This window comes from Lampetra planeri, chromosome 36 (assembly GCF_965212315.1).
Source record: "Lampetra planeri chromosome 36, kcLamPlan1.2.h2, whole genome shotgun sequence".
Classification (NCBI taxonomy): domain Eukaryota; kingdom Metazoa; phylum Chordata; class Hyperoartia; order Petromyzontiformes; family Petromyzontidae; genus Lampetra; species Lampetra planeri.
In genome coordinates this window covers 5,901,605-6,015,953 of record NC_136142.1, presented here as the reverse complement: position 1 = coordinate 6,015,953, position 114,349 = coordinate 5,901,605, and the positions used below count along the sequence as shown (strand labels likewise).

The 114,349-nt window shown below is 46.7% G+C and overlaps 4 protein-coding genes and 1 pseudogene across 6 annotated transcripts; 2 read left to right on the top strand and 3 right to left on the bottom strand.

Moving 5' to 3' along the window:
• Nucleotides 1-2,781: 2,781 nt before the first annotated feature.
• LOC144730733 (protein-S-isoprenylcysteine O-methyltransferase-like) lies at nt 2,782-8,637 on the top strand. Its single transcript, XM_078611451.1, has 5 exons — nt 2,782-3,204; nt 5,378-5,466; nt 7,039-7,208; nt 7,517-7,734; nt 8,039-8,637. Exons 1-5 carry the CDS (start codon nt 2,821-2,823, stop codon nt 8,219-8,221), a joined length of 1,044 nt encoding a protein of 347 aa, XP_078467577.1. The 5' UTR covers nt 2,782-2,820; the 3' UTR covers nt 8,222-8,637.
• Nucleotides 8,638-17,953: 9,316 nt separating this feature from the next.
• LOC144730635 (ribonuclease T2 pseudogene) lies at nt 17,954-19,338 on the top strand (annotated as a pseudogene).
• Nucleotides 19,339-25,557: 6,219 nt separating this feature from the next.
• LOC144730732 (NAD kinase-like) lies at nt 25,558-71,564 on the bottom strand. 2 transcript variants are annotated; one of them, XM_078611449.1, is made up of 12 exons: nt 71,478-71,564; nt 67,516-67,652; nt 58,421-58,504; nt 37,946-38,075; nt 34,845-34,953; nt 32,419-32,504; nt 31,471-31,573; nt 30,577-30,752; nt 29,399-29,498; nt 27,173-27,330; nt 26,355-26,437; nt 25,558-25,918 (listed from the first exon to the last, which is right to left on the bottom strand). In XM_078611449.1, the coding sequence occupies exons 2-12, from the start codon at nt 67,650-67,652 to the stop codon at nt 25,672-25,674; spliced, it is 1,413 nt and encodes a 470-aa protein (XP_078467575.1). In that variant the 5' UTR covers nt 71,478-71,564; the 3' UTR covers nt 25,558-25,671. The 2 variants fall into 2 exon arrangements, with proteins under 2 accessions (XP_078467575.1, XP_078467576.1); XM_078611450.1 differs by lacking the exons at nt 58,421-58,504; nt 67,516-67,652; nt 71,478-71,564 and adding an exon at nt 47,828-48,516.
• An 8,416-nt stretch (nt 71,565-79,980) lies between these two features.
• Nucleotides 79,981-85,193, bottom strand: MANBAL (mannosidase beta like). 2 transcript variants are annotated; one of them, XM_078611447.1, is made up of 3 exons: nt 85,032-85,193; nt 82,809-82,828; nt 79,981-82,722 (listed from the first exon to the last, which is right to left on the bottom strand). In XM_078611447.1, the coding sequence occupies exons 1-3, from the start codon at nt 85,144-85,146 to the stop codon at nt 82,429-82,431; spliced, it is 429 nt and encodes a 142-aa protein (XP_078467573.1). In that variant the 5' UTR covers nt 85,147-85,193; the 3' UTR covers nt 79,981-82,428. The 2 variants fall into 2 exon arrangements, with proteins under 2 accessions (XP_078467573.1, XP_078467572.1); XM_078611446.1 differs by having other exon boundaries at nt 79,981-82,828; nt 84,857-85,193.
• A 3,164-nt stretch (nt 85,194-88,357) lies between these two features.
• LOC144730729 (solute carrier organic anion transporter family member 1C1-like) lies at nt 88,358-111,896 on the bottom strand. The gene is made up of 16 exons (XM_078611444.1): nt 111,822-111,896; nt 110,745-110,886; nt 108,711-108,843; nt 105,541-105,662; nt 103,722-103,868; nt 102,594-102,680; nt 100,536-100,662; nt 99,735-99,802; nt 99,108-99,194; nt 97,993-98,157; nt 96,209-96,395; nt 95,615-95,792; nt 93,699-93,868; nt 92,750-92,814; nt 90,414-90,531; nt 88,358-89,458 (listed from the first exon to the last, which is right to left on the bottom strand). Exons 1-16 carry the CDS (start codon nt 111,894-111,896, stop codon nt 89,350-89,352), a joined length of 1,980 nt encoding a protein of 659 aa, XP_078467570.1. The 3' UTR covers nt 88,358-89,349.
• Between the last annotated feature and the right edge of the window lie 2,453 nt (nt 111,897-114,349).

Below are 114,349 nucleotides of genomic sequence, written 5' to 3'. Positions count from 1 at the left end.
GGGGAGGGTGTGGAGGGGCTGGGTGGGGAGGGAGGGGCTGGGTGGGGAGGGGCTGGGTGGGGCTGGGTGGGGAGGGGAGGGTGGGGAGGGGCTGGGTGGAGAGGGTGGGGCTGGGTGAGGAGGGGCTGGTCACCCCGTGGTGCCCTTATAAAACTCAACGTTTAACCTACTCACGCCGGCTTGTGCCCGCCCTCACAGTCGGGCATATTTGCGGAATACACCACGCCGCGGTTGACCCTGGCCATTGACCGAGCAACCCAACGTTCCCACCAGCTCCCTCCGCAGGAATGTGTTTCAATGTCGCCCTTTGTCGCGCTGTCGCTTTGCAATGCCGCGCATCACCCGCCAGGTGGCACCACCACACATCACGAGGGCCATTCACATGGCGGGAAACGATCACTCACTTAGTTTCAAAGTGGCCGCAGAGGCCCTTCCGCTGCCAAGGTCGTAGATATGTTCTATATTCATATTCTTAGGTTTTTTTCGGTAAAGTCACGTAGGTAAAAAATGTAAATTAATCACTTGATACAGCTATCGTGCTGTGACGGTTCCACCTGAAGACGGAAGCTTGTGTTGCCTCCGAAACGTCGTGATTTTTATTTTATTTTTATTTTACTTTTATTAATTTTAATTTACCTACGTGACTTTACCGAAAAAACATAAGAATATGAATCCTTGCAGTCACGAAAGCTTCAAATCTAGAAATATATTCTGGATTAGAAGTTTTCGTGACTGCAAGGATCCATACTCTTTGTTTTCTTTCGGTAAAGTCACGTAGGTGAAAAAAAAATTATTTGCCCCATGTGATTACATTTACTTTTATTTATTTATATTTTTACCTTTATTTTTTCACCTACGTGACTTCACCGTAAGAACCAAAGAGTAGGGTCGTAAACATAGCTTACCATCAATACCGTACTCCTACTGCACTTGGGGGAAGTGGGTTCTTCTCCCAGACACCGTGCAGCATTGCTGTTTGTGTGCACTTCATAAAGTTGCTCTGCCACCCGGATGTGCTCGTGTCAGTTAGGGTACAGTATAGTAATAGTAATAGGTTTTTATCCTTTCAGCTGGTACAAAAACTGATACCTTTATACAAGGGATCATGTTTGCAATAACCACAACACAAGCAGTCAAAATGCAAACAAAAAGAAACAACTTTGATGATGGTAATAATATGAACTGTCCTTGAAGTTGATTGGTCCACACCCGAGACAGCTTTTCTTAGAGCCTAGTCTCCATTGGTGTTGGACCAGATGACGCCAAAAGCGTGTAGTTAGGGTACACTTTTAAAATTATGCATTCGCCCACCCAGATGTTATTGCTGCATTGGGGCACAACTCTGTAAGGCTGCTCGCCTAGGTGGTGTTGCTGTATTAGGGTGCACTTTGCAAATAATCTCCACCACCAGCACAGTATTTTTATTACCCTATTGGGGTACACTATCTAAAGTTCCTCTCCCATCCGCACCACCCACACAGCCCACATTTACTCCGTCCCGTGGCTGACACTGTTGGGGTGGACTTTGTAAACTCTTACCTTTTTATAACGAAAGATAAGTATACATATATCTTTCTTGTTCAAATGAACATTGCGGCTGTGTGTGCTCATCTCGCGATTGCGGCTCTGAGCCAGTGACGGAAATTCCATATTCCTATGGCGGGGGAGTCTATCCACAGGGCAACCACAAATCGATACTCGTTTCAAGTTCAAGTTCATTTATTAGGTATAGCCATGTGAGCCATTCGGCTCTTGAATCGGGTGCAACCGCAACAAACAAAAACATGAACAAGAAAACATCTTAAAGTTAATATGTGACTAAGTGCAAACGAAAATCCAAGAAAATACAGCAAAATATTGCAGAAAAAAAACACTGTACACCAACGCTGTGTGCAAAAACCCCAGTGGGATGCAAGTCAAACAACAACAACAACCACAAGGCAACTTAGATTAACGCCATCAGTCTTACTCCGTACTACAACAAACACACATGGCCAAACCAAAAAACGTTTCGTTTAATTGACCCTCGAGGGATGATGGCCCAAATGAACCCCAAATCAGGATGTGAACTGCGATGCAGGCTAACTTCTGTGATTGGACCATCTCTAGCTCCACCCACCTACCTTGATGCACCTATCTTAGCAGCTTTTTCTCTCTCTCACCTGAAGACGATTGCTTGTGTTGCGATCGAAACATCGTGATATTTGTATTATTTTTCTATCTACGTGGCTTTACCGAAAGACCCATATAATATTTTAAAAAGTTTAGTTTTATGTGTATATAGTTTTGTAAGTGATTTGTTTACATTTCCTATACTTTGCACTCATTGTGCGTTTTCTTGTTGTAACGTTCTGACCGGCCTCTACTTGACATCTGTGAAAAAAGAGCTTTGCTATAACTGTAACCCCCTTTTCAATTGCTTACCTTATTACAGACCAATTCAAACCTTATTGGTCACCCCGTGCCATTATAAATCTTAACGTTCATCCGACAAAGTCCCATCACAAGGGAGAAACACAAATAGACAAAAACATGTTTTTGCCCGTATTGAAACGGCTGTACGCCGTGTGGACCTGAAAACTCAATTTCCCTGGACAAAAAATGCGGGGTAATCGACGCGTTTATGGATTTACGTCTCATCGGATGCTCCAATTACAAATAAATAATCCGATTATGAAACTTACCGCACTGGCAGCTGTATTTGGGGTACACTTTGCAATCCCGCTCTCCTCCAATCCACCCATCCACCCACCACCACCGAGATTTAGTTCCGGGTTTTGGGGTACACTCTGCAAAAACTCCGCCGCCACCAACCTCCACATGTCGCGTGGCGGCGCTGCTGCTGTTGCTGCTGTTGTTGTTTCGTGGCGCGTTTGTTGGCAGTCGCAACTTTCCCGTTGCAGAGCTCGCAAGCCGGAGGAGATAGCGAAGGGAGAAACTAAAAAAAAGCCCAGCGGAGGAATCGGCCCAGCCCAGCCCGGCCCAGCCCAACCCGGCCCAGCCAGCAGCAACGCCATGGCACCGGGTCGCGAGGGCCTCGTGAGCGCCAAATGTTTCGCGCTGGGCCTCTGCGTGGTGGCCCTTCCCCTGGCCTTCGACGCGGCCTGGTCGGGCCTCGGAGGCCGCGTCGCTTCGGTCGTCTACCTGGCGCTGGTGAACGCGGGGCTGCTGGTCACCTACCGCGGCCGACACGACCTCTACCAAGTGCGGAGACAGGCCCTGAGACTCCTTTCTTTCCTGGCGGAACCTGCGGCTAGCGAGCAGGGAAACACCGCCGCCGCTGCTGGTGGTGTTGGTGGTTGTGGTGGTGGTGGTTGTGGTGGTGGTGGTTGTGGTGGTGGTTGTTGTTGTGGTGGTGGTGGTTGTGGTGGTGGTTGTTGTGGTGGTGATTGTGGTGGTGGTGGTTGTGGTGGTGGTGGTTGTTGTGGTGGTGGTGGTTGTGGTGGTGGTGGCGGTGGTGGTTGTTGTGGTGGTTGTGGTGGTGGATGTGGTGGTGGTTGTGGTGGTGGTTGTGGTGGTGGCGGGGGGTGAAACTACTGCCCGTGGGCTGAACGCGGCACGGCTTATTCGTTTCGCTTCGGGCGTTCGGGGGGTCTCGCTTCGTAGCGGCAGCCGTCAAAGTCGATCTTTTAAATCCCCCCACTCATCGGGTGATATCCCGTCGGAGTTGGAGCTGGTGAACACTTGTAATGTTAACCTGCTAAGTTCTGTCGCTGTCAGGCAGTGCCTTCATTGACTGCGCGTGCCGATGTGTTGATGATGGGGAGCGGTGGTGGAGTGATTAGCGCGCCACGAACCCGGCGACCCGAGTTCGATTTGCCGCTCACGGCCAACATCGGTGACAATTATCTTGTACCGGTACATAGGCCTCCCTCTAGGTCCACTCAGCCTCAAATGGGCACGTGGTGCGGTGTGTAAAAACATCGCCACTGGGGAGACAAAGGCGGCCGGGTTTTGGCGCTGCCCCCCCCTTTCGTGCACAGTTCCGGCCTTCATAGGTGTCTCGCTAACAGCACTTGCCCCAACAGTCTGTCAAGGCTACCCGGGGGATCTTTGTCCTTGTGATGATGGCCCACCAGCCGGAAGGGTGTCATCATTTGCGAGTCTTAAGTTGACCCGGACTGACCCTCCCGGGATGGGCGTGAGGTCGTGGGGCGAGAAACGTGGCCACGTGGTTCGGGGGTTGGTGGGACAGGAGGACGGCCGCATAAGAGGCCCAGTTCGGGCTTGGGAAGAGGCTGTGCATTGAGATAATTTGGATGATACTGGTAGGAACCACCTGGTTCCACCAGCCCACAGGGGATTATTGTGTCCGTCCGTCATGCCTAAAAAAATGGGAGGCTGGGTGGGGAGGGGCTGGGTGGTGAGGGGCTGGGTAGGCGAGGGGCTGGGTAGGCGAGGGGCTGGGTGGGGAGGGGCTGGGTGGGAGGGGTGGGGCTGGGTGGAGAGGGGCTTGTCACCCCGTGGTGCCCTTATAAAACTCAACGTTTAACCTAATTACGCCGGCTTGTGCCCGCCCTCACAGTCGGCCATATTTGCGGAATACACCACGCCGCCGTTGACCCTGGCCATTGACCGAGCAACCCAACGTTCCTACCAGCTCCCTCCGCAGGAATGTGTTTTTGCCGCTGTAAATCTCCACGCGATGATAAGCCACTTTCTTGAGCTCTCGTTTGTGGCCAGGTCGCTTCTGAAAATTAAATATATTTCTATCTCATTGGGTCTTAGCTGGTAAAATATATATTTTTTATCACTCAGCCCACATCTCACTCTTTTTGCCTTTTGCTGAGGTTCTGACAAATAAGCTAATGCCTCGGTGGACTTTTATCTGGTAATATAAAATAATAGTATTTGTTTATTTTTAAGTGATTTGTTTACCTTTCTTGTACTTTGCACTACGATCGTGTTTTTGTATTGTTAATGCGTTCTTATCCGCCCCTATTGGACATCTATGATACATAGCTTTATAACTCATCGAATTCCTCCAGTATAAATAAATACTCTGATTCTGAAATAATTGTATCTTTGTACAGTATGTATGTTGAACTTCTTTCACACCCTAACGTAGCCAACCGTACCAATCGGAGGTGCGGGCCGATAAGTAGGCATGGCAGCATTGGGCGGGCGGTCACTGAAAGAGAGACAGGAGATGAGAGGGGTTGGCATAGACACACACACACACGGGACAAAGGGAAACAGGCACGGAAGAGATGCCCGCTTGGTGTTGAACGTGTGTGTGTGCTGTGTGTGTGTGTGTGCTGTGTGTGTGCTGTGTGTGTGTGTGTGTGCTGTGTGTGTGTGTGCTGTGTGTGTGTGCTGTGTGTGTGTGCTGTGTGTGTGTGCTGTGCTGTGTGTGTGTGCTGTGTGTGCCTCACAGGTGGCAGTCAGAGCATGTTTCCTGGGCTTCGCGTTTGGCTGCGGTCTGATTCTCAGTTTGAGCAACACATCTTGGAAGCATTTTGGCTGGTATTGACAACGCGTTGCCTGCAAAATAAAACACGGACATTTCACGTTCCTCTTCGACGCCAAAAGTCCCTCCCGATACGTTTCCATTCATTGGCTACCACAGCCTGATAAGCTCTCCCCCCCTCTCCACCTCCCTTCAACTTGCTTATAAGGGATTACATCTTGAATCATTGCTTCACTTGATGCAGCTAATTCGGCTGTGACGGTCCCACCTGATGACGGAGACTTGTGTTGCCTCCGAAACGTCGTGAATTTTATTTTGTTTTGTTTTATTTTACTTTCATTAATTTTAATGTTTTTACCTACGTGACTTTACCGAAAAAACCTGAGAATAAAAAAGTCCCATTATTGCGTGGGGGTCGGTCGCTCGGATTATCTCCCTCCGTGGAACCTCTTTTCTGCACCTCTTCTCAAATTCACATCCACTGTCCTCGTATCTCGTTCCACTGCACCCTCCCCCCATCCCACCCCTGGTCTCTCCTTACTCCTGCCCGGCACCAGAGAGGCTTCTCCATCGAGGCCCTTTTCATTTCATCTTGTTCTCAACACATGCAACACAACCATCTAAATCGAACAAATATAACAAATATTTACACTGCAACACATTTGTAAACAGATGCAATCAATGCTGCCCATTTAGTAAATGGCCCCTCACGTTATCTCTTGAGGGTGCCGGATGAGGCAGGCTTAATACAGTGAGACTTCGCTGATCCATGCTGATACAGAGGGGTTTATGGGCTAATCCCATTCATCATCAGCCATGGTCTCGCCACTGCTGGATGAAGGCCTCCCAAAAGCCGTCCCCATCTTTCACGGCCCTGCGAAGCAACAAATCTTTCCGGCGTCTGCACGCGGGCTCATTTCATTGCTCCATCTCTGCAGCGAACGCCATCTCTCTTGTGCGTTTCCTTTTTTGGCTGCCATTCGTTTTGGCCACCGTCCATCTTGTAACGTGTCTTGCTTATGCCCCCACGTACTCTACCTTTATGGATAGTCGGTGCGCGGTGTGTTTCTACTTTTTATATCCTTTATATTAAGTTCGCTTGCTTGCTTAGGACCGTGCAAATCTTTTGGTCGTTTTTTAACCCACTTCCCGTGATCCAATCGAGCTGACATTTTGCACACAGACTCGTTGTGCGTGACAATGCATTCCAAAAATTTACACTGTTTAGGGAAATGTTTTAAAATATTTAATTACCAATTGTTTAATGCTGCCACACAATCATCTGACCCATAGGTGGCAGCCATCTCAAGCCAGAGGACGAGAGGACTCTAGCCACCCCGATGCCACGCATATAAAGGATTTATAGTGAAAAACTTAGTTTTTACGGGTTAATTGTTTATACACTCGCTCATCCACGTTTGTTGTTAAGTGTAAACCCAGTGCGTCCCCAGTTGTGTGCAAGTAGGTATGCGTGTTCTGTTCCGTGTATAAGCAGGTATCAATCGATCAGTGTTTATTTTACGTGCCAATATCGCCCTCGATAAAGTAGACACCGGTGCACGTTACAGGTGTGTGTCGTGTTCCGGTCCATCGCCCCGTGCGCGCGACCCTGTATCCCGCGTGCCCAGGTACGTGTGTTCGCTGAGCTTCTTCCACTACTCGGAGTACCTGGTGACGGCGCTCATCAACCCGCGGAGCCTCAACCTCGACTCGTTCCTGCTCAACCATAGCCTGGAGTACAAGCTGGCCGCCGTCGCCTCTTGGGTGGAGTTCACCCTGGAGATGCTCCTTTTCCCCGGTGTGTGTCCACCTCGCGACCACCTCGCGACCACCACGCGACTACCACGCGACCACCACGCGACCACCACGCGACCACCACGCGACCACCACGCGACCACCACGCGACCACCACGCACCCAAGGGTGCCTACAGGAGGTCGTGGGTTCAATCCCGACCCTGATGCCTGCTATATATTGGGAGTTTGCGGTGTCAACATCTAGAAATTTTGCCTATAACGTTCTTCAGTAGCAAGTAATCAATTTCTCACGCAATTCTGGGTGTTCTGCGGCTGGCTGGCGGGTTTGCATTGGGGCCGGCGCTCGCCAGGCCTGAAAGACGTGCGGTGGCTGAGCGTGGCGGGGCTGGCCATGGTCGTGGGAGGCGAGGCGCTGCGCAAGGCCGCCATGCTGACGGCCGGATCCAACTTCAGCCACATCGTGCAGAGCGAGCGCTCCGAGAGCCACCAGCTGGTCACACGCGGCGTCTACGCCTTCTCGCGACACCCCTCCTACGTGGGCTGGTTCTACTGGAGCATCGGCACGCAGGTGCGTCCCGTCGGCGTGCTGGGGAAGAAGGGGTAGCGGGCAAGCATTTGGCACTCACCGCTACCTCTCCCCGGCGTATTTCTGAAGTGGCTCCCCAAACGCAGACGTCGTAAAAATCGCCTTGAAACAAGAGCGCGGTGCAACTCCTCGACAACACGTCGTAGAGGCACGCCCCTTGTTTGCTTTGGCGAATTTTCACGAGACGCTGCTGCTGCTGCTGCCGCCGCGCCACTACCACTGCGGCTGCTCCCGCTGCCGCCGCCGCTACTGCCACTGCCACTGCTCTCGCTCTGCCCCCCGTCAGATCATCCTGTGCAACCCGCTGTGCTTGGTCGGCTACACCGTCGCTTCGTGGCGGTTCTTCCGGGAGCGGATCGAGGACGAGGAGCTCACGCTGCTCAACTTCTTCGGGGAGCAGTACATGGACTACAAGACGAACGTGCCCACTCGGCTTCCGTTCATCGACGGCTTTCGAGTAGAACTCTAGCTCTCGTTTTTGTTTCCTCTCGCTCCCCCCCCCCCCCAACCTGTTGAATCGCACAATTTTGCTCCGGCCTTTTTCTGACCGTCCTCCTCTCCCTCCTCCTGCTCATCCTCGTCCTCCCACTTGCACAAAGGAACAAACGTGCGTCTGCGAAGCAGGAAATTGCGAGCAAAGGACAACCATCTAAGCGACCGACGAGTGGCAAAGGAAAAAAAGACAAAGACGGAATTAGCACGCGGCGTGCGAGCGCACATTTGAGGTTACGGTTTTAAAAAGAGGACTGGTGAAAATGGGCCTGTGGCGCTGGCTACGTGTGGTGGCTCGCAACAGGTATTCTTGGAGCTTGCTTTTATCGCTTCTAGGGTGTCCATAGTGTTTCATTATGTATTATTCCTCATCATCGTCGTCGTCTCTCCGTTCCCCCAACTCATTGGTGATGGTGGAGGCGAACACATTTCCGGCGTGATTCTCTCTAGATCCAGTATCGCTGCATACGTCCAATCTCGATTATTTTTCTTCTCGATTTGTTTTTACCCCTGCATCTGTCCACCCTTGATTTTTTACTGTCTTCACCTCCCCCACTCCTCCTTGTTCCAACCTTTGTGTCGCATCACCGAGTGATAGGGGACCCTGTCCGTGCTCGCCCGTGTAACGTCACCGGAGCCACTGTCTCCTCGCCTCGACTCTCGTCCGACGAGGTCATTTTTCACTCCACTGTTTTCTCACATCGCGAGTTTTCTCGGCCTCTCTCGTTAGACGGCTGCGAACGAGGTTGATTGTTTGGGGGTTATGCGAGAGATGCGTTTGGCAAAACAAAAACACCCAAATATCTTGAGCGATCTCTCAATGGCACTAAACAGAAGCGTTCAAAACAATCACAGCCGAGATGCTGAACACCTGGGATGCTCGCTCCAACACCGCGGCGGACACGCGGAGGTTCAGAGGGATGAGACTCGCACGGTAGACTCTTCACAAGACCAAGTGTGTGCGTCCGTTTATGGTTTCGTCACAACGAGCTCACACTGCTCTCGTATGTTTACAGTTTTGATTTAAAGCTTTCGTGACCGCAGGGATTGATATTCTTGGTTCTTTCGGTAAAGTCACGTAGAAGGGAAGTAATAAAATAATAAAAATATAAAACCAATTTTTTTTCTTCTTCTCTTCTACGTGACTTTACCGAAAGAACCAAGAATATGTTTACAGTTATATATTAGTCCACTGCTACAGTTCTTTGTTAGTCCACTGCTGGATAAAGTCGTCTGTACGCCGTGTCGGTCTTAGGGGATTGTTTCAGCGTATTTCACCACACTGGTCCCTGTGGTTTGGTGAAGTGAGAGTGTGACCCAGGACCGGTTGGTATATCACGCGCTGCTGGCGTTAGCCGTGGCCAGGAATGTGATGGACCGCAGTGGAGGGTCGGAATAGTATTCGATGACGATGTTACCCACAACGCCATGCCTTCACTTATCTAATTATGCTTTAATCATGGATGATACTTTTACAGACGCCATGTATAGCAACTGCTGTGTAACTTTACACTTACAACATCTGAAGTGCACAGGGCACTTTGTAACGAGTCATCGTTGAGTGCAGCCGCGCTTAAGCATTCTTCGCGAAGCGCAGCACAATAGGCGACGTATTTAGCCAGGCTCCTGAAGAAGCGCCCAGCGTGTGGAGCGAAACGTCGGACGTCGTGCCGAACAATTAGCACGGTTGGCTATGTACGGTGCGAAAGAAGTTCAACGTACATGCAGCAACACGTGGTACGACCCGAGAACGCATCGGAGAGCCGTACGGCAGCTAAACCAGAATCGGAACATTTATCCTGGAGAAATCCGATGAGTTATGAAGCTTTTTTTCACAGGATGTCCAAACCGCGAAAACCTTCCCAGCGGCTGACTTGACAATTTTGCATCGCCCAGAAATCTCTCTGCTACCGCTCTTGGTGAAGTTTAATGCGGAAGTTTTTGTTGTTGTTATTGCGCTGACGGCCCATTGCGGAGGGGGGAGCACTTGCCAATAGCATCCGGTACAGCAGGATTTGTTCAGCAAGCCCGACTCTGCTGATGAGCCAGAGAAGGACGAAACCGGTCCCAGAGTTTGCACGCGTGAACAAATTGTTGCTGCCGCTTGACTTGAGTCTGTAAATGTTTTAAATACAGAACAGGAAGTGATGTTTCATTTCGACGCAGCAGTCCTTGTTTTGGTGTAAGCGCCGCGCAATTGCTGCATCTGGGATCGGCTTCATAATTTAAAATTATTTTCTAATGCATCGTTTGACTGTTATATACAAATAATGGAGCAAAATGTGTCTCTTTAAAATCCATAAAGGTGTATATGTTATACGGGTTACTGAGCAACGGTGTTTTTCAACTTCAGTCTGCGTGTGCCCGCCCCTTCCCTGCCCACAATCCGCCTCTTTGTGATAAACAGTTTTTTGAATTCGTATGCAAATTAAGGCACTGCACGCACCTGATGATTAGAAATCGCGGGGGGGGGGAGCTGTCGCGTGGTGGTTCGTGAGAACTGGAGTTGAGAAGCACTGCTCTGGGAGTGTTTTATTGGCATCGCACTCGCCTGCGACCAAATCGTCAGAAATGTGCTCGTTCTCAGAAGCTAGCTGGGATTTTCGCCTGGTTAATGATGATAACAACAGTTTTGTCAACTTGGAATGCACCTCCGCACAGTAGTATTCGCTCTCGAAGTGCGCAAGGATGAATGACTTTCGAGGCGCACGAGGAATTCCAGATGAGCGGGGAAAAGTAGCCGGAACCGATCATGTGCTAATCCCCCCACCCGCCCTCTCTCCATGGTCTGCAGTCCTCTACATATGAAGGTGTTATCGGTCAAATTCACGAGTGTTTGTATGTGGGAGGAAACTGGAGCACTCGGAGTAAACCCCCACACATGCGAGGGGACAACACTCTATCCCCCACGCAGATGGAACAGGTGGAGCGCGCGTTTGCAAGCCAGAATACGAAACCACCTCGACGACCACGTTTCACAACTTTTGTGTGAGCCACCTACCCTCACCCCCGTCGTGCCGGATTACAGGCGTTTTAATCGAATTCTGTCGAGGGTCTTCACTCGAGGGGCTTGGCATAGCTTGCTGAAGGGTGAAAGGCTGGCAATTGGGGCGGGTGAGTCACGGGGACTTTGCCAACCCCCTGAGCTGCGTAGCGGGAGGGGGAAGAAGTTGGTGAAAGTTTTGAGCGTCGCTCGTTCGCATGACGTGGGTTTCTTCCGGCTTGTCCGATTTCCTTGCACGTGAAGTTTGTGGTTTTTTATCATTTCCCCGCACCGGTGACTGCACGACCACCGAAATAATTCACGGGTCTCGTCCACTTAACTAATCCGCCTAACGCAACGACCAAAAAATGCGCGCGGTTGGCTATGTACGGCGCGAAAGAAGTTTAACGCACATCATCATTCTACTCCCCCCCCCCCCTGGACAATGAGCTGCTGCTGCAGGTGATCGTTGGCCCCAGAAACACACCCCTCTCGTTTACGTAAATGAGAGAACGGCACACACGCGAGGGAAAATCGTAAACGAACAACGAAAACCGCTGAACAGTATTGAAATGTGTTGTTTACGCCGTCGTCATCACCGCCGCCCGAAGGTCGTGCATCATTTGCAACATCGACGGCCGCGCGATCTTTCGAGAGGCGCTCGTTCTCTATGCAACTCTTCCCTGGAGCAGAGACATCATCACGGCACGGCGCGGCATCAACGTCGGCGGGCCGGCCAAGGCCACTCGTCGAGAGAGGGGGGACAGCGGGTGGCTGCTCGGGCTAAAGGGAACTTTGCGGGTCTCGCCTCTGCGGCTGAGGTCACCAAAGCGGACACGGCGCTGCCTCCATCCTGTTAAACGTGGTGCAACGGGCGATTTCTGGAGCAGCGGCGTTTCCCCATTGTGACCCCCCTCCCCTCCCCGGCAGACCCGATTGTTGATTACCAAACGGTGGCAGATCGAAGAGGGCCATGTATCCACCACCACCTCCCCTTTGACACGCCGGTTGGCTACGTACGGTGCGAAATAAGTTCAAAGTGCGTACATCATACGTTCATGTGCTTTTTTGTTTACAAATGTTGGGCCCTGTTTCAAATAAAAACTTTGAATTGTGGGACTGCTTCCACCCCCCCCCCCGCCTTGGGAAGTTTCTCGGCCCACCTCTGCCACCAATCTTTCTGTGCAAATGAAGGCACAGCAGTCTTCACATCTGGTGGCTGGTAATTGTCGCCCATGGGGTGCAGTGGGGGAGGGTGGGTGTTAGGAGTGATCATTATATTACCAACACGTCGCCCAGAATTCACCAAAAATTAGTCAGATCTTGCAAGCTCAGCCGTGTCGAGCCTGGTGATTGCTTTGATGGGTGCTCACTACCAGGGCTTGCGAGGTGTGGCCAGGAGATGGCCGTGCTGAGTGTCTCCCCCCTCCTCCCGTGTCAATCCATGGTGGGTTTTCTCCGGGTTCTCCGGCTTGGTTGCACATGAAGCCGACGGCCCATTCATGGCGATGGTCAAACATTCCAATGTGATCATCGGTTAGAAGCTTTTCCTGGTGGAATGGGTGAAATTATTTAGACAGTAAGTGGCAATTTCGGCAGCCTACACACAAGTTAACCGTGGTGGCTGGAACGGTTCTGCATCGTTGGGGCTTAAAAGTCAGTAATTAGCTTTAAGCGTTCGGTTCGCTCGCACCGTTTGATGGCCGTGTGACCAAATGCAGCTCCCCTGTTGTCTGCTGAAAGCACAACGCCGGTGTGGTGTTCGCGTATTTTCAAATGGGAACTCAACTCGTCCCTGTTGGCCGAGGCGTCGATTGGAGTTGACAGCCTCAGCCTGATGACGAACAAGGGCGACGAGTATGATTCATTGGCATGATGGAAAGTGCCCAATCGGAACAAATGGAATATGGTTAAATTCATGTCACCGTAGCGAAAGAGCTGTACTTGTGAGCGATTTTAGACCTATTGATAGTAGCGTTAATAATGAAGCAGTGAATGTGATTTGGCCGTGATAAATAATGCCGGCTATTATTAACGCAAATGCATGATTTGCTGCCGAGCATTTGAAAGAGGCAGCCAAGCAGGGAAGCGCTTGTTCTCATGTTCAAATGACACGGGTGTAGTTGGTGAACTTGCCATGCAATGTCACCAAGTGCACCATTGTCCTGTTTCTCACTCAGCTGGCAGTCGCCCTCCAGCAACAACAACAACCTATTCTTAGGTTTTTTCGGTAAAGTCACGTAGGAAAAAAATTAAAATTAATAAAATAAAAATCACGACGTTTCGGAGGCAACACAAGCGTCCGTCTTCAGGTGGAACCGTCACAGCACGACTGTTGCATTAATTTTTTACCTACGTGACTTTACCGAAAAAACCTAAGAATATGAATCTTTACAGACACTAAAGCTTCAAATCTAGAAACAACAACCTAAACAAAACAGGAGGGCGGAGGAGCGACGATCGCAATGAGCAGAGCACCTCACAACAACGAGCAGCAGAGCACCGGGCGGCTAAAACACAACAAGTGGGCACAGTGGCTAACAGCAGCGGTGCGTCTGGCAGTCATCTCGGTAGTCAAATAGTACATGCCCCTCCCCCACTTCTCTCGCGTCCCCCTTCTTCCTCTTGATAATAGTTATATTGTTGATGATTAGTTATATTGTTGATTATTAGTTACCTTGTTGATGTTAGTTACCTTGTTGATGCTAGTTACCTTGTTGATGCGTGTCTCTCTCATCATCATCACGGTGGCTAGGAGATGTTAACTGCCTCGCCTGGTATACAGGAGGTCGTGGGTTCGATCCTGACCTTGACGCCTGCTGCTGTATATTTGGAGTTTGCGTGTCTCTCTCTCCCCCGTGGTCGCGTGGATTTTTCTCCGGGCCCTCCGGTTTTCCCCTCCACATTTAGAATCAACAACATCAGGCGTTGAGAGTGTTTGGCTGCTATACATTTCATCACGATAAGCCACTTCGTTGAGTTATCATGTGTGATAGCCAGGTCGCTTCTGGAAAAGAGCTATGTTGCTCAGTGGACCTTACCTGTTAAAATAAAAAAAGTATATATTTTTTAGGGCCCAATCTATCCCTATTCACTAAGTCCGGCCGTGCAGATCTCGGACTTTTGTTTGTGGAATTTCTGCCCCCCACTTCTGCGCCCGAGATGAGTTGAAAAAGAAAATCACAATAACAACAACAACAATTGATCATCGTTGAGGTGACCGGGTGTCTCAGGTTTCCCCGAGACATTCTGAGCCAGCACCGCTCAGATCCTTCGGCTGGATTCCGACCGTTGCCTGCTTAAATTTTGATTTAAAGCTTTTAGGACTGCAAGGATTCATATTCTTGGTTCTTTCGGTAAAGTCACGTAGAAGGGAAATAATCAAATAAAAAATATATAAAACAATACAATTTTTTTTATTGTTTTATAAACAAGTTTTTTATTGTTTTAGAAACAATAAACACTTTTTTTTTAATTGTTTTATATATTTTATATTTTATTATTTCCCTTCTACGTGACTTTTTCTTGTTTTATAAACAATTTTTTTTAATAAACAATAAACATTATATATATATTTATTTCCCTTCTACGTGACTTTACCGAAAGAACCAATAATACGTCGCCTTGCTGTTTTTTCGGGGCTTTCTCAAGCGTTGCAAGTTGATGGGTTCTCAACGCGGTCACCATTGACTTAACACAGAGACCCATGACACGTACACAGAAATAATTCGAAGACTCACATGGAGACTCGCAGACTCCAATGTATGCATGTACGTTTGAACTTCTTTCGCACCGTATAAAGCCAACCGTGCTAATCGAAGGTGCGGGGAAAAATGTATTCGCTGACATAAAGACTGAACCATGATTGATACCAGGTTCCCAAGCGCCAATAACCACACGCAAAAAAAAAACCGAATCGCAATTGAATTAGAATTGTATTAGAATTGCCGTGCATGGAGTTGACTATTGAAGTGCCTTCAGAGAAGAGGAGTTTTCCTAACAGCACAACGTTATACGTCTTATCTGTGGGTAGGTGCAGATGGGATGTTTTTGTCACTTCTTTCAGGGACACACACAATTTTGGAATCGCGCATAGCAGCAGCAGCAGCATCGCCACCCTGCTGAGAAAACCCGATAGAGAAACTTGAGACTCGGTGAGAATTTCCTGGGTGGACAATCATAGCAGCAGCAGCAGCATCGCCACCCTGCTGAGAAAACCTGATAGAGAAACTTGAGACTCGGTGAGAATTCCCTGGGTGGACAATCATAGCAGCAGCAGCAACAACAACAAATGCCCGTGTCATAACGCCGATCGATTCGGAGGCATGGATAATCGAGGTAGCTAGCGGCTTATAGGATGGTGGCGGACAAGAGGAAGTCGGAGATTGGCAGGAGGGAGCGCAATTATTTGAAATCGCGGTCAGCATGAGAAACCAAGCCCCTCGACACGGATGTGGAGGCATCGAAGATGGAAACTCGTGGGGAGCGATGGGCCGGGGGAATTGTTTTGTATTGAGGGGTGGGAGAGGTGGTGGGGGGAGGCGGAGAGTGGCTCATCGAAGGAGGAGGTGGCAGGCGGAGACGGTGACAGACGCTGGCTCGGGCTGATATAAAGAGGCACCACTCCCTGACAAACGCAGGGCTTTGTACGACTCCGATCACGGTGGGTGTCGGTGTGAATGTGAGTGCCCTGTAAACACCCCCTCCCCCCCGCGCTGTAATCAGTGCCGGATTAAATATGTATTTACTATATAACACGATTTTTGTTCCTGGGTAGTAAGTGTTATTTTCTAATTGCTTATAACTCAAAAGTATAGAACATGTCTATTTTTAAATCCTTTATATTAAGTTCACTTGCTTGCGCGCTTACGACCGTGCAAATCTTTCGGTCGTTTTTTAACCCACTTCCCGTGATCCAATCGAGCTGACATTTTGCACACAGACTTGTTGAGCGTGACAATTTATTTTCGTGAAAATGTTTTTCCTAAATTTTAGACTTTTTAGGAAAAAATAAATTATATTTAATTACCAATTGGTTAATGGTGGCAAGCAATCATCTGACCCATAGGTGGCAGCCATCTCAAGCCAGAGGACGAGAGGACTCTAGCCGCCACGCATATAAATGATTTATAGTGAAAAACTTTGTTTTTACGGGTTAATTTTTCCCGATAAACTTTGCTTTTGTGACCAGGACTTTACGGGAAGGAATGACACAAATTGCACACGTTTTCTCATTGAAAATAGGTACATTTCTAAATATCACTGTCCTGGTCACAAAAGCAAAGTTTGTGGGGAATAATAGACATTTTCTGTACTTTTGAGGCATAAGCAATTGGAAAATAACACTACCCAGGAACAATTTTTTTTTTACACTGAATTATCGTAGCAGCACAAGTAGCTGCATAAGTAGCTACGGGCCTCGCACTTTCAAGGGCCCCGCCGATAAATGCTTTCAAGCTATCAATTCCGTCTTAATTTGGGAGCTTTCGTGACTGCAGGAATTATTCTTTGGTTCTTTTCGGTTAAGTCACGTCTAAAAATAAAATAATAAATCAGAATCAATTCCGGTTCAGTGATTCTGCACTTGCTCTATTACTATAGTGCTATACCGTCTTCAAATTTTACGAACGACTGGGTGTTTAAGGTTAGCGATTTGTCGTATTCTCTGTCTGTATAGCAAATAAAAAAAATATTTATTATGCAAGTAAAAAAATTGTGTTTTAATATTTGTGTTTTTTTGGTAATTTAGGGCCCTTTTATAGCATATGCTACAGGCCCAGTTTTCTTTTCAATACACCGGTGTGCTGTACCAGTAACGAATTGGCATATTCTGTTTTCGTGACAAACCTTACTAATTGGCTGTGTCGGGTGGTGGCGGGTTTAACGACACATTTCTCTGACCACTCTGCTGCTTCGATACGAATTATGGGGCAATTGCTCGAGACGTCGCCTGCTACGTGCGTTTCCTCTTTAAGGGTCGTGTGCTGTGGACGAATGAGTTGGTTGGGGCTTTGTTATCCATGCTGGTGCATCAATGCCGACGCAGTGCGATATCTCACACACACACACGTGTACTCTGCTTCACTGTAAACATGTTAAGGCCCCTGTGAGTGACTCATCACAAGGTTGGCACTGAACAATACAGAAGCTGAGCCGTAGGTGAAATGCTGTTCGCAACCACAAATAATTCGAGAGTAATCATAATGAGTACATTTGGTATCCACGCGATTCCTAAAGCGCAAAGGCTGTCGCGAAAACCCCGGCATGTAAAAAATGCATTTTAAAACAATTCTAGCGCTAACGCTTGGTGGACAATGCGACGACGACTCTTCGAGTCGAGACGTAGAAGATTTGCCCCCCTGGTGTGGTCGATGAGGCCCCATTGAGGTGACTTCAGAAGTACTTCTGTGACATCATCTTCCACACTCGTTCTCGCAAGTAAAAAATGCCATTTTTTACTTTTCCAAGAAATCCTCGCCGAGTTTGTAAGATCTGCTTGGTTCTTTCGGTAAAGTCACGTAGAAGGGAAGTAATAAAATAATAAAAATAAAACATAATAAAATAATATAATATAATAATTTTATATAATATAATCGGAGTGGGGGTGGGGGGTGAAACCTAACATTGGGTTGCATCAAAGTCCCCACCGTGCACAATAACTCCCCAAACTTCTTTCGACGAATCGATTTCAAAATTCAATTTTGTTTTTCTTCCTACCCAGCCGATTTCACGCGCACCATGCCGGCTCACGTGCAGCTGCTGACCTTCCTGATCGTCGTCGCCGGGGTCACCGCCGGGGTCACCTCCCGCCACGAGAAGGAGGATAAGGAGCCGCGAGAAGGCTGGAGCCACCTCGTCCTCGCGCAGTCGTGGCCGCAGAGCGTCTGCAAGAAGCTGCAGTCGGAGCACCTCAAGTGCTACGTCCCCGACTCGGTGAAAAAAAGCTGGACGATCCATGGCCTCTGGACCTACCACAGGGAGAGCTGCAACGACCTGTGGCCGTTCCAAATCGCCAACATCCAGGACCTGGTGCCCTACATGAACGAGTATTGGCCCGCTCTGAAAGCGTCCAACTCCACATTCTTCTGGTCGCGTGAGTGGTCGCGCCACGGCACGTGCGCGGCTCAGCTGTCGGCGCTCGGCTCCCAGCACAAGTACTTCGCCAAAGCTATCGAGCTCTACCAGATGATCGACGTGGCCGGGGCGCTGGGCGACGCGGGCATCTACCCTTCGCACGGGAAGGGCTACAAGTTCAAGCACGTGCTCGCGGCCATCAGCGCCGCGTTCGGGGTCACGCCCAAGATCATGTGCCTCGACATGCCGCGCTTTCAGGACGCGCAGATGCTGTCGGAGATTCACGTGTGCTGGACGAAAGATTTTTTGCTGGTCGATTGCTCGAAGGTGCCCGATTTCAACGCCGCCGCCGACAAACGCGGCAACCCTCAGAGTGGCCCGGCCGGCGCTTTGCATTGCAACCCCACGAAGTGGCTGTTCTACCCGGACATCAGCATGCCAGCGGCGTGCTTGTGAGGGTCGCAGTCAAAACCACCGTGTCGCTGTGCGCTTGTCTCTTCCCTTTTCCGCGGCGCGCCGTTCGTGGCAATGCGTAAATGCATTGAATTGTTCGTGTCCAAAGTGTGTCCTTTTTTGAAGTAACAATTAATGAGCGCACACAACACTGAAGCGCCCAAAAGCGAAGAGCAACGGTGAAGGCATTGTGGGTCAGAGTTCTGGAGGGGTTCCAGATTATTTAATTAACCTGAAAAAATATATCTGAAAACTAGGCCGAGATACACGGAGCTTCGGACGATCGGTATCTAAGACACCGTTTCGGAATGATGGGCCCCGCTCTAAATGCTTTCAAGCTATAAATTCCGAACTTAATTTGGAGCTTTTGTGACTGCAGGAATTACTCTTTGGTTCTTTCGGTAAAGTCACGTATAAAGATAAAATAATAAATACAATACTAGCAATACTAGCATAGCTATCAATTCCGGTTCAGTGATTCTGCACTTGCTCTATTACTATAGTACTATACTGCCTTCAACTTTATGAACGACTGGGTATTTAAGGTTAGCAATTTGTCGTATTATCTGACTGTATAGCAAAATGAGAAAATACAATTACTTTACTATGCAAATAAAAAATTCACGTATTTTATTATTTGTGTTTTTTTTTTTATTTAGGGCCCCTTTATAACATTATGCTACAGGCCCCGCACTAGCTTAGTCCGGCACTGTCGTGAGTGAAAATGACCCCCTAACCCCCCCCCCCCCACGACGATCGCTTTCTCGCCGGGGTTGTACCATGTGCAGTTTTGTTCCCCTTGTTGAATAAATGCTTCAGGAGACGGTTATAAATAATCATTCTCACATGCAGTGTCTTGTGACTGAACCGCAGAAACGATACGTCCTTCAGATTTTCAAGGGGCATTTAATGCATCACGCCAATCTGATTTCATGGCACTCTAACAAGGAAAGGCTTTGTTTCACGACGTTTTCATATGTATTTATTTTAGTCTGTACGTCATGTATGTTGAACTTCTTTTGCGCCGTACGCAGCCAACCGCGCTAATCGGAGGTGTGGGGGATGGACAACAAACTAAACACAAAAAGCAGTTCTGAAGAAATTAGTTTTTAATAGCGATTAAGTAAAAGCGCATAGCTCCTTATCTCGGAAGGAAGAGCGTTCCAGACGGCCGCAGAAGCGCATCTGAAAGCGCGCGACGCGGTGACGCCCCGTCTTTGTCTGATGGCCAAGCCAAAAGTTGGATGGATGACGTGTCATCATCATCATCAGCGGCCACGACCAACCTACGACCCGGACGAAGGCCTCTCCCCAATCCGTCACCACCTCTTCCCAAGCCGTCACCACCTCTCCCCAAGCCGTCACCACCTCTCCCGGCGGTGCCCGCGACGGCACAATCCACCCAGCACGTCGCCCGCCCCTGGACGGACCGTCCGTGCCTTCTTCGCGGGACCGATCTCAAGTTCAAGTTCATTTATTAGGTATAGCCCTGTGAGCCATTCGGCTCTTGAATCTCACCGCTCCATCGCTGTGGCGGAAGCACCGCGTGCAAATCGTTGCCGTTACACCATCCCCGTGTCTCGACCTCCATTGCCCGTCGTCCCTTCCAGCTGTGACGTGCCCTGCCCGAACCCACACAACATACCCGAATGGTCTAACACGTGGTAGGCTTTCGCAACCAATATTAACCCATAAGAGGGTTTTTTTCGTGCTTAGATCGCGCAAATATAACTGCGTCGTTAAACCCGCCACCACCCAACACAACCAATTAGTAAGGGATTGGACACGTAAACAAAACGCCACATAGTTACTTCAGCCCACCGGTGTTGAAGAGTTAAATCCACGACTTTTACAATGTGAGTACGACGTTTCGCTGGTAATTACATCCAGAATCATCGGGTGATTTGCCAGAATATGAATGAAGAGTCTTCCCCACGCCAATTGAGTCATGGGGCTTGTTTGACCAAATGTCAACGACAGCGCATCCCGAGGTGGTCGTAGCAAGATTCCGACGGCGGTGGTGGTGGTTTGTGGAGCTGTCGAGTGACGCCGAGAATCGGACCGTGAAGCCAGCGATTAATGTTCTAGAAGGGAGCGTGGGACGTATTGTACCCATCAGGATTCTTCCACGTTGCTACCTCAAGATGTGTTTGCATTCAGATGCTCATGTAAGTGAAAACTGTAATTGTACATTTCTCAAATTGTCTGCTTCACAGGCAGCAGTAGCAGCCTATTATCGTCATCATCATCATCACCACCGATACTCTATTATACGAAAGAAATGAAAATTACTGCAACAAGCGAAATCAAAATTAACAAGGTAGAATGACACTTTATTTCTCGTCAAACATCAATATGAAAACGATCTCCGGGCGAATATGTACATCTCGGGAAGCCAGAAATTAAGTTTTTAATGGCAGTAGATTTTTGTTTAGCGATTTTGAATCGAAAACGGCATGCGGATCAAACAACAACGAAAAACAAAAGCTCACGAAACGAATTAATCCCTCGCATGATACTCGACTCGATGGGGAATAAAATGCAAGAGGGGGGGGGGGGGAGGAATATCTTCGCCCGCTAGTGAACGCACAAAACTTTAAACCAACCTCAATGACGGTGTTGTCAATGGATATCCCACTTCCACCCATACGTGTTTTCATTCCCCCAGGAACAAATATTTGGTTCGTATTTCTAGTCCATTGGGACACTTCTAGTTTCGATTCCGGGGGGTTGGGTTAGTTCAAACTACAATCATTGATTAGCAAAATATCGGGTGTACTATTCTAAAAGCAAACTGAGCAACTGGTTCACAAAATAGTTCAGAAGACCAATTTTTTTGTTAAATATTTAATTTGAAAGTGCATGGCTTTAGACTCGTATACAAAGATAGATTACTTTGTTTTTAAAAAACACATTTATAAATAATTGCATGGGGAAGAAATATACCCAAATATTGGTTGACACGAGAGGGAACAGATTTCTATTCTCCGACAGCGGAGTGTAGCAACTATGTGGAAACCTTCCGTGAGCCAATGAGGACGATTAAACTCCCCCACCCCCGCCGCAGGTTTTTCACGTTGTGTGTCGGCCAACGCAAGTTCAGGAGGGCATGGGTTCGAGCCCGACACCCGGACGCCTGCTGCTATATATTTGGGAGTTCGCATGCCTCTCTCGCTCTCTCTCTCCCCGTGGTTTGCGTGGATTTTTCTCCGGTCCGTCCGGTTTTTCCCTTCCACATTTCGAATCAACACGCGTTCAAGCGTATTTGGCTGCTATGCATTTACACGTGATAAGCCAACTTCATTTGTGATGGCCGGGTGTCTCCGCGTGAATTTCCACGTCCAGGCAGAGAAGGGGGGGGGGGGGACAAAGGAGTCCATGCGAAGCGCTCCAAAACGCCCACCCAGAAACCGCTCCGCAAACACCCACCACGCAGCGTGGCCGAACGCTGCGACTCCCAACTATCGTACTCGTGACGTAATCGATTAATCCATGTATTATTGCTTTGATTAATCGATTAATCATACCGTTAACAAAAAAACAGCATACAGAGTCGCATATCATTTGCGTACATTAACAATCAACACGCTGGGCATGCACTGTGGGAAGAGAGTGCTGCGTTTTTCGAGGCGCCACTCGGCGGCGTTTGCAATTTCGAAACGGCTGCCGAGTAATTGATTACAAAAAAAATCATCAATAGTTTACTCCTCTCCCCTTGCTTTCCCTAACCGTCAGTTACAGCACTACCTCATCGAGCCTCGCTCTCCCTAACCCCTTGTGTAAGGTGACTGAGTAGGGTGACAGCCACATATTTGTCGGGCAGAGAATTGCACAAAATGTCGAGGGCGATTGAAAGGCATGGAACGATGCAGCCGTTCACCGATTAAAATCGAATTCCATGCGCGAGTCGAACAAACAGCGCCCACGTGATAATCGATTATTTAAGACTGACAAATAATATGCAAATTTATAAGCTTCATATTACATTTAACATAACGTGGCGAATACGATTATACAGGCAGAAAAAAATAAAAACGATTAAAAAAATTGAGACCCAAAAAAAAAAGGATTCTTGAATTGAATCATAACTTCAAACTGTGACAATTCATCGAATTGTGGGAAGTGGGGGGGGGGTTAGGCTATTCCTTCCGGAATAACTTGTTGTCTAAAAAAACACATTTCCCTTCACCCAAAAGAAATCTCGTAAATATATTTTTAGGTGACGGGTAAACGAGGTTTGGTCCCATGCCCGAGGGAGAATGGGGGAGAGTGGAGAGAACCACATTGGGAGAGTGCGAGAGAGACAGAAAGGGAGAGTGTGAGAGCGAGGAGAGTGGGAAAGCGATGGTAGTGATGGAAGTGATGGATATGGGGGAGAGTGTGTGTGTGGTGGAGGCCAGCAATGGAGAGGCAGATTCGTACGCCCTGAGACACGGCTGGCAGGATGACACAGTCGGGTCCAAGCGATGTAAAGAAACCACGTGGATTTTTACCGATCCATGTACGCTTACGATACACGCATCGAATCGTGCGTGATTTATGCAAATTATATTCCATAGTGATAGATTTAGCTTAATCGAGAGAAGAAAACTGAACAACCGAAAGAGATCAAAGTTAAATAATACAACTGAAGACGGTTATAAAAAAACGAGACAACAGAGCTCTGATTCTCGTATCGAGTTGCCACCGTGGGCTGGTGGTAACGAATTGTTACCACCAGCCTAACAACTCAGAGAAACGAGAGAGGAATAAATAACGATTGCAATGGTAAGAATACGGACGTATGAAGGTTAATGAAGGATGGTAGAAAATCAGTAAATGAACAGAGAGGAGGAAAGATTAAGAAGACAGGAGGTGAGAGTGTGTGGAATAAAATCCATTACACGGGTCGGAAAGGGACTGCGACAAATAAAAAGACAGACCAGAGGAACCAGAAGATGGGGGAAGCATAAGAAGCACCGACATAACCCGAGATGAGTCATAATGACACTTAAAACAGCATTGTTAGCTGAACTTGCAAATACATTGACATTGCAATTCAGTACGAATGATACGATTTTAGTTGTAATTGAATCCCCAGATATGAACATTACGTTTAAGGGTTTTCATCAGTCGGCCAGAACACAAGCGCAGATGCAGCCGTCAACAAACTAAACCGTTACGAACACGAGGCGAGCAAATGCGGACGAGGCTGGTGGCAGTGATTGACTCTGCGCGAGCATCAGGCCGACACCGTGGTGATCTTCGTAACGGGACCACGCGTGAGTGCGCACGCATGCGCCCGTGCGTGCATGCGTCTGCCTTCCGCTGCCAATATGGTGAAATGCACAACAACGAGCGCACGTTTGTCTTTAAGGCGTTCTGACCAAGACATTACCGCAAAGTCTAAGTGGGTTTTTTTGTTCATCCCACATTTAAATGCTTGCAATTTAAGACACGTTGCTGCGTTGCTACGTGCCAAGAGTAAACAGTGAAATTTTTGGGAACCGCTATTTCTGTAACAAGGCTGCTGGATCGAGGAACAACACTGTGCCTACGCTTACATTTCAAAACCGCTTGGTCGATATGCGTCGAAGTGCCTTTGACGTCATTTTAAACGCATCTAATCGACATCTGAAAAAAATACGTTTTGAAACCTCTATACTTTAAATTGTAAACTGCTACTTAATGCTTTATACGTACTTTTTCATTTAATTTGCTTGACATTCAGACCCTGTATAATGAAGCCGTGTTTTGACCTTTGTTAACGTGTGTTGCAGGTCGCGTGTGGTGGGGTAGAGTGTGGGTCAGCGGGAGAAGAGGAGGCCGACTGCTCCGTCGAGGGGAGGAGGGCCTTCCATCCGCAGCAGTGGCGTGATCAAGAAATTGCTGGGACTGCACCTTTACACTTTTCACACGTGCACTTCATTGCTTTTGTAGCCAACTTAAGCCCTTGAGAAAAAGGGCCACCTATTCTCACCGAGCTCTCATCTGCTTTTCAAATAAAGAACGTGGTATAAAGCGGAGGTCTGTATGCTGCCAAAATTAAAAGGAGGGTGCAAGATCCGTGAGAATGGAGGAGACGTGAACTAAGAACCTTAGGCTGAGAATTCGAGATTTTATATATTTATCCCTGGAAAATGTAATCATAACACGTTTCCCAGTGACCATCATTAAGACAGCACTCAGTTTTTTTCCAAATTAATGTCATTTGACCAAAGCTTCTGCATACAATAAACATACAATGTGGATTTATGTAATGTCTGAATGTGACATCTGGATTTATTTACTTTATATATAGAGAGAGAGAAAGAATCCGGTGGTCCTAGACAGAGCACATAAGAAGGGCCTGAGCCAGGATTTGAACAGGGGCAGGGAGCCGATAGCACGAATGCCTGGGGGGCAAGATGGTTCCAGACTGTGGGGGTGTTGAGACAGACATTGAAGGCAGGACCTTGAACAGGGGTAGGAGGTTGACAGCATGATTGGCTGGGGGAAGTCCGTTTCAGGCTACGGGTCAAGGCAGTTACATTGAAGCCTGGACCTCAACAGAAGCGGGGAGCTGACAGCACAAAGAGCTGAGGGAAGGAAATTCCAGCCTATGGGAGAGTTGGGAGATTTAAAGCTTTCGTGACTGCAGAGATTCATCTTCTTGGCTCTTTCGGTAAAGTCACGTAGAATGGAAATAATAAAATAATAAAAATAAAACATAATAAAATAATTCTCACGACGTTTCGGCCACAACGCAAGCAGCCGTCCTCAGGTGAAGAACAGGTCTGTCGAGAAGACAGAGTCTGAAATCTGTCTTCTCGACAGACCTGTTCTTCACCTGAGGACGGCTGCTTTTCCGAAAGAACCAAGAAGAAGAGTTGGGAGAGCTGGGAGAGAAGGACGAAGTGACAGACAAATCCGGATGGGAGAGAAAACCAGCCTGGGCGTCAGCCCTGCTTATTGTCATCGTCCTCGTCGCCACCGCTGCCAGCGCTGCCACCACCACCACCGCCGCCGGCCCCAACGCTGCCGTCCCCATTGTGGTATTCATCGTCACCGAAGCCATCGGCCAGGTGGCACTGCCGCTTGCGCACGTTCCAGTGCAGGCACTCGGCGAGGCTCTCGAACCAGTCCTGCACGGGGTCCTCGCAGCACACCGACGGCACCGGGAAGCACGACGTCGTGATCTTGATGCTGCGGCGCCGGACGGGCAGGGAAAAAAAAAAAGAGAACAAAAAATGAGGGCCGGTGTCATTACCGTTGCCACCGTTAACTAGAACCGAAACGGGGAGCTGCGATTGCCCACCGACGCGTTCACCGGGAATCGAATCGAGCGGGCAACGCTGCAATCAGTGAGCGCCTCGATTTGGTCCGACCCGAAAACGCATTGGAGAGCTGTACAGAACAAACCACGAAAACCTACGCACTCGGAGAAGTACGCGTTAACGGTGATACGTAATTGAGTCAAATGAGTTCTAACCCCCGTATACATAGAGCTTAAAGGCTGTTGTTGTTCCCTCCCAATCTGCCAAGTTTTGCGTGAGGGGGTAAAGTTTTCCTCACCTCACACCCCCACCCCCCCCCCCCCCGACGTGAGAAACCACACCGAGCCCCCCACCCCCCCACAAACCTGTCTCCGTGCTTGATCTCCTGGCGGCGGCGCCCGTCGAACGACACCCACGCCGTGTTGCGCGCGTCCGGTGACAGCATGATCTGTTCGCGCACGGCGTACGTCACGCGCGGCATTAAAACCGTGAACCACACGGAGGTGGCCCCAGTGGCTCAAGTGTCCACGCTTTGCAGAAATTTCAAGTGGCAGTGCAGCCCCAGTTCAGTGCTGCATTGCACAGCAACTACGGAAGCATTGTTAGCACGGTTGGCTACGTACGGTGCGAAAGAGGTTCAATGTACGTGCGTACATTATAGTGCACGTTCCGGAATTGGCTTGAGAGTTTCAGTGATGTCAGTGACGTTTGGTTTTGAACCTTGCTCATGCCACTGCTGGCAGCAGGGCCTCCTCTAGAGAGGACTCAATAAAAAGCCCCTCTATGGGGTACGTTTATATGAAGAGAATACAAATTTGGTCTTCATGGAAATCATTGGGTATCATTGAGAATACAGATGTAAATCACCGAGCTAAGATGGCACATGGGTCACATGGTCGGGGTGGGGGCACCCCCCTCTCCCCCTCACCAGGCGCGGGGGTGACATGTGTTGCAATCAGAGCATGTCGGTGACTGTCACCTGAACAATGGGATTCCGTTACAAACTCAGATGCACCGGGGGGCACTCCGCCCTCGAATTAGCCCGGTATGTCGTGGACGCTGCAGCGTAGCTCATCGCTGCGGAGGAGGGGGCGAGACTGAAGAGCTGTGCTCAGCGAAAACGCGGTGGGGCCGGAGGAGCGTTACGGGGGGAGGGGGGGGCGGTGGGGGGGGGGGCACTCACCGTGAGCTCCACGCCGGCCGGCACAACGATGGGGCGAAAGGAGAGCGAGTGGGGGCAGATGGGGGTGATGAGGATGGCCGGGACGTTGGGGTGGATCATGGAGGCCCCCGCTGCCGCAGAGTAGGCCGTGCTACCGGTAGGCGTCGACACGATCAGGCCTGGAACCGACAACCAAGCCGCGCCCACCCCACAGCAATGAAAACGTTAAAGGACTGAAAAATAATCTGACCTCAACACGTGCGCTCCGACCTACACAGATCCACGCCACCGTTCAGACGATAGAACTTTGCGAGTCCACAATAGACGCGGCCTCGCCGTGCCATGTTGATCGTAGGGAATGTTTGGCCGTACTTTACCACGTTGATCAGTGCGAGTTGATGAAAGGAGGGGTGGCTCTGATGTGACTTGCCACTGATGTTAGCCATGCCCAGGAATCGATCACCAGGTTCATAAGCTCCGTGAGCTAACTACTTCACCACCACTCCCATCCCCTATGCCCCCAGGCTACATGCATATATGTGAGATTTACTATACGACAATGAACATGTTTCCCATAGAAGATTTGTAATTCTTCACGTAATATTTACGGCATTTATTGCCATGTGGCAGTTTTAAATATATGAATTTCTCAATAATCCATACACGTGGTCATTTATCACTGTTATCAGTGAACTGCACCCTGTCTGCCGAGTCAGCAGTTCCTGCGGGATTGCTGTGTCAACAACAAGCGAATGGAGGTCGAACAAACTCCGGGCATTTATGGAACCACCACTCTCCCTGCAGAAAGGGCATTGTCCCACAGTTTGTGACATTCATTTTGGTTCATCGCAGAGTAGGGATTCTGAAATGTCAGATAAAGGGACCTGAAGTGTTTGCCTTAGATAGTTCTTTCACCTTGGTGGTAAGTAAACAAATTGTGGAGGTGGCTAGGAAGATAAGGAGTTATAGCACTGCACAACTGTGAATCTGGGTTTGAGTCCAGATTTCATCCACCCGTGATTAAATCGGGTTATTTAGTGTGGCGAGTTGATGGTGTCAACCAGGTCACCAATGACTGCACAAGAAATATATCTTATCATATAAAATCATATAAAATGTGTTTTATAGTTAATTTGGAAAACAATCCGGCTCTGACAATAAATCAAACCAGTCACACTGCCGTGCAACGAACGTATGCCATAGCAAAGTATGTCGGAAAGTGCAAAGCGCCGAGTGTGGATAAGAGGTAACTTCAAGGAATCTCAGAAGTAGTTCTAGTATGTCACCTTCCACAGGCCATTCTCAAACACAGAGTGATGCATTGCTCTGCGAGATTTACGAACAGATTCTGCAGCTCATGAAATCACCCCGATTGCGCAGATTCCAAGAACACAGGATGAGTACTCCCTTCACAATCGAGATTCTATCAATTATTTAACCCGGATAGAATGACCACATTTCAAGACTCTTTTTCAGGATGGCCTTGCATTGGGATGCTTGGCCAATTCCATTGTTGACTGTGTGGCTTCATGTGTTGAGAAGCCAGCATACAAAGAGAAAATCCATGCACATGTAGTAACACTCAACACTGCCACGTCCTGGTCTTGCACAATAACATATTGTGAAATACATCCTTGGCGGAGTGAGTACAGTCCGTTTTTCTATAACGCTGCATGTTTCCATAATGCGAATTGGATATAACGCGATTGAGTGAACAGAACTATATCGCGCGACTAGGAATAAGCGGTCATACGGCTGCCTCAGCGTAGTGCCACACAAGGCGGGATGCTGCTGGATGCTTCTAGATGCTACCCACGTGCCTCAGTCTTTGTTCAGCCCGCATACGCATCTCACGCTCACGTGTTATTGCCGGCAGTGCTTTACCCTCCTGCATTATAGATTATTTATTATAACCCGATTTTTTCATAACGCGGTGTTCTTCAGGAACGCAACTACAGTAAAACCTTGGATTGCGAGCAAAATTCGTTCCGGAAACGTGTTTGTAATCCAAAGCACTCGTATATCAGTTGTGATCACGTGACGCTCGGCAGCCAAAGCGTATACCTACTACTCGTATTGCAAGACCTCGCTCGTTTATCAAATTAATATTTATTAAAAAAATTAGCTCATCTTGCAAAACACTCGCAGACCAAGTTACTCGCAATCCAAGGTTTTACTGCACTACTTTATAAGAGGACAGACTGTACACGTGCTATGTGCACGCGTGGTGTGTGTGTCAGGTTTTACCGTCGCCTTGCACGGTAGTGATGAGCCGGTTATCCAGGTAGAGGTCCACGTTGGATAGGTACGATGAGGGCCCTCGGTCAATCACCACCTCGTTGAGCACCTGCGAGGGTGAGCATACACGCACGTACAGAGAGACCGAGGATGTACAAGGCGTTCTTCCGAAAGGGAAAAAACCGAGCGCTGCGCGTTTCCACGGCCGTGTTGTGCTTGATTAACGGGACACTGCACAGTTCTTGTTGTTGCATCATTCTACACAAGGGGGTCGGCAACCAAAATAACAAGAACAAACAACCTCTTGGTTCTTACCGAAAGAACCAAGAAGATGAATCCCTGCAGTCACGAAAGCTTTAAATAGAGCTCTAATTATACCACCCTATGCAAAACACAAAGCGGTGAAGTTTTTGTTTTGTGTGCAGTCGTCGGTGACCGGGCTGAGACTTTTAACTCGCTACACATGAGAACCTGATTTCAACAAGTGGCTGAAAACTGAATTCATATCCAGAACGTCAACAGTGCCGACTTAGCGCTATGACCCTGAGCCACCAAGCCACCTCGAAACACACCAATTATAGTTTTTATTTGAACGCATCCTGAGAAACCATTAAATCACTCAAATCAAATATTGTCAATCTACTGTGACACTTTCGCAACTCTGATCAGCTTCAGGTTGGCTACATACGGTGCGAAGGAAGTTCAACATACTTACATACAACCAGCTCACCGCTCTAATCCCTGCACCACCCATCCTTCGAGAATATCATGTAATTCTAATTATCCTTGTTCTATGATGGCGAGACAGCTGATTAACTGATGTAACTGTTAATAAAGCAGCTACGCGATTGATGTAAATTCTAATGTTATAGAAGAGCTCGAGAGCCGAATCACCGATGTAATTATTTTAAATTCAACAGCAGCAGCTTTTGGCTAGCCATCAAACAAAGACGTTGATTGCTTTGCACGCTTTAAGATGCACATTTGCAGCCGTCGGGAATGCTCTTCCTTCAGATATTAGGAAGCCACTGAAGCTGTGCACTTTTAAATCAATATCGAAAACTCGATTCTTTAGAACTGCTTTTTGTGTTTAGTTTGTTGTCCCTGCCCCACAGCTCCGATTGGCACGGTTGGCTACGTACGGCACGAAATAAACTCAACATGCGGCTGTTAGCAGTTGGCCTCACCTGGAGCTGAACGAGGGTCTTGCCCGAGTCGGTGTCCAGATGCTTCCCGGCGAGAGGCCCGTTGCCCTCGCGCGGCACCGCCGTGACCCCGCCGTCACGGGCGTCCCTGGCGCTCGCTGGCCGATCCTTCATCACACGCACGCGCAGGCGCGAGCGAAGGACCAGGGCGGCGTTCCCTGCACGCCAGCGCAAGCGACAGGCAGCGGTCACGTGAGCCCTGCTATTGGTCAGCTCGTGGTACGCGCTTTTTGCAACGGTGGCGAGATGTTAACTATATTCTTAGGTTTGTTCGGTAAAGTCACGTAGGTAAAAAATTATAATTAATAAAAGTAAAATAAAAATCTCACTTGATACAGCTATCGTGCTGTGACTGTTCCACCTGAAGACGGAAGCTTGTGTTGCCTCCGAAACGTCGTGATTTTATTTTATGTTTATTTTACTTTTATTAATTTGTATTTGTTACCTACGTGACTTTACCGAAAAAACCTAAGAATACGAATCAATGCAGTCACGAAAGCTTCAAATCTAGAAAGAGATATTAACTACTTCGCCTGGAATATGCAGGAGGTCGTGCATTCAATCCCAACCCTTATGCCTGCTGCATATTTGGAGTTTTCACGTCTCTCTCCCCGTGGTCGTGTGGATTTTCTTTCCGGGTTCTCCCGTTTTTCTCTCCACATTTAGAAACATGCTTTAGAGTATTTGGTTGCTCATATAAATTTCCACGTGGTAAGCCACTTTGTTGAGCTATCATTTGTGGCCACGTCACTTCTGAAAAAGAGCCACACAGCTCAGTCGGCCTTAGCTGTTAAAAAATGTAGTTTAGTTTAGAAGCGCACGCGCGTGAGATTCCTGCCAGGGGGGTCCGCATATGTGCGCGTGTGTCGGCCGTACCTTCGATGACCTGGCTGACGCTGGGTCTGAACGTCTCGAACTTGAAGGGCGTCAGGAAGCCCAGCGAGCCGAGGTGGAAGGCCATGACGGGTGGAACGCTCTCCTGTGGGCAGAAGCAAAGGATCCGTTGACTCGACGCTCGCCCACACTCACTCACAGCCGGTGCGGGGTGAGGCAGGATATGAAAGTGAGGCGGGATACACTTGGGAGTCGCAGGGAGTACATGTACATGATACAACTGCATTGGCTTTCGGTTGCCAAATGACAAAAATTAGGTCACACTCATAAAACACAAAGTGCTTGCAACAAATAAAACACAATATCTTTCTGATTTCGTCAACGAGCTTAAACCATCACGCGAACTCTGGTTATCCTCGCAGCGGCTTTTGGCTGCTGGCCATCGAACAACGATGGTCACTGCATTGTGCGCTTTCAGATGCGCTTCTACGGCCGTCTGGAATGCTCTTCCTTCCGATATTAGGAAGCCACTGGAGCTGTGCACTTTTAAATCTAGATCGAAAACTCGTTTCTTAAGAACTGCTTTTTGTGTTTCGTTTGTTGTCCTTCCCCCGCACCTCCAGTTATCACAGTTGGCTACGTATCATGTGAAAATAGTTCAACATACATACAGTAAATTTCGATTTAAAGCTTTCGTGACTGCAGGGATTCATCTTCTTGGTTCTTTCGGTAAAGTCACGTAGAATGGAAATAATAAAGTTATTGTATTAAGTTTTATTTTTATTATTTTATTATTTCCATTCTACGTGACTTTACCGAAAGAACCAAGAATATATATACAGTACATACAATCCACTGCCAGATAAGAGCCTCCCCACGCCACCATGTGAGTCGTGGACGTTACGTGACTATACTTCACCACGCTGGTCAGTGCAGGTTGGTGAAGGCAAGTCGGCTGCAGTGAGTGAGCAGATGTGCTGCGTGCTTTACCTGAAAGAGGGACGAGGCGTAGAGGAGGGTACCATCCCCGCCCAGACAGATGATCAAGTCGATGCGGTCTGAGATGTCGTCGTAGCCTACGCAGTGGTGGGTGGGATTGTGGGTAAGGCACACACACACGCACATACCGTTGAGCGCTAGCGAAGTACGGGAGTAAAATTATCATTCTAAATCAAGAACAATAAATGATTTACGGGCGTTAGAAATGTTGCAGTGTTTGTTGTGGCTTGAAGCGAACCAAGTAACTTGCAATGCTCGTATTCTTGAGTGCCAACATATATTCTAACTGGAATAGTTCATTTGAGTGTAGTAGTAATAATAATCATTTGCAGTCCATCATTATTGCTCCATACCTCGTCGGCCACGTGGATTATTTGACTACAAGTCGGTGTCTCAAGCAAGCATGGTTGACAGGAAACGTACAAAACTATCCCCCACCTAGCCAGTGAACTGGAGCACGTACACCAAGCCCTAATGATGAATGGATATTCAGACTACACAATCCGTAAAGCTATCACCCCAACCGTTGGGAAAGAACCATCTGAGGACCCAATCAAAACCATCACCCTTGCCATACATAGCAGGGGTCACCAAAAAGATTTACAAATTCATGAGCAAACACAGTACATAAAATTCGTGATCTGGTCCCATCTGTGAAGGATGTGATCCCTGACATGCAATACCCTAGCGTCTCCAAACTAAGCTGTGCCTGCGGCAGTAGTTACATTGGGGACACTAAGCGGCATGTCTCAGACCGTGTTCGTGAACATAAGGCAGATCTGAAACATGGTAGGACCAATACCTCGGCCGTGGCTGATCATTATTTTAACGCGGTGGGCACACGTGAAATTGATTTCTCCAAGACGAAGGTACTCTGCAAAACACACTGGCTATCAGCAAAGATTCGTTCATGAAGCCATCCAGGTATATAGACTCAGACACAATTTCAACCGAGAAGATGGGTACAAACTGAGCAATCATTGGAAGGACGTTATTAACCAGTTTAAGTCATAACTGGCTGTGATGTTTCCATCCTACCTTCCGATGTTAGCAGTTATTTTTGACTCTCTGATTTTACATTAACAGGTTTACACTAACACAGCCGCCGTTTACATTGACATGCTAATCTCTTACATTTAAATGCTAATCTCTCTCACTTTAACATCACTATGACCCTTGGGCTACACCCATTTCAAACCTTTAGAACAGCCTTCCGCAGCAGCTTCCCCCTCTTTTTTATCCTGATGACGATTGCTTGTGTTGCGATCGAAACGTCGTGATATTTTTTGAATTCACTTCTTTTCATTTTCATTATTTCATTGTTCTATCTACATGACTTTACCGAAAAACCCAAAGAATAGGAAGTGGATTAGTGAGTGAAACCTGTGATGTAGGGGACACAGCTGGGTAAGACTGTGGGGGGTAGCAAATAAAGTATAGTCTTAGCAAACGGTGGCACGTGTACAAACCAGAGCAAAGAATCATAAATTACAGTCGTGAATCAATTCACTGATGGGTGAAGGCCTCCCCGTGCCTAAGTCGGCCATTGTCCATACTTCCCTATGCCGCTCAGTGTGTGTGTTGGTCAGAACTGGCAAAGGTATCACTCGCCACTGATGATAAGTCGTGGCCAGGAATCAAACTCGGGTGAATGGATTTTGTAACACAGTGCACGAACTGATGCGCCACAGCTTCAAAAGACAATAACACAAGCCTCAGGCTTGGGAGATTAAATGAATGTGTTTGAAGCATCCAGCTATGAGATGCAAGGGTGAAAAGTGTTGTCTCACGCCGGCTCATGAAACATTATCCATACCCTGCTTATTACATAACTGCTCAACAAACTTGTTTCAACACCTCGTGCATATTTTCCTGCCCTGAGGTGCTAATCGATAATGAGCAAATGCTGCTTGCTCAACACACAGCGTGACGATTTGGACCCTACGGTTGTTCGACTGAAGCAAGCGGAGACTTGAAGACGCCCCACTGCCAGATTTCGCAAGATTCGGTTGCCCTAGCCACACAGTAGGCATTCGTAACTTCTCGTCTGGTTACTGTGTAAGACAGTTTGGAAGAGTTTTAGAGGCTTCGACCTCACGATTCAGCCGAGCACAGTCGCTGTGGTGACATCACCGTCCCTTAGCGACGAATGGCACCATGGCAAAATGTTGTACTCGAATTGTAAATGTTGTGAACGAGTAACTAATTGGCACATTTTGTTTATGTAACAAACCTTACGATTGCCGGGTGGTGGCCGGTTTAACGACACATTTCTATTTACACAATCTAACCCCCCAAAAAAAACCCCCTCGATTATGGATAATATTGGTTGCAAAATCCCAACTATTTCGTGTTAAACTGAATGAGGCTGTTGTGCGAGTGTGTGTAACGGTGTACGCCTGTGCGGCAGGTGTCACCTTCTCGGAATGTGCACAGCTTCCTCCGAATTGGGACGAAGCTCTCCAACCCCTCCAACAGAGGGTCCTCCAGCACTTTCTTCTCAATGTAAACAATCATGTGTTTCTCCTGCGTGAAGGGAACACGCAGTCAGTGGACAGCGACTTCAGAGGATCTGCAACTTTACCTGTCCATCAAACACAATGGGTCCAGAGGGGTCTTCTGAAGGGATCTCAGCGGTAGCTTTGTAGTGTCCGCTTCCGTGGGCCATTGTCTAGCACAAAGGCGTTCACCCTTCTTAGAGAGATTCTAGGATTTTTTGTCTCATTAAATGTTGATAGCACGAATGAGATACATACGGGGAAACTGTCAAAAATCATAAAGTTTCATGGCGAGACACATGTACGTTGAGGTTAGCCACGCTTGATGTTTTGCCGATGACAAAAATCACTCTGAATGTGCCCGATCTCACAGGATCTTGTAAAATAAGCAGAGTTGAGCCTGGTTAGTACTTGGATAGGCGACGGCCAAAAAATACACCAGGTGTTGCAGGCCTGGGCTGCAAGGTTGCTGGGCAGCAATCAACATGGGTGGTCACGGCACTCTGACTGGTTACCATCGAACACCATCCTGTGCCAGGCACATCCTAGTTGGAGCGTGTCGGTGACCATCGTATGAGCCATCTTAAACTTCCCCTGTGCGTGGAACTACGATTGTCACCCCCTTGTACGGTAACACTCCAAGCTCTCGCTCTCATTTAGATTATTTTGCTGCTATAAATGTTCACGCAATAAGCTACTTCGTTGAGCTATAATATGTGGCCAGATCACTTCTGATAAATAAGTTAATAGCTCAGTGGGCTTTACCTGGTAAGATAAAAAAAATAGCTAAGTTTTGTTCGGATATCTTTTTAAGTCATTTGTTTACCTTTCCTATACTTTGCACACCATATCTCATGATGCTGCGATGCAATAATCCAATCCAGCTCCTTGCACACAAAGTCATCCTCATCACTCCTTCTCCTCGGAGGACGACGTTATTATCGTTGCCCTTAGCTACGAGAGAACCTGCCGGTGCAAAAATAATTTCAAAAGCACCTCCCTGCAAGCCATTTAAATATTTTCCTAAGACAAAGCTGCCCCTAAGAGGTTAAGTCTCTGTAATTAATCACATGAGAGATTGCACGTGTACTTGACCTAGGCGGTCCCCAAGCATCTCCCGGGTGAAATAATGTGGACAGCTGTCGACGCAGACAACCGCGGAACGCGTGGACGGCAAAGCGTAGCAATAATGATAATGCCAATTATTTTGCCAAGAAAACCTTAATGATTATTTGTTTCTTTCGGTAAAGTCACGTAGATAGAAAAATGATAATTTTTAAAAGTGAATAAAAATAATAAACAACAAATAACCACTAATGTAGACTGTAGCCTGGTTCTTAATCGGTGTGTACTGGCAGTCTATAATGTAGCCTGTAGCCTGGTTGTTAAGTTTGGTGAGTGTACTGGCAGTCTATAATGTAGACTGTAGCAATGGTTAAGCTGGGTGAGTGTACTGGCCGTCTATAATGTAGACTGTAGCCTGGTTTTTAAGCTGGTGAGCATATTGGCAGTCTATGATGTAGACTATAGCAATGGTCATTAAACTGAGTGAGCGTACTGGAAGTCTATAATGTAGACTTATTCTTGGTTTTTCAGTAATTTAAATATAATAATTAATTAATGAAAACAAAAACTATGACGTTTCCATCGCAACACAAGTGGTCGTCACCAGGAAAATGGGGGTTAGCCTCTAAAGGCAAACTGTTGCCAAAGGTTTAGAGATGGGCGTAGCCCAAGTGTGTCAGCAGCATGGGCTGGGCAGCTAATGTTGATGTAGGAAAAAGCAATGCCAACTCAGTGGGTCTACACCAATCAAAGGGCCGTCAGGCAATCATTTGCACCTCACTCCACATATCCACACTGCTGACGGTGGAGGTTGACAAGAAAACACAAATTTGAGTCATGACCCACTGCCAGTACACTCACTCCGATTAAGAACCACGCTCCAGTCTACACGAGTGTTTTTTTTATTCACTTTCTTCTTTCTTTCTACGTGACTTTACCGAAAGAACCAAAGAATATGAATTCCTGCAGTCACGAAAGATTTAAGTAAAAATTAAAGCCTCAATGAGTCTCAGGACAATTTTTTGGAAAGGTCCTACATCGCGACGTTTGGCCAATCCCATCAACATGCATGCGCACCAACAGTCTTTTTGCGTAATCTACTGCTGAATGAGGGCCTCCTCGCACCGTGTGGGCCATGGAGGTTATTTTTCCATATTTCACACTGGTCATTGTGGGTTGAAGCATAGATATTGGAACATAGGACAACACAAGAATGGATTTTTTTTTGCACTGCCCTATGCTGTCCATCACATAGCTCCGCAGCCCTATAACCACCTAATGGTGCAGGGTAGTCACCCTTTATATCAGCAATGGAGTGGATAAGGTCTCGTGGCCGGGAAGTGTTAGAAAATTCATCCTATTTTTTAACTGAAACAGCCTTTTAAATTGAAAACTAATTTAGTTAGAAATGCTTTTTGTGGTTAGTTTGTTGTCTTTCCTCCGCACCTCCGAATAGCATGGTTGGCTAAGTACGGTGCGAAAGAAATTCAACATACAGTACATACATACATCCGAGCCATAGCGCAGATAAGAGGAAGCGACCCAGCCGTGTTTTAAAATGCATGCTATCGTACACACTTTATCGCTCGCTCGGACAGAAGAAGTAAAAAGCAGAGGTAAATAACGGTAATAAAATCCTCCCTTTGTGGCTTCTCACTTCAAATAGGAGATCAGCTTTACTGTTTGCGAGCGGTCCACGATGATTGAGGAGTGATGCCAACGATATGAACAGGATTGAGGTTATTTTTTTATCTCCAACACACCGGCGTGCTGAACTAGTAACGAATTGGCATGTTTTGTTTACGTGAAAACCCTTATTAATTGGCTGTGTTGGGTGGTGGCAGGTTTAACGGCAAATTTATATTTACACGATCTAGTATTGATCGCGAAAGCCTCCGTGTTAAACTGATATGAACATGACAACGACGATGATGATGAATCTTCGAGGTAGGTACCTCCATGAGGAAGGCACAGAGCTCACGGAAGAAGTCCAACAGCTTGGCGTCGCCAATCTTCTTGATCACCAGCACGCTGAGTGGCGGCTTGCTCCACGTCAGACGCTGGCTCGCTGGGTCCTGGATGTGCCTGCACACCGGGGCGGCGTGAATGCATAGCAACGTCCGTCAGGACATTAAATGCTTGCTTTACAACTAAGGTTAAACGCATTCACGTATTAGCCCTGTCCATCTGTAACGAGGAGGGAGGGGGGGTCACAATAACACTCGTAAAAATTATCCATTGAATTTCGATTTAAAGCTTTCGTGACTGCAGGGATTCATCTTCTTGGTTCTTTCGGTAAAGTCACGTAGAAGGGAAATAATAAAATAATAAAAATAAAACATTATAAAATAATTCTCACGACGTTTCGGCCACAACGCAAGCAGCCGTCCTCAGGTGAAGACCAGGTCTGTCGGGGAGACAGCGACAGGCCTGGTCTTCACCTGAGGACGGCTGCTTGCGTTGTGGCCGAAACGTCGTGATAATTATTTTATTATGTTTTATTTTTATTATTATTTCCCTTCTACGTGACTTTACCGAAAGAACCAAGAAGATTATCCATTGAACTTTAGTGTGAAGTTGTGTTGATATTAGGGACCTACACTGCTCAAAACTGGCTAAATTGATCAAAGGCTTGCTCAAAAGTTGGAGACATAAACCAGAGAAACATTACATTTTAAAACTACCCCGGCAGCTGCCCGCCAGTTGCCGACGGGCACAATAAAAATATAGTGGTTGAAGGTTTATTTAATCGAAAATGATATCGTTTTTCCCAACGTTATCCCAATTGTGCTATCGGTGTCATGTCAGGAGGTGAAAGAAGCTCTTCGGATCTCTCGTATAATTGTGCATCACCCAAGTTAGAGAAGCCATAAACTAAAACGAAACGATGAAGTTATTAACCAGGTAAGGCCCACTAAGCTATTAAGCTTATTTTTCAGAAGTGACCTGGCCACAAACGATAGCTCAACGAAGTGGCTTATCCCGTGGAAATTTATATCACCAGCCAAATACTCCAAAAGCACGTTTCTAAATGTGGAGGGAAAAACCGGAGGACACGAAGAAAAATCCACGCGACCATGGGGAGAGAAACAGATAAACTCCAAATATAGGCGTCAGGATCGAGATCGAACCCACGACCTCCTGTGTACCAGGCGAGAGAGATAACATCTCATCACCGTGGCGCATCAGCTGACTACGACACTTGAATCACAGGCGACTGTCTGAATTTGTACCCAGGATCTCAGCAGCGGTGACAGCTCAGCGCTCCGACCTCTGAGCCACCTGGTCACCTCCGGCGGAACATTTTTTAAAAATAGAAATAAAGAAATGGCATGCACAGAAAGGAAGCAAACCCTCACGGCCAGGTTACTGGGATCACAATGTAACAGGAGCATTAACTGCCATCGTACTGATTCTCCATACAGACTTTAACAGACTGTTGGGGTAAGTGTTGTTAGCGGGCACTTATGAAGGCTGGCATGGCACAGAAGCGTCAATGCCATGCCTGGCCACCTTTGTCTCCCCAGTGCTATGTACTAATTTAAGGCTGATTCGACCTAGGGGAGGCCCATGACCAGTTAAAATATGCATCACTGATAATGGCCATGAACGGGAATCGAACTTGGGTCACCGGGTTATTAGCGCAGTGCGCTAACCACTGCGCCATCACTCCCCATTGCACTGGTACACACACACACACACGAGTGTGCTACTGAGTATTCACATTAATATTACAGCAGGAAACCACATCTACAAACAGGTCACGTGCTTTATGTAGCAAAACATAAAAAATATATTTACTTTATGTTGTGATACATGATACGAATATTTCGTTAACAATATAAAAGGAATTTTTCTGTTGTTGTTCAGTTCTTCGTAGGTTAAAAACTTGGCTAATTATTGAACTGTAGTTATTTATTTTATCTGTGGGGACACCGAGTAAACTTGTCACTGTAATTTTCTTTTGATGTAACCTTTTATGGAAAATTTTTTTTATTGAGTTTACATGGGCCTACCCAAAAAACAATTATACATCATAATATTGGCTTCGAAATTCCCAAAGTGTTACTTTTTCAAAACACTGTTAATGCACCATGGCAGCTAAGCTATCATTCCAACTAAAATTAAATTTTCAAAAGGTTAATAAATTATTCCTGTTATATATATATATATTTTAAATCTCCATTCCAACCCACAGTAGCCCTACAGGAGAAAAGTGTACATAAATTGTGAATACTTTGAGCAACGCAATGATTAATTCTTTAATCAAATATTAAATTGTGCGAGCCCATGACGTGATATGTTCGGACACGTATTTCCATTCGCGAAAATGAAATATGTCACCATGCGAGGGGAGGGGGGGGATAGCACTCAAAAGTTCCGCACAGATAGATTGAAGAATCCATTGCTCGGCAATAAAAATGTGACACCGGTCAGCTGATCGGGATTTGTTTTTAATTACAGAATTACGTGGGAGGTGGCCCAGAGGTGAGAGCGCCTGAGCTGCAGAGGTCGCAACCGGGTACCCGATACCCGTACCCTACCCGATACCCGGCTACCCGTACCCGGCCAGGTACGGGTACGGGTACCCGTTTGCGACCCTGTTGCGGCCGGGTACAGGTACGGGTAGGCCGTGAGTCACTGGTAAGTAACCGTTTGTCACTCATTTCGGGTAGCGTACGGGTACGGGTAGGGAACGGGTACCCATTTGCGACCCTGGTGCGGCCAGGTACGGGTACGGGTAGGCCGTGAGTCACTGGTGAGTAACCGTTTGTCACTCATTTCGGGTAGGGTACGGGTAGGGAACGGGTACCCGTACCCGGCCGGGTACGGGTACCCATTTGCGACCCTGTTGCGGCCGGGTACAGGTACGGGTAGGCCGTGAGTCACTGGTAAGTAACCGTTTGTCACTCATTTCGGGTAGCGTACGGGTACGGGTAGGGAACGGGTACCCATTTGCGACCCTGGTGCGGCCAGGTACGGGTACGGGTAGGCCGTGAGTCACTGGTGAGTAACCGTTTGTCACTCATTTCGGGTAGGGTACGGGTAGGGAACGGGTACCCGTACCCGGCCGGGTACGGGTACCCATTTGCGACCCTGGTGCGGCCGGGTACAGGTACGGGTAAGGAATCAAAACGCGTTTGCGACCTCTGCTGAGCCGGCACCCCCCCCCACCCCTAAGGTCCTGGGTTTGAATCCAGACAGCTGCATGTGATTAAACCGGGTCTTCCAAGTGTAGTGAGTTGAAGGTGTCAGCCCTGTACCCAATAATTGCATAACAAAAAAAAACAAATTCAATTTGGTTCTGCACTTAATTTGGCTGAATTCCAGTGCTGAGATTATAAAAAAATATTTATTTTACTGTCATGTGATGAACTATATATATATCAGAGAGGGAAAGTGTTGTGCTCTGCTGTGTGAACCACAGGTCACTTGAAGAGATCTCAGGGCTAGCTCTGTAACATCCACTTCCATTGGCCATAACACGAAATGATAGCAACGTTTTGTTTCACTGTATTTGGCGAGCAGCGAAGTATTGATTCGATTACAATCTAGAACTGAATCATATGCTTGTGATACATGCGTAAAATCACACGTGAGGATTGATTTATTTAACATATATAAAATGTGTATGTAAGTGATATGGTAAGATATATTCTTGGTTCTTTCGGTAAAGTCACGTAGAAGGGAAATAATAAAATAATACAATTTCCCTTCTACGTGACTTTACCGAAAGAACCAAGAATATGAATCCCTGCAGTCACGAAAGCTTTAAATTGATATGGTAATGTTACAATTAATTTAAGGTGTGGTCAGAGTGAAGGCAGGCACAATATACAAGAGACATAAACGAGACGCTAAAACAAGAATGAAAAAAAATCTATTCTTAAACCGAATCGCTACCCCAAATCGTGACTAATTCATCAAATTGCCATGGGGAAGATAATTACGTGCCTACTCTGTAATTATAAATGTGTTAAAATAACCTCCGGTTTACTGTAATGCAATAACAACGTTGTTTTGTAGCATCGTCCACCCAAGAAGCTCGTCCTAAAGCCCCACCTGCATGCTTAATCAGGAACTGCACACTCGGGTGACTGCGACGCAGGTTTGTTTAAGCCCGTGTCTCTGTCTACTTTTTATATAACAAAACATCAGCCTTCTGGGAGTGCATAATTTCAGCAGCAATGGTTCAGTGGAAACCTCTGGACTGGTTTTGGCACACAGTGTCTCATCATCAGTAGTCAGGCTTGATGGAATCAATGCTGGTAAACTGCCAGATTTCATTGGCAAGGACCCTCTCTTTATTTGGTGCCACGTTTAATTAAAACCATTTCCAAACTTGCGACGACACAAACACATCACTCTTAAGTGTGCAGAGCAAAGTGAAGCACCTCTAACCCTCTGCCTATGACTGGTTCATCTCTAGAAGATGAACATGACCACTGCTTCCGCACAACACCTTGAGACGCGGTCGCATTTAGATGCTATATATAAAAAAAAACTTAGTAATTGTAATGTCATACGTCGAGAGCAATTGCTTGCTGTGTGAACCCTGCTCATTGTGACACATCGCGTGGCCTCCGTCTGAATTCCTGCTATTTCTGGCATGCAGTGAAACAACATTGGCAGTGATATGTTGGTGCACAAATTTGGGTTCAAAGCCAAACGTGAAAATGCCTCTCTGTTCAAACAAACATGGGCCCATACTATAAGCACAGATGGCCTTAAGCCAATGGTGTAAATTCCTGACAACTGGTGATCTCCTGCAAAGAGCTCATCATTTTAATTCGATAGGCAAAAGACAATCAAAGGCTCTCAATATTCATATCGCATCGCAAGTAGGCTTAAAATTATTTCCTCCCTCCCTCCCGCCTATCCCACCACTCAGCGAGATGTTGAAATGTCACCATTCGGGGATAATGCATTCTTAAAGGCAGCTGCAGTCTTTCGAAAAAACAATGGGTGCCGCTTTTTAATGGTCAAAATAAAAAAAATGCATGGCAAGGTAGCATTTTAAATATTCTTGTCAATTATTAAAAAAAGGAGAAATATAAGAGTAAATATGCATTCTGTTTTCCAATATCCAATCGTCCTCGGTGGTATGTAATTAGGGGTAATAACGAAAGGTCAAAAACCCTCACAAGATGACATCACGAAGCACGTGATAGCACATGGGATGACGTCACACGGGAGGCAAAAGCTAAAACGTGTAAAATCATCGCCTTGGCGGTCAAGATAAATTATTATAGCGATTTTTCTTGCCAAATATTTGGGCAACCGTCTTGCCAAGCTTTGGGCACTCCTTTTTTGACCAGTGTTTCCATTGGGTAAGTACATAATAACACAACTTTATACTAAAGTTTAATTCGTAATGCAGGTTTTAGCCTTTGCCTCTGCCTACATTTAATAAACAAAAGAGAGTTATTGAAACACCCCGTTACGAACAGATGAATACAGAGAGCGAACGCTTTCAGCCATTGATAGAAAGCGTTAACAAACTGCTGATTAACCTCTCAGCTCCCAGTTGCAAGGCAGTTAGAAGCTTCCACATTCCCCTCCACGTGCTGGGGTGCATTCTGATTCAGTGTTGAGGCTGTACGGATGCCTCACCCGTGCATCTGTGTGGTGCCACGACCACAGCGTGCGTGCAAGAGAGTCGAGTGGAGGGCAGCGTTCTCAGTGTTTGCTCGTACGCTCCAACGTTTACACAACGCAGGCCGTAACAACGCCGCGTGCTAGCATGACACGGGGTTGACACGGGGTTGACGCGGTACCGCGTCACTGTATGGTGCCACCACAGCGAGAATCTGTATGGTGCCACGACCACAGCGTGCGTGCAAGAAAGTCGAGGGGAGGCAGCGTTCTCAATGTCCGCTCGAACGCTCTGACGTTCACACAGCGCGGCCGTAACGACACCACATGACACGGGGTGAAGCGGTGTCGCAGCGGTTCAAGCAACTGCACTCTGAAATGAGCAGCGTTCAATCCCTGTTCTCGGCTATCATCAGTGGCGAGTGTTATCTGAACCGTTCGTGGGTTTCACCCCCTTCACCAACCCACAAGAGTACAATTTCAGCCCTTTGTCAAGCTACTGCTGGATGAATACCTCCCCCAGGATGTGTCAAAACCTTTGTTTGACCTTATTTCACCATCCTGGTGAGCGTGGGTTTTTGTACGAGGGGTGGGGGGGGGGCAGGACCGGTTCAGATATCACTCGCCACTGATGTTAGTTGTGGCTGGGGATCAAACTCAGGTCAGCGGGTTCATAGCGCAGTAAGCTAACCACCAACACTTCCGCTCCGCCACGGATAACAACTTGGCTCTATACAAGAAGCCAAAACTTTTCTTGGCACTTTTTTTTTCAAGATGAAGCAGTTGCATAGCAACATCGCTGGAAGCGATCTCATTGGGACATTCGGTACCGTGTCTTTTTACAAGCTCTAATGTGGCACTGTGTAGATTGTTTGATTCAATTGTTGTTACGGGTCTGTGTGCACCGTGCGATGTTAGAGAGGAGGCGCATGTTAGATTTGAAGCTTTCGTGACTGCAAGGATTCATACTCTTAGTTCTTTCGGTAAAGTCACGTGGGTGTTTGTGAACAAGCGCGCGGCTTGCCTACATGCGAGCGACAGGCGTGGCCTGTAAGTGGCGCTAAAGCCATGGTGACATCACCATCACTTAGCGGTAAACGCCACTTGTTATGGTGAAGATGAGGAAAATTGGCCTTTGTATGTATGTGTGTTGGAACTTATCTCGCACCGTACGCAGCCAAACATGCTAATCGGAGGTCCTGGAAGCCTCAATACAACGTATCATTTCCGTATCGTTTGCAAGAATCGGAAATCATCCGTGATCACAAGCACAATTTGATGCGTGTATCGGCAGCGTAAGAATCAATTGGAATCATTACATACAGGTATTCCTCGATTTACGAACATTCAGTTCACTAAATTTGTGTCCATGCAATTGACAAATTATGTAAATTTCACTACGGCCACGCGCCACGAGATCAAACAAGAAGCCCTTGGGAGGCTGCGTCATCATCCATCCGTGACAGGGTCAAGGTATCCCTACAGTGCAGCAGGAACGCCTCCACATCACCTTTCAACTCATTCCAACGTGCACATCTTTCGGTGACCTCCCTGAAAAGGTCAATTATTATTTTAAAATAAATAATTATTTAATCGTTTTTTATTGTGAAAAGTAATATAGGTGTATATTTTTAGGTTAGGAATATTGTTCGAATAACTGTGACACATTCCAAATTTTGTTGTATTAAATGAAGTCATTCCTATTTATCAAATGTTTGTTTTAAGTGTGCTTTTTTGAAGAACGCATCCCTTTCGTAAATCAAGGGATATCTGTACTTAATATGCCCTAAACTGGGTCTCCCTTGTGAAATGTTGCGTCACCACTTGTCATTTGTTTTTGTTGTTGATCAGCAGAGGTTTTAAAGGGCATGGCCAAAAGGTTTAAATGCACGCCACACATTCCCACGTGGGCAGATGGTAACTGTGTACTAACTCGCTCGTGCCCACATGCGCTATTTCAACGCACATTAAAAACATCCATAAACTACTCAGTAAGTACAACAACAAGAAAAAACAATAATCCGGCCATAAGTAACATCATTAATCTGTGTCCCTTTCTAAAACAAATTGGGCTTTAACCTGCTTTCAAAAAAGACGAAAACCTGTGTTCATTTTCCACATTTTTGTCTGTTTCACCTGTAGATGAATGCCAGTTAACAGAACAGACAAAAAAACTCAACGCCTCATACAATTAATTTAAATATGTTGTGTCAAGATTCAAAATAGGACACTATGGGTTAGACCAATCAATAAATATCTGCGCCATCATCATTTTTGCAAGCCCAAATTTCTGATTATAAAATATACTCGCCTATATTTGTACCAAAGTTTAACTTTCTAATCATTATAGAACATCATGATCACGTACATCACTCACGCACAATGGCTATATATTACGTGTCAGTGTGGCGCTTCTTGGGTAACACCTGTGCCTGACAGCAAGAAGGACTTAGGTTTGATTCCCAACTTGGGCACCTTTTCTGTGTGGAGTTTGCAAGTTCTCCCCCTGTTCTGCATGGGTTGCCTCCAGGCTCCTTGGTTTCCTCCCACAGCTACAAGAAATATACAATGCAACTGATATTGGCCAAAACATCGGAATGCTGAAAAAAAATACCTACAAATTACTCCGTTGGGATTGCACGCTCCAGTGGCAACATCGCTCGCGACCGTCAAGATGCGGTAGGACCCTCCTGAAAAAAAGAGAGCCTTGAGACTCCGCGAGGCCTCCCTGGGTAAGCAAGCGTGATGCGCACAAAAGAAATGTGACTCGGTAATGCGGTGAATACGTTAATGCGGCGTCTTTTCCTCGAAGTCCACCTGACAGTGACCATTATCTATTCACGAGTATTCATTATCTATTTATGACGGGAGATATGAACGAACACAGGGGGGAGGGGGGGGAGTCGTCGTGGGTTTTGTATAATGAACAATTAAGGCACTGCCGTTTGCCAGAGGTACGCAGGCACAACCCCAAGCCACATCAGCCGCCACCCTATCATTCACGTTTCTCTAATAACAGATAATAAATATAGAAAAGGATGAAGTTTTGGGAAATGTGGTCCTTCTTGCTCCTCTCTAATCTGAAGGCAAAATTCCTGAAACGTCAGCCTATTATACAGATTGCCCATACAAAGCATCCTCCACTATTCTATAATTATGATGAGACCACAAGTTGGAATAGGTCCATAAAATCACACATTTGCTCGTGGGTAGAATGTATCATACAAGTCTGTGTTTGGTGGTGGTGGGTTAACCTCACATTTATATTTACGTGATCTAACCCAAATTACTTTTATTGTACTCTTGTTACGTTTCGAAAGCGAGAAACTATTAAATCTATCCCGGAGCACTAGGAGGGTGGTGTAGCTGGCACCATGCCCGGCCGCATAGATTTTTCACACATTGCACCAGGTACTCATTTAAGGCTGAGTCAACCTACGGGAGGCCAAGGACCAGCTTTAATATACACCACTGTTGTTAGCCATGGTTCAGAATCAAGATCACCTCGCCTCACAGTGCAATACACTTATCACAACCTTACCACCGCTGCCCATATTACACACTGATACTGACAAAGACAAAGATCCCCCCATATAGCCTTAACAGACTGATGGGGCAAGTGGTGTGAGCGAGACACCAATTAAGGCCAAGACGGCGCCACGAGGGGATGAGCGGCCAGCACCACGCCCGGCCACCTTCGTCTTATTAGTGCTATCGTTACACACTGCTGGAGGGAATCATTTAAGGCCGAGTCAACCGAGGGGAGGCCCAGGACCAGTTCAGATATTCGTCGCCAATATTGGCCATGAGCAGGAATCGAATTGGGGTTACCAGGTTCGCTGCCCAGTGCGCCTACCACTACACTTCCTACAGCATATTCAAAAACAAAGATCCCCCAGTATACCCTTCACAGACTGTTGGGGCATGTGCTGTTAGAGAGCACCTATGAAGACTGGCACAATAGACGAAGGAGTGGGTGGTCAGCACCACACCTGATCACCTTTGTCTCCTCAATGGCGATGTTTTTACACACCGCATCAGGTACTCATTTCAGGCTGAGTCAACCTGGGGGAGGCCCAGGATCAGTTCAGATATTTGTCACCAATATTGGGCATAAACAGGAATCGAATTCAGCTCGCCGGATTCGTAGCGCAGTGTAGCGCAGCGCGCTCACCATTGCACTACCGCTCCCCACACACACATACATACAATGAGGTGTGTGTGTGTCAGGGGCTGGATACCTTCTCCACTGCGCGATCATGCTGTCCATGGCTGCCCGGCAGGAGACGGTCACCTTCATGACGGTGGCTCTAGAAAAACTACTGCAGCGTCCGAAGAACCAAGGCGAGAGAGTTTCAAAGAGCTTCCAGGTGTGAGTCGGTGCTTCCTCAGCGAAGTGATGTGGGCGGCATCTCACGACGTCGAGGTGAAGGCACTCATGAAGATTGCCGGCTCCAGGTGATCGTAACGCCGGCTCACGTCCCACCCACACGAACACCCACGCTGCTCCGCTTCCTCATCAACATACCTTCTACTTTGTCTGGCACAGTGAACCAAAGGCCACCACAAGGTTCCGTCAATTGAACTTCACCGCGACAACTACACAGCCGTCAATTTACAGAAACTATTGTGCTGCCTTGTGCGTTGCCTCCAAATTCAAAATTATCTTAAGATATTCATGCCGAGGGCTACATTTGCCGGTCGTAGCCCAAGCACAACATGGGTGATGTTTTAGGTTGAACTATTTAACAAACAAAAAATCTTCAAACTGACAGCATCATACAGTAAAACATATTAACCGCACCAAAATATTACATAACTGACTGAGCAAAGACTGCACTCACACCAAGTCTGCATCTCTAATCACTCTCACGCCAGCCCTACAAAACTCATATCAGCCCTGCAGCCAGTCTCATGCCAGTCCAACTCTGTTGACTCTGCTTGCGAAACCACATTGCTTATAGCACACAGGCAGCCAATCGGATACCAGGTCGCAACTGGCTGGCCACCTTTGGTAACAACCCACTTTTCATTTGCATGACTGGGTGGAAAGTCCCAATGTGAGTGGCTGAGAGCAGATCAGCTGATCTGGAATTGTACTGTCTTTCGGTAATCTAATTAAAATAAACATAATGGCACGGTTTAACAATACACACTCAAATGCAAAGACAACCTGCCTCCCCTACCTCTTTGTATATAGCCTTTAAAAGACTCTTGGGGACAGTGGTGTTAAAAAGCACCGATTAAGGCTGGCGTGGCACACGAGGGATGGTGTGGCCAGCTTCACGCCATGCTACCTTGGCCTCTCAGTGACAAGGTTTACACTCTGCACCTTCTATCCATGGAGAGTCCAAGATAGGGCCCATATATCACTTTTCGCTGACGGTAGCTATGGCCGGGAATTGAACTCGGGTCGTTGGGTTTAGTGCACAATGCAGTAACCAGCGCACCACCTACTGCTACTACACACACATGTCAGCGTGCCCTCCCATCACTGATAGCAGCAGAGGGCGGAGAGGGGTGTTATCCAGAATAGTGAATGCACGCACTGTGCTGTATACAGCTTTTTGTCGTCTCAGATCTTTTATAACGTCATAGCGGTTGAGCAGCAGCGTAGCGGTTAGTAATACTGCTCCAAGAACCAGTTTAGTTGCCAGCCACGGCTAAGATCAGTAGTAAGTGATACATAAACTGGTCCTGAGGACTGCCCATACTCATGACCAGTGTCGTGAAAATGGCCAAACTGTTCGGAGTCAATCCAACTCCGGCTGAAGATCTCCCCATCCCATGTTGGTCGTGGACGTTATTTGACCACACTTCACCAAGCTGGTCAGGACGCGTTCTTTTCCCCAAGACCAGTTCACATATAACTCGCCAAACGTGAAGGGAAAAACGGGAGAACCCAGAGAAAATCCACGCAACCCACGGGGAGAACATGCAAACTCCAAATATACAGGTGTCAAGAGCCGAGATCAAACCCACGACCTCCCGTATACTTGTGTATGATTGCTGCATATCTTTCAGACCGTACATAGCCGCCCGTGCTAATCGGAGGTAAAAGAGATAGTTAACACATCGCCACCATGGCGCCAAACAGGAATGTGGAGTTTCTAGCACCACCTTAGGGCGACTAACCAAGAACTGACCCACATTTGTGTGAGGTCAGGAGACACAGACCTGTAATTAAGGCAGGTAGTGTTTTGAGACCACGTATTTAGAGGAGGCTCGGTGGCTCAGCAGTCAAAGCATGAAGCTTTTCAGGCAACCTCCTTCATCAGCACGCTCTAACCAGTGTGTGGTAACATAATGACAAACAAATCACATGACCTACAGTGAGCATGTGGGAGGGCCTTCATCCAGCAGTGCATTGACAAAGGGCTTTAAACTACTCTTAATATATCACTGTGTAACAAAAACATTTCTGGGTAGTAAGTGTTGTTTCCTAATTGCTTATGCCTCAAAAGTACAGAAAATGGCTATTATTCCCCACAAACTTTGCTCCTGTGACCTATTTTCAATGACAGTGATATTTTTAAATGTACCTATTTTCAATGAGAAAACGTGGTGTGCATTTGTGACCTTCCTTCACATTAAGTCCTGGTCACAAAAGCAAAGTGTGTGGGGAATAATATACATTTTCTGTACGTTTGAGGCATAAGCAATTAGGAAACAACACTTACTACCCAGGAACAAAAATCGTGTTACATCGTGAATTTAACTCAAAAGAACTTTATTTATGCAAATTATTCCGACTACTTCAAGCCTACAATAAACAGTGTCAAATGTCCAAACACCCCCCAAAAAGTCAACACCACACCTTCTGCTAAAGCTACTGAGCAAATACATTGGCTAACACAGGGCACAAAGAGGGGAAAACCCACGTGAGCAAATCGTGCAAAATTCCCAAGCAAAAAAACCACGAAAAACTGTGTAAGCTCTTAAATACGCATCCGTTACAATGGTGCCGTCAGATCAACATATATCTCGCGAATTTACCTCTTTGAATATGATCATTACAATCATGTCACATGGCCAAAGACAGGGGTCGGCAATCTTTCAAACCAAAAGCCATTTGTTGTTGTCTTTGACCAAAATAGTTCTAGAGCCGCATCACACACAGAGCGACTTGTACACAAACACAGCAGTAGGTATACAGCAAATGGCAAATTCTGACGTAAACGAAATTGGTGATGATAAAACTGCATTTATTAAATTTTTGCACGTTCTGTGGTCACCAGGACATTCCACAGTGGCCCATTCATTGCCATATTTAATCAATTATCGTCACGCTAAATTATGTTGAAGATGTACGTTTGTTAAAGAAAAAAACGTCTGTCCGCAATGCGGGGCAGCAAAAGAGCCGCAAGGGGGAAGCCAAAGAGCCGCCGCATGCGGTGTGGAGCCGCAGGTCGCCGAACTCGGGTCAAGGATAATAGCGGCGGGGCATTCAAGAAAAGTGAGGATGTCCCCCTCAGGAGAAGGAGTGATGAAATCAGTTTAGGTGCAGGCGCGAGGTGGTTTACCATACCACAGGATTTGTGAGAGATGGCAGAGGCCTTTGACCAGCAGCGGACCGAACATGGCTGATGGTGCTGGTGATTACTGCCAGATGTGGCCGGCCAAATTTCCTATTCAAGTGGAGAAATCAGAGGAAGCCCAGTGGTATGCGGCTGGAAATCACGGCCAGACTGCGAACCACATTGTGAATCAGTTGTGAACCTCGGCTAAATTCGGCGGCGGCATTGGAGACATCATCCATTCCCCATGCCATGTCAGTCGTGGTGGTGTTGGAGACATCATCCATTCAGCCTCCCCTGAGGCTGTGGTCTGGCTTTCAGACCTGGACATGGACTTATGAGTTGCTACACACAAAGCCACATGCAATAATTGATCATTTAGTCGTTCATTTACAGCCCTTTAAAAACTCGCAACTGGATGAAGGCTTCCCCATGCCATGTCAGTCGTGGTGGTCATTTGACCATACTTCACCACGCGGATCAGTGCGGGATGGTTAAGTGGTGAGCCCAGGTCCTGTGAAGCTATCACTTGCCACCGTTTAGCTATGGATGGGTATTGAACGCAGGTCACCAGTTCCATAGCGCAGTGCGCTATGACATCATAAAAACAGTGAGCTAATGCTGTCACAGGACATGTGGACTGGTGACTCACACATTAGATTAAAATAAGGTGAGGATTTCAAATTCTTCCAAAACATCAAATATTTAGGCCGAGTGGATAGGACACGAAGAGGCTTAGTTTCACTGTGTGGAGGAGCTGTATCCGAGGGTATAGGATATGAGGTTTCTATGTATGTATGTATGTTAAACTTCTTTCGCACCGTATGTAGCCAACCGTGCTAATCGGTGACCTAGTTTGACTGTGCGGCGGAGCTGTAGCCGAGGGGAAAGGACGCGAGGCAGATGAGTAACATGTAAAACTCACACGTTCAAAACCCCGGCTCAGATGACTCAGATCTATTTTTTTTAACCCACATCCCCCCACGTACAGCGTCTCTCCACTGTTACAGCTGACGCTGGAACAAACGGAACGAGTGCACAAAATGATTCACCATCACGATTACCCCCAATATCGATTGTCAACCCTCAAGACTCAGCATCACAACTCGGTTTCCAGACATTCTCGGTTTGCTCGGGCTTGGTTTCACAGTTTTGTTTGCTCCGCGACACTAAACGCGACAGTTTATCTTTTGCATACGAATATGCATGATTATCGCACACGCACATGATTCTACGCATGGGTTTTCACCTGTTTAAAACACTAGGAACTCACAGTGAACTACAGCCAGGCCAACTCTTGGTCAGTAAGGAATCAATCACAGCAGTTTACTTCCCCTCCCTCGAATATCGGTCCATCATTTCCATGGTCACTCTATGGGTCAGGAGGGATAGCCCTACATACAGAACTTAAATTATGACCACCTCTGGGAGCTTGACTCATTACACTCAACCGGTCCTATTCAAACACAACTGCCTGGCCACATCTTACCTACAAACAAGCCACATCTTCTCTCCAACAAGTCACCCTGAACGCGTGCCTGACCTCATGTCAATCTCGGGAGCTAAAGCAGGTTTGAGCCTGGTTAGTACTTAGATGGGGACTGCCTGGGATTGATGGATGTTGTAAGCGTGGGCCAGGAGATGTATAACAGAAGCAATAGATTTTTTACTCCAGCTACGCAGAGTTTTGAGTGTTATCTCCTGGATATGTGTTGAGCGTTTTCTCCACGTTTCTCTCTGGCTTCCTCAAAGTAAGCTGCAAAATGTAGCATGGGTGGCCAGGTCGATTATTTCAAAGCCCCACTGGTTGTGAGTTTTCTCTGGGTTCACCGGTTCCCTTGCATACTAAGCCAAACACCAAATTGCAGTACCCAACTGATGAAGAATGTATTTATGTTGAACTTATTTCACACCATACGTAGCTAACCATGCTAATCGGAGATGCGGGGGAAGGACAACAGTTCTGAAGAAATTAGTTTTTAATCTACATTTGAGACTCAGCGAGACTTTCCTAGGTAAACAATTGGCATTACTATCTATTTTTATCCACACAGTGGCCCTCAAAATCTCCCGGAGAAACCCTACCAGGCATACAAGGACGTAGCACTCAAAAGTTCTGCACAGATTAATTTAGGACTCAATAGCTACACTGGCATCTCCTGACCATTTCACAACCCAAACCTACAACACATGGCATCCCAAAAACAGTCTCCGATCAGAGTAATGAAAAGGAGGCTCAACGCCGCTCAAGCATCTGAGAACCGATGAGAGTGGGCGCATTCAGGGTGGGCGATTAGGTCATAGGTTGTGAATCTTTCAACCGTTTTTATTGTTGATGAGTTGACACTAAGGCCACTTCCTTAAGAGTAAATAAGTTGCTATCCTGCACGCATGCAAAGTATGTCTCAATACATCAACTGTATGACAGTTAGGTTTGTTAAAAGTGATAATCTGTAGTCCCTCCCTTCCCCCACCGCCTTGCAGCCTACTATTTGATGACGTAACGATTCAGGTTTGCGATTGTATTCAATCATTTATATTGTCTTTTGTTCCATTTGGACTGGTTTTTTTATTCTCTCCCGTTCTTTTTTGCTTGTATTGATTTTTGAGGCTTATTATGATGCATGCATCGAACTACTGATGGGGCAAAAAGAAATGTCCAAAAGAGAGAACGAATTTATTTAAAGAGATAACTTATTTCTTTAAAACTGCTTTTTGTATGCTAGTTTGTCCTTCCCCTGCACCTCCAATTAGCACGGTTGGCTAAGTACCGTACGAAAGAAGTTCAACATACATACGTACATGCAGACAATACACCAAGTACCAATAAGACGGACAACACAAATGAGACGCACGCAAACGAGAGGGTCAAATTCACACAACAGAAAATAACAGATCCTCGAATCAAATCGCGGAATCGAGACCATTCACAGAATCACATGAATCATCAGATCCCTAATGGATAACAGGCATCTCCCAGTGCTGAAGCGATACCACTGGGTAAAGCGGTGTTTGGCAACAAAATCGTTAGAATTCGGCACAAACATGTTTGGGAGTTTGTGGGGTGAGCGCAGAAACAGATGGTACCACCCCACATTGTTGCTGTTTCAAATTGAACGCAGAGCTCTTAGTGGCGACACCTCACCATGTCTCCCTTGCAACAGTGTGGCACGTTTACCAGAATTAAATCTCGCAGGGTCCCGAATTGAGCTTTCGCTTAATTGATCATTGAAAGGAGTCATTTGCGGTATTTAGGATTTACAAGTTTAGACGTTATAATGTAATATAATACTTTCGAGGGCTGCACACAAAAGCAAATTTGTTCATTTAAATCGTGAACTGTCCACTGTACAAACTGTGCGAGCTGTCAAGGTTGGTTTAAGGTTGTTTTTGTATAACATTTGAAAGTAAAGTGACGGGAGAGAAACTGACCCTGCTACGCGTACGCGTCTGTTCTATCGGTGGTGTGGCAGGTATGCAGCCGATTCAGGAAGTCTGCCCTTCAACATCCTTATGAATGTTTACAAACTCCGATCTATTTGTAAACATCACAAGCCACTCACACCAACTTCTGCGCAACACATTGCACCCAGCAGACCCTCCTGTCAATGTCAGTCAATTCGACACAACGCTGCATCATTACACAGCGCTGGTGTCCCACTGCTCTCTGGCATCATCAAAATAACCTAGTGCTTTGCATAGCTGTGATGTCACTTTACACAGGAGGTGCTACCACGACTACAGTGTTCTGTCACACTCTTACAATTATCTATGACAGGTTAACCTAAAGCAACTCTTACATCATGCAAACCGTGGCCTCCATGGGCTTAAGCAAACATTTATTTGTGAAGTTACATGGACGCAAACGCCACCTTACTTAAGGTGGCCTTGTAATCACCAGCTCACACTTTATCTGATTAGCACTGCCAGCATAAGGCTAGCACCACACTCGAGTACATATCTAAGTTCCCTATACAATATAGATTTATATACAGACACACTTAAGCGGTTGTGCTTTCGCTACGTTGTCCCCACCTGAAGAAGGACGCTTGTGTTGCGCACGAAACGTCGTGATTTAATTTAGTTGTTTTCATTTATTTAATTTTTTGACCTACGTGACTTTACCCAAAAAAAATAAAGAGTATTATATAGCCTCCACATGCGACAACACGTGTCAAGACACCGTGTGGAAATAGTGGACATTTTTTATTTTGTACAGAGAAAGAGGCAGTCAATCATAGGCAGAGGAAAAGTAGAAGATCTTGAGCCTGGACTTGAACACTGGGCAGGGAGTCGACAGCACCGACGAATGGAGAAAGAGGGAGTTACAGACACACACACAACCATTCCCTAGAATGGTGGTGTGTATGTGTGTGCAATTAGCGCGCTGCGCTACGAACCTGGCAACCCGGGTTCGATTCCTGCTCACGGCCAACACCAGTGACGATTATCCGAACCGGTCCTGGGCCTCTCCTAAGTCGACTCAGACTCAAAAGAGTACCTGGTGCGGTGTGTAAACGTCGTCACTGAGGAGACAAAGGCGGCCGGGCGTGGTGTTGGCCACCCACCCCCTCGCATGCCGTGCCGGCCTTCATAGGTGCTCGTGAATAGCACTTGCCCCAACAGTCTGTTAAGGCTACACGGGGGATCTTTGTCTTTTTTTGCACAGCCGTCGAAGCCGAGACAACGAAAGATAAGCATTGCCTAATGTTTGTGTGTGGAAGAGCATTCTGCGGATTTACTTGAAAGATTCAAATTGGCTCACACCGACCTTACTTTCATCAGAGATAAAACAGAGTCAATATGAGTAGGGAAATTTCGATTTAAAGCTTTCGTGACTGCAGGGATTCATCTTCTTGGTTCTTTCGGTAAAGTCACGTAGAAGGAAAATAATAAAATAATAAAAATTAAAACTTAATAAAATAATTCTCACGACGTTTCGGCTACAACGCCCAGCAGCCGTCTTCAGGTGGAGAACAGATCTGTCGAGAAGGCTTTACCGAAAGAACCAAGAAGATGAGTAGGGAAGCTAAGGAAATAAGGCCATGCACATTAACACCATAAATCCTTTATAATCCTATAGAAACCTTATTCTTGTTCTATAAGCCTCTGGAGTTAACATTCAACTGCAGGAATCCTCGATGCTTGGTCTTTGAGCCCTTTGAATACTATGGGAGATAAGGAGGCATCACGTCTACTACCACTATTGATTCTGAGGTCATGAAAGAAGCATCTAATTAAGTGTGTCAGAATCAGTGCCGAATAAATGAATAGATTTTTTTTTATCACAGTCGACTACTCAGCAGACCAAGTTAAATTCCCGGCCATGGCTAACATCAGCGGCAAGTGACATCTGAACCATTCCTGACCCCACCGCATCTTCACCGGCCCAAACTGACCGGTGTGGTGAAGTTGAGTCACAAAGCCACCATGACCAACGCTGCATGGGGGAGGCCTTCAAATCGAGCAGCAGATTGACAAAGAACTGTTCATTCTTTGAAAATACATTTTAAAAAATTGTTCTGTTGCTTATTGACAAAACTGTCAAAAGCCAAGTTGTGTCAAAGCAGAACACTTGCACGATAAAACATTCAAAGGTCGCGCATTCTCCTCCATTGCCCCCCCCCCCACCCACCATGGTTTGTAACTCCTGTTCCCCCAGCCTCCTGTGCTGTCAACTCCCTACCGTAGTTCAAACCCAGGCTCAAGGACTTCCCGTTGACCTCTGCATATGACTGCCTCTCTCTCTCTCTCGCTCACTATGAAAAAAATATGGACACCATTTCTGTGCAGCATCTCGAGATGCAGTCGCATTTAGACGTTACATAAATCAACATTGTATTGTGTTGTATCGCAGCCCTGCCCACTCACGGCGCACTTCAACATACGGTCACGGGATATTAGCCCGCACTACAGAGTGAAATGGAGCATTTCATATCGCAATAAGAGGCTTTTCTCACAGCCCAATAATGTCCACAACCACAAAGTCATATGCAAATGATCCCAATCAGGTACGATTCCACCAGGAGGCAACTCGCGTAGTAACACAACAGCGGGGATTTATTGCCACCGAGCAGCACTCGTGGTGCCCATTGGCTTCACCTGACGCTGTGTTTCAGTCGCAAGAAAAGTTGACTCGGATGGCTAGGACACTTGATGAGAAGAGATGGAAACCACAACAACAGAAGGAAGGTCACGGACATCGAAGTACCAGGGTGGAGACCGACAAGACAGGCCCAGAGGGAGAGGCGATTCAAAGTAGTGAACCAGGATATTAAGGACTGCTGAGTGGATGTGAAGATGACCCAGGACAGGAATGAGTGGAGAATGAGGAGGAAGGCCGACCTTATAAAAGTGAGACAACGTCAGGAGTTTTCCAGTTATAATTTACTAATTTAAATGTTCCCTGCTCTATCAATAATATATCAGGCAATACTACAGCGAAGACCCGTTAGAAGCATAAAACGCCGTGTACGGTTCCCATTTAATTACCACAAAATTAAAGTAAGTTCAGAAAATTCACGCACATGCATGCTTTATATAAAGCTTCCCAACATGGGTTTGTACAAAAAAGTATTTAACTGGCATTCTGGAAGCCAACCGGTAGCTCTCAGGGCAAAATGCGATTGTATATTTGCAAACAGTCTTTTTTTTCTCTTGGATGTGTCTGCTACTTTTGGGAAAACCTTTTGATACATTTGGCTGGTTTTCTGTCAGGTAGGTCCCTAATGGCAAAACAGCTTTACACAACAAGTGAATTCGTATCGGAACATCTTTATGAGAGTTATCGTGACTTATGGCTGAAAATCAGGCAAAAACAAAAACAAATAAGAAAAGTGTTGGGCATCGTGGGTTTCTGTCATAATGCATAACAGACTGACCTATATCCATTTGTAACAAACCCATCTCATGCAGTGTGCTCTAGTTGTGGCATAGGAGAATGGCGTGTGTGTGTCTTTGTATGTTTGTGGGGAGCGAGAGTGTAGCGGTTAGCGCGCTGCACTACAAACCCAGTACCCGAGTTCGATTCCCGCTCACTACCAAAAACAGTGGTGAATTTTTGAACCGGTCCGAGGACTCCCCTAGGTCGACTCAGCCTCAAATGAGTACCTGGTGTGGTGTGTAAACATCACCACTAGGAAAACTAAGGCGCCTGGGAGTGGTGCCGGTCACCCACCCCCTTGTGTGCCGTGCCAGCCCTCATAGGTGCTCGCTAACAGCATTTGCCCTAATGTTCTGTTAAGGCGATATGGGAGATCTTTGTCTTGTTTGTCTTATATGTGTGTGTGTGTGTTTGGAGCTGTCCAGGACACTCACATAATGGCAGTGGGGTTTTTCATCATGCACGCCTTGGGGCCAAAGCGTGTGGCAGGGCAGGGTCCGTGCAGCGAACGAGAGCGCCTGAAGGAAGAACAAACACAAGCTCTTTCAAATTCAAGCAGACTTAATTTTACAAGGCCCGCGACTCCACTCTACACGGCCCGAGACTTCACTTCGCGTGAAGCCTAACGTTTCAAAACAGCACGCAAAATGACAATTATCGGTCACTGCAAGCATCTTAGCTGCACTAATCGGGTACCAGAGAGGCATATTTTTGTCCTGGAAACAACACTGTTTTTCTGTCAGGACATTCAGTCCCCTGTAAATGTCAGCTTTAAATAATTATATTACTTTTACTATTTGCTTCTCAGGAAGGTTCCCCACCTTTGCCGTAAAGCAACGATGATTACTTTCGCGTGAGCTATGTAAAGAACGCTTACCATTTATTGTGCAACTCAGTGGAATTCCTGTTGCCTATGGCATTATAGGCAGGGGTGAGGGGGACTTGCTGCATCTTACACTGTGAAACAAATGTTTATTTATTTACTTAAAACTTTCGTGACTGCAGGAATTCATATTCTTTGGTTCTTTCAGTAAAGTCACGAAGATAGAAAAATTATCATAAAAAATAAAGTGAATAAAAATAATCATAAACTAAAAAACACCAATGTAGACTGTATTTTTATATTTTTATTACCGAAAGAACCAGGCTACAGTCTACATTATAGACTACCAGTACACTCACCGAGGTTAACCATTGCTACAGTCTAACATTATAGACTGCCAGTACACTCACCCAGCTTAACCATTGCTATAGTCTACATTTTAAACTGCCAGTACACTCACCAAATTTAATAACCAGGCTACAGTCTACATTTTCGACTGCCAGTACACTCACTCCGATTAAGAACCAAGCTACAGTCTACATTAGTGTTTTTATTATTATTTTTATTTATTTTTTATTCACTTTTTAAATTATTATTTTTCTACGTGCCATTACCGAAAGAAGAAAATAAATTTTTTTTTTTGCTCCTGGGTACTAAGTGTTATTTCCTAATTGTGTATGCCTCAAAAGTACAGAAAATGGCAATTATTCCCCACAAACTTTGCTTTTGTGACCAGGACAGTGATATTTTGAAATGTACCTATTTTCAATGAGAAAACGGGCAAATGTGTGTTTTCGTTCACGTAAAGTCAGAAAAAAACATATGAATCAATATTAACATGTATTTATACTAAAGTAATACAAAAATGACTACAAAAGATTTAGACACCAAGGCGCACTACCACAGGTGGGACTGGCCACAGCGGACTGAGTTCTCTGTGGGGAGGAACAACATCAAGTGAGAGCCACTGGTGGACCCCCGGAAGATGCTGATGCCACCACTGCACCTCAAATTGGGCCTTATGAAACAATTTGTCAGAGCTGTTGATAAGGAGTCGGCAGCCTTCAAGTACCTTCAAGACTTCTTCCCTAAGCTGTCTGAGGCAAAGGTCAAAGCCGGTGTCTTCGTCGGACCACAGATAAAGAAGATCCTGGAGTGCAATGAATTCCCCAAGTAGCTCACTAGTAAAGAGAAAGAGGCTTGCAACAGCTTTGTCGCAGTGGTTCGTGGCTTTCTGGGCAATCACATGGTCGGAAACTATGTGGAGCTGGTTGAGACTCTGGTGAAAAACTATGGCACAATGGGCTGTAGGATGTCCCTCAAAGTCCATATCCTTGATGCTCAACTTGATAAATTCAAGAACATGGGAGCGTACTCGGAGGAGCAAGGCGAGCGCTTCCACCAGAATATACTGGACTTTGAACGCCGCTACCAAGGACAGTATAACGAGAACATGATGGGAGACTACATTTGGGGGCTGATTCATGAAAGTGATTTACATTATAATCGTAAATCTCGAAAAACTACTCACTTCTAAATCTTTTGTAGTAATTTTTGTATTACTTTAGTATAAATACATGTTGATTTTGATTCATACATTGTTTCTTTCTGACTTTATCTGAACGAAAATACACAAATTTGCCCGTTTTCTCATTAAAAATAGGTAAATTTCTAAATATCACTGTCCTGATTCCAAAAGCAAAGTTTGTGATGAATAATAGACATTTTCTATACCTTTTAGGCATACGCAATTACGAAATAACACTTACTACCCAGGAACAAAAATTGTGTTACATACCGTTATTATCCTTAGTTACCCATGGAAGTTAATCCTCTCCTGATATCCGTGCTACTGCGCTTGGATAGGATAATCAGACCAATATGTTTTGCTGTAGAATCACACTCATACGAAAATTGCATTACTGCGGGAAAGCTAACAGGTCAAACACCACGGTGTTAACGTGCACCTACTTGCAAATCCTAAAAATATTCATCAAATAAAAGCAAAACTTTTTAATAGACAGTGCCAATCGTTGCCACGACAGATGTGATAACTATGCGCTACTGAATGTGCAGGACAATTACCGGGACCATTTTTGTCGCAACCACATCGAGAATAGACTGCTGTTGTCATGCCATCCAGCAAAGCACACGGGAAAACAACAGCGCATGGGGCGGCACAGCGAATACCACTTCATCTGATATTTAAATACAGTATTTGCAAGCCTGTCAGCAGAGCAGCAAGTTTGCTTTGTGCACTCTTGTCGCATGATTCAATCCTCCCTTTTGTTATTGTGAACGGTAGCATCTCTAGCGGCTGCAGGGGTGACGTTGAATCAATTACAGACATGTACAAAACATTATTTTGCACGTTATTTTCCATGCACTTATCGTGAGATTAAGAATAACGTGACGGAATATTCTAAGGTATTTATCAGGGAAGCATGGAAATCTATTTTATGCATGCCCCTACCATCTAGCGAAGAGAAGAAGCAAGTATAATGGAGAGAAACAAATATACAATAATAAACACAATGGGAGTACGTATGAAATGCACAATGGACGAATAGGAGGGTCGCTTTGAATACACACTTTACTGGAAGTCTGTTTAGAATTTTATAATTAACAGACTCGAAGTCTGCTTCTGACATAATGACATTTTACGTTCAATGGCCTAGGAGTCTTGTTCGGCAAAACGATTCTCTTTGGACAATGCGAGGTGTCACTAAAGACGAGGCGTCGCTTCACCAATTTGTGAATGGGGAGGGTGGCTTACCTGGACACACTGCCACAAACACATCCAATAGATGGGGTAGGAGCAAAGGGAAAAAAATAGAAATATATTACAAATAGTAAGCACACAAATGCATTCAAATCACCCATTTTTATACACCTGAAACGAACACCCAATTGCACAATCAAGCACAGCTATGCTACAATAAAAAAAACCTTTAATAAGGGAATAAATGGTGGGAGCGGTCATGCAATGATGAGCACGCTGAACTTTGAACGAGGAAAACCCGAGTTAGATTCCTGGTCACGGCTAACATCAGCGGCAAGGGAGACTTGAAGCAGTCCTGGGCCTCAGCTTCTTCAGCAAGCCGCACCGACAAAGCGTTGTGAAGTAGAGTATGGTCACACAACTCTCACAAACAACACTGCCACGTGGCCAGGCCTTCACCAAGCAGTGGACTGACAAAGATCTCAAAATGACTGTTGTTCAATTTAACACGTAGGCTTTCGCGACCAATATTATTCATAATATAGGTTTTTGGGTCAGATCGCGTTATTTATAAATGTGTCGTAACCCTCCACCACGCGACACGGCCAAACAGTAAAAATGGGTCACGTTTTCAAAGGACAAATTAATTGACTTCTTTAGCCCACCGGTGTGCTGAAGACAGAATCAACAGCATTTTAAAATTTGAGTAGTACGACGTTTCGCTGATAATTACAATCAGCTTCATTCTTGCCCTGACACAACAATGGGACTTAGCTGACGCACCCAGAAGGTCTGATCGTAGCAGTCAGCTAAAACTCGTCGGCTAAAATTATTTTTAAAACTTATTTTACCAGGTAAGGCCCACTGAGCTACAAAGCTCTTTCCAGAGGCGACCTGGCCACAAATGATGAGCTCAATGAAGTGGCTTATCACGTGGAAATGTATTACAGCCAAATACTCTAAATGCGGAAGGAAAAAGCAAAGTACCTGGAGAAAAATCTACGTGCCCACGGGGAGAGAGAGACACGCAAACTCCAAATATACAGGCGTCAGGGTTGGGATTGAACCCACGACATCCTGTATACCAGGCGAGGTAGTTAACAACTCGCCACCGTGGGGAGATGGGGACGATACAGAGGCCATAAAGTTGAACAAAAGTCTAATAACGATAATCCTACACTCCTCCCTCACGAATAAAAATATGCATAGCACTCAGGTTAAGTAGTGGCAAAGAGGTTAGCGCACTGTCCTATGTCCCCAGCGACCTGGGCACATAGCACAATTCCCAACTATCACCGACATGGGTCATGAGTGTCATCTAAAGTGGTCATGGGAAGCTCCCTGCCACTTAAAAAACCTGCATTGACCGGAGCATGACAAATAATCATCAAACGACGCCCACAACTGGTTTGGCTCAGGGAGGCCTTCACCAGCCAGTAGATTTACAAAGAGCTGTAAACTACAAGTATTGTTCTCACGGCCATATTTGCGAAGTCAGTTTGAACAGGTTACAAATTACTGGCTCAATTGAGAGGTATCCTGAGAAATGGTAAATCCCACAATAGTTCAAAGCTCATTGCTGACACAGCAGGGTTTTGTTCAGTAGGCAAATTAAGTGGACAAGTTATTGTGCGGCCATCTGTGTGAAGAGGAAACAATAAAAAAAGGTGGAGTGTAACGTGTTTCAACGAATCTAGCATGTTATCTTAAAAAATGTGTGTGTGGGTTAGCCAGAATTTTTCTTTTTCAGGACACACCCCGATTCCCAAATGTGAATCCATCTGACTCCCTACGGAACAAGATGTGCGCATCCTGCGTGGGTAAGTGGATTATATCACCTAAGCCATCCAACATGAGCTCCCAATCCCCGTGCAACCAGGGGAGACGGTGCCTCCGAGTCGCGCTCCACTCTCCTAAAAAATGTAACCTGCTCGCAATTACGCCTCTAAACAGTATACTGGGTATCCAGTCCGCTCGTTTTTTAATCCGAATAAGTGCCGTTTATTTTGAAAAAATGAAGTTTGGATATTGATAGGACAAATTAAAAAAAATATTTGTTCTTAAAATAAATGATTCTACTCATGAACCGTAAAAAACAAACTTCTACATCCTTTCATATTTTGTTGATTAAATGCATTTCATACACGGCGAATACGTTTCATGATTAAATAAGCTACAGGTGACAAATTCCTTCCGGTAACAAGTTATAATCGGCATGTTACCGTGAAATAAGCTAAACGTGACAAGACTCCATACAATCCAAACGCATACGTCACAAAACACAACACAGGAAGTGGCTGTTGAAGAGGGGGAACTTTTTTTTAAATGGTGCATTGCTCAATATTTATAAATAAAAAGAAAGCAATTTGAATAAGATTTTTTATCCTTCCTCTTTGGAAAAACCCAGCTATATAGCTCCGGGGATCAGACAAAAAGGACTGCCCACAACATGATGGCTATCATATACTGTAGAATGGTATATAACATTACCTACTTAGAACGCGAGTTATCACTCACTCTGGAAGATAATTACTCAAAGGCCGGTACAAACGATTTCCCACACTCAGTGGTCCTCTATATATTCAGATGCTTTTGTAGTGACATCGCGGGATGTCACTGTGTAATACTGGCCCTAGAGGGGCTCGGTGGGCACTGATTGACAGCGCTGGATGGCACCACGCTCTGCGTGCAGTGCCGGCCCCTACAGGATAGGGTGTGGGAGTATCGGCCATAGAAACGGGGTTACTAAAGGCCATGGCACTCCGCTTGACCCGAGAGGACACGTGACCGGTTAAGTCTACAAAGGGGCTAGGGGTGGTCACGTGGTCGGGGGCCAGATCCTGCTCGAGGATTCTGGAAGGTGGTCGTGGCTAAGGGCAGAGCCAGCCACACCGCAGACGATATAAGCCGGGTCCCCCAGAGGGATCGGCGCTGTTGTTCATCTTGAAGAAACCTTCGTCTACGTCCTACGTTTTACCGAGTCTCCAACACGTGGACCTGGACCCGAGCTGTGGTCTGGTCCGTTGTAGCTAGTGACGTTGTAATTAGTGTAGTTAGCCTGGTGGTCACCACCACAGGTTGTTATTTTGTTAAGGGGCAGTTACCCCATGTGTTGGTGTTAAATAAATGTGTTGCCTCCAAGAGTACATCTACGACCCAGATAAACCTACTACACTTTCACCCAATGAATGAGTTTTTATACAGGTGGGAAGAAAATGGAGCACTTGGAGAAAACCAATGCATGTGAAAGACAATACAGATGGAGATTAGTCCACACTTGCTGTACTGTCATCTCCTAGCAAACAAGGGTATAACACCTCGACACCTACGGGAAGGACGTTTCCCAACATTTGCCTGATCTACCTCCACAGTGCTGGATGATAGGGGTGCACCACCACCCGGGGATGTTTGACCATACTTCACCACGTTGGTCAGCGCGGGTCAGTGAAGATGGTCACCCAGGTTCAGTTTGGCTATCACTCACCCCCAATGTTAGCCGTGACCAGGAATCGAACTCAGGTCACTGGGTTCATGGCGCAGTAAGCCAAAAAACCCAAGGACCCACCATACTTTATGCTGGCTTAAACGATCTAATCTTGAATTAGCTGCACTTCTACGTCAAATTCTACACATTCTTGCAACAATGTGAGTTGGGGGGAGGGGTATCAACCAACCACATGGTTGGAAAGTAAACAGGACGATTACAAATAAGTTATCTGTGTCACAGAGTACCTAAGACTGCAACATAACAATCACAAGAACAAACATAGATCCACAGATTAGTCACACAGACTGTTGTGGCAAGTCCTCAAAGCAACGACAAACACTGTACACACACACAAGCAACACAAATATGCAGATATACATACAGATACACACACACATATGTCAACCTAATACGGTTTGCACCGTATTCTTGTACAAATAAATGTAGTTTTTAGGTCCATATGGCTTATAGCCGTTTCAATACGGACATTTACTTTGTTTATTTGTTTGTGCTTCTCCCTTGTGATGGGACTTTGTAAGATGAACGTTGAGATTGATAAGGGGCACGGGGTGACCAATAAGGTCTGAATTGGTCTGTAATAAGGTAGGCAGCACTGATAAGGGGTTGACAGGTATAGGTAATGTATAGGTAATGTTCTAATATGACACGGGCATTCACGCAACCCGGAAAATAAATATCCACAGATACCAATAAATAGGTAGACGCGTGTGTAGATTCAACACGCGGCTCTGTCTGACCGCTCAGCAGACACACAGATACAGTGATGCACATATACAGACACACAAACACAGATCCCCTATAAAGTCTTTAGAGACTTGGGGCAAGTGCTGTTAGCGAGCACCTATGAAGGCCGGCGTGGCACACGAGGGGGTGGGTGGCCAACACCACGCCCGGCCGCCTTTGTCTCCCCAGTGGCGATGTTTACTACACACCGCACCTGGTACTCATTTGAGACTGAGTCGACCTAGGGAAGGCCAAGGATCGGTTAAAATAATCGTCAGCGTGAGCTGGAATTGAACTCTGTTCGTCGGGATCGTAGCGCAGCGCACTAAACACAGTCACACAAACACAGGGAATACAAAGACAGACACAAAGATGCAGATAGACAAGCACCCAGGCACAAGGACTCACGTAAACAAACACTCACAAACACAACAACTAAGAAGCCGTCATCACATTGCAGTGCCGTGCCAGGCTAGGTGCACTTTGAGGCGATGTGGCGTGTCAAAGGCTCGCTGCTGCTGTCAGGTCAAGGGACAGGGCCCAGGTGTTATGGGTTGACTGAGATGACTGGCAGACACAAGAACACACTCACACACAGACATAAACATACAGATATATACACACACACAGGCGTATATTCGCCACGCCTCCGGAAAGTGTCTGGTGCCACACAGACACAAAGAGACACAAATACGTAGACATACAGATACGGACACACAGACACATGTGTACAGTATTCACCACGCCGCAGAGATGTGTATGGTGCCTAGCAGACAAGACGCCCAGAGAGACAGACACACAGACACTCAGAGACAGACACACACAGACACACTCAGAGACACTCAGAGGGACAGACACACTGAGACAGACACACAGACACACTCAGACACACAGACACGTGCGTGTGCTCACCACGCCGCGGAGATGTGTCTGATGCCACGCAGACACTCAGAGATAGACACAGACAGACACTCAGACACACTGAGACACTCAGAGACAGACACACACGGAGACACACACAGACACACACAGACACGCGCACTCACCACGCTGCAGAGATGTGCCTGGACGCCACGCAGACACTCATACACACACACGGAGACACTCATACACACTGAGACACACACACACTCATACACACTGAGACACACACACAAACGGAGACACACACACACACTGAGACACTCATACACACTGAGACACACACACACACTGAGACACACACACACACACTGAGACACACACACTGAGACACACACACACACACTGAGACACACGTGTGTGCGTGTGCTCACCACGCCGCGGGGATGTGCCTGGACGCCACGCAGACACACTGAGATAGACACACAGAGACACTCATACACACTGAGATACACACAGACACACACACCGAGACACACTGAGATAGACACACACACTGAGACAGACAGACACACACTGAGACACACAGAGACACGTGTGTGTGTGTTGTGTGTGCTCACCACGCTGCGGGGATGTCTGGACGCCACGCAGACACTCACAGACACACTCACAGAGACACACACACACACACTGAGACACACACACTGAGACACACACACTGAGACACACACACTGAGACACACACACTGAGACACACACACTGAGACACACACACTGAGACACACACACTGAGACACACACACTGAGACACACACACTGAGACACACACACTGAGACAGACATACACACACTGAGACACACAGAGACACGCGTGTGTGTTGTGTGTGCTCACCACGCTGCGGGTACGTGTCTGTACGCGGCTGGACTGGGCGTCCCGGCCTCGCACTGCGACTCGGCGCGTTCCCTCAGGCCGCGCCGCGCCTCGCCCGCTCGCCTCGCCAAGCCCTCGCCGCCGTCTCTCTCTGCCATCTGTTGGGGGGGGGTGGTGGCGATGATGTTTCTGAGGGAAAACCGGTGTCAGCGCGACTTGTGTGTGTGTGACAAGAGGAGACGCTGCGAGTTTTGTTGTCGTCGTGAGGCGGAGTGACGACGCAGGGCGCAGTTCGCGCGCGAATGGCACCAATGCTGCTGCTGCTGCCGCTGCTGCTATAGTACGGGGACTGTGACCCCTGCCGCGTACCCACGGCCACTGCGGGGAAGAGAGCCGGCCCAGATGGCCACAGCAAGCAGCCTCATGTGTTTATAAATAATATAAAAAAAATGTAAACCACGCTTCAATGAAATGTAGCGAGTGAGTAATGGCGGAACTCCACGACTCCAGGAAGTGGCCCCGCAGGTCGCCACGAAGTAAGGGGCCGCGGTGAACTACAGCCAACGTCAGTTGAGCGTGGACAATTAGAGCCAAGCCGAAACATGACATGTAAAAATGATGGTTTAAAAATATTTATTTAAATTTTTTGTGATGTAATATGGTATTGTCATCAGTATGACATAAGTATACCAGGTTTGCAGTCGATAACGCATTGGGAAGTGGGTTAAAATTGAGTTGCAAGATTTGAGGATACGACAACAACAGACAGAGTGAGTTAATAGAAAGCGTGTAAAAAGATCGTTTAAAGATATATTTTAAAAAAATTATGATAGAATATGGTATTGTCATCAGCATGACATAAGTATACCAAGTTTGCAGTCGATAACACATTGGGAAGTGGGTTAAAATTGAGTTGCAAGATTTGAGGATATGACAACAACAACAGACAGAGTGAGTTCATAGAAAGCGTGTAAGAAGATTGTTTAAAAAGATATTTTTTATGATAGAATATAGTATTGTCATCAGTATGACATAAGTATTCCAAGTTTGCAGTCGATAACACATTGAGAAGTGGGTTAAAATTGAGTTACAAGATTTGAGGATACGACAACGTCAGCACCAATAAAAGCGTGTAAAAAACAATTGGGATTTTCAAGAATAATTTAGGGGAAAGGATGAAAGTGTAATCTGAGTTTCAGATAATGTATATACTGTACTGTGTGTGGAAATGATTTATTGCGCGCTTCATGCAAGCGAGAGTGGCATCACCCTCGTCAATTGAACAAGACTGCACTTGTTCACAAACACTAAGAGGAGGCAGTGACGGTATCACAGTGCCTGTGCCAGGCTAGGTGCACTTTGAGGCCATGTGCCCGACCGCGTACCCACGGCCACTGCGGGGAAGTGTGACGGTTCGGACAGAAGCCCTAGGACGGGATACATTTAAACAATTGGGCATTTAGGATCTACTTCAAGAGTAAATTGGGGGGGGGGAGAATAAACGTACAATGAGTTTCTGACCATTTATATTGTAGTGGGGAGTAATTTGACGTAACTTCGTGCAAGCAAGAGTAGCATCACCATCGGTATTTGAACAAGACTGCACTTGCTGGTTGGATACGTACGGCGTGAAAGAAGTTCAACATTTATACGGCATTTAAACATGAATTGGATTTGGAAGCGCCTTACAAGAGCAGAGCAGAACAACTTGTGTACCAGGTGGAGCCCCTGCTCAATTCACTGCTGGATGAGGGCCTCCCCCCACCCTGGGTCGAATATATGTTGAACTTCAACATATATACAGAGAATAAAGATCCGGACAAACAAGGGAAGACACGCAACACCAAATAAAGAACACATTTCAGGAGTCCTGCATTGAGATGTTTGGCCAATTTGCATTACTGTAACGAGTGGCATCGAATCGATTACTATGATATTCTTTGGGTCTTTCGGTAAAGTCACGTAGATAGGTTCAAATTATTAATTAGATGAAGGCCGTAATTATAATATATATTGGGGGGGGGGGGACACATGCTCAAAATGTCCTCTCCCAATATATTGCTATAAAAATAATTGCTATGTAAATAAAAACAACACTTTGCTAAACCTTGGCCACAATATCTGGACTTGTCTTCATATAAATCAATGCGTAGATTTCTGGTTATATGATTGTGGTTATGGTTGTACTTTATTAAACCCTAATCACTGCCATTACATAGAATGAAACAAGAAAAGGTTAAAAAGTAAAAACAGAGCAATGTAATACAATACACTATTAGACATTATTGTAAAAAAATAAAGAAAAAGTCCATCCCATGTGGTAGTGAATTTTTTAATGTTTTAGGCAGGAAATTCGTTTTCAAATGTAGATATTTTTCTGGGTTGGGACCCCCAGACACCCTGGAAGATTTGGTCCCCCCCAATGTTGACTCCATGGCTACGGCCTTGATTAAGATAGGATACAAAATCATTAATTTGAACCTATCTACGTGACTTTACCGAAAGACACAAAGAATATGAATTCCTGCAGTCACGAAAGCTTTAAGTCAAGATTCGATTACTATGATGATGACGATGAAAGTACAGCAATCGTGACGGCGATTGTGTTAAAGATGTATTGGTTATAGATGAGGTAATGATACAAGACTCATAATGAGGATGATGTTTATGGTGGGTATAGGAATACATGATGATAAAGATCACGTATTGGTGGTGCTTGTTGTGATGATGCCACGTTAGCTGGCCATCATTATGGTGATTACAAACACGACTTCATTGCCTAGTGCTGGATATATCACAAGATAATGTATTGTTGATAACGGTAATGATGAATATTAACAGGTCCCTGCGGGGTGGGCTGGTAAGAACGAATAACCAAAGAATATAAACATAATGTATTATTACACTTGTTTAGCCAGGAAAGCCTCACTGAGTCTAAATGTTTTTGTAGGGTCCTGCCAAGTGTTTGCAGTAGGGGGCGATGTTGCTACACGGACGGACGGACGGACGATATAATCTATTGTAGGCTGGTTCACTTCGTTCCTACCAGTATAATTTCTCACTCGATATTTTCCGGAACCCATTGGGATTACCGGCGTAAGGCACTACCACTAGATTACATGGTACACCTATCCATAATATTATATTGCATTCAGGATACTGTATATCTCTTTGCATGAATGAGAACAGCGTAAGGACTGCATCATGCTGGACAAAATAAGGTGAGGAGACGGATGTGGCGTGTCGAGCAATGTTACTGCAGATTGTTCGGGCTGAAATGAAGGGCCGATGTCATAGCTGTCAACCCCTTGTCAGTGCTGCCTCTCTTATTACAGACCAATTCAGACCATATTGGTCACCCCGTGCCCCTTATACATCTCAACGTTCATCCTACAAAGTCCCATCACAAGGGAGAAACACACAAATAGACACTCCCCACGAGTACACTCACCACTAGTACACTCACCACTAGTACACTCACTACTAGTACACTCACCACTAGTACACTCACTAGTCACTACTAGTACACTCACCACTAGTACACTCGCCACTAGTACACTCACCACTACACTCACCACTAGTACACTCACCACTAGTACACTCACCACTGCTACACTCACCACTACACTCACCATCACTACACCCACCACTAGTAGACTCACTAGTACACTCATTAGTACACTCACCACTACATGCCTGTCAACCCCTTATCAGTGCCCTACCTTATTACAGACTAATTCAGATCGTATTGGTCATCCCGTGTCCCTTATTAAACCCAACGTTCATCCTAACCAGAAGTCCCATCACAAGGGAGAAACACAAACAGACACAAATATATTTGGACCTGAAAACTAAATTTCCCCGTACAAGAATACGGGTTGACAGGTATGCGATTGTATGTGCAATGCGTTGAACTTCTTTCGCACCGTACGTAGCCAACCCCGTGCTAATCGGTTATAGAAAACGTGCGACGATCAGCTTACCGTGGTCACGTCCTTAGCGGGTGGCTATAAGGAGAAGTTGATCGGGCTGACCGCTTCGGCTCGTTTGGGAGGCACAAAGGAAGCTTCACCGCAGTGTTAAATGTGAAAGCTCAGCGTTGGACTGTGCCCAAAGGCCAATTTCCACACGTTACCCATAAACGCGCGTAATGCAATTCGCTAGTTGTTGCAAAAAAAATGCCTTTGCTCAGCGCACAAAGAGACCCCCTCCTACACAACGGGGCCCAACTTTACGTGGCCAAGTTTTCAAATGATCACAATGCGCTTTGCTACCGCAACAACATACACGGGCAGTGTAGACACCTTAACACATTCCTGCGGAGGGAGCTGGTAGGAACGTTGGGTTGCTCGGTTATTGGCCAGGGTCAACGGCGGCGTGGTGTATTCCGCAAATATGCGCGATTGTGAGAGTGGGCACAAGCCGGCGTGAGTAGGTTAAACGTTGAGTCTTATAAGGGCACCACGGGGTGACCAGCCCCTCCCCACCCAGCCCCACCCCTCCCACCCCCACCCAGCCCCTCCTCACCCAGCCCCACCCCTCCCACCCCCACCCAGCCCCTCCCCACCCAGCTCCACCCCTCCCATTTTTGTATGCACGACGGACGGACGGACACAATAATCCCCTGTGGGCTTGTGTAACCAGGAGGTTCCTACCAGTAAAAGACTATATGCGACCAACTTTGAACGGTTAAGTACCCCGGTGAATATGCCCAATGTTCGGCCAAACGTTGACACGTGGCTGGAATTTCTATTTAAAGCTTTCGTGACAGCAGGGATTCATCTTCTTGGTTCTTTCGGTAAAGTCACGTAGAAGGGAAATAATAAAATAAAACAATAAAATAATTCTCACGACGTTTCGGCCACAACGCAAGCAGCCGTCTTCTTCACCTGACCACGGCTGCTTGCGTTGTGGCCGAAACGTCGTGAGAATTATTTAATTATGTTTTATTTTTATTATTTTATTATTTCCCTTCTACGTGACTTTACCGAAAGAACCAAGAAGACGTGGCTGGAAACGTTGGACCAACGTTGGCTACGTTTACTGGGCAGACGGATATCTCGATGAAGGGTTCTTGCCTATAACGTCGATTCAAGCAAAAGCCGAACTCTGCTGACGAGAACCTGCATGTTGAAACTGGTCCAGGGTTTTGCTTGTACTGAATCAATGCCCCTGGATTTCAGTACTCCCAGAAGTTTGTGTGTGACGATTGGTTGCCAACTAAATACTTGAATTAGATTTTTTTACGTGGAGGGGCAGATATATGAAAGAGACTTCATGTCCGCTTAGGGGCCGTCCATAAATGACGTCATGCGATTTTGGAAGATGTTTTACCCCCCCCCCCCTTTGTCACACGGCGTCACGAAAAGTCAGACCCCCCCTCAAATATGACGTCACAAAGCTCTTCCCCCCCCCAAAAAAACATGCTTCAAATCGCTTTAAACGATTGTCATTGTAGTGCGTATTTAATGTGGCGCTGCACTCTGATGTTGTAGGAGAAATTTTTTTTATTAAAAAGTCAATTTAATAACGTAGAACGTGTTGTTTATATTTATTTAAAGTTGCGCATTTTGATGTGACGTCACATTTCTCAAACCACCCCCCTCATCACACATCGTCACAAATGTCTGACCCCCCCCCTAGGTGCGTGACGTCATTTATGGACGGCCCCTTATCTATTTTGTCATTTAATATTCTGCACAACAGCGCCAGTGAGTAATGTGTGACATACAATCAAATATATATTCTATTGGGGAGGAGCAGTAGTTTGACAAAACGACTGAACTGTACGCTATAATGTACCAAAACGAACGTGGAATGTTGACCCCCAAGTCTTGCACAACCACAGCGGTTGTTGTATTTTGCGGTTTTTAAACTCTGCCCCTGGAATTTTAACTCGCTTCACCAGATCCTGTCAATCAGGTTTCCGGGACCCAATTTGCGCGGAGTGTGATGAGTTCGGTCTTCTTCTTCTTTCGAACGCCCGATGTGGATGAAAGAGCAACAACGGCTGACAATTTCACATTGAGGTGGTCAACCGCGTGTGGAGCAAGCGGAGTGACATCGTCGGTGCGATGTCTCCCTTCGTCTTTGTGGATGGGGCATCGCCTCGCTCTGACGTTGTCACGGTCTCTGCTCTGGATGGCCACGGTCGCACCGCTACCACCACCACCACTGCTACCGGAAATTGTAGATTTGAAGCTTTCGTAACTGCAAGGATTCATACTCGTAGGTTTTTCGGTAAAGTCACGTGGGTAAAAAATAAAGAATAAAATTGATAGAAAGAATATTTATTTGATTATTTCTATTATGTTTATTATTTATGTATTTTAATATGTATATTACTATTTCTATAAATAATAATATTTATTTATTTTTTACCTACGTGACTTTACCGAAAAACCTAAGAGTATACTACCAGAGAGTTTTTGTTTTTAAAATTTCCATTTGTGCATCTACTGCCATGGTTTTGTGCAGTGGATGCGGTTTAGGGTGAACCGTGAGCTTCGTAAAAGGTCAAACCCAGGAGGATCTTGGGCGTTGGGGTCTTTCACAATGAGGTGGTGTTTGTGAGACAGTGTCAGTGTGTGTAGACTCAAGCTGCATCGGGAGACGCGTGTATTGTTTGCCTTAGGAGCCGTCCATAAATGACGTCACGCAATTTGGGACGATTTTTGACCTCCCCCCCCCTCGTCACACAGCGTCACAAAAAGTCAGACCCCTCCCTCAAATATGACGTCACAAAGCTCTGCCCCCCCCCAAAACCATATTTCCATTTTGAAAATAAAACATGCTTCAAATCGATTTAAACTATTGTCATTGTAGTGCGTATTTAATGTGGCGCTGCACTCTGATGTTGTAGGAGAAAACATTTATTAAAAAGTCGATTTAATTAAGTAGAACGTGTTATTTAAATTTGCGCATTTTGATGTGACGTCACATTTCTCAACCCCCCCCCCCCCTCGTCACACATCGTCACAAATGTCTGACCCCCCCCCCCGGTGCGTGACGTCATTTATGGACGGCCCTTAGCTTAGTCCAGGTGGTGGATGTGTGGGGGTGTCAGATGCTAACAATGATTTTCGTGGAGCAATTTATTTCGAGATCACAAACAATGTATGTATGATTGTAAGGTCACCGTAGTTGACAAAAAGAGTTGCAAAAGAAGGGGTAGAGTTTACCTTGTGACGTGTCTGACGATGCAGATGGCATCATCAATCGTCGCCTTCAGCCTCCCGTCCAGCGGCACACGTGTGGACAGAAGTGGGACTTTCCCCCCTTCAACTATTTCCCTGTGGTCGATAAGTCGAATACCGGTGATCAAACCGATAATTTGTAGACTAAACAATTACTTAAATGATTGTACATCCCAGCTGTATTGTGGAGCTAAAATAACACTGCCTCCAACAGCATGCCTGTAAATTTCGATTTAAAGCTTTCGTGACTGCAGAGATTCATCTTCTCGGTTCTTTCGGTGAAGTCACGTAGAAGGGAAATAATAAAATAATAAAAATTAAACATAATAAAATACAATTCTCACGACGTTTCGTCCACAATGCAAGCAGCCGTCCTCAGGTGAAGAAACAGGTCTGTCGGAAAGACAGCGCTCCAATTGAGCGCTTGTATTGTGGCCGAAACGTCGTGAGAATGTTACTTTATTATGTTTTTTTATTTTATTATTTCCCTTCTACGTGAAGAAGAAGAGCAGGAGACCTCTGTGCAGGCCAGTGCTGCCGCGACCCCAGTTCGCCATGCCAGGAAAAGTGCCAATATTGGACCAAGGTTGGCACGTAATTGCGCTGTCGCCCTCGCGCGAGCCACAATAGCCTCACCTCTGAACACAACACGTGTGTGTGTGTGTGTCCCTCGTGTTGCAATCGAAGGGACACGTTGTGTTTAGTACAGCAAGATATGTTAGCGGTGCGCATTACCGGCAGCATTTTTAGGTTAGGTTGGAATGCTTTCGTACAAAATAGGGTCATGACTTATACACTATGAGACCTCCTTTACCAGTGGCAAAATATAGTAATAGGTTTTTACCCTTTCAACTGGTACAAAAACTGACACCTTATACAAGGTGTCACCTTATACAAGGTTTCAGTTTTTGTACCAGTTGAAAGGGTAAAAACCTATTACTATATTTTGCCACTGGTAAAGGAGGTCTCATAGTGTAAATGCTTACCCCGAGCTCTCAATACTCTGATAGTGCGCTGTCTTTGAGTTGTACGCCTTTTGGCGTCATCTGGTCCAACACCAATGGAGACTAGGCTCTAAGAAAAGCTGTCTCGGGTGTGGACCAATCAACTTCAAGGACAGTGCATATCATCATCATCATCAGAGTTGTTTATTTTTGATTGCATTTTGACTGCTTGTGTTGTGGTTATTGCAAACATGATGCCTTGTATAAAGGTGTCAGTTTTTGTACCAGTTGAAAGGGTAAAAACCTATTACTACAGGGTCATGACTCTTGTTCTGCCAGTAGCGGCGTTAAGGGATGTTCATGGGGAGAGCTACCAGATAACAGTTATTTCTGCAGGGATTTCTTACAAAAAACATGTTTCGAAAAATAATTCATTCGCCTGGATTACCCGACGCTTTTTCGCATAAATGTGTCTGTGCGTAGGGTAGGTGTCAGTGCAAACTGAATTTGCATATTTGCAAATACAGTTGTCCGTTTTGCCTCCAGTTTTTAGTTAATATTGCTGGTTTTCACGAAGGAAAATCCCTAAAAGTGACACAACTTTTTATTATTTTGACTAGACTAGGTCATCTTTACAAGAGTTGTTATGTCCCCATCTCACCCTCCACCTGTTAGGGTCACCGCTAATGTACAAAAGGTTTCAGCGTTAATTGTAAAGTGTTTACGAGCTTCCGCATCGACACAAAGTAGTCAAATTTCGTTTTAAAGCTTTCGTGACTGCAGGGATTCATATTCGTGGTACTTTCGGTAAAGTAACGTAAAAGGGAAATAATAAAATAATAAAAAAATAAAAATAAAATTCTCACGAAGTTTTTCTTGCTGTGGTTTTCACACCTGATGACGATTGCTTGTGTTGCAATCGAAACGGCGTGACAATTGTATTGTTTTATTTTTATTATTTCCCTCCTACGTGACTTTACCGAAAGAACCAAGAATACAAAGTAGTCAATCGGTGTCAGCTCAGGTGAATTCTCTGCATGGTGGCTATATTCCACCTTGGAAACATAATTGTCATGGAAGGTCCCATTGCGAGACACCTGATACACTAACAGCCACCCAGTGAGCATGGAACGTTGGGTCAAAGTTGGGCCAATGTTGGTCCAACGGTTCCAACCACATGCCAACGTTGGCCGAGGAGCGTTGCATGTTAATACTGGGCACATGATCAGTTCGGTGGATCGCCGTCTCGCTGCCGGATGAGTCTAATGCAGGGGTCGGCCCTGGATTCGTGAAAAAAATGTGAGTGCATTAAATATCAGGTAGAGTTAAGATCCAAATAAACAATGGGGAAAAAATTATTTACAAAAAATTACAACGATTAATTTCTATCTTCTAGATTTGAAGTTTTCGTGACTGCAAGGATCCATACTCTTTGGTTCTTTCGGTAAAGTCACGAAAGGAAAATTCCTATCTTGTTTGCATCGTACCTCTAAACTATTTTCCTTTTCTACAGTTCTTATTTCATGACATGTCCCATGTGAAGTCACGTAGGTATAAAAAAAAAAAGCTTTCCCACTTGATGATGGATGCTTGTGTTGCGCCCGAAACGTCGTGATTTATTTTATTTTCTACCTACGTGACTTTACCGAAAGAACCAAAGAGTATGGATTCCTTGCAGTCACGCAAGCTTCAAATCAAGAATGTCCCATGCGTTATCTACTCTCTCCACTCACTACACCTCGACCTTTTGTCTATATATCTATCATTCACTACATCTCTTGCCTACATCTCTTCCATCATCTCACACGGGGATTTATAGATCGAAATTGGGGGGGGTCTCCAAAAAATATATTTTGCTGATGGTTCCCAATGGGATAGTAGCACCACTGAAGGTGCGTACACTTTGCTGTGCATTACCCTCCGACTCACACGTGGACTTTCAGACGCCCTTGAAAAAAAGAGCTGTATATCTCAATGGGCTCTGCTCGGTCAATAAACTTCTGCAGACTGCTACACTTATGATCAATGCTCACACGAGGAGTTTCAATAGCCTTTACAATGCAGTTTGTAACTTTACTAGCTGACCCACGTAACATGTTTCTTCGTTTGTAAATACGAGTCGCTATGGAAAAGCATCGTCTTCTGCTGTTGTGTATCTCAACGTCCATAACAAATTTGTAAATGATAAAAAAAACCCGTAGTAATAGAATAATTGTGCCCGCTGGAAAACCACGAGTTTCAAATGAGACGCAAAAATGTGTAATAAGCACGCAGCCCTTGCGCATTATATATACAAGCATCAGCAGTTCTAATTATAAAAAATATATATAGTGGTCATCTTGTCTTAGTTCACCATCATTTGAACAAATGTCACAAAGTGACAGGAGCAGTTATGCAGTAATACAAGTTAGAGCGGGTGTTGTCATAATTATGACTCATCAGCATTTGCTCAGTGGGTCACATGTGCTCACATTTATTTTGTTGGTGACCTCAGACAACAGGAGCACAGCGCACTTTTGCAGGAGATGCTGTATGGGTTTTTTGCTGCCTATAGAACAATGGCTGTGTATCTTCTTGGTTCTTTCGGTAAAGTCACGTAGAAGGGAAGTAATAAAATAATAAAAATACAACATAATAAAATAATTCTCTCACGACGTTTCGGCTACAACGCAAGCAGCCGTCTTCAGGTGAAGAATGAAACACTGCCAAGCTTGGAGCGTATATATAAGCTGGGTTGGAGGTGGAAGAAGAGCGCCTTGACAAAAGGCTGTGTAGTTTTTACACACGTTGTGTCTTGCGTGCAACGGGTCTCTAGGCATAACCTCAGTGGCACTCGATATCCACTCCTCTAAGCGGCTACGCTCGTCGCACACGATACGTACGCATTGTGAGATGCGCATGACGAAAATAGCCATATAGTTCAGTGGGCCATATAGCTCATTGGGCCATATAGATCAGTGCGCCATATAGCTCAGTGGGCCATATAGCTCATTAGGCCATATAGCTCATTAGGCCATATAGATCAGTGGGCTGAATTACAAAGGTGCTCGACAAGTTGTTAATTTTTCCAGACTATAAACTATTTTAGAAACTACTTTAACTTTATATTCTTAGTTCTTTCGGTACCAGGTAAGGCCCGCTGAGCTATATAGCTCTTTTTCAGAAGCAACTTGGCCACAAATGATAGTCCAATGAAGTGGCTTAGCATGTGGAAATGTATAGCAGCCGAAAATTCTAAATCCATGTTTCTAAATGTGGAGGAAAAGACCGGAGGACCAGGAGATAAATCCTCACGACCACGGAGAGAACATGCAAAGTCAAAATATACAGCAGCAGGCGTCAGGGTCGGGATCGGACCCACGACCTCCTGTATACCAGGCGAGGTAGTTAACATCTCGCCATGGCTCCCCAACTTGACGTTGGCAGACACGCTCGGCCTGCCAATGTCACGCCATATCGATGCATCCAGTGTTCTCAAAACTACGATATCTGCGAAAAATGGACCTATGACCCTGGGAGCGGTTTCACCAATCTCTGTAATTCTCATTTTACACGGATAATTTAATACTTTCAAAGTCCACATCCAAACATTGGCAGGGTACTCGTCTGACACCTAGTGGTAGAAACACAAAAGTTAAGTGTACAGTAAAATCAAATATTCAACGTACAGTACATTGCACACGGCATTTTCACGTAAGCATGTTTCCATGGACTGTTTTGTTCCAGTTATATTGTTATAACTAAAAGCAATATGTTGCCAATATTTCAACCATGCAGTTCAAACAGCTGGAAACTTTTATTATTTAATCACGGAAGAGTTTTTTCAGACACCCCGTTGTCAATTTTATGAACTATCCAACTCATTGAGAGGTCTTCTCTCTCGTCGTTTGCTTTACACACATCAGCAGCTTTTCCCCTACACAAATGGCTCAGTATCTGGCACGTTTTCAAGCGTAGCGCTGGCTGACAGTCACAACTGGTGTATTCATGACCCTGAAAATCCTACTCCGTAAGTTACATTCTTGCCAATGCGAGAAGCCGTTCAACGAGACACCATGACAATTGTTTTTTTTGGGCGGTGGATGAGGACAGAATGTCAGCTTCCAACGAGCCTTGCAACACGGAGAAGACTACGTGGGCATTTGAAACGAAAGAGCTTGCGTCTTGTGACAATTTGAAATTTATTTAAAAAAATCTTAAGAGTCCCATAAGTGCACACTGTATTTGCACCATCTTGAAATGGATATCCTCGACCAATTAGGAAATAAAACAAATCATCTCCAGTGATCTGATGGACTTGCCATGATTCAAGTTGAGAATAATTTCAGCCATCAATGATATTCGTGTTCAGGTTTTAATCTCACTTTTATTTTCTGTTTTGCTAGTAAAATTTAGCTGGCTTCATTAGGCAAAATGTAAAGTATACTTACATATACTTGGTATAAAACATCAGTTCTTTAACACACATGTCTTATGCTTGTATCATGAGTGGAAGAATGGAAATTAACCAATGCAGTGTTGTATACCTACTGACACGTGTATCTATTGCATGACAAGGGCAAGCCCAAACAGATCTGTAATTGTATATTTTATTCTACTCCAAAGATTAATATTAGAAAACCCTCCTAAACAAGTCTGTTATGGAAGCATCCTGGTTAAATATCATGCAATAAGCAGTACCATTTATTTTCAAATGAATACCACAGTACTTATAAAAAAAATTGTTACTAAATAACCGGCTTGGACAGGACACGTTGATTGCTGTTGGTCAAGGCTAACAACACTGGTGGCTAACAACACAGTGGCAGCCAATAGAGTGAACACATCCAAGAAAACGTCCTCCGCACTGGAGATGAAATTAGCTCGTGTAGGAGCTAGCTGGGGACTATCGCACCGCAAGACCACGAGGAAGCATTCATCCATCCAGCAGTGGTTAGATCATGGCTAAGCATGATGATGAATCAATCGCCACAAACCAAACTGCACCGATGAATTCAAAGGAGGCTTTTTTATACGGATCGCTTGTGGAGTTTGGGTGATCACAAAACAACCCTTTTCACAAGGGTGCAGTAGGTTTTTGTCATTGTGCCGTATAGCTTTCTAATTTGCTCCTCAGGAACTCGATAATTCCTGAAGATCCCAGCACATGGAATTAAACGTCAAACGTCATGCTTAACAACACGCCATACAAACCAATGACACATCAGAGAGCTATGTGGTGTAGTAATTAACTGTAGTAGGAAAATAATTATAACCAGGCCAGAGCCCAGTGAGACTAACAGTATCCTTATCAAGGGAGACCGTCGTCATGCAGACAAGCACAGCAATACAAAAGAGAGCAATACAAAACTATTGAAATTAAACAAAAATTGTTTAGAAATTAACATTTGCAAAAACATAAAACCGTCGGCAAATACATAAACTAAGACATACAAATAAGAAACTAATTAATGATAATCTTTAAATGTGATACAGTATATGTAATGAAAAATGCACACGTAGAAGGGGATAACACTCAAATGTCCACACAGAAAGGTTCATGAACCCACTTGCTGTAATGCCATTTCCTGGCTACCCATCTCAGCGCAGAGGGGTTTTAGGAGTCTCTGCCTCCCGAAGGAGGGAACCCCCCCCCACCACAAGCCACCACCACACTGGACAATGCCGATGCCAAGCCCCGTTCATTACCTCCCATGCAGCAGCACATGGCAGCAGAAATGAGACTTGTTTTCCCAGACAACTATTTTTGCGTTGTCCAATTAGTCGAGTACTCCCACCGATAATCTGCAGATTAATCGATTGCTTGAATAATTGATAGCACATACTCTTTGGTTTTTTCGGTTAAGTCACGTAGGTAAAAAATATAATAAATAAAATCACGACGTTTCGGAGGCAACACAAGCTTCCGTCTTCAGGTGGCACCGTCACAGCAACATTACTGTATCTCGTGATTTTATTTATTTAAATTTTATTTTTTACCTACGTGACTTTACCGAAAAAACCAAAGAGTATGGACCCTTGCAGTCACGAAAACTTCAAATCTAGAATTGATAGCACCTTTCCCACCTGTTGCAGGGGTTCACGGTAAGAGCCCAGCGACAACCCCGGTTCATACTGCGGGAGCGTTAAAACAAATATACGCACTGCACGCTTTACAGTGGAATTCAAGGATTCCGTGACATTTTCGGAAACAAGAGGCTATGTGCACTGGCGTCACGGTCCAAATTTGTCAAATTCGAAAATAACTCGGAAATTATCTATGTGGGTAATGCAACATCGCACAATCACACCTTTCCCACTCTGCAGACTCCTATTTTAAGAAACATAGCACCTTCGTGCCAACCTTGAACTGTAGGACAGGTGCAAATACGAAATGTACGTCCTAATGTTACGGGTGCTTTCATGACAACCTTGCACTAGGACAGGGACCGGCAACCCGCGGCTCTGCAGCCGCATGCGGCTCTCTTTAAGGACCGCTTTGTGACGTTATTTATTAAGGACCGCGTCTCGTAGTCACGTGCATTGCGGGACTTGACATATTGATTCTAGATTTGAAGCTTTCGTGACTGCAAGGATTCATACTCTTAGGTTTTTTCGGTAAAGTCACGCGACTTTACCGAAAAAACCTAAGAGTTTGACACATTGAGTTTTTACTACCGAATTCGAAACAAAACAAAAAATCTCTTCCCGTTATTGTTTGCCGACCCCTGCACTAGGACGCTTGTGCGAGTTACCAAAAATGTAATTGCGTCAGAACTATGTGACGACGGCATCTTCGGCACAGTCCGACTTGACTACTTCTTTTTTTTGCTCTCCTTCTTCAGCTTCTTGCCCTGGAGGTGGCGGCTCGCGCGAGGTGGCTCAGCCTCGGCAGGAGTTGAGGAGCCCGGCGAGGCATGTCCCTGCTCCGCCGCCGCCGTCGCCGCCGCCTTGTCAGGCAGCATCACGACGGCCAGAATGCACAGCAGCTGGAACACGGCGCCCAGGAAGAGGCCGTGGTTCAGCAGTCGCTCAAAGAGGCTCAGCTCCGGGACGTCTGGGGCCAACAGCTCACCGATGGTGGCCATTGTCACGGCGGTGAATGGGAGCTGAGGAAGAGAGGATTGTTCAAGATGCTGCGCCGGTTGGGTGGAAGGAATCGATCTGTAGCCCTTGTGATGTTCTGCAAGGTCACCTGGGTTTGTCTGTATTCGCCTGTCATAAAAAGGAGAAGCAACATTTAACCAAAAAATTGCACGTTTTAAGACAAACTTCTCCTTTTTTGTTGCCCACACAATGCACGAGCTTGATACGCAGTGGTTTGGCTGCTGCAGCTCCTTACAATTAAAATGTTCCTCCCTTTATCACTGCTCATCCTACATAATACACGAGCATAATATGACTTTGAGACCCCCCCCACCACCTACACATTCCACAAGGAGTGACTAATCCCATATCTGCATTTTCCATCAATATGCTTAATTTCGGTGTTGATATGTAAACTCCTTTGTCAAGAAGCTCTCCTCCCCCGACCCAGCTTAAATATACGCTGCCAAGTTTGGCGATGTTCATTGGGACGCTGTCTTTCTGACAGCTCTGTTTCTTCACCTGAGGACGGCTGCTTGTGTTGTGGCCGAAACGTCGTGAGAATTTGTATTTTATTATATTTCATTTTTATCATTTTATTATTTCCCTTCTACGTGACTTCACCGAAAGAACCAAGAAGATTTAGAAAGTAACAAGCACGAAAGAGACAACTGCAAATAGTCCCACAAAATGCAACGTTGGTTCGACAGAAGTGATTAAGTGCCAAACATTTTAAAGTAAACATTTTTTAAAAATTCACAAGCTTTTCATTCGTCTTGGTATCGATGGCCCAATTTCAATTATAGGTTAAAGAAACACCGTGGCGTACCGTAGTTTGGGGAAATATTTTATTTCTCCACGTCTCTCTCAAGGCAATCTCTCTTTGTGTCACTGTGTATGTATACTCTCCGTGTTGCTGTGAAAGGCTTCATGAATGTATCTGAATTGTATCTGTATCTGTCTATATGTCGACATCTTTCCATGCGGATGTGTCTTTCTAATATTGTCTCGGTGTCTTTGATGTTTCCACGTCTTTGTTTCTGCTTGTGTGCCCATGTCTCTACGTCTGTCTATCTCCGCCTTAGTCCATTGGCCAAAGCAGACATTGACACAACGTAACGTCGAAAATTGCAGTTATACGTACTTATTAATATAGCTAATAAGGGTAAATTATATTATATTCTTGGTTATTTCGGTAAAGTCACGTAGAAGGGAAATAATAAAACATAAAAAACAATAAAATTGTCACGACCTTTCGACTGCAACACAAGCAATCATCATCAGGTGTGAAATCCACAGCAAGAAATTTTTTAAAAAGTGGCGTTTTTTTCCTTCAAATTTTCTTGCTGTGGATTTCACACCTGATGATGATTGCTTGTGTTGCAGTCTAAAGGTCGTGAGAATGTTATTGTTTTATATGTTTTATTATTTCCCTTCTATGAGTCCCTGCAGTCACGAAAGCTTTAAATCAAAAGGGCAAATTACTTGATAACACACACACACATTTCAAACGGTTATCACGTACTCTTTGGTTCTTTCGGTAAAGTCACGTTGGTATAAAATAAAACATCACGTCATTCACTATTATTGCCCACAAATAAATTGGAGCCACTAAAATGATGCAAACGCAGGTCAGACGTCTGTCTGGACTCACGGGATCCTTAATCTTTGGTTTTTTCGGTAAAGTCACGTAGGTAAAGAAATAAAATACAAATAAATCTCGATTTAAATCTTTCGTGACTGCAGGAATTCATCTTCTTGGTTCTTTCAGTAAAGTCACGTAGAAGGGAAATAATAAAAAATAAACATTAAGAATTGTATTTTATGTTTTATTTTTATTATTTCCCTTCTACGTGACTTTACAGTCACGAAAACTTCAAATCAATAATCACGAGGTCCTCTCTATTGGGAGCGGTGGCGCAACGGTTAGCGCGCTCGCTACGCTACGAACCTGACGGACCCCGAGTTCGATTCCCGCTCACGGCCAACACCGCTGACGATCCTATAAACCGCTCCTCCCCCCCTAGGTAGACTCGGCCTCAATTGAGTATCTGGCGCGACGCGTAAACATCCCCACGAGCGAGACAAAGTTGGGGCCGGGCGTGATTGTTGTTACCGACCCTCTCGTGTGTCGTGCCGACCTTCACAGACACCTACCCTCTAACAGCACTTGCCCCAACAGTTCCTCGAAGGCTACCCGGGGGATCTTTGCCTCTTGCTTCGTGCCACAACCCCCCAGATTTGCTCCCGGGCCTCCGTGCCCCGGGAAGGCCGCGCAGAATCTCCCGCAAATTGTCGAACGCCCTTGATTGATAACAGCCGCGTGGATCACCGTCTGCGTAGTAGGAGGAGGAGGTGGTGGTGATGGTGGGAAGACTCTTCTCTGTGATGGCGAAGAGGAGAGGAAAGGAGAGAGAGGCGGGAGAGGAGATGAAAAGCAGCACCATCGGCACTGTACCAAGACCAGCTGATGACCGATTCCGATTCCTGCTTAATCGTGTATCGATTCGGTCACGCGATGCGATTCACCATAATTTTTGAAATATATGAATCGATAATTTTTTATTTTAAACTATTCCTGTCTAGTTCGTGCTATTCTACATTTGTTTTGGGGTTTCATTCCATTTGCCCGTGTGTGACGTTAGCATGGAATTTGCATGTAGAGTTGTCGACTGTATCGCCTGCAAGTAATCGATTACTACGATCGATGCAAGTGAATCGTCAGCGTCAGAGTCGTTGTTAAGTGATTACAGTTTTACTTTAGAACTTCACGATTGTTTAAGGGATCGTTAACTACCCTGGTGGTTACTGGGCACGTTACTACGTCTCGCAATAAATAATTACCTTAAACATTAATCGGTTCTGTCCTGCCGATTCAAATCTAGTTCGGTATTTACAGATCCAATAATTCGATTCGGTACGTGTCTATGTTGTATTCCCCTATATCAGGGGTCGGCAACCTGCGGCTCCGGAGCCGCATGCGGCTCTTTTGAACCTTGACCGCGGCTCCGGGGCGGATGCTAGCGAGGGGAGGAGGCGCACTGTGACACCTGCTGTGGCGTTGCCGCTGCTGACAGGTCGCCGCTCCGCTCCACACTGCCCGCCCGGTGACAGGCAATAACGTTGCCGTTGCTTTGTCACATGTTTGGAAGAAGTAAAAACCTTCCTGGGCAGCAAAGAGCTCACCTTTGCTGAGCTGGAACAGCCAGAGTGGCTGGAAAAATTACATTTTATGGTAGACATGACAGCACATCTAAACACGCTAAATACAACCCTTCAGGGGAAAGGAGGCACAGCCATGCACATGCTGGAGGAGGTTTTGGCATTCGAGCGCAAGTTGACAGTGTTTGTCAAAGATTTACAGAGAGGTACACTGTCTCACTTTCCCTCTTTGAGAGAGTTCAAACAAAGTCATGATACGATAAATTTGGAATATTTCAAGTCTGCAATCACCACAATGCAAAGTTCGTTTGGGAAACGATTCTGTGAGTTCAGAGAGGAAAAAACGACATTATCCTTCCCTGTCACTCCCCTGGCGATCGATCCATCCCTATTGAATATGACTGCATTTGCAGGTGTAAGTCAACCTGATCTTGAGATGGAACTGGCCGATATAGCCGACAAAGATATATGGGTGTCCAAGTTCAAATGCTTGACCGCTACTCTTGAGGATGTTGCCCGTCAGAAGGCCATTCTGGCTCAGAATCATAAATGGAGTGATATTGAAAACCTTCCCAAACAGGACAAACTTGTATTCGAAACATGGAATGCCATCCCCAACACTTATATAAACATGAAAAAGTATGCATTTGGAGTCCTGTCGATCTTCGGCTCCACATATGTATGTGAGCAGGTCTTCTCCAACATGAACTATATTAAAAACAAACATCGATCACGCCTCACAGATGACAGCTTGCAAGCCTGTGTGAAAATGAAGGTGACGTCTTACAGCCCTGATGTGCAGACACTGTGCACTGAGGTTCAGGAGCAAAAATCCCATTAACCAGGTAATTTAGCTATTAATTTGCAAAAATATATTTTACATTGTTAAGTGAAAAAGTCATTTTTTTATTCAGATTGACAGCTGACTGCACGATCCTGTATATAGCAATAAGGTAAGAAACAATATATGCAGTGTTATATTTGTTTTAAATGTTGCAATGGTTTTGCGGCTCCCAGTTTATTTTTTCCTTCGGAAACGGGTCCAAGTGGCTCTTTATGTCTTAAAGGTTGCAGACCCCTGCCCTATATGCTCCGAATCAATTAAAATTTTCTCCCCTTGAATTAAAAATGCTCATATTTAAACACGCGTGTTTAGAACTTGCATCAGTTGTGAATAAAAGACTGGCGCACACACGATTTGTAGCGACAACTGTGAGTGCGTGGAAACATCGATTTTAATCGATAGGTGATACCGATCGCATACCTGTCAACCCCCTTATCAGTGATGCCTATTATCACCCCGTGCCCTTATAAATCTCAACGTTCATCCTTCAAGTTCAAGTTCGTTTATTAGGTGTAGCCCTGTGAGCCATTCGGCTCTTGAATCGGGTGCAACCGCAACAAACAAAAAACAAAAACATGAACAAAAAACATCTTAAAGTGAATATGTGACTAAGTGCAAACAGAAAATCCAAGAAAAGACAGCAAAATATTGCAGAAAAAAACACCGTACACCAACGCTGTGTGCAATAATCCCAGTGGGATGCAAGTCAAACAACAACAACAACAACCATAAGACAACTTAGATTAAGGCCATCAGTCTAACTCTGTACTACAACAAACAAACATGGCTAAACCAAACTACAAATTCCCATCACAAGGGAGAAACACAAATAGACAATGTTGTTGTTGTTACCCGTAATAAAACGGCTGTACGCAGTATGGACGTGAATTAACTAATTTCCTGTACAAGAATACGGGGTAAATCGTATGGGTTGACAGCTTTGCTCTATCTATGGGTCTCTAATAGAGAGAGAGAGACCCATAGAGACTCCCATAGAGACGCTCTATGGGTCTCTGTATCTACGTGGGTCTCTGTGGGTATCTATGTATCTATAGGTCTCTATCCATCTCTATGGGTCTCGATGGGTCTCTGTCTATAATTAATCATACCTGTCAACCCCTTATCATTGCTGCCTACCTTATTACAGACCAATTTAGACCTTCTTGGTATGGACCTGAAAACTCAATTTTCCTGTACAGTAATACGGGGTAAACCGTATGGGTTAACAGCTATGGAATTGTATCGATTATTTGATTGACATGCGTGCATTGCGGTTGCCATGGTCACTTTTCTCGCAGTTCCACTGACCCAGACTCCACTAAACACGATTTTTTTTTTTTACTAAATTATACCTTTCATCTCTGTTTCAGTCTCATTTGTTTGACAATTGCCCCGTTTGCCACATTATAATTACTGTCCTGCAGTCGTAGTAATAATAATACTCCACTGATTTGGCAATACCTTTCAAATGATGTGTATGCTCCTAGCAATGTCCAGTAATACGTTCCCATACACTCAATATTCAATTTCGCGTGATTTATAACAATAGAGTATTTGAATCAACGGCCCGCGGAAGTGGATATCACAGAACTACAACCTGAGGTCCCTTCAATTGACCTCGTACCATGTGTCTCTCCTCCAGAGCTGAGTGGTTTGGAACATCAACCATAACTTAATACTTTACCAATAACATACATAGCGTACGGGTCTGTGGTTTATTTGTTTTATTTTTGAACACACTTACTGAGCACAGGCCCAAGGTCACGAAACGTCGAGCAGTCATCAACAAACGGCACGATACAAAGTTGTAATCGTGTAAGAGTTAAGATGTCTATTGATTTGAGCAAAAGTTATACGAACGTGACCTGCAGTGTGGTGGGTGAGTGGTCGTTGTGACCTCGGGGAGCGGTCGTGTAGCGGTCAGCGCGCTGCGCTACGAACCCGGCCACCCGGGTTCGATTCTCGCTAACGGTCGACACCGGTGACGATTATCCCCTAGGTCGACTCAGCTTCAAATTAGTGCCCGGTGCGGTAAGCATCGCCACTGGGGAGACAAAGGCGGCCGGGCGTGGTGCAAGCCACCGACCCCCTCGTGTGCCACAATGCCAGCCTTCATAGGCGCTCGCTCACAACACTTGCCCCAACAGTCTATTAAGGCTATACGGGGGATCTTTGTTTTTACTTTGTTGTTGTGACCTGCAGTGTGATGAGTGAGTGGGGGTGTTGTTGTGACCTGCAGTGTGGTGAGTGTGTGTTGTTGTGACCTGCTGTGTGGTGAGTGAGTGTGCAGTTGAGTCCTGTGGTGTGTTGAGTGGTTGTGTGTGTGTTTTTGTGACCTGCAGTGTGGTGAGTGGGTGTGTGTTGTTGTGACCAGCAGTGTGGTGAGTGAGTGCGTGTGCTGTTGAGTCCTGTGGTGTGGTGAGTGGTTGTGTGTGGTGAGTGTTGTTGTGACCTGCAGGGTGGTGAGTGGTTGCGTGTGTTGTTGTGACCTGCAGCGTGATGTTTTAACACAATCGCATGGGACAAAACAGTCAGTAGACCGAGTCCTCAACCATGGGTTACGGATTCAACGCGTGAAGTTCACGGGGGAATAGTAACCATGTGGTGAGCGAGTCTGGCTTTGTGTTGTAGATCTGGGTGCTCCTTAGGGCAGGCTCCATCGGTTGGGCTGCTGCTGTAGGAGGCCGCATCCAACAGCGAACAGAGCAAGGGACACGGCACGCAGTACGCACGTGAGAGTCAGGTAAATCCACCTAAGGCACAAAAACGCCATCGTCGTTATCAAAATCGCCGGCATCATCACCATCATCATCCGTCGCAATCACAACATCACCACCACCAGCACATCGAACATAATTTCCCGTGCCGGAGTAAAAAAAAAAGAAAATAAACGCTTTATTTGTACAAATGTTAACATTGAAAAAAATAGCATAGAATAGTAATATATCATTATTTTAGTAACATAAGTATAGCATCAAAATAAACTAGTTTATAATACTGGAGTTTAATGTTTATTTAAGTTTAGTTTTATTAATATTTAAATTTTGTTCAACCAGGAGATCGAGATAGACTCATTTGTCTCAATCAAGAGATAATCGGAATCAGATTATTTATATTGGAGGAATCCGATGAGCTATAAATCCCTTTTGTGCAGTTGTCCAGTAGGGGCGGTCATAACGTTAAAACAACAAACAATACAAAAAACAGATAAGTGTGCAAAGTATAAACAAATGACTTTAAAAAGATGCAGATTTAACTAAACGATTTTTAAATCTTACCAGATAAAGCCCATTGAGCTATTAGCTTCTCTTTTAGAAGCGACCTGGCCACAAATGATAGTTCTAGATTTGAAGCTTTCGTGACTGCAAGGATTCATATTCTTAGTTTTTTTCGGTAAAGTCACGTAGGTAAAAAATTAAAATTCATAAAAGTAAAATTAAAATAAAATAAAATCACGACGTTTCGGAGGCAACTTTACCGAAAAAACCTAAGAATATGAACACAAATGATAGCTCAACGAAGTGGCTTATCACGTTGAAATGTACAGCAGCAAATTCATCTAAATCTAAGCAATCAAGATAATACTCAAGACCTTAGCCGGGGAACTGAACCCAGATTGAGAGGTTCATAACATGGCACGCTAACCACCGCTACCGCCACCGCCACCGCTTTCTCCCGAGTTGCTGGCAGCACAAGGGGCTTCCTCACCGGAAGGCGTCCGTGTCGTAGAACTGGCACACGCCGCTGGAGCCACACGTGCCGAGCCCCCACTTGGTGCACGAGGAGTCGATGGCGACCCCGTAGAGGATCGGCGCGGGGATTCCGGCTGAGCAGCATCGGAGAGAAGCCAAACGCCAAAGGTCGCACGCACGCACGCAGCGGTTAGCGGCGTAAACATCCCCAGTGATTTGTCAACTATAAGGATTCTTAACGTCGCATGCATTGTAAAGTGCCTCCGATTAGTACGGTTGGCTACGTACGGTGCGAAAGAAGTTCAACGTACATACATAGTGTGGGTAGGAAATCAATGTTTTGTCAATAGCGATACAATGATTCATCACCATTCCCCCGATCCCAGGTGAGTCGACAAATCGCGTGTGTCAAACTCTCTGTTACAAATAATGAGATTTAGCCAGGAAAGCCTCACTGAGTCTCAACATTTCAGAAAGTTCCTGCTATATTGGGATCTTTGACCGTGAATACCGTTAACGAGAATTTGGCTTCGTTGTGGGAGGAAAGCGGAGAACCTTTTTAAAACCCACCACGCATACGAGGGGGTGACGACTCAGCAGCAGAGGTCGCAAACGGGGTTTGATTCCTTACCCGTACCCGTACCCGGCCGCACCAGGGTCGCAAACGGGTACCCGTACCCGGCCGTACCCGTACCCTACACCCGTACCCGGCCGGGTACGGGTATCGGGTACCTGATTGCGACCTCTGGGATGAAGCCATGTCGCAGGCGCGGGTGGGTTGATTCTAGGCACTTGAATTGTGAGAAGAGACAAGACGTTGGAAAATGAGTGACAAACAGTTACTCACCAGTGACTCACGGCCTACCCGTACCCGGTCGCACCAGGGTCGCAAACGGCTACCCAGCCGGGTACGGATAGCCGGGTATCGGGTAGGGTACGGGTATCGGGCACCCGGTTGCGACCTCTGCTCAGCAGAGATCATCTCCTGGCCACAACCTCGCGGGCTCATGCCTCCAACGCGTGGCAACCACTGGTGGTCTACCATCAGATGGCCTCCAATCGAAGTGCTGACCAGCCTGAAAGCCTCTTAAGCTCCTGAGCTTCGATGTAGATTAGGGGGCATTCAGGGTGATGTGGCTGCAGGACGATGGTAATCATAATATAGCTTGTTCATTTATTTAACTCGTAGACTTTTGCAACCAATATCATCCGTAATACAGGTGTTTTTTTTGGGTTAGGTCGCGTAAATATATGTGTCGTTAAACCCGCCACCACCCGACACAGCCAACTAGTAAGGTTTGTCACGTAAACAGAACGTGGCCAATTCGTCACTAGTACAGCACACCGGTGTGTTGGAGAGCCAAGCCACAACATTTATAATCCGAGTACGACGTTATCCCCCCCTCCCCACTTCGCGCAAGAAGAACACACAAGTGTTGTCATCACATCTACGCCTCTATTTAAGGAACGAAACAGGACTCCACAAATCTGGCTGTCGCCTGATGAAGCTAGTTGCAATTACTGGCGAAACGTCGTACTCAAGATTGTAAATCTTGTGCATTGGCTCTCCAACACATAGGTGTGCTGTACTAGTGACGAATTACAATACCCCCCCCTCCTTGCCTCGAATCACTGCACCAGATTGAATTGAATTAAATGATGACGTCACCCTGGGGCTGCTCTATTTAAGAACGGAAGCAACAGGAGAGCTTCACCATTCTTGCCCGATGAAGCTGATTGTAATTATCAGCGAAACGTCGAATTACTCAAATTAAAAAATGCTGTTCATTCTCTCTTCAGCACACCGGTGGGCTAAAGAAGTGAATTATTTTGTCGTTTGAAAACGTGACACATTTTTTACTGTTTGGCCGTGTCGGGTGGTGGAGGGTTACGACACATTTATAAATAACGCGATCTGACCCAAAAACCTATGAATGTTCTGTTTACGTGACAACCCTTACTAATTGGCTGTGTCGGGTGGTGGCGGGTTTAACGACACGTTTATATATTTACCTGATCTAACCCCAAAAAAACCTGTATTGTGGATATTTATTTATACTAGAGGAATCCAATAAGCTTCAAAACTCTTTTTGACAGATGCCCAAACACTATAGGCGTGTGAGGTATGAGAAAGGTAAACAAATCACAACAAAATAACAAATAAAACTAGTTTTTTTTTAATCTTACCAGGTAAAGCCCTCTGAGCCGTCGGCTTCTTTCGCAGAAGTGACCTGGCCACGAATAATACCCCAACGAAGTGGCTTATCACGTGGGATATAATGCAGCTTCTATGCCGATGAGGGTCACTTCAGTGTGATGAGGTTGCAGGACGATGGTGAAGGTGCCACTCACCCAAGGTGCGTGTAACCATGGTCTGCAGCCCCAGTGCAAACGACTTCAGCTCGCTACTCACGCTCCTGAGAAAACGATAGACGGCACAACGTGGCTTTTATGCAGCGGCGTTCAGAGGTGGTCTACGATAAAAGTCGCAAAGCCGCGTTCGGATCAATCGAGATTAAAAAAAATCTTCATCATCATAATCCACTGCGAATTCAAACTTAAAACAACGGGTCATCGAGTGAACGACCATCTACCGAACTCATTCCACAGAAAACACCTCTGAAATTCAGTTCGCATCCCCCAAAAGATCTTGACTCGACTGGATATCAAATCTGAAATTCATCATGGAAATCCTGCTATTCCTATCCCCCCCCCCTCCCCGTATGCTCCCCCCTTTAATAATAATAATAAATTATAATTTCAACGTATAATGTGCCGCACAGTATTCGCTCACTCAAGAAGCGAGAGAGTACTTGGAGCCATGAGGGACCGCAGGAAGTAAGCCAGGCGATCAGCTGGCACCGCCCAAGCTCTGCGGTCCTCTATATATTACTGGACATCCGTGAAAAAGAGCTTCATAGCTCACTGGATTCCTTCAATCTAAATAAAGATCCTGATATTGACGTTTAATCGGCCAATTGATGAGTGCTTACATGTGGGTGGAATCTGGAGCACCCGGAGAAAACCCACACGTGCGAGGGAGCAACGCTCGATCCCACACAGATGGAAACACGTGGGGGGGGGGGGGGTCCACATTTCTGCTGTAGTGCCTTCTCCTGGCAGGCCAGGGTACGCCTCCTCCTTGACACCTACAGGGAAGGCAGTCGCACAACGTTTGTGCGGCGGTCCCACCAACCCCTCGCCTCCACTGTGCTGGATTACAGGCGTGCGCCACCGCCGCCGCCGCCGCCGCCCGGCTACAACCCGCGGCTACACTCGAAAGGCCGCACGGATCCCGCACCGGAGAAATACGAAGTAAGCCGGCGTGGAGCCCAGAGCGTAGATGAACGACGACGCCACCGTGACGCCCAGGAACAGGTGGAAGCTGCGGTCGCAAGAGGCGGTGCGAGCGCACAGCCCCAGCGTGGCCCGTCCGCCGATACCACCAACACACGCGCAGTCTGTGAATACCTGCCAGCGGGGTACACGCAACTCGGATGTACAAAGTGCTCTCTTCCTCTAGATCCACAGGTTTCGCCACAACTCTCGTGGAAATGGGGTAAAAAAATAATAATTACGCAAATTTGGAATGGACCGCACACATTTTACGTTTGCTTCTGAGAAAAACTAAAACGACTTGTATACAACGCGATGAATGTATTTAGGGAAAACACACATTTGTTAATAACGCGGATCCAACCGGGATATAACCATACCTGATTTAAAGCTTTCGTGACTGCAGGGATTCATATTCTTGGTTCTTTCGGTAAAGTCACGTAGAAGGGAAAGAAAATTTTATTTTATTTTTTTATTTCCCTTCTACGTGAGGGAAATAATACAAATATATTTTTTATTCTATTATTTCCCTTCTACGTGACTTTACCGAAAGAACCAAGAATATAACCACACCTGTCAACCCCTTATCAGTGCCCTACCTTGTTACAGACCAATTCAGACCTTATTGGTCATCCCGTGCCCTTTATACATCTCAACGTTCATCCTATAAAGTCCCATCAGAATCGAGAAACACAAACAAATAGACACAAATTATTATTTTTTTGCCCGTATTGAAATGCCGCATGGACCTGAAAACTCACTTTCCCTGTCCAATAAAACGGGTAAACTGTATGGGTTGACAGGCATGATACAACGCGATCGAATGAACAGAACTACATCGCGCGAGTAGGAATAAGCGGTTGTGCGGCTGCCTCGGCACAGCAGCGCACAAGGCGGGATGCTGCTGGATGCTTCCAGATGCTACCCACACGCCTCAGTCTTTGTTCAGCCTGCGTACGCATCTCAGCTGTTATCACGAACTGTGCTTTACCCTATATTATAACATCATTTATTATAACGCGATTTTTCCATAACACAACATTCTTCAGGGATTCTAGATCTGAAGCTTTCGTGACTGCAAGGATTCATATTCTTAGGTTTTTTCGGTAAAGTCACGTAGGTAAAAAAATTAAAATTAATAAAAGTAAAAGAAAATAAAAAGAAAATAAAGTAATATAATAAAATAATATAATAAACAATATTTCTTTTTCTTGGCGTGACATTGGCAGGCCGAGCGTGTCTGCCAACGTCAAGTTGGGGAGCCATGGCGAGATGTTAACTACATCGCCTGGTATGCAGGAGGTCGTGGGTACGATTCCGAATCCGATCCCGACCCTGACGCCTGCTGCTGTATATTTTGACTTTGCATGTTCTCTCCGTGGTCGTGTGGATTTATCTCCGGGTCCTCCGGTCTTTTCCTCCACATCTAGAAACGTGGAATTAGAATATTCGGCTGCTATACATTTCCACATGCTAAGCCACTTTATTGGACTATCATTTGTGGCCAAGTTGCTTCTGGAAAAGAGCTATATAGCTCAGCGGGCCTTACCTGGTACCGAAAGAACTAAGAATATAAAGTTATATTCTTAGGTTTTTTCGGTAAAGTCACGTAGGTAAAAAATTTAAATTAATAAAAGTAAAATAAAAAATCACGACGTTTCGGAGGCAACACAAATGTCGTCATTTCTTATTTTTATTTTACTTTTATTAATTTTAATTTTTTTACCTACGTGACTTTACCGAAAAAACCTAAGAATATGTTCTTCAGGAACACGACTACTACCGCCTTATAAGAGAACAGACTGTACATGCGCACACGTGCACGCGTGCGTGCGTACGTGCGTGTCCACCGTTACGTACTGCACGTACGCACGCGCTCACCGGCGCCGTTCCGCCCTGGGTGGAGATGCCGCCGACGGTGGCGTTACACCCGGCCAGGCACGGCGAGAGGTAGGTGAGGCCGTCCCAGCCGCACACGGGCTCCCACGCGTCCCCACGGCACTCGCACGCGCCGGGGCAGCCGGTGACCCGCGCTCCCGCGTGGCTAGCCAGCAGCGGCCTGCGGGAGTCAGAGATACATAGGTGCCCCTCCACACGGTGTTCCATAATATCTACGCGGCATTCCCGAATCTTCACACGGCGATCTGTAACCTCCACACGGCGGTTCCGTAATATCTACACGGCGTTCCTTAATATCCACACGTCATTCCCGAATCTTCACACGGCGATCTGTAACCTCCACCCGGCGTTCCATAATATCGACACTGCGTTCCCCAATATCCACACGTCATTCCCGAATCTTCACACGGCGATCTGTAACCTCCACACGGCGTTCCCCAATATCCACACGACGTTCCCAAAAATCTACATCGCGTTCCCTGACATCCACGCGCGCGTTCCTTAATACCCACGCAGCCGCGTCACGCGAGGGGTGCGCGTGTCGCGAAGCCGTCCGTCCGTGCGGGGAGGGCCTACGCGTGGGTCAGGCCGACGACGCTGGGGCCGTCGCAGCGCAGCGCGTAGAAGGCGAGCGTGAGGGCCCAGGCCACCGAGCCGGACGCCAAGGAGAGGCGAGCGGCCCCCAGGGGTCCCAGGGCCAAGCAGCGCATCAGCAGCCCACCCCCGAACATGCCCAGCGCCACCGAGGGTACGTTCACCGCCCCTGTGCAGTGGGAGGGGGGGGGGCACAGGGAAAGGGAAGTACAAGATCAATGAGTTCGCATAATGCGCACGCATCATGTACGTTGATTCGTTAATTCCCCGCACCCCCCCACTTTGAGCAAGAAAAACACACAAGTGTGGTCACCACATCTACGCCTCTATTTAAGGAACGAAACAGGAGGACTTCTCCACAAATCTGGCTGTCGCCTGATGAAGCTAGTTGTAGTTACTGGCGAAACGTCGTACTCAGATGGTAAATGTTTTGTATTGGCTCTCCAATACACCGGTGTGCTGTACTAGTAACGAATTGGCACGTTCTGTTTACATGACAAAACTTACTAATTGGCTGTGTCGGGTGGTGGCGGGTTTAACGACACATTTATATTATTTACGCGATCTAACCCAAAGAAAACCTCTATTATGGGAAAGTTCACTTTCACTTCCCGCAGAAGCTCCCAATTGTCGAGCGAAGTCAAAAACATCGAACGCAGTGCCGAGCGGTGCGCGGCACAGGCCGAAAGCCGTCGACGGCACTGCCGCAAAAACCTGCGCAGGTATTTGGGAAAGGCGGTCGCTTGTCTGAGTGAAAGTTCGGAAAAATCAATAGGATGGATGACATCTGTACGTCCTTCCAAATATGGTATCTTGTTTGCAAACGGGATTTTTTTTCAACGTACATTTCGTGGTTGGCAATACACACCGATTACAGAGCGTTATCATTCTCTCGGCATGATGCTTCTCCCAAAGAACTCTGACCTGCTCTCATCCGCCTCTCCATTCCATCATTTCGACCCGGGGTTGCCCTTCAACACCAAACTCTGGTGAACCTGCCGGTTGTGTCCCTCTGCCAGACAAGGCTCCAAGCAGAGGTCGCAAACGGGTTTTGATTCCTTATCCATACCCGTACCCGGCCGCACCAGGGTCGCAAATTGGTACCCGTACCCAGCCGGGTACGGGTACCCGTTCCCTACCCGTACCCTACCCGAAATGAGTGACAAACGGTTACTCACCAGTGACTCACGGCCTACCCGTACCCGGCCGCACCAGGGTCACAAACGGGTACCCGTACCCGTACCCGGCCGGGTACGGGTAGCCGGGTATCGGGTAGGGTACGGGTATCGGGTACCCGGTTGTGACCTCAGCCTCTCAGCCATCATTCACAAGGCTCAAGCCCTGCTGCCCGTTTCCATCGTTGCGAGTGCTTGTCCAGAGACGAGACTTTGTTCTATTATTTTGTTTACAGCCAAGCCCCACGATTGTTGAATCTCCTTATCTCGGTCCACGAGGGCATCGGTGTCTGTTACAATTTTTAAATCGAGTCTTAAAACTGGCTTTACCACAGGCTTTCTCCAGCTTTATGTGAAGCGCTTTGAGGCCCGTGCGAATAGGGCTATAGAGCAAAACCCAGTTTATTATTTATCATTTTTACATTATCCGTGTGACCGCTGGCGTACTCCACGTGTCACCAGCGGCCGCGTGCATGTGCGTGTCGCCACCCAGCAGGCCGGCATGCCCATCCATGTACGTATGCACATTAAACTTCTTTCGCGCCGTACGTAGCCAACCGTGTTAATCGGAGGTGCGGGATTCAGAGGTACCCATGAACATGTTCGCCTCGGCCGCCGTTTTGCCAAACTGCTCCTCCATGAACTTGGGCTTGAACGTCACGAACCCGACCAGCGACATGACCTGGAGCACTTGGGAAACGAGTAGAGCCACAACGAGCGGTTGGCACAGCACCCCGTGCAGAGACACGGCAATCCCTGCACACAGACACCACCGCGTTAGCCAGTGGCGGACACAGCACCCTGTGCAGAGACAAACTCATGCAAAACATATTTACTTGTATATTTGTGTAATATATATTTTACAATTTTTTATACAGCAATGTAAAATAAAGGTAAACACACCACGGACAGCACGAAAATCGCAGGCCAATTCAGTAACGCGCAATGCCATGGAGTGTGGCGCATTGTGGGATTGATCGTGCAGCGTAGAGACACAGCAACCGACGAGTCCGCGTTGCTTTGCTCGCCATTTGTGCTTGTTGAGCTTCGGAGGTGATATTTTTTAAAGAAAATTTACCTTTAAGTGAGTCCCACTGCATATCGTTATAAATGCGGGACACGACGAAAACCATCACACAAACTCCGGTCATCCTCGCAGCAGCTTTTGGATAACCATCGAACAAAGACGGTCACTGCATCGCAGGCTTTCAGATGTGCAGCCGTCTGGAACGCTCTTCTTTGTGATGTTAGGAAACCACCGGAGCTGTGCATTGTTAAATCATCACCAAGATTTAAAAATAATTTCTTTAGAACTGCTTATCACCGTTAACCTCCTTGCCGGTGTTGCTGCTGGTTAGAGTTTGTGAGTAGTAACGAGTCACAGTCTCGTCAAGAAGCGTAAACTATCACCACGTGAACTATCCGGTCATCCTCGCAGCAGCGGCTTTTGGGCCAACCGTTGAACAAAGACCACTCACACTGCATCGCGCGCTTTAAGATGCGCTTCTGCGACCGTCTGGAATGCTCTTCCTTCCCATATTAGGAAGCCACTGGACTACTGCAGCTGTGCACTTTTAAATCATCATCTCGATTGAAAACTCATTTCTTTAGAACTGCTTTTTCTGTTTAATTTCTTGTCCTTTCCCCCGCACCTCTGATTAGCACGGTTGTCTACGTACGGTGCGAAAGAAGTCCACCATACGCACCTCTGATGAGCGACGTGGGAGACGTCGATAGCGTCGAGCTGTGCGACCCTCTCCTGGGGAAGTCCGTGGCACATTCGTCCTTGTCTCCTGTACCACCGAGACAATGATGATGATGACGATCGCGGGAGGGGTTACACCCACTCGTTCTGTACAGACAGCCCTGCAAGCATTGGTGCTGGGGTGGCGAGATGTTAACTACCTCGCCTGGTGTACAGGAGATCGTGGGTTTGATACGGACCCTGACGCCTGCTGCTGTATATTTGGAGTTTGCATTTCTCTTTCCTTGTGGTCGCGTGGATTTTTCTCCAGGTCCTCCGGTTTTATCCCTCCACATTTAGAATCAACATGCGTTTATGGTACTTTCCTGCTAGAAATGTCCACGCGATAAGGCACTTCGTTGGCCGAGCCATTTCGGAATAGAGCTACACAGCTCAGTTGGAGCCTTACTTGGTAAAATAAAAAATAAAGTTTTTTTAAAAATAAAAAATAAAGTTTTTTTTTTACTTTTCATTCAGTCTGCCAGTCAAACACTGCACCAACGTTCCACCCCGCCCCGCCCCGCACAAGTTGTGTTCACAGTGGCACAATCCCAAGTGAGCGGTGAACGTGTCTCCCAGGTGAGGTCACCTGACGTGAGCAGAATGTCCTTGACAGGCATCGAGTACATCTCCGACGATCGTCTCGGCTCCTTTTCACTGCGCGGGACAACGGCGGACAGAGCGGTTGACACACGGATAGCACCGCACGACGTCGTTACGTCAACGCGTACAATGCAGCATAGTCACGTGTCTACATTCAATTCCATTGAGACGATACAAAATATCCATAATACACCTTTACAATGTTGTGGCTTGGCTCTCCAACACACCGGTGGGCTGTACTAGTAACGAATTGGCACGTTCTGTTTACTTGACAAACCTTACTAATTGGCTGTTATTGGCTGTGTTGGGTGGTGGCGGGTTTAACGACACATTTATATATTTATGCGATCTAACCCAAAAAAGCCTGCATTATGGATATCTGTCGCGAAGGCCTACGTGTTAAATACAACATACTGTATATGTGTAGGGGTGTCAGGGGAAGGATTTCCACCAATAGGAGGGTTAGTGGGAGGGGTGATCGAGTAGATATAAGGGGATAACGGGCAGGAAAGGGGGGCCTTTGGCGGGAACGATATTGGGACGGCTGGGGACAGGTGTGGATGGGAGAAAAGGATTAAAGGACGAAACCCCTGCAATCTTGTGTCGGCTCTCCTTTACATCTGTATAAACATTTTATTCATTTGGAGAGCTCATGGCTCACCCTAAACCGCATCCGCACACACCGGGGGCAGTCGATGCGAATACTTGATGCACGCACACACACGCACAAAGAGCAGTTCCATAGAGACCGAGTTTTCGATCTTGATTCAAGAGTATCTGTCCTCACCGAGGGAGGTTGCGCGGAAAAGCCCAGAAGGGCAGCGATGCGAGCAGGCTGAGAGCGCCGGCGACGAGGAAACCGAGCCACCAGGCACCCACCCAGCGCTTGTCCTGCATGTGCATGGACACCCAGTCTGACAGCACCAAGGCGTGCGACGGGCACAACACGGCGTCCGCCGGCGTGAGCTTCACGTCCAGCTGAGACGGCGCGGCGGCTACCGCCACTGCGCACGTGGGCTGCCTTTAAACCAGCGCTGTGGAGGCAGCAGCGAGGGATGGCGGATCGCGAGGAGGTGGTGCTGTAGCCTAGGTCACTGTACGGCAATAATTGGGGACTCCGCCTTTTCTATATGTATGGCAGAGGTCGCAAACGGGTTTTGATTCCTTACCCGTACCCGGCCGCACCAGGGTCGCAAACGGGTACCCGTACCCGGCCGAACCCGTACCCTACCCGTACCCATCCGGGCACGGGTAGGGTACGGGTATCGGGTACCTGATTGCGACCTCTGGGATGAAGCCATGTTGCAGGCGCGGGTGGGTTGATTCTAGGAACTTGAATTGTGAGAAGAGACAAGACGTTGGGAAATGAGTGACAAACTGTGACTCACCAGTGACTCACGGCCTACCCGTACCCGGCCGCACCAGGGTCGCAAACGGGTACCCGTACCCGACCGGGTACGGGTAGCCGGGTATCGGGTAGGGTACGGGTATCGGGTACCCGGTTGCGACCTCTGCTGTATGGGATAGAGCGTTGGCCCTCGCACGCATGGGTTTTCTCTGGGTGTTCCGGCTTCCTCCCACGTGTACGAACCCTCGTTAATTGGCCGTCAACGCCTTCCTGTATAGAGGATCGCAGAGCTTGGAGGTGGGGGGGGGGGATTTTGTGCTGGCTACCTTTCCTATCCCTTTGTGAAAATTTTACTTCAAACTTTCGTGACTGCAGGAATTCGTATTCTAGTGTTATTTCGGTAAAGTCACGTAGATAGACAAAATAATAACAATAAAATAAAGTGAATAAAAAAATATCACGACGTTTTCATCGCAACACAAGCGGTCGTCATCAGGAGGTCCTGCTCACACCTCTGAGACGTTCGCTCTCTCGCTCAACGCGAGCGAGCGAATACTCCGTGGCAGTGCGTTCCAGGTTTAAATCATCATCATCATCTCCCGCCGCCAGCGCCGCCGCATACGCTGCTGCTGTGATCGGTGCCGTGGCCTTACGTCATAATTAGCGATGCTCAGTTTCAATTAGCTTGAATATAAAAGTGCTGTGACATGGCGGTACCTTGATAATATACTGTGCAATATATGATCCGTGATAATCAAATGATCTTCATTTACAAAATTTCATGGGTATCGCTCCCTCGCGTAATTTGTTTTATTATTTTATCGCCGGATGAAATATTTAAGGAATGAAAAAAGCGCGATCCGTTAAAGTAAAACACATATATATATAAATCGATTATCAAATAAAGACCCACCAAACATGCAACGTTGGGCCAAGGTTGGTTGTCGTTGGATTAACGTTGGTGCGCTTAGGGGCCGTCCATAAATGACGTCACGCGATTTTGGACGATTTTTGACCCCCCCCCTTCGTCAAACGGCGTCACAAAAAGTCAGACCCCCCCTCAAATATGACGTCACAAAGCTCTGCCCCCCCCCCCAAATAAACCATGCTTAAAATCGCTTTAAACTATTATCATTGTAGTGCGTATTTAATGTGGCGCTGCACTCTGATGTTGTAGGAGAAAACATTTAATAAAAAGTCAATTTAATTAATACTATTTGGTTCTTTCGATAAAGTCACGTAGGTATAAAATAAAACAAATCACGACGAATCGGGCGCAACACAAGCGTCCTTCATCAGGTTAATTAAGTAGAACGCGTTGTCTATATTTATTTAAAGTTGCGCATTTTGATGCGACATCAAATTTCTCAACCCCCCCTCCCCCTCGTCACACATCGTCACAAATGTCTGACCCCCCCCCCCCCCGTAGGTGCGTGACGTCATTTATGGGGGCCTGCCGATGCGGGAGGGGGGGCTAGGGTGGGGGCGTGCTCAGACCTGGGAAGTTGACGAAGAGTCTGGAGCACAGCGATCCCAGCAGGAATCCCAGCACCGGCCCCACGAGCCCCATCGTGTGCACACAGCCTGCAGGTGCAGCCACCAACCACCCACCACACAAAGACAAAGGTCTCACCCCCCCCCCCCCCCCGTGTAGCCTTAACAGACTGCTGGGGCAAGTGCTGTTAGCGAGCAGCACCTATGAAGGCCGGCATGGCGCACGAGGGGGTGGGTGGCCGCCTTTGTCTCCCCAGTGGCGATGTTTTTAAATACCGCACCAGGCGCTTATTTGAGGCTGAGTCTACCTAAGGGAGGCCCCGGACTGGTTGAGATAATCGCCACTGGTGTTGGCCATGAGCTGGAATCGAACTCGGGTCACCAGGTTCGTAACGCAGCGAGATAACCACTACACTACCGCTCCCCCTCGCACAACCATGCCCCACTGCACAACCACCCACCACACAACCACCCACCACACAACCACCACACAACCACCCACCACACAACCACCCACCACACACCCACCACACAACCACCCACCACACAACCACCCCACTGCACAACCACCCACCACACAACCACCCACCACACAACCACCCACCACACAACCACCACACAACCACCACACAACCACCCACCACACATCCACCCACCACACACCCACCACACAACCACCCACCACACAACCACCCCACTGCACAACCACCCACCACACAACCACCCACCACACAACCACCCACCACACACCCACCCACCACACACCCACCACACAACCACCAACCACACAACCACCACACAACCAACCCACCACACAACCACCCCACCACACAACCACCCACACCCCCCCCCCCCACACAACCACTCACCACACAACCACCCACCCCCCCACACAACCACCCACCGCACAACCACCCACCGCACAACCACCCACCGCACAACCACCCACCGCACAACCACCACACAACCACCCACCGCACAGCCACCCACCACACAACCACCCCACCGCCCGTTCAGTCAAGGTAGTTAACATCTCCCAGCCACCGTGACGCCCTCCACCTGCCCCCCAAGCCTCCCCCCCCCCACGGAGAGCCGGACTCGTGCAACGCGCGTGCCCCGTGCGCGTCTCACCCAGGTAGAAGGCGGAATCCTCGCGGCGGGTGAAGTCGTCCAGGTAGGAGACTCCGAGCGGGGTGACGGGCGTCTCTCCCACCCCGCGGAGGATGTTTCCCGCAAGAAGCAGCACCCAGAGCCGGCTGCCCGAGCCTCGCTCGCAGCCTGCGGGCGAGCACGGCGGCCTCGGAGAGCCGTCGGCAGAGGTCGCAACCGGGTACCCGATACCCGTACCCTACCCGATACCCGGCTACCCGTACCCGGTGCGACCCTGGTGCGGCCGGGTACGGGTAGGCCGTGAGTCACTGGTGAGTCACCGTTTGTCACTCATTTCCCAACGTCTTGTCTCTTCTCACAATTCAAGTTCTTAGAATCAACCCACCCGCGCCTGCAACGTGGCTTCATCCCAGAGGTCGCAATCGGGTACCCGTACCCTACCCGATAACCGGCCGGGTACGAGTAGCCGGGTATCGGGTAGGGTACGGGTACCCGTTTGCGACCCTGGTGCGGCCGGGTTCGGGTAAGGAATCAAAACCCGTTTGCGAGCTCTGGCCGTCGCAGAAAGGGGGTCACGAAGACCCCCGGCGTGGGGGTCACCGCTGGGTTCTGTTTCATTCCCCGAACTGGTGGGGGGGGGCGTGCCAGCCGTGCCCCCCCCCCCCCCCAGTCACCGCCATCGCTAGTTCATAGTAGAGGTTTTTTTGGGGTTAGATGGCATAAATATATAAATGTGTCGTTAAACCCGCCACCACCCGACACAGCCAACTAGTAAGGATTGTCACGTCAACAGAACGTGGCCAATTCGTCACTCTTACAGCACTAGTGTGTAGTGTATAGTGTAGTGTATAGTGTAGTGTTTAGTGTAGTGTGTAGTGTATAGTGTAGTGTATAGTAGTGTAGTGTATAGTAGTGTAGTGTATAGTGTAGTGTACAGTGTGTATAGTAGTGTAGTGTATAGTGTAGTGTATAGTGTAGTTTGTAGTGTAGTGTATAGTGTAGTGTACAGTGTAGTGTATAGTAGTGTAGTGTATAGTGTAGTGTAGTTTGTAGTGTAGTGTATAGTGTCGTGTACAGTGTAGTGTATAGTAGTGTATAGTAGTGTAGTGTGTAGTGTATAGTGTTGTATACTAGTAGAGCACACCGGTGTGTTGGAGAGCCAAGCCACAACATTTACAATGTGAGTACGACGTTTCGCCAGTAATTACAACTAGCTTCATCAGGCGACAGACAGATTTGTGGAGAAGTCCACCTGTTTCGTTCCTTAAATAGAGGCGTAGATGTGGTGACCACACTTGTGTGTTCTTCTTGCGCGAAGTGGGGCTAAAAACATCCATAGCTATTTCAGTAAGAAAGGAGGCGGGGGGGGTGTCACAGTCGTATCTCGCATACCCCCTGTTGAAATAGGTCGCTGCGGTCCCTGGTCTGGCACACGTTTATACTGGTAGGAACATCCTGGTTACACCAGCCCACAGGGGATTATTGTGTCCGTCGTGCAGGGAGGGGCTGGGTGGGGAGGGAGGGGCTGGGTGGGGAGGGGACGGTAGGGAGGGGCTGGGTGGGGAGGGTGGGGCTGGGTGGGGGGTGGGGCTGGGTGGGGAGGGGCTGGTCACCCCGTGGTGCCCTTATAAAACTCAACGTTTAACCTACTCACGCCGGCTTGTGCCCGCCCTCACAATCGGGCATATTTGTGGAATACACCACGCCGCCGTTGACCCTGTCCATTGACCGAGCAACCCAACCTTGCTACCAGCTCCCTCCGCAGGAATGTGTTTGATGTACTTGCACGTTGAACTTCTTTCGCGCCGTACGTACGTAGCCCAAACCGCGCTCACCGTACCCGCTGGAGGCGCTCCAGTCTCGGGTGTCGTCGCCGCCGCTGACCGGGACAGGCAATGAGCGGGCAGATCTCCGGTCGTCCCGTTCGCCTGCACGTGGCCGTGAGCCTCGTGCTCATTGTACCTGGGAGAGCAGAGCCAACGACAGTGGTGGTGGTGGTGGTGGTCGTGTGGTGGTGGTGACTGCAGTGCGGGGCCTGTAGCATATGTTATAAAGGGGCCCTAAATAAATAAAAAACACGTAAATATTAAAAAACACATTTTTAACTTGCACAGTAAAGTAATTGTATTTTTTTCATTTGCTATACAGCCAGATAATACGACAAATCGCTAACATTAAACACCCAGTCATTCGTAAAAGTCGAAGGCGGTATAGTACTATAGTAATAGAGCAAGTGCAGAATCACTGAACCGGAATTGATAGCTTGAAAGCATTTTGCGCGGGGCCCTTGGAAGTGCGGGGCCCGTAGCTACTTATGTAGCTACTTATGCTGCTAGGATCATCCGGGACTGAGTGTATGGTGGTTGGCCGACGATAGCGAGGAAACGCAGTGACAAAATTGCCCCGCGGGGGTCTAATAAAAAAAAAACCCAGCGTAACCGTATGTATGTTGATGTACTTTGCACGACTGTCATGTTTTTGTATTATTGTTGTTGTAACGTCGTTACCCGCCCCGACTGGACATCTGTGGAAAATAGCTTTATAGCTCTTCGGATTCCTCCTCCAGTATAAATGTTCTGATTCTGATGTTGAACTTCTGTTGCACCGCACGAAGCCAACCACGCTAATCGAAGTTGCGGGGGAGGACATCAAACTAAACACAACAACAAGCAATCTAGATGATTTAAAAGTGCATAGCTCCTGTGGCTTCCTAATATCTTGAAGAAAGAGCGTTCCAGACGGCCTCCAAAGGCACATGATGCGGTGTGACCGGATGGTTAGCCCAACACCCGCTGCTGCGATGATGACCGAAGGGTTCACGTGGTGATTGATGGTTAATGGTCCTCGATGAGGCCGTGACTCATGACTACCGAAACATCGCCAATTACAGGTAGTCCCCGACTTATGATGGTCCGACTTACGATATTTCGATCTTACGATGGTATCGATATGACAAAATTGAAAAATATTTTACATTTCGCGCGGCAGGAAAACGCAGCAGCGTACGAGGTACGATACTGAAACTTGATCATCGCCATCCTCCTCTTCCGATAACGAAGTTAATGTCGCCATCAACAACCTAACATCGTTCAAGTGTGCAGACGACGGACAGAATCTTGGTTACAGTACAATATGATACGTTACGATACGTTCAATGCATGTATATGTAATGTAGTAACTTGGCGGGAGACGACCTTACGGGTAGCACACTCTTTATTAACACCAACTTATATTACACGGGTGGCTAACTGCAGCCTTAACCCACGGGGTTCCCCTGGCTACACCCACACGGGCTCTTACGCCCCGTAGCTTCTCGGAACCCACCCGGCTGGGGTGTCCGTCTCGACTCTGGGTCCCACAGCCTCGTCCCACATGGACGTCAGACCACGGGTCCCACAGTCTCGCCTCCGAGCCACACAGGGTCCCGGCCCTTACAAGGACAGCGGGACTAGGGGTCTCAGGGCCCTACCTCTTCAACTCCGTCTTCGATCTTCAACTGGTTATCAACTCCCCGAGTGCTCCCGCGCGTCCCCCTTTATAGTCCTTCATGCGGACGTCGCTGAGAGCACCCACCCCAGTTGACCAATCACTGCGCGCTGCCCACGATCCTATTTCCCACCTTGTGTCAGCGCGCACAACCACGCACCCCGCGCCGCCCGTGATCTATCACTGTCGGCGCGCGTCAACACCACCACTACATATACACTACACTATACACTACACTATACACTACTATACACCACACTACACTATATACTACATGATTACTATGCACTACACTACACTATACACTACATGATTACTATACACTACACTATACACTACTATACACTACACACTACACTATACACTACATGATTACTATACACTACATTACACTAATTCTAGATTTGAAGCTTTCGTGACTGCAAGGAATCATCTTCTTAGGTTTTTTCGGTAAAGTACATTACACTATACACTACGCTATGATACGTAGCTTTAGCGATTTCATTTTAGGGTTACCACGATACGATACGTTCAATGCATGTAAAACGTTTTTTTTTCATAGCAGATAGGATTGTTTCCTGAAAAAACTTTCTAATAAATTGCAGTTCATATAGGTAGGCTAAGATTTTACCTTGTTTTTTTTACTTTACATTTTACTGTGCAATACAGTATTGTAATGAATAAATACACACAGTATATAGTTTATACAGTACAGTACTGTAAATTGCTTTGTTTTGCTAAATTATCACCATTCTTTAAGACTCCTGGAGGGTAGGCTAGGCCATCTTCGACTTACGATATTTTCGACTTACGATGGGGTCGTCGTAACGCATCTCCATCGTAAGTACCTGTATATATGTGTTTTTGTTTATTATTTTAAGGCGGTGTTGTTGACGAGTGTGTTGAGTTGCCTATCACACAGCATCACTGCTGCTGCTGCTGCCAGTCGGTCACATTTGCTCGAGTTTACTTTGGACGGTGACCCAGGGGAAAGGGGGCCACGTTGCAGTTCTTCAGCAACTTGCTGATGGGGTTTTTTTTATTGCTCTTGATGACATTTTTCCATCTCGTTTGAAACTCACGCTTTTCTAGCCGGACACTATCGTCATTCATTATTATTTTTAAATCCTTTATATTAAGTTCACTTGCTTGCTTGCGCGCTTACGACCGTGCAAATCTTTCCGTCGTTTTTTTAACCCACTTCCCGTGATCCAATCGAGCTGACATTTTGCACACAGACTCGTTGTGCGTGACAATTTATTTTCGTGAAAATTTTTTTCCATAACTTTACACTTTTTAGGATTTTTTTTTAAAAATTATATTTAATTACCAATTGCTTAATGGTGGCAGGCAATCATCTGACCCATAGGTGGCAGCCATCTCAAGCCAGAGGACGAGATGACTCTAGCCGCCACGCATATGAAGGATTTATAGTGAAAAACTTTGTTTTTACGGGTTAATTTTTTCATCATTTATGATTCTTCATCTTCTTCTTCCGTTATCATCGCATTTTCCCACACTCACGGCTCCATGAAGAAGTGCGGCAGGGCCATGACGAACGTGCCCACTGCCATCACGGTGGCTCCAACTGCGATGAGCCGCGGACGGTGAAGCCGGGAGCCCAAGTAGCTCACCACGAGAACCACGAGGAGATTGCCTGCACACGTGGGGGGGCACAACGGTCACGTTCAGCCCGATTGGCTGGGAGGAGACCCAGGAAACCGGTCGCCAGATCCATCAGCAGTAAGCAGGTGGCCTGCATGTCAGAGGTGATGATTGTCAGAGACGCCACGGTTGGCGAGACGTTAACTACTTTATGAGACATCTCCTTTACCAGTGGCAAAATATAGTAGTAGGTTTTTACCCTTTAAACTGGTACAAAACTGACACCTTTATACAAGGCATCATGTTTGCAATAACCGCAGCACAAGCAGGTGTGGACCAATCAACTTCAAGGACAGTGCATATCATTACCATTATCAGTTGTTTCTTTTTGTTTGCATTTTGACTGCTTGTGTTGCGGTTATTGCAAACATGATGCCTTGTATAAAGGTGTCAGTTTTGTACCAGTTTCAAGGGTAAAACCCTACTACTAGAGATGCTAACTACTTCACCTGGTATGCAGGAGCTCGTGGGTTCGATGCCGACCCTGACGCCTGCTGCTGTATATTTGGAGTGTGCGTGTCTCCCTCTTTCTCCCTGTGGTCGCGTGGATTTTTCTCTGGGTCCTCCAATTTTTACCTCCACATTTAGAATCAAACTCTTAGTTCTTTCGGTAAAGTCACGTAGGTAAAAATGTAATTTAATTTAATTTTATATTATTTTTCTTAATTTTAATTTCATTTTTTACCTACGTGACTTTACCGAAAGAACTAAGATTATGAATCCTTGCAGTCACGAAAGCTTCAAATCTAGAATTTAGAATCAACATGTGATAAGAGTATTTTGGCTGCTATACATTTCCACGTGATGATAAGCCACATTATTTAGCTATCATTTGTGGCAAGGTCACTTCTTAAAAATAGATATATAGTTCAGTGAGCCTTACCTAAGTGACATAAAGTGGATTAGTTTTAGATTGGTGGAAATATTCTCTGGGAGAAGCTAGATGTATGTTTTGATTGGAGGCGTGGGGGGGGTGTAATCAATGTGTAATGAATGGAATACAATTGTGGCCATACAACCCAACTATGGATCAAGTAGTAAACCCATTGAGACTCACAGAGATACACAGAGAGACTCGTAGAGATAGCCAGAGGTGGGACAAAGTCATTGTTATGCAAGTCCAAGTCGAGTCGCAAGTCATCAAATTCATGACTCGAGTCTGACTCGAGTCCAAGTCACATGACTCGAGTCCACACCTCTGGAGATAGCTACATGTACATAGATATACATTAAAGGCAAGCCGCAGCATTGAGATTGTGGCCACGCAACTCAAACTATGGACCCATACAATACACTGCTGGAAGTCTGCGTTCCTTCACAAGAGGAGGAGGTTAAATTTCGATTTAAAGCTTTCGTGACTGCAGGGATTCATCTTCTTGGTTCTTTCGGTAAGTCACGTAGAATGGAAATATTAAAATAATAAAAATAAAACATCATTCAATAATTTTCACGACGTTTCGGTCACAACGCAAGTAGCCGTCCTCAGGTGGAGAACAGGTCTGTGGAGAAGACAGAGTCTGAATGAACACCACCAGGCTTGGAGCGACTATTTAAGCTGGGATGGAGGGGCGAAGAGCGTCTTGACAAAATAATTTGCATATCAAGAGGAATTTAGCATATTTATGGAAAATGCAGATATGCGATTAGTACTACTTGTGAAATGCGTAGGAGGTTTGGCGAGGGCGAGGGGTCTCCTCGACAGACCTGTTCTTCACCTGAGGACGGCTGCTTGCGTTGTGGCCGAAACGTCGTGAGAATTATTTTATTATGTTTAATTGTTATTATTTTATTATTTCCATTCTACGTGACTTTACCGAAAGAACCAAGAAGAAGAGGAGGAGGAAAAGCGACGGTGAGCCATTGCGGTTGTTATTGCTGTGGTGTGGAGCCCACCCATCTCGAAGCCGCCATCGATGGTGCCTGCGAGAGAACTGGGCAGGGAGAAGCGCCGCTCGATACTGGTGATGGCGCCCTTCATGTAGGCAGCCGTGAGCGCCTTGCAGAAGTACAGCAGTGACAGGCTGGCCAGGAACGCCTGCCAAAGACAAAGATCCCCCCACCCCTGTGTAGCCTGCACAGGCTGTTGGGGCAAGTGCTGTTAGCGAGCGTCCGTGGAGGCCGGCACGGTGCACGAGGAGGCTGTGTGGCAAGCACTGCGCCCGGTCGCCTTTGTCTCCCCAGTGGCGATATATGCATGTTGAACTTCTTTTGCACCGTACGTAGCCATCAACCATGCTAATCGGAGGTGCGGACGTTTTTACACTGCGCCAAGTACTCATTGAATGCTGAGTTGACCTCGGTCGGATATGCCCAGGTCTGGTTCAGATATGCTAAGATAATTTGGCTGCTCTAAATTTCTACGCGATAAGCCACTTGGTTGAGCTATCAATTGTGGCCAGGTCGCTTCTGAAAGGAAAGAGCTGTATAGCTCAGTGAGCTTTACCTGGTTTAACACGTAGCATGCTTTCGCGACCAATATCATCCATAATGCAGGTTTTTGATGGATTAGATCGCGTAAATATATAAACGTGTCGTTAAACCCACCACCATCAGACACAGCCAACTAGTAAGGTTTGTCACGTAAGCAGAACGTGCCAATTCGTCACTAGTACAGCACCACCGGTGTGTTGGAGAGCAAAGCCACAACATTTACAATCTTAGTACGACGTTTCGCCAGTAATTACAACTAGCTTCATCAGGCGACAGCCAAATTTGTGGAGAAATCCTCCCGTTTCGTTCCTTAAAAGGCGGGGTAGATGCGATGACAACTTAGGTCACCAAGATCGGCGGCACAGCGTGGTCACCGCTAATGCCACTTCTCGTCCACAAACTGCACATTCACGCAGCGAGACCGACCATGATCTATATCCCTAGCTTGACGAGGGCCTGGGAAAGCCGTCGTCATCTCTCACGGCCCCGGCGATGCGGCAGCGGTCCATCTCGCTCCCGTTCACGAGACGGGAACCTCACCTTAATGCTGGCATACCGGGGCAGTTTAGCATCCTCTGAGCCTGGGCTTTCTCCAAGCCAGCGTCCCTTCCCCATAATCTGCGTCCTGCAAAATAAAGACCTGAATGTTAATTAACAAAAAAAACATTACTCAGGTGGCTGGGTGCCTCGCCTCAAAGGTCACGGGACTAAGCCGGCACCGCTGAGATCTTAGCTTCGAATTCGGGGTTTAGCCGCCCATAATGAGACCGGGTTTTCAAGCGTAAGTGAGTTCGATGGTCTCAGCCCGGTCACCAATGACCGCGTGCAAATAAACTCCGATCACAATTAAATTTGGCTAAATCGCAGCTTTGAGAATTCAAAACGTCGGTTCGATCGGAATGCGACAAACGTGTGTCTGTATGGAGGGCAAGATTGTGGGTAAGAGGTCACTTGAAATGGATCTCAGAAACGGTTCTATGATATCACATTCTGATGACCGTTTTTACTGTTAGGAACATCCTGGTTACACCAGCCCACAGGGTATTATTGTGTCCGTCCGTCCGTCGTGCAGGGAGGGGCTGGGTGGGGAGGGTGGGGCTGGGTGGGGAGGGTGGGGAGGGGCTGGGTGGGGGGTGGGAGGGGTGGGGCTGAGTAGGGAGGGGCGGGTCACCCCGTGGTGCCCTTATAAAACTCAACGTTTAACCTACTCACGCCGACTTGTGCCCGCCCTCACAGTCGGCCATATTTGCGGAATACACCACGCCGCCGTTGACCCTGGCCATTGACCGAGCAACCCAACGTTCCTACCCGCTCCCTCCGCAGGAATGTGTTTGTTTTTTACCACGCGGCGTGATGCACTGCTCACTCTGAAAGTCCCGAACGGACGCAACTTCTTGTCGCGGGACACGACACCAATGGCAGAATTATAATTGATTTGTAGCAAAAGGCAACGGATAGACGCATACATATGAACACGCATTTCCTCACCAACTTACACACTCACACACGTGTAGCACAACACCTGTGGTCTGTCACTCACTTAACTGACACATGCAACCTCTCCCTTGCTTATCAACAGCCCATACCACGTCAATAAATGACAATGAAGATTTACACAGCGTCCAGTTGTAACGGCGTAAGTAGCGCAGGAGACGTTTGACGGAGGCAACACGTATTTATTAACAAATGGGTACTATACAGCACGTAGCGCACCCTAACACTGGAAGGGGTAACGGCCCCTTCACCCGGTCTATCCGAGGCCGTGTCACTCGGCTAACGTTTCCCCGTTAGCTCCTACTACACTCCTCTAACCCAGACCATCCTAGTGGAGGCTAACTCACCTGGCCCAGCTTCGGCTCAGGTCCGACCCTCAGCCACTCGAGCCTGGCCCTCACAAGGACACAGACCTCGCTGCTCTGAGGTCGCCCCTGGCTTGCCCTGCTCGGCTCTTACAAGAGCAGCGAGTCAGGGTAGTAGTCCAAGGGCTAGCGAGCTGGTACTCTTAGTAGGTGAGTGAGTGGGTGAGTGAGTAGGTGAGTGAGTGGGTGAGTAGGTGAGTGAGTGGGTGAGTGAGTGGTGAGTGACTGAGTGAGTGAGTGGTGAGTGACTGAGTGAGTGAGTGGTGAGTGAGTGACTGAGTGAGTGGTGAGTGACTGAGTGAGTGAGTGACTGAGTGAATGAGTGAGTGGTGAGTGACTGAGTGAGTGGTGAGTAACCTGTATGGTGAGTGAGTGGTGAGTGACTGAGTGAGTGAGTGGTGAGTTACTGAGTGAGTGAGTGGTGAGTGACTGAGTGGGTGAGTGACTGAGTGAGTGAGTGACTGAGTGAGTGTGTGGTGAGTAACCTGGATGGTGAGTGAGTGGTGAGTGACTGAGTGAGTGAGTGGTGAGTGACTGAGTGGGTGAGTGACTGAGTGAGTGAGTGACTGAGTGAGTGACTGAGTGGGTGAGTGACTGAGTGAGTGAGTGGTGAGTAACCTGTATGGTGAGTGAGTGGTGAGTGACTGAGTGAGTGAGTGGTGAGTGACTGAGTGAGTGAGTGGTGAGCTAGCTGGTCTTCAGTCTTCACTGGTTCTTCTGCTCCAACGACTGCCTCGAGCTCTCTCCGCGGGCACCAGCCACCGAGCACATTGCAAAGCGCTATACGTTATCACCATCAAATTAAACAGCGTGTAATAAATGTATGACGAAATGTCTTCGGCTTATCAGTGGTAAATTCATCGCTGACGTAGTTGGTGCATTTGAGAGGTCGGCTGTCAAGTGTTCACCACCAGCACTATCATCACCACCACCACCACCAAAGACAAAGATAACCCGTATAGCCATAACATAGTATAGGGGCAAGTGCTGTTAGCGAGCACCTACAAAAACCAGCACGGCACACGAGGGGGTGGGTGGGCAGCAACACGCCCGACCGCCTTTGTGTCCCCAGTGGCGATGTTTACATACCGCATAAGGTACTCGCTTGAGGCTGAGTCGATCTAGGGGCGGCCCAGGAACGTTTCAGATAATCGTCACCGGTGTTGACCGTTAGCGATGGCCGGGTTCGTAGCGCAGCGCGCTGACCGC

Excerpts from the sequence above, each read along its gene's own strand:
- LOC144730729 (XM_078611444.1), bottom strand. The coding sequence starts at position 111,896 with ATGGGGAAGGGACGCTGGCTTGGAGAAAGCCCAGGCTCAGAGGATGCT. Across the intron at positions 93,869-95,614 it reads CCCAGGGCGGAACGGCGCCG|GTATTCACAGACTGCGCGTG; the intron begins GTGAGCGCGTGC and ends CCCCGCTGGCAG. Across the intron at positions 92,815-93,698 it reads GCTTACTTCGTATTTCTCCG|GAGCGTGAGTAGCGAGCTGA; the intron begins GTGCGGGATCCG and ends TCGTTTTCTCAG.
- LOC144730733 (XM_078611451.1), top strand. The coding sequence starts at position 2,821 with ATGTCGCGTGGCGGCGCTGCTGCTGTTGCTGCTGTTGTTGTTTCGTGG. Across the intron at positions 3,205-5,377 it reads GCCGACACGACCTCTACCAA|GTGGCAGTCAGAGCATGTTT; the intron begins GTGCGGAGACAG and ends TGTGCCTCACAG. Across the intron at positions 7,735-8,038 it reads ACTGGAGCATCGGCACGCAG|ATCATCCTGTGCAACCCGCT; the intron begins GTGCGTCCCGTC and ends GCCCCCCGTCAG.
- MANBAL (XM_078611446.1), bottom strand. The coding sequence starts at position 85,146 with ATGGTGCTGCTTTTCATCTCCTCTCCCGCCTCTCTCTCCTTTCCTCTC. Across the intron at positions 82,829-84,856 it reads GGGGCAAGTGCTGTTAGAGG|GCGAATACAGACAAACCCAG; the intron begins GTAGGTGTCTGT and ends TTTTTATGACAG.
- LOC144730732 (XM_078611449.1), bottom strand. The coding sequence starts at position 67,652 with ATGGCAGAGAGAGACGGCGGCGAGGGCTTGGCGAGGCGAGCGGGCGAG. Across the intron at positions 58,505-67,515 it reads AGACACGTACCCGCAGCGTG|GCGCTCTCGTTCGCTGCACG; the intron begins GTGAGCACACAC and ends TTCTTCCTTCAG. Across the intron at positions 25,919-26,354 it reads GAGATCAAGCACGGAGACAG|CATCAAGATCACGACGTCGT; the intron begins GTTTGTGGGGGG and ends CCGGCGCCGCAG.